At 34.6% G+C, this 144,179-nt stretch overlaps 4 protein-coding genes and 4 pseudogenes across 4 annotated transcripts; 3 read left to right on the top strand and 5 right to left on the bottom strand.

Annotated features, from left to right (window-relative positions):
• Positions 1 to 13,454: 13,454 nt before the first annotated feature.
• On the bottom strand, positions 13,455 to 15,125 carry LOC131939111 (26S proteasome regulatory subunit 6A-B). The gene has a single exon (XM_059297339.1). The coding sequence runs from the start codon at positions 15,100 to 15,102 to the stop codon at positions 13,816 to 13,818; it is 1,287 nt and encodes a 428-aa protein (XP_059153322.1). The 5' UTR covers positions 15,103 to 15,125; the 3' UTR covers positions 13,455 to 13,815.
• A 35,532-nt stretch (positions 15,126 to 50,657) lies between these two features.
• On the bottom strand, positions 50,658 to 66,700 carry LOC131939071 (26S proteasome non-ATPase regulatory subunit 13-like; annotated as a pseudogene).
• A 6,064-nt stretch (positions 66,701 to 72,764) lies between these two features.
• On the top strand, positions 72,765 to 73,386 carry LOC131939070 (ankyrin repeat domain-containing protein 17-like). The gene is made up of 2 exons (XM_059297308.1): positions 72,765 to 73,274; positions 73,372 to 73,386. Exons 1-2 carry the CDS (start codon positions 72,765 to 72,767, stop codon positions 73,384 to 73,386), a joined length of 525 nt encoding a protein of 174 aa, XP_059153291.1.
• A 5,444-nt stretch (positions 73,387 to 78,830) lies between these two features.
• Positions 78,831 to 87,119, bottom strand: LOC131939069 (ubiquitin carboxyl-terminal hydrolase 30-like). Its single transcript, XM_059297307.1, has 6 exons — positions 87,066 to 87,119; positions 83,444 to 83,569; positions 80,214 to 80,630; positions 79,707 to 79,885; positions 79,287 to 79,571; positions 78,831 to 78,930 (listed from the first exon to the last, which is right to left on the bottom strand). Exons 1-6 carry the CDS (start codon positions 87,117 to 87,119, stop codon positions 78,831 to 78,833), a joined length of 1,161 nt encoding a protein of 386 aa, XP_059153290.1.
• A 13,763-nt stretch (positions 87,120 to 100,882) lies between these two features.
• LOC131939067 (26S proteasome non-ATPase regulatory subunit 13-like) lies at positions 100,883 to 101,789 on the bottom strand (annotated as a pseudogene).
• Positions 101,790 to 106,333: 4,544 nt separating this feature from the next.
• On the top strand, positions 106,334 to 107,269 carry LOC131939114 (eukaryotic translation initiation factor 6-like). Its single transcript, XM_059297340.1, is given in 2 exon segments — positions 106,334 to 107,021; positions 107,024 to 107,269. Coding segments are annotated over 2 exon segments (738 nt in total). The 5' UTR covers positions 106,334 to 106,370; the 3' UTR covers positions 107,111 to 107,269.
• Positions 107,270 to 111,109: 3,840 nt separating this feature from the next.
• LOC131939120 (large ribosomal subunit protein uL1-like) lies at positions 111,110 to 111,684 on the top strand (annotated as a pseudogene).
• A 7,219-nt stretch (positions 111,685 to 118,903) lies between these two features.
• LOC131939112 (tRNA methyltransferase 10 homolog A-like) lies at positions 118,904 to 120,212 on the bottom strand (annotated as a pseudogene).
• Positions 120,213 to 144,179: the final 23,967 nt, after the last annotated feature.

Below are 144,179 nucleotides of genomic sequence, written 5' to 3'. Positions count from 1 at the left end.
ATTTTTTTTTTCTAAACAAACCACTTCTTCAAGCAAGGCATATGCTGGGTTTTCCTTTCTTTGCAGTTTTACATTTAGCTCGTTTATTTTCTCTGTGATATCCACTTTGAAGTTGAATATTTCAATTTGAGATAAACAAGTTAATAGGAAGTATATTGAAATAGGGAGTAGCTAAATAATCTAATAGCATAGCTAGTGCGCATTGCTTATGTTTATTATCATATCGTTCATTACCAAGTGTTGCAGAACAATATGTTTATGAGTTTTGAAAATAAAATAAAATAATTAGTAATATGTGTGCGGCTCGCGAGACGCAGGTTGCCGACCCCTGGGCTAGGCAGGATTGGTTTGGTTGTCTGTCAGTATGTCCGGTGTTTTTTAAATAGGATCACTTTAAATTCATTTCAGTTTGATGACTGTCTTCAAACTTCACTTGATGATTGCCTGTGTAATTTAATACAGTTAAAAAAAATACAATCAAATGTGTCGGCCCAAAAAAAAAAATATTTTCCACTAAAAAGTGCCCCCTCAAAAAGAAACTAAAAAAATTACATTTGACCTAAAAGAATAATTTATTTTAGTCGATAAATCAAGCAAGCAACAAGAGAACACTATTAAAATGACCTAATCGGCTGTCTTTGTTAAATTTATACCGCTTGGCCACTGTTTTTGTAATTAATTTAGTTACCTATTATTTTAAGACATATATAAGAACAAGGCAAAACTTTTTCTCGTATTAAAATATTATCTTGTTATTTTGACTATGTGCAACTATCGGCCGTTTTTATTATACAAAAATAAAATTCAATGATATCAAAATATATTGAAGTTATTTTTTAAGTTATTGCCCTTGAAAATGTTTTGGAATAAGCCGAATTTTGGAAACATTTGTTTTTATTACAATGTTATAATTACACAACTCTAGCCTAATTGCGTATCTACTTCATATATATTGGAATATTTTCACTGAATGCAACACTGTGTCAGATTTATCATGTTAGTAATCCACGTCATGTCAACTTTTATTTCGTAATTGAATGGAATTCTTACAAGTACCTGGCCAGAGGTGCGGAAAGCTTGCCATTTTCCTAACATAATCTATTTAAAAGTTGGTAATATATTGCATAAATAAAACTGCTTTTTTTAAACACACTCGTTTAACTCATGCATGTGTTTAATATATCTTACAATCGAAATGTCGATGCGCATCTTTAACGTGCCTTAAATGTGACTTAAATGCGTTTTACATTTGTCTTACATGTGTCTTACATGTGTCTTAATTGCTTTCAGTTTACAATGGGACTAGCATATATCTGATACAAAAGTTTTAAAAAGGCATTGTTAGTTTTATAAAGTATGTCTGTGTGAGGGCCATTATTGTATCCATCCATCATTCACCACTAATGTATCTATCACACATACACCCATCACCCCGCACCTACCACTCATGTATCTATCACCCACCCACCCATCACCCCGCACCTACCACTCATGTATCTATCACCCATCCACCCATCACCCCACACCTACCACTCATATACCATCTGATGTCAGCACAGTCCTGATGAGATTACACCAGGGTTCGGCAACCTTTTGAGACGGAAGAGCCAAAAGTTTCAATTTTCAAAATTTTCCAGTTTTTAAAGAGCCACTAACATTTTTATTTCAATATTTGTTATTTGATTAGGATTAGGTAAATAAGTATAATATTTGTATTTAAAATAAATATATATAAATAATATGTATTCATATAAAAACACAAATGTTTCGCACAAAACATGTTTAAATTATTTTTAGCCAGCTCTGTTAAGATAAACTTAGTTATCAAATAATATTAGGGGTCGGCGTGGTCGAGTCGGTAAAGCTCATAGTTGCTAAACCGAAAAGTCTTGAGTTCGAACCCTCGGGCAGATGAGGCTCGTTAGCTGGGGACAGCCACTCTTCTAGGAGAGACAACTCCAAAATTTAACAACTGCTGCCTTGTAGTTTGTTCTTGGTTGGACAAAGGCTATGGAAGCAAATACAAAAAGAAAAGCAGGCTGAAATCGGAGTCAATGGCCTCAATGGTGCATAACCAGTTGACACGTAACGCTTAATTGTGTTGGAGGCGTGGTCGAGTCGGCAAAAAGGTCATGGTTGATAAATTCGAACAAAGTCTCGAGTTCAAACCCACTGGCAGATAAATCTCGATCCCCTTCAACACTAATAATTAAGAACGAAGAAGAAGAAGAAGAAATAATATTACTACACAACTATTCCAATCCACTTTAGAAGCTCTTAATTTTTTTTTTTTTCTTTACGGACATCACCGGCTCAGGAGGTGTCTCCCATTAGCCAGGCAGCCCTCGACACGACAAACTCTGACTAACTGGCTTGGGTATCGGCTCGATTACCGTGTATTTGTCACTTCTGTCCTTCGGTTCTCACCAGGCTTATCTTCCACCCCACTGAACGCAGGGTAAACTTGTACCCCGCCGTCCTGTAGGCTACCCGGCTAAACAGTAGGAAGCTAATAACTAAAAAACTACGTCACTCAGCTCAACTTAATGATTACTGACAAATGTGAAAATGCATCCTCAATAAAATAACATTCTCCATTTAACGATATTGTAAAAAGTCGGCACTAGGGAAGTGGCAAGCATTGTACGGCTGGGGGGGGGGGGGGGGGGGGGGGGGGGCTGGGTTTGGTGCCCAAGCGGCTGTCAGCTGTCCGAATACTCTCTACTCCCACCTATTCTCATTGTTCGCTGATTAGTGTTTTTATTATGTTTAAACTTGTGTTTCTTTAGAGTATATAATTTGTCATGGGTTTGGAAAATAAAATAATTCAATAATTTTTAATATTTGTGCATGGCACTCGAGAGCCGCCACTTCACATCAAAAAAGCCGCATGCGGCTCGCGAGCAGAGTTTCTTCCAATTTTTACCGCCCCCCCCCCCCCCGAACGAAATAAAATTTATATAATTTATATAGAAAATATATACTTTTAACAGTGTCCGCCCCCTCCCCCCCCCCGAAGAAAGTTTACCGCCCCCCCCCCCCCCCGAAAATTTCAAGTGCCCCCCCCCCCCCCCCCCCCGGAGAAAAAAAGTCTGGAAGAAACACTGCTCGCGAGCCGCAGGTTGCCGACCCCTGCATTACATTGATGTAACATTATGAACGGACTTCTTATTTAATAAGAGACGTACATAATCTCCAGGTCTCTAGTTTTACTTGAAAATATTTTGTCGAGCGATTATAATCTGTATTATTGTGATGTGTAACAGCTTATTATGATAGTGATATGCTTTACAGGGTTGTTGCAGACTTTACATGGTAGTGGTAGGCTTTAAATTATAGTGGAATGTTGTATATGGGTAGTGGCAGGCTTTACATGATAGTGTCACACTTTACATGGTAGTGTCAGACTATATATGTTAGTGGCAGACTTTACATGGTAGTGTCACACTTTACATGGTAGTGGCACACTTTTCATGGTAGTGGCACACTTAGCATGGTAGTAGAACACCTAACCACAGCAACAGACCATCTCACATCCCTAATTCTAATGATGGCAATCTTGGATTTAAAAATGATGGTGATGGTTGGGATGGTGGTTATGACGACTAGGAGTATGATGATAATAAATGATGATGACACTAATGTGGTGAATCAGCTTTAACAAAGTCGAGTTTAGAGCGTCCACCTTCTCTATGCCTATACCTAACACAACAAATAGTTGAATCAGCTTTAACAATGTCCAGTTTAGATCGTCCACCTTCTCTATGTCTATACCTAACACACCAGATAGTTGAATCAGCTTTAACAATGTCGAGTTTAGATCGTCCACCTTCTCTATGCCTATACCTAACACACCAGATAGTTCACCCATGACACACAGCTCTTTGTTTGTTGACCAGTTTGAAAATGTCTTGAGACAATAGCTCACGTTTTCATTTACCAGAATAGAAAAGACTGAATATGTAACATTTATCTCCTTAGGAATATGTTTATAAGCAGCATAAACAGCCAATAATATGTACACTATTTTCAAAACAACTTTATTTCGATAATTGTAATTACTTAAAATTCCGAACCTTAAAAAAAGTAATACAATGAATGCTGCAAAATCTGTTATTGTTGTACCTTGAAATTGCTACATTTTTTTTAAATGTCTCTTATGCATGTACATTTTCATTTCGTTCCACTGTTATTATATTGTTTCTGCTTGACCAATGTGGAGTTATTGTCTGATAATTATAGCGTACACGTACGTATTATCGTTTTAAAAAAAAATGTCATGGAATAGTATCATCGGAACAACTTTAATTAAACCGGATTAAACGTTCGTCTTATTCATTCAAATGTCATGGCAACCATATTTTCAATAAAGTCCCTGATGCTTGCAAATATATTCCTTTACAAGTCATATTGACAGTCAGGATAGTGCCCAGCTCACAATAATTACATTGTTCTTACCTATGTCGGTATATAGAGATTGTTTTATATGTATAAAACATCAATAATCTTGAGCTGTAGATAAATAAAATTCGACAATACTGGAATTCAAAAATACTAAATGTTAAACGTAATGTAGTCTACTTTTTTTTATGCATGAGAAATGCATACAGAGCCATTATAGTTTCACTCTCCTAATTCATTCAAAACAAACACTTCAGGTTATTGAATTTTAACTTTTACAGTCTAGAGTTTAGATATTTGACGTTTGTTACTAAATATTTTGCGTCACACCTATTCTACATACTTTACTTGTTCTCGATTTATACTATATTATTGATTACACTCTTTCTTACTTTTTTCTTGTTCTCTTCTTTCTTAAAACTTTAAAACATTGTAAGCATACTTGATGTTTGCGTTGCAATTTTAAAAGTAAATACATAAAATAAAAATAAAAAGGACTGTGTTAGATTATAGGTTTATATGAGCAGGGTTTCAGGAAAGTCCATACACCCCCCCCCCCACCCCGAACACCACATAAAATAAACCATGCAGAGAACACCCACAACAATATCACGGAAAACTTCCTCAGGGGTCATCCATAAATGACGTCACGCTTTTTTATTAATTGTATCTCCTCTCCCCCTAGTCACACATCTTTACAAAAAGCCAGAACCCCCCCCCCTAAAATAACGTCACACATCAGCCTACAACCCCAACCCTTAACACTTATGTTGAATTTTCCTTAAAACAGCGATCTTTTTCCCATATCTTTTTTACAATTTATTAAAACATTTTTTTTAAACGCGAAATAACGGCTAAAATTGTTTGTTTTTTTTATACTGCAAATTGGTGACGTCACACTATCTGAAAACCCCCTCAGAGGCGTAGCGACCCTTCCCGGTGCCCGGGTACAAAGTCGTTTTACCAAAAAGTGTTTTGCGAAAAACTCCTTCTTAAGTGTTGCGGTGTTAAAGTTTTAAAAAAAAATAATAATAATAACGCTATTTAAACGTTAAACATATATTTTTCAGTTATACCATTACAAGTAATATTTCATTCTGTGTTGGTTAGAATTCTAATTCATTAAAGATACTGTCTGGAACAAAATGTGTTTTTTTTTTTAAACTTAAATACATATCTGCAAAAACCTTTGCAGTTTTTTTATGGGAAAATTACGCAAAGCAAATTACTAAACTGTCGGTTTTAGTAAATTTTAAAAATGTATAGTTAAAAAAAATAGTCATATAACAAATGTTCAGACACGTACGTAAAAATATTAGAAAAATAGTAGTTCCGCTAATATGCATTAAAAATCTCTCAGATTATAATATAAATAGCAGTGGTGTTATATAGTGTAAAATGAGACAATTTGTATCGTTTTCTAAATTGTCATGCATATTAATTTTTGCAACTTCAAAATCATCTAAAAATCAGCTACAATTTAAACGCCGTGATTACATAGTTGAACATCACTAAGTTGTTAATTATGTAAAATGTATGTCTATTAAACCATTTTTTTTTAAAATCACTTCCCGTTTTGTTTTATAGTTTTCTAAGGGCAATAACCTTTAAATAATTCTTTTAATTAAAATTAATTAAATAATTTACATAACTTATAGGCAAAAATAACCAGATTCGCTACTCTATTAAAAGATTATGCTTAGAACTGTAAATTTATAGCAATCGAGTGCAAATATTTAATGCAGCACTTCTAAATAAATATAACTATTCTCCGTGTTTTAAAACATGAAACATTAATAATATTTTATGTGTAATTTTACTTATTATAAATCGTTAATTATAACAAAGTTCTTTTGCTACGGTCGAAACGCTAATAATAATCATTAAAAAAGTTTAAAAAAACCCACGTTTTCTGATTGAACTAAAAAGTAGAAAATAAACGCTATACATCACAATAGTGCAAGCGATCACTCTACTATAAGCGATCAAAAACGTGGGGCGCCGAAGTAAAAGTTATATTACTATTGATTAGATAATACTATTGACTTTTATTAGGGAGCTTGTAGAGAGTCAACAGTATTAGAAACTGTAAGAAAATCACGGCGCCCCACATTTTTCATCGCTTATAGTAGAGTGATCGCTTGCACTATTGTGATGTATAGCGTTTATTTTCTACTTTTTAGTTCAATCAGAAAACGTGGGTTTTTTAAAACTTTTTTAATGATTATTATTTTCTACTTTTTAGTCTTTGTCTGTTTGTTTGCATTAAAAACTTGCTATCGATTTTATCTTTTCACTTTTTTGGGTAAACGAAGACAACTCGTAAAAAGACAACTCGTAAAAAGACAACTCGTAAAAAACACGTTGGGATAGCAATCGTGTGCCCAACCACTCGACCATATCGTCTCGCCCAAACTGGCCTACCTCCTGTAACTTTAAACTCGGTTCAAACTAAATTATCTGCCCATAAGCCTGTCGCGTCGTGGAATCGTTCGCTTCACTGCGCGCGAGCTACGCGTCGCTGGTTTTTTTCTAATGGCTCGCAGAGGAGAATTATATATATAGATTATATAGCGGTCTAAAATGCTCAATAACATGTTTCCATTGATCAATTTAGTAATAATAACAATTGAATATTCAATGGTCATCCAAAAGAAAGCTTCCCTGAAAATTTCAGCGCGCTAGCTAACTGGGAAGTGCCAGAAATTTCGATCGCAAGATTTGATTGGCAAGACAAACAAATAAACAAATAAACAGAGAAAGCAAGTTAAAGAAAACGTGGGAAAAATTATAATATTACTATTGTAAATCTGTATCAGTCCTCACAAGCCGATGATGAAAACTGTAATACTAAAGCGAACACACCACTGACGCTATAAATTACGTGTCTGAGGCGAAAAAAAAAATAAATAAAAAATTTATCTAAATGTAAATGATTTACTAAAAAAAAAAAAAAAAAAAAAAAAAAAACTGTTTCAGGACTGTATAGTGAAATAAAACAAAAACACGTGTGTATGTTTAATACATTCGATGATTACTTTTAATCTAACAGGCCAAAATGACAGAGACACATGAACACGATTTAAAAAGACGCAGCCAATGCGAACTAAAAGCCACCTCATTGCTCTTAACATTCCTGCACTATTGAGAGAACTGTGACAACAGATGGGGTTTGTCGTTAACAAACTCTCTAACGATCCACACATTTCACATGCCACTATTATTACTCTAGATACAAAGAGCTGGTCTAATGAATCTAAACTAGTATGACGTATTAACAGGACCAACATTTATTTCCCCAATGTTTGGAAATCAAGTTGACCATCTGGATAGTGCCAATGTCTGGAAATCAAGTTGACCATCTGGATAGTGCCAATGTCTGGAAATCAAGTTGACCATCTGGATAGTGGCAATGTTTGGAAATCAAGTTGACCATCTTGATAGTGCTAATGTTTGGAAATCAAGTTGACCATCTGGATAGTGACAATGTTTGGAAATCAAGTTGACCATTTGGATAGTGACAATGTCTGGAAATCAAGTTGACCATCTGGATAGTGCCAATGTTTGGAAATCAAGTTGACCATCTGGATTTGGTTGTGACAAGAACCCAATAAATAATGTCGTCAAATGAAACAAGTTTAAACTGCAGAAAAAAACACAACACTAATAGCGTCCTCTTCCAATTTTAGAATATGAAGAAATGAACAATTACATTCAAATTTGATTTAGAACTACATTCTATAGGTCTTCTTATCAAGACGTAGGCTACTCCCTGAAATGTATACATTTTTCTCCGTCGAACTAATATATTTACTTTAAAAAACAGTATTTTAAATTCAATAAACTGCAACTGATAGGCAAGTTAAGATCTGTATTAAATATTGATATTTAAAAAAAGTAAATATATAAACGGTACATCTAAACGGATTGACAATTTTAATTAAAAAAGTATTAAAGCATTTTGTTTAAATTTAACACTTCATACATTACATGATTTAGGTATCAGCTAAACAAGCATTATGTTAGTTCCCAAACTTTCTTTGGAGCCCCAACATGACTTAATAATTGACTGCCAACAAGCAGAGCAGATATATAATAAACAACAGATAGTTGTTTTTTTTCCAGTCAAACAAGAAAAACAGGAATACATGTAACATCGTTTTATTTATTTATCTTTTTTTTTTAATTTTACCAGATGATGAACTACCCGTACTCGACACATAACCTGTTGTCTACACTCGACACATAACCTGTTGTCTACACTCGGCACATAACATGTTGTCTACACTCGACACATAACCTGTTGTCTACACTCGACACATAACCTGTTGTCTACACTCGACACATAACATGTTGTCTACACTCGACACATACCCTGTTGTCTACACTCGACACATAACCTGTTGTCTACACTCGACACATAACCTGTTGTCTACACTCGACACATAACCTGTTGTCTACACTCGACACATAACCTGTTGTCTACACTCGACACATAACCTATTGTCTACACTCGACACATAACCTGTTGTCTACACTCAAAACATAACCTTTTGTCTACACTCACACATAACATGTTGTCTACATTTGGTTCTTTGATTCAGTTTCTTTTGGAGCAGCTTTTTTTACTTTCTCGTATATACGAAGTATAGAGAAAGTATTGTAATCGTGCAAAAAAAAAAAAAATAGAGAGATTTTTACAAATCTCGACGTTTTACACCTCACTGATACGGAAAAACATAATTTTACAATCTTGTCCGAATGTCTGTGTGTGTGTCTGTCCGTGTGTAAACACGATAACTTGAGTACCGTTACAGCTAGGTTCATGAAATTTCATATATAAGTATTTTATCAAAATCGTAGATCCGTATCAACTTTTGAGCGATTTCCAATAACCGGAAGTGGTACTTTTCCTACTTTGAATTTTTCAAAAGCATATAACTTGAGTACTATTTCAGATAGATAAAAGAAATTTCACATGTAAGTAAAAGATCTAATTCTCTACCTTCTTTAAAATTTTGAGTAATTTCCGTTGACCGGAAGTAATAATTTACGCTACTTCCGATTTCTCAAAAAACTAATCTAAATTTTAAAAGTACTAATAATATTGTGCACTATTATGCGCTTTTTTATTTGGTGTTCACTTGGTGTGCAATTAATTTGTCTGCGAGATTTCATTCTATTTTTAAAACTTTAAGTATTTAAAATGGATTAAAAATCATGTCTATAGCCCGAGTTCCCATACCCTGTTATTTTATATAAGAATATTCGAGAAAGTTTAGGGGAGATCGCTCCCGGTTTATTTTACCACAATCACAGATCTAGATATCTTATTAAACTATTAAATCTAGGTATCTTTAGACTCTATAATTTATCAATCTACTCCAGCCCATGACTAGATGTAGATCTATGTGATTTCGGATTACCAGTGGTTTGAATATTAGATTTGTAGATCTAGACGGCTAGGTTACCACCACAGCCATTGCCCGGCTAGCAATACTAATAATACTTTAATACATAGACTAATTCTATATAAGCATATCAACTAAACCTTGAAATTATTTATAATTCATGTGATGGTAACGGTTTAATCGAACAGGCGAAAATGAAAGAGACACATGAACACGATTTTACAATACGCAGCTGACGCTAACTAAAATCCACTTCTTTGCGCTTCATATACCTGTACTATTAGGAGAAAAGTGACAACAGATGGATAATGTGACTGAGAGAAAAGTGACAACAGATGGAGAATGTGATTAACAAACTCTCTAACGACCCAAAGCTTTCACGTGCCACTGTTGTTACTCGAGACTCAGCTAATCTGATGTATCTAAACTCGTATGATATTTTAGCAGGACCAACATTTATTTCCTCAATGTCTAGACATCAAGCTGACCATCTGAATGGTGCCAATGTCTGGAAATCAAGTTGACCATCTGGATAGTGCCAATGTTTGGAAATCAAGTTGACCATCTGGATAGTGCCAATGTGTAGACATCAAGTTGACCATCTTGATAGTGCTAATGTTTGGAAATCAAGTTGACCATCTGGATAGTGACAATGTTTGGAAATCAAGTTGACCATTTGGATAGTGACAATGTCTGGAAATCAAGTTGACCATCTGGATAGTGCCAATGTTTGGAAATCAAGTTGACCATCTGGATTTGGTTGTGACAAGAACCCAATAAATAATGTCGTCAAATGAAACAAGTTTAAACTGCAGAAAAAAACACAACACTAATAGCGTCCTCTTCCAATTTTAGAATATGAAGAAATGAACAATTACATTCAAATTTGATTTAGATCTACATTCTATAGGTCTTCTTATCAAGACGTAGGCTACTCCCTGAAATGTATACATTTTTCTCCGTCGAACTAATATATTTACTTTAAAAAACAGTATTTTAAATTCAATAAACTGCAACTGATAGGCAAGTTAAGATCTGTATTAAATATTGATATTTAAAAAAGTAAATATATAAACGGTACATCTAAACGGATTGACAATTTTAATTAAAAAAGTATTAAAGCATTTTGTTTAAATTTAACACTTCATACATTACATGATTTAGGTATCAGCTAAACAAGCATTATGTTAGTTCCCAAACTTTCTTTGGAGCCCCAACATGACTTAATAATTGACTGCCAACAAGCAGAGCAGATATATAATAAACAACAGATAGTTGTTTTTTTTCCAGTCAAACAAGAAAAACAGGAATACATGTAACATCGTTTTATTTATTTATCTTTTTTTTTTAATTTTACCAGATGATGAACTACCCGTACTCGACACATAACCTGTTGTCTACACTCGACACATAACCTGTTGTCTACACTCGGCACATAACATGTTGTCTACACTCGACACATAACCTGTTGTCTACACTCGACACATAACCTGTTGTCTACACTCAAAACATAACCTTTTGTCTACACTCACACATAACATGTTGTCTACATTTGGTTCTTTGATTCAGTTTCTTTTGGAGCAGCTTTTTTTACTTTCTCGTATATACGAAGTATAGAGAAAGTATTGTAATCGTGCAAAAAAAAAAATAGAGAGATTTTTACAAATCTCGACGTTTTACACCTCACTGATACGGAAAAACATAATTTTACAATCTTGTCCGAATGTCTGTGTGTGTGTCTGTCCGTGTGTAAACACGATAACTTGAGTACCGTTACAGCTAGGTTCATGAAATTTCATATATAAGTATTTTATCAAAATCGTAGATCCGTATCAACTTTTGAGCGATTTCCAATAACCGGAAGTGGTACTTTTCCTACTTTGAATTTTTCAAAAGCATATAACTTGAGTACTATTTCAGATAGATAAATGAAATTTCACATGTAAGTAAAAGATCTAATGTATTTAGAAAACGTAATGAAAGCAAACAAAACACATACATACAAAGAAAACATTTAATTAATCGGCACCAGTCAAAAACAGTTCCTTAAACATCTCAGCATCAATGAAATGTTGCTTTTTCTTTTTTTTTTGCAAGCATGTGAGATATTTTGAAAGAAGCAATAGTAGCATTTTTAGAATTTTCCACATGACTAGTGAAAACAGACTTGATTTTAGATTACACATTTTTTTCTTTCTTACTTCAGATTTAAGAGGATAATTCACATTAAAAAGGCCATAATTTGTCTAAAAGTGTCGTTCAACGTTATGTTTTTTTCGGCACTGCAATACTACTACCACACAACAAACAAACGCATTTATTTTTCAAATTAACGAAACAATATGATTCCTACCAGTCAGTGTTAAAACTATAAGCTTTTAGCCGGTTCAGTTTTTTTTTAAAAATAGAAAACTCCTAATTCGTGTGACGTCTGACGAACCTATCTCTTATCTAACTGTCGCGACCCGAACAGGGCAGCAATCACAATGACAACAACGCGGTTCCAGGCGGGGAATGCTTTTTGCACATCACTCCATGTAACTCCATGTAAACGCGGAAAACCAGAAGAGAGCCGATGAAAGCATAGGCAATCAGAGTTATGTGCCTTGTGATTTGGCGCCTTCGGCGTTTATCGGATCATTTCGTGGCGTTCGTTATATTCGTTCACTTCGGGTTTTCTGCGTGTACAAGGTGTGATGTGCAAATGGCACTAGCCGTTCCAGGCTAGCGTAAATAGTGCAGTCTGGCTCGCCGCTAGACAAGTTGGGACAAGTATCGAACATATTTAATGAATCTTGGCAGTAAAAAAAAAATCAAAACTGTAACAAATGAATCATATTTTAAAATGTTTATGAAAAAAAATTCTATCTCTGTCGAATAGTGAGAGGCGGGCACATGCGTGTTTGGTACCATGGAGTCAGTGTGGTCCAGGGTGAAAGACCAGAATAACACTTCTTTATAATTGTATGTGGTTTACCTTAACAGAATACGATAGGACCATATGTTAGCTGGTCCAAATAAATATTGCACAATTTCATGAGTGAGTTTTAGGTTATTTCAACCCTTGTCAGAAAATGTTATTGCTTGCAGTTATTGCGTACTTGGTTGGTTTATTATTCGCACAGAAACTGATTGCAATCATTACAGACTACATATTGATTCCTGGGTACCCGGGCAGTGCTAGGCTAGATTTAATATGTGAAATATTTTCTGCAAAAAATAGTTTTTTTTTTTTTTTTTTACCCCAGACACGTAATTTATAACGTCAGTTGTGTGTTCGCTTTAGTATTAGTTTTCATCATCGGCTTGTGAGAACTGATACAGATTTACAATAGTAATATTTCTTTCTTACTTATAGCCTGCTTTCATTCATTTAAGATGGTTTACTTATACATAGATCTAATACAAAACGTCTAAATATAAAGAAAAAAAATAAATTAAAAACCAACCTGAAACTGAAAATGCAAATGTGTAATTGATTGCTGATTCAAGGGATTTTTTTTCTCGGCGTGCGTGGTGGGCTGAGGGGACGGGGTGGGGGGGGGGGTGGAATTAGGGTTTTTAAGTAGAGCTGAAAAATAATTGGGATTACCGAGAATTAAAATTATACATTTTTTTTTTTTTTTTTTTTTTTTTTTTTTTTAAATCTTATTATTTATTGTTAACAGCAGAGTAAAAGTTCCATCTAGGATCACTCTTATTGAAACATACTAATTATACATTTGTTATGCTTGCTTTAGTGTTATAAAATTAGGGCAGTCAAATGCCAGGTTTTTTGTGTGTCCTTTCATATTTTGGTGTTGAAATAATTTAATCAAACATCATGACAGTCTCAGTCTAAATTAATGCATTTTAGTCAAACAGTAATATGCTTACGAGATGTTTTGCTGAACAAAATAACTACAATTTTTAAAATGCATATGATTACATCATAGACTGGTGTACAAAATGAACATAAATAACAAAATGTAATTTTTGTTTAAAAAATATAAAAAAAACAATACTAAGCATAATATTGAAGATTTGCTTTCTTCTTAGCCTGAACTTCAATTATAGCATCCATGTAATCTTCATGAGTAAGTTCAACTGCTTCTCTTCTCATGGCTATCATACCAGCTTCAACACAAACTGCTTTTAACTGAGCTCCATTGAAATCATCTGTACATCTGGCTAATTCTTCATAGTTAACGTCTTTATTCACATTCATTTTTCTGGAATGAATCTGTAAAATACGGGCTCTAGCTTCTTCATTTGGTTGGGGAAACTCAATTTTCCTGTCAAGACGACCAGATCTGAGAAGGGCAGGATCTAAAATATCCACTCTATTAGTAGCTGCAATAACCTTGATCATTGAGTTGGGCTGAAACCCATCCATTTGATTAAGAAGCTCTAACATAGTACGCTGAACTTCACGATCACCTGCTTTTTCACTGTCAAATCTCTTTGTGCCTATTGCATCAAGTTCATCAATAAAAATGATGGCTGGTTGTTTTTCTTTAGCTAAGGCAAAAGCATCCCTGACAAGCTTAGCACCATCCCCAATAAACATCTGTACCAGCTGTGGCCCTGCTAATTTCAAAAATGTTGACTTGGTCTGAGCAGCACAAGCTCGAGCTAAAAGGGTCTTTCCTGTCCCGGGTGCACCATATAAAAGTACACCTTTTGGAGGCTGAATACCAAGTGCCTCAAATCTTTCTTTATGTGTCATAGGCAAAACTACAGCTTCAATTAGCTCTTGAATTTGTTTATCAAGACCTCCAATGTCAGCATACTGTTCTGTTGGCCTCTCGTCCACTTCCATAGCTTTCACACGTGAATCATACTCAGCAGGTAGGGTTTCTAAAATGAGATAAGAGTCTTTGTTCACACCCACAAGATCACCTGGTTTGAGTTTTTCAGCATCTACTAGTCCTATTACTGGCAGGAAATATGTCTGTCGGGTTGATGTTTTAATAACAGCACACTTTCCTTTCCTCTGAGAATCAAGATCAATATTTGCTCCATCTTCTTCACCTTGATCTTGTGGATCTACATCTAATAACTCAATGACATTGGAAACTAAATATGGCAAAGTCTTGTTAACTTTAATTTTCTCTGTGTTTTCTTTAATTTTTTCTTTTTGTGCCTGCAGCTCATGTTGAATACGCATAATTTCTGATCTCATTATCTTTATCTCATTATCAAGTAAACGAGTTCTTCCAACTATTTCATCTGTTTGCATGCGAAGAACTTCTTCTCCAACTGATTCCTCGCCGTCATCCCAAATAGATTTATCCTCCAAAGAAGACATTATCAATCTTTTACAGACCTGTAGATCTAATTTAAGCAATTGAAAACGAAGAAGGATCCAACTAGCGATTATAAAACGTATGTTTCGGATTTTAAGGCAAAATATGTGCACGAAGGCTACTGTTTCAAAATATATAACTATAGACACTTATAATTTAAAAAAGAAAGTAGTTTGCGTTTGCTTAATAATATGACAATGTTTACAATACAAACATTTTTCTACATTTAATGCGTGTTGTTCCTATTACGTTAAACGTAGATTTTTTTCCATGAACTTGATATTGATAAATATGCACGTGTGTAATTGTTGTCTCCCTTGAATAGTTTAAATTCAAGCAAAGGCAACTGTTAAGCACGTTTAGTTTTGATTTAAAAATTGATATAAAAAAGTACATAACTACGACAATTCTATAATGACAATTTTAATTTAAAATTATGTAATCGTTTAGTTTTGTTTAAAAAAATGATTTTAAAAAGTACATAACAACGGCAATTCTAAAATGACAAGTTTAATTTAAAATTATTTAATCGTTTTTTTTTTTTTTTTTAAAACTTGATATAAAAAAGTACATATCTACGGCAGTTCTAAACTGAAAATTTTAATTTAAAATTATTTAATCGTTTAGTTTGGTTTTAAAAATTGATTTAAAAAAGTACATAACTACGGCAATTTTCAACTAATTGACAATTTTAATTTAAGCTTATTTAATCGTTTAGTTTTATTTTAAAAATTGATATAAAAAAGTACATATGTACGGCAATTTTAAACTGATTGACAATTTTAATTTAAAATTATTTAATCGTTTTGTTTAAATACAGCACTATATAGGCCTACACTGTAGGAATTACGTATCAGCTAAACAGGCATTAGGTTAGTTTCCCAACTTTCTTTGGGGCCCAAAAATGACTCAATAATTGACGGACTAAAATTGATCAGCTGACTGTGATTGTGAGGTATGTTTCACCAGATGATGAGCTACCTGTTACACGTTTTTTTTTTAAAATTCCTTAGACATGGGTAGCTACACGGGGGAATGTATGGCTGAGGTTGTGTACAACTACCTTTATAATGTGGAGAAAATATGTTTTAGTGAGTGTTGGATGATATTGCTGCATGTGCCACTATTCTCTACATGATGGCTAATGATTTTAATGCAATTCACTTTGTTAAATAATCTAAAAGTCCTACATTCAAAGAACGCATTTTGTCGATTAAAACAGCGAATTAACAAACAACTGTTGGTTCAAACTATTTTATTAAATATTTCGGTGTATCGGTTTCGTTCAGTAAAATAAATGAAAAAAACACAAGTTAATTATATGTTTGTATTTAGTTTTCGTTTGTTTGAAAATCAAAGTCTTGAAGTAAAGAAATTATTTCTTTTTTAATGTTTTTTTATGTACTTAACGTGTGGTTAATTGTCTACTTTCGATCAACTACAACATGTAAGAACAAACAAAACAATGTATATGACATTGTGTATTCCACAAATATTGCACTCAATATTTCACTAAACGTTAGAGCTATCTTTCATGTATCATAATTCAGAAAGTCAATATTTTTTTTTTAAAACAAATATCGTATCTATAGTTATAAATACAGATGGGAATACGGTGTATGTTTGGTTGTCTGTATGTCTGTCAGTGTGTCTGCTGTGGATTAAATAGCGTCACTCAGTTTAAATGTATTTCTATTTGATGAATGTCTTCAAACTTCACTCGTACTTGATCACTGACAGTATATCGTAATACAGTTGGAAAACAAAATGTCCGTCCAAAATAAATTATTTTAATCACACTAAAATCTGCGAACACAATTTTTTTTTACTATAAACATGAGATATCTTTTCATTACAATGGTGAACTTGTATCAGATTCTTATAGCACAAGGAGCATAGACATAAATAAATGACAAATTCAACTACTATCCAGCTTATCAAATGGGTGCGCGGACCTTTGACCACAGGTGCTTTGACCATAGGGGGTTTGACCATAGGGGGTTTGACCACAGCGGGCCTTTGACCATAGCGGTGCTTTGACCATAGGGGGTTTGATCATAGGGTGTTTGACCATAGGGGGTTTGACCACAGGTGTTTTCTCAGCAGAGGGTCTTTGATCACAAGCGCTGTTAACGGCTTTGAACATAGGTGTGATACAATTAACACGATTTTATACATGTTTCCTGAGAGTACGTATTCAAAAAGGCCAAGAACTATATTTTAGTCTCCACATAAAGGCTGGTGCTAGGCCTCATAAATTTAATTTAAAATAAAAAAGAAACACAAATAATGCAACATATAACAAGTTTCACAAATAAATAATGTAGTTGTACTTGAAAATACATAGCATATATAAAGGATAAAAAATTATACAAAACTTGCCAACAATATAGTCAAAGATGTAATACATAAAAGGGTTAACTAAATGACAGATGTGCTATATCACGCAAATATGGTAGTACATATGTTTGACCATGTCTGGACAGCACGTTGTACTTTTTCGTGCAGCATCTTGTATCGCTTCTCAGCTGGGTAGCTTGCCCCTGCGACACCTTGCAAGAAAGTTGTCTTTTGCCGTGTGCAGTCCATCTGTAAACCTTCAAGGAAACGCCACATTGTTGGGTGACTACATTGGAGGAGAGACTGAAGACTGTAATGCCATCCTTCACAAATGTTATTTGTTCGTGCTACACCATCGCCAATCGTGTGCATTTGATTCCAAGTTTCTTCGTACACCGCCAAAAGCGTGACCCGTCCTGGCGTACTCTGTGTAGCCAAAACTCGTGACCACGATACAACAAAGTTCTTTTCCCTTTTTTCGACCTGCTTTACTCTCCAAGATTCTCCATGGTTTTGACATAGAATAGTTTAGATGTCTTGTATTTATACATGATGATTTAACATATTATTACATCATGTCGAAATTTAAAATATAATTTAGCAACTTTTTAAATAATTCCTTACCATATATGGACAGCATTGGACAAACCACCAGAGATCAAAGACAATATGTGGACAAAACACCTATGATCAAAGCCGGACGCAGCGCTTGTGATCAAACACCCGTTGATAGGCCACCTGTGATCAAAGACCCTCTGCTGAGAAAACACCTGTGGTCAAACCCCCTATGGTCAAACACCCTATGATCAAACCCCCTATGATCAAAGCACCGCTATGGTCGAAGCCCCGCTGTGGTCAAACCCCCTATGGTCAAAGCCCCTATGGTCAAAGCTCCGCTGTGGTCAAACCCCCTATGGTCAAACCCCCTGTGGTCAAACCCCCTATGATCAAAGCACCTGTGGTCAAAGGTCCTAGGACCATAAAATGAATGATTGTGATAATTTGCTGGTAAAGAACTCGAAAGTGGTTAACATTGTTACAGGATGGTTAATGATTACCACATAGGAATCGGTGTATCGATGGAAAGTTATATTGATGAGAATGGTGTTAAAAAGACTCGTTAGCCCATGGACTTTATCAAAACTGGTAGTCTTCTACTGGAAGTTTATAAGCCGCTTATCATTAAATGCTGAATACTTCAACGTGCACCATGAGATAAGGAAAAACCTTTTTTGAATGTGTAGAGATAATGATACAAATGTAGTTGTACTAACATCTATATGTACTTTTGATAGAATACAAATTGGATAGGATTTTTTTTTTAAATAAAATAAATTATGGGATAACAGTAAAAGGGGTGAAGGTCAAATGAAAGTGTCAGGACTCCGGGTGGGGAGTGGAAAGGAAATTGCTCAAAGAGGGGGGGGGGGGTCAATGGGACAGTGAAGCGTTTTCTATGTAAGGAAACAAAATATGTTGACCAGTTTATATACTGGTCGCATTGAGTTTTCAAAAGGTTCCTGTGTGAAAGATGAGGGGTAAGAAGCAAGATTTAGAACTTTAAATAAGTAAATGGAGTGGGTGGTGGGGTCGTTGGAACAGTTAAAGGGGATGTGGGGCTATCATGTCTGAGGGTGAAGTGGACAGAGGGGGAGGTGGTAGATGTGTCTTAGGGGGCGTGAAGAGGGTGTCTGTGTTTAAGGCAAGCCAAGCGTCAAATTCTGTGCTGTGTGATCGCACATCACACTACTCCTGGGGTCGGCAACCTGCGGCTCGCGAGCCGCATGCGGCTCTTTTGATGTCAAGATGCGGCTCTCGAGTTATATTCGCAAATATTATAAAATTATATTATTTTATTTTCAAAACCCATAAAAACATTCTGCAACACTCGGTAATAAATATAAACAATAAACACACGCTATTCTTTTAGAACAATTAGTTACTCTCTATTTCAATGATTGTACTTACCATTAAAGTGTCCATCCCAAATTGAAAAGAAAATTAACGTCTTGGTGGATATCATTTGCTTGAAAAATAAACCGGGAGTGATCTCCCCTAAACTTTCTCGAATATTCTTATATAAAATAACAGGGGATGGGAACTCGGGCTATAGACATGATTTTTAATCCATTTTAAATACTTAAAGTTTTTAAAAATAGAATAAAATCTCGTAGACAAATTAATTGCACACCAAGTGAACGCGAAATAAAAAAGCGCATAATAGTGCGCAATATTATTATTACTTTTAAAATTTACATTAGTTTTTTGAGAAATCGGAAGTAGCGTAAAGTACTACTTCCAGTCAACGGAAATGACTCAAAATTTAATAGAAGGTAGAGAATTAGATCTTTTACTTACGTATGAAATTTCATTTATCTATCTGAAATAGTACTCAAGTTATAGGCTTTTGAAAAATTCAAAGTAGGAAAAGTACCACTTCCGGTTATCGGAAATTGCTCAAAAGTTGATACGGATCTACGATTTTGATTAAATACTTATATATGAAATTTCATCAACCTAGCTGTAACGGTACTCAAGTTATCGTGTTTACACACGGACACACACACACACACACACACACAGACACACAGACATACGGACAAGATTGCAAAATTATGTTTTTCCGTATCAGTGAGATGCAAAACGTCGAGATTTGCAAAAATCTCGATTTTTTTTTTCTGCACGATTACAAGACTTTCTCTATACTTCGTATATACGAGAAAGTAAAAAAATGGATTGTTTCGAAAAAAAATGCTTGATTTTGTTGAAGACAAGTAGATCGGTAAATTACTTCTTTTTGAAAAATCTGGAGAGAAAAAAGATCGTGATGTTAACATGAATCATCAGCATTACTATTAACAAAACGAAGGATGTTTTCGCTGAGAGTTTTGAGCCATTGAAAACAGATGGCTTTCATAGTAGATCCTCTCAACACAAAAACAAATGATATCATCATTAAGCCATTTGGAATTGTTGTTAGTTCACTTCAAATGCAATTGCTAGATTTGAAAACCAAATATTTGTGGAGTAGTAAATTCACAGAACTCAAGAGCAAGTTGCAGGAGTTGGAGGTTAAGAAAAGCATGCAAGTTACACTTCACAAGTACACGGCTCTAAAAGAAATGCCGCGAGTTGAGGCACTAATATTACCGCATGGAATAGTTATACAGAATGCTACCTAAAGGTGAAGAAGTTGACCTCTGGAGTGCTGACGATCTTTTGGTCAACATATTCGTGCTGACAAGAGTTCTCTTACATGAATACAATAAAAAGTTAAGTAAGAAGCCAACTAACACATGAAAATCTAAAGGCGTGCTTGAAACTGAAAACAAGTTATGAGCCAGAATTAAATAAACTTTCAAAATGCAGGCAAGGCCAATGCTCCCATTGATTTAACTAATGTAAATATTCAATGATTATAGTTTTATTATATGATTACTAATTTTATTATTTTAACAGAGGTAGCTAAAAAAACTATAATATGTTTTGTGCGAAACGTGTGTATTTTTTAATATGAATAAATATTATTTCATATTTGAAACAGGTTGCCGACCCCTGCACTACTCCCACAAAATGAAACTAAAAATTACATTTGAAGAAACGTATTCAGGAGTTTTTCGAACAGCAAGTTTGATCGTCAATTTCTGTAACTGAATTGATAGTCTTTGATATATGTATAATGCTTAGCCACTGTTTTTGTAATTAATTTAGTCATCCATTTTTTAAAGACACATATAGGAATAAAGCTAAATCTGCTTCCGTTTATCAATATAGTACCTTGGTAATTGATTGTATGAAACTATTGGCCTTTGTTATTATATAAAAAGAAAATTCAATGATATAAATTACTATGGAAGTTATATTTTCGGTTATCGCCCTTGAAATGTTTTTGAATAAGACAGTAGTATATTAAACCATTTATTCTAGCCTAATTGTAATTACTTAATATATGTTGGGATATTTTCAATGAATGTAACACTGTATGGTATTTATCACATTAGTTAGCCACGTCATTTCTACTGTTATTTCATAATTAAATTGAAATCCTACCAGTACTTAGCTAGACGCGTGGAAAGTTATAGCAGCTTGCCATTTTCCCAATAAAATATATTACAAAGTTGATAGTTATTGCATTAATACAACTGTTGTTTTTTTTTTAACACACACGTTTAAATCATACATGTGTTTAATAAATCTTACAATCATAATGTGGAAGCGCTTCTTTAACGTGCCTTAAATGTGTCTTAAACGTGTTTTACCTGTGTCTTGCGTGTGTCTTAATTGATTCAGTCGCCAGTGTTAGTTTTATCAAGTTTGTCTGTGTGAGGGCCATTGTTGTATTCATCCATCATTCACCACTCATGTATCTATCACCCATCCACCCATCACCCCGCGCCTACCACTCATGTATCTATCACCCATCCAACCATCACCCCACACCTACCACTCATGTATCTATCACCCATCCACCCATCCACCCATCACCCCGCACCTACCACTCATGTATCTATCACCCATCCACCCATCCACCCATCACCCCGCACCTACCACTCATGTATCTATCACCCACCCACCCATCACCCCACACCTACCACTCATGTATCTATCACCCATCCACCCATCACCCCACACCTACCACTCATATACCATCTGGTGTCAGCACAGTCCTGATGAGATTACACTGATGTTACATTATGAACGGAAATCTTGTTTAATAAGAGACGTACACAATCTCTAGGTCTCTAGTTTTACTTGCAAACATTCTACCATGACATGCGCACTAGCCAACACTTAGACCACCCAGGGTGTGAGCTGAGATACAAGAAACACATCTAACACTTAGACCACTCAGGGTGTGAGCTGAGATACAAGAAACACATCCAACACTTAGACCACTCAGGGTGTGAGCTGAGATACAAGAAACACATCCAACACTTAGACCACTCAGGGTGTGAGCTGAGATACAAGAAACACATCCAACACTTAGACCACTCAGGGTGTGAGCTGAGATACAAGAAACACATCCAACACTTAGACCACTCAGGGTGTGAGCTGAGATACAAGAAACATATCCAACACTTAGACCACTCAGGGTGTGAGCTGAGATACAAGAAACACATCCAACACTTAGACCACTCAGGGTGTGAGCTGAGATACAAGAAACACATCCAACACATAGACCACTCAGGGTGTGAGCTGAGATACAAGAAACACATCCAACACTTAGACCACTCAGGGTGTGAGCTGAGATACAAGAAACACATCCAACACTTAGACCACTCAGGGTGTGAGCTGAGATACAAGAAACACATCCAACACATAGACCACTCAGGGTGTGAGCTGAGATACAAGAAACACATCCAACACTTAGACCACTCAGGGTGTGAGCTGAGATACAAGAAACACATCCAACACTTAGACCACTCAGGGTGTGAGCTGAGATACAAGAAACACATCCAACACTTAGACCACTCAGGGTGTGAGCTGAGATACACGAAACACATCCAACACTTAGACCACTCAGGGCGTGAGCTGAGATACAAGAAACACATCCAACACTTAGACCACTCAGGGTGTGAGCTTAGATACAAGAAACACATCCAACACTTAGACCACTCAGGGATGTGAGCTGAGATACAAGAAACACATCCAACACTTAGACCAGGGATCGGCAACCTTTTGAGACAGAAGAGCCAAAAGTTACAACTTACAAAATTTCCAAGTTTTTAAAGAGCCGCCAATATTTTTATATTATTATTATTAATATCATGATCTTTAATTAGGATTCAGTATATTATATATATATATATATATATATATATATATATATATATATATATATATATATATATATATATATATATATATATATATATAGGCCTATATATATATATATATATATGTAACTAGGGGAAGTTACCAAGAGACATAACGTGTTACAGTCTGACGTCACAGTGCAGGTGTTGGCTGATGCCAAGGCGTAATATCTCGGGAAGCGATACGAAAGACGGTCTGTCAACTTTGATGTGACAGGATGCAGGTGGCTTATTAAAATCGGACTGTACGACAGAAGCGGCGTAATTAACAGTCTGATGTAACGATTAGAATCGATTACAATTACGATTATGATAGGACCGAATATGAGTACGATTATGAAGGGGATATAAGGAAGGCGACGGCTGAGCTCGAGGTCTCAGAAGGTCTCAGAAGGTCTCAGAAAGTCGGTCTCTCTCAGTCAGAAGGTCTGTCAGTCAGTCCGTCAGTCTCTCTCTCTCAGTCAGTCTGTGTGGCAGTATCAAGTTGGTTATATTGTGTTAAGAAGGACGTTAGACATGTGTATTCAGTTAGATGAAGCCTAGTGAGGACTGTTGGGGGTCCGTTGATTCAGACTATTATTGTGAAACATCTCTCTTGATTCAATATATTATTGTGAAACATTCTTTGATTCATGTAATAAAAGGATCAATAATGAACCTGCATCTTCGAGTATCTATGCTGTGGTCAATGTTGTGTGGAATGAGAGGTTAGACTCGGGAAGGTCACATTTGGCGTTGTCGGCAGGGTAGTCAGAGACTCGTTACATTTGGCGTTGTCGGCAGGATAGACTCGGGGACTCGTTACATATATATATATATATGTATATATATATATATATATATATATATATATATATATATATATATATATATATATATATATATATATATATATATATATATATGTATATATATATATGTAACGAGCGAACAGTTACCCTGCTCGCAACGCCAAATGTGACCTTCCCCGAGTCTATCCTGCCCGACAACGCCAATTGTAACGAGTTGAACCACTCATGCTACACAACATCGACTACAGTAGAAAGACTCGAAGATGCAGGTTCGCTATTGATCCTTTTATTACATGAATCAAGAAATGCTTCAATATAACACAATGAATCAACAGGAAGGTTTCACAATAATAGTCTGAATCAACTGACCCCTAACAGTCCTCACTAGGCTTCATATAACTGAATCCACATGTCTATTGTCCTTCTTAACACAATATAACCAACTTGATATGTCACACAGACTGACTGATCTAAAGCGAGCGATGAAGAGGGAAGAGAACGAGTTCTGCCGTCCCCTCCTATTTATGCCTTGTATCCGTACTCGTCTTCGTACTTGTATTCCTCCGTAATCGATACTTGTACTCGATGTCTCCGACCACTAGTTGCGCAGTTCTCACGTACAGTCCGTGAAATAACATCTGCATCCTATCAATCAAAGTTGACAGGCCGTCTGAATCCCCTTGTACCGTTTCCCAAAATAGCACGCGTTGGCTTTGAGATTGTTATCAGTCCGATCCAATAAGCCACCTGCTATGTTGCGTCAGACTGTAATACTGCGTCTCGGCTATTCGTTCGTTATCAGATTTGTAACTAGTAGCTAGGCCTACCCTAGTCACATCCACCCCTGCCTTTTTTTGTGTGTTTTCAACCACAAACAACGCCTGGCAGGTGCACTCCTCCAAAGGCAATCGCACAATCGTAAAAAAAAAAAAAAAATTGTTCCACTCACTGTCCACGACGTCCCATTCGTATACGATTGACTGTTATACCTATTTCACATATCAACTGTGTCTACATCATCTTCCTGAGACACAAAACAGTTCTAGAATTCACATCCACCCTTTTCGTTTGGTGCCTTCACCAGTTTACTTTTATAGCTTTTTGAACCGTCTGTTCTCATACCAGCGCGACCATGAAAGACTTGATGGTTGCTGACAAAAAATTTCGTCTTCCTTCTGTTCCTCAAACTTCTCCGCGGACCACTTATCTGATGGTCTACTGTCTCTCTGCTTCTGGAAGGAACGGGATCCTCTTTGTTGCCGTTATCCTCCACTTGTGTATCGCGGTTGTTCTGTTGATGGTGATATGGTTCCGGGATGGGTATGTGAATTTCCGTTATAGTTTCCGGTTCCCTAATTGTCTTGGATTTCCTTGTGTGTAACTGCTCTTCTTGCCTATTCCAATATTTCTTTAATTGAGCAATATTCGCCCACCGATCCGGTTTGGCGTGATCGATGGGTCTTATCTTAAAGGGGCCACCTGCTCCTTTAGGCATCTCCACGACTTGCCATATCTCCTGTCCCCAGAGGTCGTGGATCTTATTTCTGCCTAACGGGTGGCTACGCAGTAATACCCTGTCATTCAGTTTGAGTGGCGGGTCCTTTGTCTGTACCGGCGGTTCCCTTCGCCGTGCTTCATGTTCTAGTCTTTCCTGTACTACCCTGTACATTTCTCTAATTCTTCTCCTGTGTTCATTCACATATTCCAGTGCGGTGTATGAGCCAGTCATACTCTCCCTTTTTCCTAGGAACAAATCAAGAGGGAGTCGAGCCTCCCGTCCGAACAGCAACATGTATGGCGCAAAGCCGGTTGTGGCATGGGGTGTGCAGTTGTATAGATATACCAACTCTGGGAGAAAATCAGGCCAACGTTTTTTCTGTTCAGGTTCTAGCGTACGCAGCAAATCATGCATGCTGCGGTTGAACCGTTCACACTGTCCGTTTCCTTTCGGATTAAATGTGGTTGTTCTAGATTTGTTGATCCCGTAGTGGCTGCACAGTTGGTTAATTACTTCTGACTCGAAAGCCCTTCCTTGGTCAGAGTGTAATTGTCTTGGTATGCCATATTTGATGAACCAATGTTCTATTAAGACCTTTGCCACTGTTTTGGCAGTCTGATCTCGCGTGGGCACCGCCACCGTCCATTTGGTGAATACATCAGTCATTACCAACACATGTTCCGTCCCATCCGATGATTGCTCCAACGACGTAAAGTCCATAGCCACAATTTCTAGTGGTTTTGTCGCTAGTAGGTGTCCTGATGGCTGTCTCATTTTGACAACTAGCATTTTCGCATGCTGACACCTCACACAAGCCTCACAATGGCGTTTGACCTCCATTTCCATATTGGGCCAGTAACACCTCCGTCGTAATATTTTGTGCGTCCTGTCCTGACCCTGGTGTCCTGCCCTGTCATGTGCCAACCTTAGCACTTCTTCTCGTAACTGTCCAGGCACCACCACCTGGTGTATTGTCCCATCAATTTGGTCATGAATTCTCCGCATGAGAACACCATCCTCTATACTGAGACGGTCCCACTGACTCAGTATTTTCTTTGTTTCTCGACCAAATTGTTCTCTTTCCCTTCTTCCTGGGAATTTTTGTTCCTGGACGTATTTCAATAGCGGTTGTAAGCCACTATCCGTTCTCTGGGCATCTCTTATCTTTTGGTGATTAAGGCCGTTAAAATCACTAATGTCCATAAGTCCGGGCTCTGTGGATATGTGCTCCACCCCGGTCTGCCCGTTTTGCATCACTTGTACCCCATGAGGGATATCTGTTGACGCTCTGACCTCACATATTCCTGTCAGTGTTTCTTCCTCATCACCCGGTCTCTCGTAAGGATTCCTTGATAAGGCGTCCGCATTGCCATTGGACCGCCCCGGGCGATACTTTATCTCTAGGTCAAAGAGTGCCAATTCTGCTGCCCATCGCTGTTCGATGGATCCCAACTTTGCTGTCTTTAGGTGACTCAAGGGGTTATTGTCAGTGTATACCACACATTTAGCACCTAATAGATAGTCCCTGAATTTCTCAGTCACAGCCCATTTTAATGTCAAAAGTTCTAGTTTCATGGCGCTGTAATTTGTCATGTTCTTCTCTGATTCCTTCAGAGCTCGACTGGCATAAGCAATAACCCTGAAACCTTGCTTTTGTTGTTGTGATAGCACAGCTCCCAGACCTTTAGAGCTGGCGTCAATTTCTAGCCGAAATGGTTTGTCAAAGTCCGCGTATCCCAATATCGGCGCCTCTGTCAAAGCCTTTTTCAATAGCTTAAACGAGTTCAGGCATTCATCAGTCCATAATTCACCTATCAGTTGTGTTTTACCTTTCTTTTTCTCCTTACTGTGTTTCTTTGTCATTTTGTTTACCAAGTCATGCAATGGTGCGGCAATTTTTGCAAAACCAGGCACAAATTTTCTATAATAGGAGGCAAAACCCAAGAATGATCTGACCTCTACCGTAGTTGTTGGTTGTTTCCATTCTTTAACAGCTGCAATTTTATCTGGGTCAGTGGCGATGCCATCCGACGAAATCACGTAACCCAAAAAATGTACCGATTTCAAACCAAAGCAGCATTTGTCTGGGTTCAGCTTTACTCCTATCTCCCTAAGACGGAGAAACACTTGTTCTAATCTTTTTAGATGGTCCTCCCAAGTTTTTGAATAAACTAGTATATCATCCAAGTACACCAACATTATTTGAAATAGAAAGTCACTCATAGCACTCTGCATTACTCGCTGGAATGTAGCAGGTGCATTAGTTAGACCAAACGGCATACGGGTCCACTCGTACAGTCCCAGTGGAGAAATAAATGCAGTTTTATGTTGATCGTTGGGGTGCATGGCCACTTGGTGGTAGCCACTAGCCAAATCCAAGGTAGAAAAAAATCTTGCTCCCCCCAACGCATCAAGACACTCATCAATACGAGGCAAGGGGAATGCATCCCTTCTTGTGATATTGTTCAATTTCCGGTAATCACAACACAGTCTTATCTCCCCTGACTTCTTTTTTACCACTACTATCGGTGCCGCATACGGGCTCGTGCTGGTTGTAATAATTCCCTTTTTTAGTAGATCGTTCAGGTGTGCTTTCACCGCCGAGTAGTGACTCGGTGGTAATCTTCGATAAGGTTGCGCCACCGGCTTGTCTTGTAGTAAGGGTATCTGGTGTTTGATTACTTCCGTGTAACCCAAATCACCCTCGTACGAGGCAAATATATCCCTGTACTTATTCAACAATTCATTTAGTTTTGGGTCCTCAGTTTCCGGGAATGTATATGATCGGCCATCCTCTTTCTTCACCTCGGCCGTCACATTGACCGACCTAATTGTTACTTCATTACTGCTGGTATTGTTCAGTTCGATGCACTGTGCCGACCTTAGTACCTCGACGTTCTGTGGTACTCCTACCAGAGTATTAGGCGGTATAAAAATTTCCTCATCCAAACAATTGCCACTAATCCTTGAACTAGTCCATTTTCCGCTGATGTGTATGTCCGCAGTAACACGACGCCTGCCCTCAGTGCGGCGCCACATGGTTCTATCATCACATCACCATTCACGCTTCTATCACCAATTTGTAATGTGATTGCCTTGACCGTGTTTGCCGGGACTGATATCCTTCCTCTGGTCTTGGCAAACCTGGCCAACTTGGATCCCCGACCTGGTGTGGTCGATCCGACAATATTTGTAAGAAATTCTGGCAACTGGCCAAGAATATTCATGCCCAATAGGCAAGGTATATTTGACACATTTCTCTCTAGGTTGTGTTTCGTAACGAACACCCCAACCTGCTTCAACCTATGTCCTGCCACCACGACATCCGCCAGAAAATAACCACAGTATGGAATGGTTAGTCCATTAGCTGCCGTCAGGCGCATGCATGTGTCAGACCTCAACCTATGGTCTTTTCCTTTCATCCATTTGGTGTAAAAATTTTCCGTGATTGTCGTCACCTGGGAGCCTGTATCCACAATTGCCTTCACCGCGATGTCCCCAATCGTAATCACCATTTCGGGACAGACTCCCATCATTTTGCTTCTTGGGCCATACCCTCGCCCCTCTGTAGCCTGGCCCTGCCTTACAGAGGACGACCGTTTCCCTGGCAGTACCGTGCCATATGTCCGGGTTGTGAACAAGACAAACAAATTGGTCGACCGTCGGCCGTCCATTGGAGTGATGGCTTGGCAGGACGCGGCCGTCCAACCCGTCCCTGTTTTGTCCCGTTCTTTTCCTGATTCTCAGCTGTTGACCTGCTTTCTAACCTCTCCAAACGTTGGTCAACCTTATCTAGGTGGGCCAACAGTTGAGCCATCATGGTCTCCATCGTGTCGGCCCCTGTGGGTGGGGATTGTCTCTGTTCAGGCACAGAGACTTTGTCCACCGAACAGTTCGATTGGTCCTCATCCTCGGACCTGCGGATCGCTGAGTTCCTGACCTGAAGGAAGGTCAACTGCGGGTCTTTGTGGACCTCCTCTTTCAACTCTCTTCTTAGGATCGGGGTTGCCAGCCCCTCAATGAAATGGTCCCTCAGTAGGCGCACATCAATGTCAGGTGTTTTGACCTTTACCGAATCAAAGGCCCTGTTCATCCGGTGTGAGTACTCCATCACACTCTCCGCCAATCTCTGCCTTAAGCCTACGAACCCTGCCAGCAGTTGCGATCCCGACCGTCTCTCCCCAAAGGTCTCCATAATCAGATCCAGCACCTTATCTGGATCTGATTGGACGGTTTTATCGTGGCATTTGACCTCTGCCCTAACCGTCTCTCCTATACTGCCCATCAGCAGTCTTAATCTTTCCTCTGGTGACATGCCTCTCGAGGCCCAGGCCGCTTTGACCTCTTCACTGAACCTGTTGGTTAAAGTTGGATCCCCGTCCCCGTAAAATTTGTTAATGTGGGACTCTCTGGGTAGGACCACTATATGGGTCTGCTTCTCGTCCAGAGTAGACATTTTATCCCGTAAGTAAAACAAAAGAGTTCTTTCTTACCGTGTGTGTATGAAAAATTTTTCCTCGTTCCTCAATTTTCACAGTTCCTGAATGTCCGAAATCACACACACACAAAACACAGTTATGCACAAGGTTGACTATAGGTGCCTCAAACGGCAAGTCTAGTTGAATTCATCCTGTCCGACGACGCCAAATGTAACGAGCGAACAGTTACCCTGCTCGCAACGCCAAATGTGACCTTCCCCGAGTCTATCCTGCCCGACAACGCCAATTGTAACGAGTTGAACCACTCATGCTACACAACATCGACTACAGTAGAAAGACTCGAAGATGCAGGTTCGCTATTGATCCTTTTATTACATGAATCAAGAAATGCTTCAATATAACACAATGAATCAACAGGAAGGTTTCACAATAATAGTCTGAATCAACTGACCCCTAACAGTCCTCACTAGGCTTCATATAACTGAATCCACATGTCTATTGTCCTTCTTAACACAATATAACCAACTTGATATGTCACACAGACTGACTGATCTAAAGCGAGCGATGAAGAGGGAAGAGAACGAGTTCTGCCGTCCCCTCCTATTTATGCCTTGTATCCGTACTCGTCTTCGTACTTGTATTCCTCCGTAATCGATACTTGTACTCGATGTCTCCGACCACTAGTTGCGCAGTTCTCACGTACAGTCCGTGAAATAACATCTGCATCCTATCAATCAAAGTTGACAGGCCGTCTGAATCCCCTTGTACCGTTTCCCAAAATAGCACGCGTTGGCTTTGAGATTGTTATCAGTCCGATCCAATAAGCCACCTGCTATGTTGCGTCAGACTGTAATACTGCGTCTCGGCTATTCGTTCGTTATCAGATTTGTAACTAGTAGCTAGGCCTACCCTAGTCACATATATATATATATTTGTGCAAAAAAAATTAATTTCGCAAGGGCGGCGCCCCAGGGGGGGGGGGTAGAGGTGCGATTTTTCTCTATATACGGTAAAAAAAAATTGTATGCGTTTCGACACATTTTATCCGAGTGCCATGAAACTTTGGGGAGTAAATGAAAATACTCTGCGAAAAAAAAATTAAAATTTCTTATGGTCGCCGCCTGAGTTAGTGCATTTTTTTTGTCAATACACGTTTTGGCGCCCAGAGTTCCAGAGCGGCTATGTTAGTACTTGGCATCCGTTAATCGGGCGTTCTGCATTGCCAAGTCGTAAGGGGTACTACTATATTCAGCGGCAAAACTGCAACAGACGCAACCGCCGGCACCTCGTCCATTTTACGACCCGAAGAGCCCCGGGCTCACCTGCGAGCACTGTAGCGCCTACATTGGTTTTTTTTAAAGTCTGTACACTATAGACACGATGGGCAACAATACGTTAATTTTAAACAGCGCGATAGGTAATGGATACAATGGATTGCTATAGTCGCTCACTAAATTGAGTCACTGCAGGGTGCGATTTGGCGCACAGGGCTATCCCGTGAGCACTAAGCGCCTACCTTAGCTTTAAAGAGCACACTACAAAACGACATTCCGACATTCGATAATTAAACCGAGCTAGGGTCCGTACGCGGCGCCCCGGCGGTAGTGTTAACGGGTTCTCGAGAGCGCCACTTACCGTCGGTGAGTGATTAACGGTGATATTACGGTGAGTGATTAACTCAAGGCTTTCATACAGCACGCCATGGTGGTAGGCGCTAGTGTAGGAAACCAGTGCCCCGATAAATATGATCCAAACACAGGAATTGTTTACATTTAAATAACTCACGATTTATGAAACAATGAAGTAGTTCTACATTGAAATGTCGAGTAACTAAATGTTCTAATATAATAGCGAGTATTTAATGTTTATATTTATTATTATATCGTTCATTACTGAGTGTTGCAGACTAATACATTTATGAGTTTTAAAAATAAAATAAAATAATTATTTATGTTTGTGCATCGAGCTGAAGAGCCGCATCTTGACACCTAAAGAGCCGCATGCGGCTCGCGAGCCGCAGGTTGCCGACCCCTGTTCTATACTAATAATCTAAAAAAGCTTAAATAGAGGGCTGTAAGTTCAGGGGCAAATTTACATAAATTATGATTTAGTAAATGTATTCACGTTTTTTTGTTTTTTTTTTGTTACGTTGAATAAAATTTATAATTGATGTATATTAAAGAGTCAGTAGTTGATTAATGAGATATGATCGCTTGTCTTTAAAAAATGTACACATACAAGTCATTGTTTTCGTATATTATAACCTATTAAGTTTTATTATGTTCATTACTTTTCGTGCTTAATGATTTTAATACTTTATGAAATACAAAGTTATTTTTTTTATTTGTACACTGCACATTTTGTTTTCTAATTTGTAATTTTTAAATTTTTAAAAAATATATAGCTCTGTTTGTTTCATCGATTTATCTCCCTTGACATGGCATTAGCAATGTATATTTTAAGCTTTAAAAAAGAGACATTTGAAGATTGGAACACACTGTTTCACTCTCTGATTTGAAAGGTAAACCATGATGTGACTGAGTATTTATGACTGCCACAATTATTTTAGTAACAATTTATATCATGCACTACATACAATTTTACTTTGAACCCACTTACTAATTAGTTAACATCAGTCCCGCAAACGTTTCTATCATAGCCCTTACATGGTTTAAATATTGGGGTGTCGGCGCCCCACGTACATGTGTGGTTGAGCGCCCAAAGTTTTCTATCATAGGCCTAACAAGGTTTAAATATTGGGGTGTCGGCGCCCCAAGTACATGTGTGGTTGAGTGCCCAAAGGTTTTCTATCATAGCCCTAACATGGTTTAAATATTGGGGTGTCGGCGCCCAACGTACATGTGTGGTTGAGCTCCCAAAGTTTTCTATCATAGCCCTTACATGGTTTAAATATTTGGGTATCGGCGCCCCACGTACATGTGTGGTTGAGCGCCCAAAGTTTCCCAATGCCTGTCTTAGCACACGGGGTCCGCCTATTGGATGACCTGCACAGCGGGATCAGTCGCGATACAATAGGGTTCTCCTCCGGCGCCCCGGGCTCCCATATGAGCACTATGGCCCCTACATTCGTTTAAAAGGTGTGTTCTTCTTCAACATTGATGAGGGTAGTCAGAGTAAACTAAAGGTTTGTTTACTGCACGTTTTGGTGCGTCTCGGTGGTAGTGTGGACAAACTAGCGCTCCAGTAACTAATAATATCAAAGAAGTAAAGTACAGACACAATTAACTAAATGAGATCTAAAAAACAAGGTCACACGTTTAAAAATAAAAAATGTATTAAAAAATTGATGTCGACCTTTTCAAAAAGCTGCCTCAGTTTTTCTCATGTAGGACTTCTTCTTCTTAATTATTAGTGTTGAAGGGGATCGAGATTTATCTGCCAGTGGGTTTGAACTCGAGACTTTGTTCGAATTTATATACCATGAACTTTCTGCCGACTCGACCACGCCTCCAACACAATTTAGCGTTACGTGTCAACTGGTTATGCGCCATTGAGGCCATTGACTCCGATTTCAGCCTGCTTTTCTTTTTGGATTTGCTTCCATAGCCTTTGTCCAACCAAGAACGAACTACAAGGCAGCAGTTGTTTTAATTTTGGAGTTGTCTCTCCTAGAAGAGTGGCTGCCCGAGGGTTCGAACTCGATACTTTTCGGTTCAGCAACCATGAGCTTTACCGACTCGACCACGCCGAATGTTTGTGGCCATCTCAGGCGTTTTTAAAATGTAAGTATAATGTTTTTATTTTAAAAACTGTGGATATCGTTTGTTATTATTTTTAAAATATTATATGGAAAACGAAGTATAACGTAACAAGAGTGTTTTATTAAAAAAAAAAAATAACAACAACAAACGACGAGAGCATTCAGTTAAGCGAGCTACTTATTTGTTATTAAAACATTATTTGGTTACTGAATAATTAAAATGGTAAGCTACATCTAGAACGTCATACCATGCCAGTGGAGTTTACTTTAACGGAGGTTGGGGGAGGAGGGGGGGGTTATCGTCCTTAACAGCTACTTATAGTGTTTTAAAGAAATATTTTCAGTGGCAGCATTGGTAGTGTCGAATTCACAAATTATGAATAACTGAAAAGTAGAAAAAACAGCAACTAAATAGCGGCGTATGATATGCCGCGGGTCGGCTCGTTAACTATAATTCACAAAAATAACATCATTTTAAAAAAAAAAAGTTGAGTTTTTGATTTAATCAACCACTGTTTTAATGTCCGTATTCTTTACCTTGGTTATTTTTATTTTTTTTTCAAACTATAAAAAAGTAGCTTAAATCTCTAAGTATCTCTTAAAAACATGGACTTGTTAATGAAAAGACTAGCATATTTCCTAAATGAAAGAGAGAGCAATCAAAAAAAAAATGTCTAAGGACATAAGACGCTAACATGCCACCCCCCCCCACCCCCCACTCCGGCCGAACTTGATATAGAGAGCCTAGCTGAGTTTCCCCACATATGATATATGATATAGCAGCATACACAATGATGGACTTCAACTCTGGAAGGTATTGTCACCGACTGTATGGTGTCAATATATCAGGGCTGGTAGGATAGTTTTATATCAGGGCTGGTGGGATATGTTTATATGAGGGCAAGTAGGATAGTTTTATATCAGGGCAGGTAGGATAGTTTTATATCAGGGCTGGTAGGATAGTTTTATATCAGGGCAGGTAGGATAGTTTTATATCAGGGCTGGTAGGATAGTTTTATATCAGGGCTGGTAGGATAGTTTTATATCAGGGCTGGTAGGATAGTTTTATATCAGGGCTGGTAGGATATATCAGGGCTGGTAGGATAGTTTTATATCAGGGCCGGTAGGATAGTTTTATATCGGGGCTGGTAGGATAGTTTTATATCAGGGCTGGTAGGATAGTTTTATATCAGGGCTGGTAGGATAGTTTTATATCCGTGATGGTAGGATAGTTTTATATCAGGGCTGGTAGGATAGTTTTATATCAGGGCAGGTAGGATAGTTTTATATCATGGCTGGTAGGATAGTTTTATATCAGGGCTGGTAGAATAGTTTTATATCAGGGCTGGTAGGATAGTTTTATATCCGGGATGGTAGGATAGTTTTATATCAGGGCTGGTAGGATAGTTTTATATCCGGGATGGTAGGATAGTTTTATATCAGGGCTGGTAGGATAGTTTTATATCCGGGATGGTAGGATAGTTTTATAGCAGGGCTGGTAGGATAGTTTTATATCAGGGCTGGTAGGATAGTTTACTGAATACTCGCTCACAGCATCGATATGTTTATATCAGGGCTGGTAGGATAGTTTACTGAACATTCGCTCACAGCATCGATATTTATATCAGGGCTGGTAGGATAGTTTACTGAACATTCGCTCACAGCATCGATATTTATATCAGGGCTGGTAGGATAGTTTACTGAACATTCGCTCACAACGCCGATAGGTTTATATCAAATGTAAGCTAAAATCAACGACTTAATAAGTATAGGTCAGGGGTCGGCAACCTGCGGCTCGCGAGCCGCATGCGGCTCTTTTGGTGTCAAGATGCGGCTCTTCAGCTTAATGCACAGATATATTTTTTTTTTTAAATAATCACTATCTAGTTCGTGATAAGAAGAATTAAAACGTTTTCAGAAAAATACAAGGTAAGTATAAAAAAAAAAACTACGATTAATCTTTAAAAGTGTGAATATCGTGAAGCAGCATGCTTTTTTGAAAATTAAAAACGTATATGGTTATATACTTTAAAACAGTGATATGTGCGCTTACATGTTTCTGAGAGATGCAAAACATGACATATAATAAATGGCAGGACATTAAGATACGTTAGAAAACATTTGTTTTTTGGGATAAATTATTGACTGATACAAAATCATATCTAGTACTCTAGTACAGGGGTCGGCACCTGCGGCTCGCGAGCCGCATGCGGCTCTTTTGATATCAAGATGCGGCTCTCCAGCTCCTTGAACAAATACTAATAATCTCAATAAAAAAAATGAAATACAAAAAAAAATGTTAGTGGCTCTTTAAAACCAGGGAAATTTTGAGAATTGTAACTTTTTGCTCTTCCGTTTCAAAAGGTTGCCGACCCCTGCACTAGTAAAGCAAGCGTTTCACATAGACGTTGGCAGGATCGTGTAAAATACTGGAAGGTAAACCGTCTAGTAGAGGTTCATTTAGTAAATGTTGATGTTACATCTGTTACATCGTCACCATCAAGTCGGGCAGCTTGCTGATTTTTTTAAAAATTAAGTAAACATATAATTCTTTACAAAAACTATCTTATATTACATTGTTATCGGGTCTTGATCTACTTATATATTTATACTTTACTGTTGCTGAAATCTGAAGATCAGCCAGTCTACATCTATTATTAGCAAATAAAACATGTAACAGGTAGCCCATCATCTGGTGAAACAATTATCACAATCACAGTTAGCTGATCCATTTTAATCCGTTTAAACGGTTTTTTAATCACCCATGATTTATTCAAACTGTGTTTAAAATAGAATTTTAAAAAAAATGCAGTAACGTCTATTCCTAATTCACTTGTTTGGCTGGAAAGAAAATTATTTGCTGTTTGTTATTTATCTGCTCTGCTTGTTGGCAGTCTATTGTTGAGTTATTTTGGGGCTTGTTTTTGTTTTCAATATCACTGATTAATACAAATCTAAACTTGCATATCAGTTGCCATTTCCTTAACTTAAACTATACAAGGGAGACAACGTTAACGAACGTGCATAATAATCACCATCTAGTTCGTCATAAAAAAAATAATTAAAATGTTTGAGTAAAAATACAAGTTGAATATAAGAAACATACTTTTTAGCTTTAAAACCGTGAAACTCGTGAAGAAGCAAGTTTATTTAAAATTTTAAAAAGTATATAATTATATATTATTAAACAGTGATCTCTATGCATACAATTTTCTGTAAAATCCAAAACATGACATTTCACTGCAATGTTACATCCCCTCATTGTTAATAAACCGGTAGTGATCTCCCCTAAACTTTCTCGAATATTGTTATATAAAACAACAGGGGATGGTAACTGGGGCTATAGTTATGATTTTTAATCCATTTAAAATACTTAAACTTTTAAAAATAGAATAGAATCTCATAAAAAAAAAACATTGCGCACCAAGCAAACGCCGAATAAAAACGCGTATAATAGTGCGCAATATTATTAGTACTTTAAAAATTTACATTAGTTTTTTGAGAAATCGGAAGTAGCGTAAATTACTACTTCCAGTCAACGGAAATGACTCAAAATTTAACAGAAGGTAGAGAATTAGATCTTTTACTTACATGTGAAATTTCATTTATCTATCTGAAATAGTACTCAAGTTATAGGCTTTTGAAAAATTCAAAGTAGGAAAAGTACCACTTCCGGTTATCGGAAATCGCTCAAAGTTGATACGGATCTACGATTTTGATAAAATACTTATATATGAAATGTCATCAACCTAGCTGTAACGGTACTCAAGTTATCGTGTTTACACACGGACAGACACACACACAGACACACACACAGACATACGGACAAGATTGCAAAATTATGTTTTTCCGTATCAGTGAGGTGTAAAACGTCGAGATTTGTAAAAATCTCGATTTTTTTTTTGCACGATTACAATACTTTCTCTATACTACGTATATACGAGAAAGTAAAAAACACATTTTTTTCTGTTTGAGAGAAAATATTAACCGATACATAATCATATCTAGTTAAGCAAGGTTCTCACATAGACGTTGTCAGGATCGTGTGATATACTGGAAGGTAAACCGTCTAATAGAGGTTCATTTAGTAAATGTTGATGTTACATCTGTTACATCGTCACCATCAGGTCGGTCAACTTGCTGTTAATTTGTTTTGTATTAAATCAACATCTGATTGTGTCACAGATTATGTTACATCACATTAACATCTGGTCTTGACTTACATATCCAATTGTAATGTATATTGCTGAAATATGAAAAATAGTTAGCCATATCTATGTGTATACTATTTTGATAAAATTGTTTTAATTCTAAAATGTGTCTGCATAAACTTATATGTTAAAGTTAACAATACGATTATGTAATGTGTATAGTTTTAACTAGGTCTAGCCAATACAGCTATGCATATAATATTAATAGCGTAATAACATTCACAGATACTGTGAATATTTGACGTTTGTTGTATAACCAAATACTTTTCCACAACAACTTTGATTTAATTGTCTCTTAATTTACTTCTGACATGATCGTTGTTTCCTTTTTGAGTTCTGCAAAAAAAAAAAAATGTAGCAGCTTAACCTGAGCTAATTTTCTTCTCAATGAACTTGATCGAATTCCGTTTACGTTGTGTCGTAAGGCATGTGCCTGAATACGACAAAGTCCTTCTTTAGCGTTGTAGTGTGTGTTTCAAAGTAAAACAAACAAAAAATTAAAACTTTTAAAATTATACATATCACATACTGTCCACGGTACATCCTTGCATTTTGTGAACTGTGCACGCCCAGCACAGAATCAATGGGAGCTGTCGTTGTTCAACCTTTCCTTTATTTCTTACAGCATCAAACTGAACAGACTTTGGTTGAACTATTTTCTCACCGTACGGGGGACCAAAATCGATTTTGACATCTGGAATGTCTTCCTCATACATTTGGGTACGTCGAGTGCTGTTGCCCCACTGTATTTCGACGATTTGACCCATCGCTCCATTTACGAGTCCTTCTTCAATACAAACGTTATAACGCAGCATTACTCGAGCGCCGACAAATATTTCAACGTACTCCTGCAGGCCTCCAGTCTTGTCGGTATCTTTAGAAATCATGTCCTCAATTTTAGGGTCCTTAGTGTTTTTAGGAGCTTCAATGATTTCATCCTGTGCCTTAATTAACGAGCGAACTCTGCTTAATGTGACGTAAGCCTGTCCATCCGCAAAGAGCTTGCTTCCTAGGTTCACCTTCAAATCTTGAGCGACCGATACGCTTTAAACAGAGAAGGGGCGTAATTTGATTAAGCTTATTTAGGTCTCTATTTTGCTAGTTTTTATGATTGCATCTGAAATTGTTAGGCGAAAATAGCCTGCATGCCGAATTTCAGATCTCTAGAGCAATCAGAAGTGGGCTAATTTTCGTTGTCAATTTTAAGAACAAACAAATCCATAAACAAACGCGAAGCTGAGTTAAGAAAAACGTGGTAAAATAGAAGTGTTTCACACTCCGACCCATCATGAAGCTCGTGAGGTTTCTCATGAAGCTTGGTTATGAAAAAGTCACCATAGAGTTGAAAAATGGAACACAAGTTACAGGAATAGTTACATGTGTTGATGTGAACATGAATACACATTTAAAAGCAGTAAAGATTACTGTAAAATATAAGGAAACACAACAGTTGGATTTATTAAGTATTCGTGGTAACAACATACGTTATTATGTTCTGCCTGAAAGTTTGCCCCTTGACACTCTGCTTATTGATGATGCTCCACGTTCAAAAGCTCGTGGGAAGAGGGAGGGAGGAAAGCCTTGCACTAAGTGGTAGAGGTAGAGGTGGGCCTAGAGGACGAGGCAGGGGTGGGCAAAGAGGTGGAGGTGGTGGTGGAGGAGGAGTTGGGGGTGGCCGTGGTGGTAGGCCAAGAGGTGGCCTAGAGAACGAGGCAGGGGTGGGCCAAGAGGTGGAGGTGGTGGTGGAGGAGGAGTTGGGGGGTGGCCGTGGTGGTAGGCCAGGAGGTGGCCTAGAGGACGAGGCAGGGGTGGGCCAAGAGGTGGAGGTGGTGGTGGAGGAGGAGTTGGGGGGTGGCCGTGGTGTTAGGCAAAGAGGTGGAGGTGGTGGTGGAGGAGGAGTTGGGGGGGGGGGGGTGGCCATGGTGTTAGGCAAAGAGGTGGAAGGAGATAAAGCTGGATCATGTAGACCATGTGTTCTGGTGTTTATATGCACCAACTACATCACCCAGTTGATGTCAGGTGATCAAATATATCTACAATGGCAAACGTTACTGCTATGTCCAACAATACTTAAGATAGAGAAATCCTTACTTAATTTATAGTATGATACACATTTTCTCCTTTTAAAAATATCGAACCATTAACAGCGTTTAATTTGGTTATTTAAAAACACCTAATCAGTTAACTACAAAACCGTTGAAAGTAGTATGATCGTTAGTGTTGATGTGCGATAACTACAGTATATGACTATTAAAATAACATTCAACTGAAACCAAACGCTTTGTATTCTGTAAATCATTTTCAAAGAATGTAATAACGCTAGAGAAATGATACGTATTTTAAACATGCAGTAGTCCGCACAAGCGGATAATAAAAACCGTAATACCATTTGCTACTTAAAGTATAAGAGCATGGGACGGAGTTGTCGAGTGGTTGTTTCCATGGTTTCTAACACGTCAAATCTGAATAGTGCGTCCATCTAGTACCTGACTCAATGAGAGATAAAACATTGTCGACACGGTTGAGTGCACGCCACACAATACGTGTGGAACACCCACTACATAGTTATGGTAGGGTCACGGAGTTCTGATCATAGAAAAAAAAACCCGGATAAAGGTAGTGTGTTCAGATTTGTATAAACAACTACCTCAGCTCAGATGAAGCCAGTTGATCAAACATATCTACAATGGTCAACTTGACGGCCATGTTCTCCAGTTGAAATAATCCTAAGCCCTACTGTATGTTATACTACATCTTTCTCACTATCAGCTGGCAATAAACTAAATGTCTTATCAGAGAAGTGGAGACAGCAATCATTGGTAGCCGTCGTTGAGGGTAAAGATATGAACGTGAAAAATTCATGGACATAAAATATGAACACATGAATAAACAACCTGTCACAGTGATCATCCATCGCATTGTAATTTTAAAATAGTTGACACCCCGTGTTGTTTTCTTGTTTTATTCTATCTGCAACTTTGTATTTCAAAACACATTAATTGTGGGATATAACTACATGACATTAGCACACACATTAACACTTTTAGATTCAAACATTTAAATTGAAATATAATAGACACCCATTTGCGCAATGGCAGAAGAATAACACTATATTAAAACAAACAGACACCACACCACATTACGGAGGGACAGACTTAAACCAATTATACACAGACACGATAGTAATCTTTATAGCAAAAATAAGTTATAGATGAACATTCAAAGATAACAAATGACATTAGGCTGAAACAACATTTTTAAGAACGGCGCCATAGAATAAGTTTGGCCAGATAAAAGAAAACCGTTGCTATTAGTAACACTAAATGAATCTACATAGTGAACACATCATTTAGCACAGGGGTCTCCAAACTTTTCAATACGAGGGCCGCATTAACTATCGAATTTCAGTTCGGGGGCCAATTTCTTCCAGGCATGTCTTTGATTTTTCTGGGCAAAGTTCCACAACCATCAATAACAAACGATTTTTCCTTGGACGAAAAGATCTCCGCGAAGTCCTCTCATCCGGCCCGCGGGCCGTAGTTTGGAGACCCCTGGTTTAGCAAAATAGTAGTAGATAGATATGAGGTGACAAACCGACACTCATTAACCTAAGTGTCCCATTGTCTTTAAATATGATTAATGTAAAGATACTTTTTTAAAGTTCATATCAACATTCAATTTGTATTAACAAACACATGGATAGCTCACAGTTTCCAAGTCATTTGTTATATAAAAAGATTAAGCTTTTTGTTTTAATTCTAATGTTTTTAATTGTGTCGATTCTTAAAACCACACTTTATTGATGACCATGGACATTATTTTAAATTAGTAATTTCCCTTAGAACAGGGGTTCCCAACCCTGTGCCCGCGGGCACCATGACGCCCGCCGAACGATTCGTATGTGCCCGCCTCTCACTATTCGACAGAGACAGAATTTTTTTCATAAAAAATTATTGAAAGGTTGAAGGGGGGGGGGGTGCAAATCGAACGTTTGAGGGGGGGGTGCAAATCGAAAGTTTTGTCCCCGGGTGACGGGAAGGGTTGCTACGCCTCTGGAAGGAGTTTGTCGATATAAAATAGGTGGTGCCCGCCACCCTACCGATTTTTTAGAATGTGCTCTAGAGTAAAAAATGGTTGGGAACCCCTGCCTTAGAATAATTGAAATGATGAGTGACTGAAAGAATATATTTAAACAACTTTTATTACAACATGGTGTACGTGCTTACAGCTGTTGTTATAACCAAACGTGTCGTTGTTACATGAAACTATGTTAGCATCAACTACAACATTGTTAAATATTATTTCGGCTTTCATATAGGTGTATTTATGGGTATATGGGTATATTTCACTTCAGTATGTCAGAATATATTAGTCTTATAGCAACATTTAGGGTTGACTAATTATAGTAGTGGCCTAGATGTAGACTGACTATTCTTCAGATTTCAGCAACCATAAATTATGATTATACGGGTAGATCAGGATTTGATGAAAATACAATGTACGATACGTTTGAACAATTTCGAGTTATTATTTTATTAAAAACTAAACAGCAAGCTGGTCTATCTGATGTTGACGATGTAACAGATGTAACATCAACATTTACTAAATGAACCTCTACTAGACGGTTTACCTCCCAGTATATTACACGATCCTGACAACGTCTATGTTCGACCCTTGCCAAACATATGCTGGGCCAGTTAGAGACATGCGGAACATACCTAAGACATCATGGAGACCCACGCTAAATACATGCTAGATACATGTAGCAATAATACGTATCACTCTATTGTATACGTATTTAAGTACCGGCGTAATTAGAAATGGTTATTATAGTACACGATTTAATATTATAAAATTCATATAAAATCTTTTAGATAGTGATGTATTGTATCACATTGTATTGTATGACCATTTGTACATCTCAAATATGGTTACATTATATTATACGGCCATATAAATGTATCAAATATGGTTCCATTGTATCTAAACCAGGTGCCAACGTCAGAGGCGTAGCGACCGGTTCAGGTGCCCGGGGCGAACTATCAACTTTGCTTCCCCCATTTCTATAGTTATATATAATGCAGAGAACCTCTCCCACACAGTTGTATAGTTATTTATATTGGGAACAAATCGTCCTTTCCCCACCCAAATAGGAAATGTTGGAGGCGCTTTTTACCAGTCAGTGCCATTTAATGTTTTTTTTTTCTTTGTTGGTACCAATTGATGCTAAAAGCAGCTAAATAAACCCGTCATTTTTCTTAACTTCGACTCTATGTAATTATAACAATTCAAAATGGGCTTTTAAAAAAGGTCTACCCAGTACGTTTCGCCCTCACCACCCCTCCCCTTCCCCAAGAAAGTTTGGCGCCGCCGACGGCCGGCCCACACGAGCTTCCCTAGCTACGACTCTGACCAACGTGTACACCATTTGATGTAGCGAGATTAAAAAATGTTCTAATTGTAGTTCATTTTAAAATAGTATTAACTTTTTTAAATATGTATTTTATCAAATTATCATGTGCGTTTTATGAACATGTAAAATTATTATTACAAACTTACTACAACTTATTATTTCCCATTGATTTTATGTACAATGTGGAAGAAAGACAACCGAACTGTAATACACATTGGGAGTCTGTTCAAAACCCGCACGCTTTATTTAAACTACAAATTTCTAATTTTGATTTCAAAACTAGAAGCATTATGCGTTTTGTAATTCTGTAATTTCTGTTTATTCGTACAATATATTTTTAATAAAAATATAGAAAAAATTAATTTATAAACACTTTGAGATTAGTTTACAAATATTTTAAAGACAAGAGAACATTTCGATGGAAATACGTTATATCCCTGGTACTGATTTTCTCAATTATTTTGAGAAATGAGAATTTGATTGTGTGGTACACTCCGCTTTGCCCACGGTCGCCCAACTATGTAAAGTACGTTTACTTACACGTAGTAGCAGATGTCTCATTGGTAATGAGATTTTGAAGATCCCTTAGGAAACGGGAAAGAATAGGTTTTGTTTACGTTGGTTTTTTGTACTGTCAATCATGGATCATTTTCTACAATTTTTTTTTATAAATTAAGAATTTTTTTTTTCTTAATTACTGGCAAAATAATTAGTGAAATTAAATCTAATTAAAATGCCTTTGCCGTGAAATTAATTTTTTTTTTTAATAAAGTAACTTTTGAAAAAGAAAGTAGCCCCATGGTACCATGTTGAATTTCTTTTTATCATTTAATTCACATTTTTATAGAAGTAATTTTAGAAGTAATGTTTTTTTTTTTACGTTTTTCTGTGATTTTAAAGTAAAATATTATGCTAGTTAACCTTATAATAATAAACTTAAACCATTAAAAAAAAAACTCGACAACGCTCTTAACCCCAATTGGAAGAAACAAACAGGTAATTAAGTTTTAATGTGATGCTAAATATAAGTCACATTCCCACATTATAATGAGAGAAGTGTCAACACATGGAGGATTGTGTTCAACCAATGCTATATAGCGACCCATTGCTTTGTTGACAGGACAAATGATATCAGGACAAATGATCTCAGAAAAAATATCTTGAAAAAAAACATCGCATTAACAAATGATCTCAGGACAAATTTTCTCAGGACAAATGATCTCAGGACAAATTAGGTCAAGACAATTGATCTCAAGGACAAAAGATACCAGGACAATATATATTTGGACAAATAATACCATGGATAAATGATCTCATACAAAATATATCAGACACAATATCATTCAATAATCATATTCTAAGTCAATTTCAGAGAGCAGATATATATATATATGTTTTTTTCTAAATTAAGCTGGTCGATTTTGAACAATACACTGTCGGTTGCAAAATATTTTTAATTTAATTCAATATAATTTACCAATAACTTACCATTTATTGTTTAGAAAAAAAATATAAAATGAGAAAAAGAAATCGAAATATATATCCAGCTGTATTAATGCATATTTCAAACAAAAGTAAAAATAATAAAATAATATAATAAAAAAATGACTTTGTCTTTTAAAAAATAATTTTTGAACATAACAATTTAAAAAAAAATGCAAATGATATCAGAACATCATTAAAAATCTGCGTTTATTGTATAATTGTTTTTAAAAAAGGTGAAAAATTCACGTAAAGCAATGTTGTAGGGGTCGGCGTGGACGAGTCGGTAAAGCTCATGGTTGCTAAACCGAAAAGTCTCGAGTTCGAACCCTCGGGCAGATGAGGCTCGTTAGCTGGGGACAGCCACTCTTCTAGGAGAGACAACTCCAAAATTAAACATCTGCCGTGTACTTTGTTCTTGGTTGGACAAAGGCTATGGAAGCAAATCCAAAAAGAAAAGCAGGCTGAAATCGGAGTCAATGGCCTCAATGGCGCAAAACCAGTTGACACGTAACGCTTAATTGTGTTGGAGGCGTGGTCGAGTCGGCAAAAAAAGCTCATGGTTGATAAATTCGAACAGTCTCGAGTTCAAACCCACTGGCAGATAAATCTCGATCCCCTTCAACACTAATAATTAAGAACGAAGAAGAAGAATGTTGTTCCTATAACTGAGTAAATTAGAACTGTGTGGACTACTAAAACATACGGTAACAATGGGTGACACAACAATTAATCTCGGGAAAAAGGACCAACTATGTTAAATCGCTAATCAACCTCCGCACATTGTTAGTGTGTGTATTTTTAAAGTCATCAGCAAAAAAAAAACAACAAAGAGTTGACTGTCACACTTACCTTCTAGCAAATTGTCCCAGACATAATATATCAGTGACATATGATACTAGGACAAATGACCTCAAGACAAATGATCTCAGGCCAGATGATGTCACGGACAAAAGATACCAAACACAATATCTCACAGCAAGACATCTTATTGTTTAGGATGATTTTAGTGAAATAAAAAAAAAAGTATCATATGGGATTGTATGTGCTATTTTGTACACATATCAATTGTGAGATACTAAATTAATTAGGTAAATTAAATTTTAAAATAGCATTTTATATGAACTGAGTAAGAAATTGATAACTTGTATAAAAATATAAAAATGATGGTAACCGTAGTCAAATTATTGTTCAAAACACGAGACACAGCTTTCAAAAACGTGATTGTGTCTTCAATTTCGTAAAGTAAAAAGTATGTTTTTAGTGCATCATCAACCCACATGTAACGTTAACCTTTCTTTGCTGGCTGTTGTCTAGAGTAAATCTGACTTCTTTAAAGAGTAGACGCCATTTTGTGATGTAGCGAAAGATGTCATGGCTGGGTAATCACCAGTGATACTGCTTTGTTTACAAGCACACTATGATTAATTTTGCTCCACAGGGACTGTGATACTGCTTTGTTTACAAGCACTGACACAAATTTCAACAAAGAAGTGCCTTAAACATGTCTGCATCATACCACTGTCAGCAACAGACTCTCTAGCGACTCAAAACACTTACATGTAACCTCCGTAAACATGGACGCCAAATGGTGTGTGTTGTGGTACCATCCATATTCGTTTGCCTAAGGCCGACTAGCGTGCTTTATGTGTTATGTGTCGAGTGTAGACAACAGGTTATGTGTCGAGTGTAGACAACAGGTTATGTGTCGAGTGTAGACAACAGGTTATGTGTCGAGTGTAGACAACAGGTTATGTGTCGAGTGTAGACAACAGGTTATGTGTTGAGTGTAGACAACAGGTTAGGTGTTGAGTGTAGATAACAGTATATGTGCCTCGTTCTCGTTCAGCAGTATTGACTGTGTAATCTAAAGTGCTTTAAGCAGTTATATGGACCTTTTAATAAATTTGATTTATGAAAAAAAATAGGTATAATCTGGCCAAATTGAAAAGTAATAATCCTTTAACCGAAATGTTTGGATATATTATAGACGTGTAGGCCTACTGCTTTTGAAGTACTATTGTTTTTTTTTTGTTGTAATGCAGCATGTTAAAGGCTAAGTATAAAAAAGTTATTTCTACACCAATGAAGATGATTAATTGCCAGCAAAAATGCATCAAGTCTCTGCGAAAAACACTCTCCACAAAGTGACTAGTCTTCCCAGGCTTAATACATGATCAGCTGTATGGGTTTGAATAACTGTCCACAGAGCAAAGATTGCCAGAACAATTAAATGAAATGAACGACGATGCCAATCACAGATTTTTAAAATTAAATTACAAATAGTTTTTTTGCATGCTGTCATAACTTTACTTTCATGAATATGTGTATCCCCTTCTCTTGGAGTTGTTGCCACCTTTGTTTCTCTAACTTAAGTCAGGTACCCATTATATACGGGTGGACTCAAGAACATCATAAGCCACAATACCTAACCTAATATAAACAGACAGTGATATTTCAACGCCAATGGTAGACAAAGGTACAGAAAATAGTCAAAGTGAAGACTATGTGTATCAGATCTACGCAGCCTAAGAATCTAAGGGCCACTTGATAGTACTGAGCTTGGTTGCTCATTAGTTTATGAAAGTTGCTCGTAAGTTCATAGAAGCGTCCATGTACTGTGGTCACTCCATCTATATCATTTAAAATCTTATAGTTTGTACGAGTATGCATAAACATATAGCTCATACTGTAAATCTCTAACGTTTGAGGAATAACTAGAGATTTTACCACTATATTTTTGAATCATATTATTGTTCATATCATTGTTCAGTCTCGATTATATTTTGTAATTATTGATTTTTTTCCATCTTACGCAGGGCAAAAAAAAATTGCTTCTTTAGGTGGTCATCCATAAATGACTAACGATTTTTTTTTCCAATTTGACACAAGAAAGAAATGATAAGTACTAGTAGTTCATGAAACGGTATATATATATATATAATTAAAAGTTATTGATATATTCGAGAACACTATTTGCAAAGTATAAGACGCATCTCAATTGATTGTATTAAATTTATTAAGAGGTCATCCAACCAGTAATGGTGGTCTCAAACAATTTAAATGTTACCCCCCCCCCCCCCGCTCAGTCCTCACCCAGTCCACACGTGTCACGTGTCATCAACCAACACCACCCCGCACATATGATGCTAACGTCCACAATGAAAAAAACTAGTTTGACCACTTTAAAAATTACTTATGATTAACTAATTCGTAACAGACTGTATTTGGTGAATTATATTTGGTGTGAAACGTGTGTGATAGTTGAATATATGGCCATCGGAAGTGAATGTTATGTATAACTTTAAAATAATGTTATTTTTATTGTATTTTATTCCTGCAAACGGGGTTCGATCAAGTCCTTTGAGAAGAAAATTAGCTCAGGTTAAGAAGCAGCCTTTTTACAAGCTTTTATTTAACAAACAAAAAATAGAACGCTGTCCGACTTGGTGATGACGATCTAACAGATGTAACATCAACATTTACTAAATGAACCTCTACTGTACGGTTTACCTACCAGCATATCACACGATCCTCACAACGTCTATGTGAGACCCTTGCTTTACTAGATATGATTATGGATCGGTTAATATTTTCTCTCAAACAAAAAAAAAATGTTTCCAAAGTATGGGGGGATGTAATATCGTCAGGGAATGTCATGTTTTACATTTTACAAAAAATTGTATGCACAGAGATCACTGTTTTGTAAAATATAGTTATATATTTTTTAAAATTTCAAATAAGTTTGCTTCTTCACGATCTTCACGGTTTTAAATAGAAAAAGTAAGTTTCTTATATCTACCTCGTATTTTTCCTAAAACATTTTAATATTTTTTATAACTTACTAGATAGCGATTATTGTACACGTTCGTTAATGTTGTCTCCCTTGCATTGATTAAGCCAAACAAGAGAATCAGGAATAGACGTTACTGCATATTTTCCCACGTTTTCTTTAACTTGCTTTCGCCTCTGTTTGTTTGTTTGTTTTTCCAATCAAATCTTGCGATCGAAATTTCGGGCACTTTCCAGTTAGCTTGCGCGCTGAAATTTTCAGGGAAGCTTTGTTTTGGATGACAATAGAATATTCCACTGTTATTATTACTAAATTGATCAATGGAAACATTTTATTGATCACTTTATACCCCTATATAATTGTACAAAAAACGTGGGGAAAAAGGGACATAACCCAGTAACTGTAATTTGATGAAAACAAGGTTCGGTACTCTCCCTCTTTTTGCTTACTGAGTAGTTGTCACACGGTGTTTGTCTACAAACAACCAGAACGTAACAACTGGTGGCCAGTATGGGGGAGACGATATGGTCGATTGCTAACCCACTCGACACGGGTTCAAATCTATGTGTTCTAGTCAGTAACGTATTCACACAACGTGTTTTTTACGAGTTGTCTTTTTACGAGTTGTCTTCGTTTACCCAAAAAAAAAAGTGAAAAGATAAAATCGATAGCAAGATTTCAATGCAAACAGACAAAGACTAAAATGTAGAAAATAATAATCATTAAAAAAGTTTTTAAAAAACCACGTTTTCTGATTGAACTTAAAAAGTAGAAAATAGATGCTATACATCACCATAATGCAAGCGATCACTCTACTATAAGCGATGAAAAACTGATCTCTACATGATGGCTAATGATTTTAATAGAATTTATTTTGTTTTCAGAATCTGACAGTCATACACTCAAAGATCAAAACTTGTCGATTAAAAACGTGAATTAACTAACAACTGCGGTTTAAACGATATAATGACCTATTTTGATGCATCGATTCAGTTCAGTCAAATAAATGAAGAAACGCAACTTCATTATGTGTTTTCATTTACGTTTTATTTAATTGAAAGTCAAAGTTTGAAGTTAAAAAAATATTAAAGAATTGTTTTTAAATGTTTTTGTTTTCATGTGCGTGTGGTTAATTTTCTACTTTCGATAAATTACAAAATGTAAGAAAAAACAAAACAATATATATGCACAAATATTGCACTCAATATTTCACTAAACGTTGGAGCTATATTTCATTTAACATAATTCAGAAAGTCAATATTTGTTTAAACAAATATCATATCTATATATAACTAATAATGGAAATACGGAGTATGTTTGGTTGTCTGTTTGCCTGTGTCAGTGAGTCTGGTGTAGATTAAATAGTATCACTAAGGTTAAGTTTATTTCTATTTGATACGTGTCTTCAAACTTCACTGGTACTTGATAACTGACAGTGTCATTTAATACAGTTGAAAATATAACACAACTGCAGTGTATCCGTCCGAAAAAAATGTATTTCCCATCACACATAAATGTGCCCCCCCCCCCACCACGCAATGAAATAAATTACATTTGACAAAGTACACTGAAAATATCCCCTCACATCAACATGTTCCTTCTTGTGTCTAATGTAGACAACAAGTTATGTGTCGAGTGAAGACAACAGGTTATGTGTCGAGTGTAGGCAACATGTTATGTGTCGATTAAAGACAACATGTTATACATTTTAATCCTAATACGTCAAACTGGTCCAAATAATTGTTTTTACCATTACGACTGTCCCTTATGTTAATTGTCCTTGTTAAAATGAACTTTTTAAATAAAAATGATTTCAATTTTAATGTATTTCACGGGCATTTAAACAAATGATAAGTGACCAAATTATTGTATTTCCCTAACAAGGTATCTAAACTTAAAATCAAAACTGACTATTATTTCTTCTAAATATAATAAAGCAACCTAGCTTTATTTATACGTATATACATGCCGTTGTTTATGGTTAGTGAAAAAAATCGACTTAAAACAAATATAGTAAAAAAAAAGAAGAAAAACGACAATACTGCCTCAATAATTATTTGAGAATACCATAAGTAGTTGTTTGTACCAAGCGTTCCATTAAGCCAATATCTTTTCCAAACAACTCAGGGCGAGTCTGCATGCCGGAAATCTGTTTGCGATCCTTTAGACTGTACCCATGTCATGTGACATTTCTGCTCTATTTCATCAATAAATTTTCTCACTAACCCAAGCCTCACAGCTTTCATGACTAACAGCTCAACCAGTTTTGTGTTAATTTTGACAGTCTGGGCAATACTATCAAATGTCCGTTGTCTATCTGTTGCTGGCCTTTGGAATATCATCTCCATCAAACATAACAGATTGATCTAGTTTCCTAGTTACAAGTTCATTGACTTTCAGATCCGGCTGAGTAGACCATTTATCCTTCAGTCCTATGTATTTGTCAATATCTCCGCTGTTAAAGGCATACAGAAGATCAACCAGCCATTCTTTATATGTGCCCTTCAAGGATGCCAAGATATCATGGGCAAGGAGCTCACCAAAATTAGATACACCCTCGCCCATTACAGCTGCTAAAATAAACCAATATTAAAAGCCCTCTCTACCTGCTCGGTTTTTACATGTCTATCAGATCTGTGCAGCCTAAGAACCTAAGGACCACTTGATAGTACTGAGCATGGTTGCCCATTAGTTTATGAAAGTTGCTCGTTCGTTCATAAAAGCGTCCATGTACTGTGGTCACTCCATCTATATCATTGAAAATATTCTCTCATTATTCCGTTAGGGCCTTCACTGGAGGGAATTCTTTATTCCGGAGATAGATTTTACCCATTGTAGTCATACACAAAACATTTGACTTCTTCACTGGCTTTAACTTTCTCTTTCATTTTCTCAAGAAATTCTATGGCTTGTTTTGGATCTGGTATTTGCTGGACAAAATAAACACAAAGCTAAGCTAGAGAGAGAGAGGGTTGATTCTGTGCTCAGGAATTTATCATATAGCAGTAGTATTCCATCTCCTTTTCAAAAGATAGCGTTTCCTACAAATTACGGACGCCTTAGAATTGATCCCATATTTTTTGTTGTAAAACTCTAGAGTCCCCATTCAGGAGAAACATCACCCGTACTTTTCTTTGTTGTTCTGCTAGATAACCAGCTACATTAGGTATGATTGATAGGTTTCTAAAATCTGTTATTTCTATCGTCCACATATATTTCTTTCTTTCTGTGACAACATTTGACGTTAACATACATGGACATAAGTCTCATCGTCAATTGAACAGACCTAATCTGTTGTCTTTGATAAATGTATAACTCGTGGCCTCTGTTTTTGTGATTAATTTAGTCACCTCTTATTTTAAGACACATACAAGAATAAAGATAAACCTGTTGCCGCGTATCGAAATATTCTCTTGATAGTTTAATTTTAAAAAAAAATAATTTTTAAGTATTTAAAAATAAAAGTAAATGACATCAATTGCAGTTGAAGTCAAATTATAAGATATCACCCTTGATATGTTTTGGAATAAGACGGTAGTGTATTGGAAACATTCATTTTTATTGCAGTATTAAAATTTATTATTGAAAAACCGAGATGGCATAAAAAGACGTTATATTAATGTTCCATGTCAACTGCTTGAAATAACACTTTATTAGGTGACTTGACATATGCCAGATTATGCTGTCATAAGTTGACGTGAAATTGAATTATATATGTAAACCATATGTTTATTTATATTTATAAAGCTCGATATTAGTTAATCAATCAGTAATTAACACGCCTTTAATTAGACCAATCAGTAAAACAGAAACCTTGTCTCTATATATAATCACTGTTTCTGGCAATAATATAAAGCTTATTAACACGAAAAATATGATTGTATAGACAGCGGTAGCTTATCCAAACTGGTACACCTGGCTATAACAATTTGTTTGCAAAATAAAGAACAATCTAGAAGTCATTCGTGTATAATGTATTTAATTAAAGGACATACACGAGTCCACAGTCACATAATGTTTTTCTAGGCCGACCCATATAATTTATGGCGAAAATGTTTGTAATAGTTTTTCAATGTTACATGTTGAATAAAACATGTGATTATATTGTTTGGTTTGTTTCTATGTCGTGCGTTTTATTATTGTTATGAAGATATTGAGAGGGTTCCATGACAAATGATCTCAGGACAAATGATCTCAGACAAAATATCTCAAGACAAATGATCTCAAGGACAAATGATCTCACGGACAAAAGATACCAGGACAAAATATATCAGGACAAATGATATCATGGACAAATGATCTCAGACAAAATATCTCAGACAAAATATCTCACAGCGAAATTTTAAAAGTATGTACGATGATTTTAGTTGATTTGAACTTTTTTTTATTGAATGTCAATATAGTTTTGTTTAGTTTTTTACGCATAATAATTTTAAATATAATGAATTAGTCAAACTTAACAAACCATCAAAAGATTTATTAAAATTAATCTTTGTAATCTCATTTGATTTGAAAAAATAAAAATTAAATTAAAGTTACTCCCTTAGCCTAAAAGGTAAGATAAATGGTAATGTATAAAACAAAGTAACGGTAGCTATACAACATTAATGTTCAAAACACGCGAAATATCTTTCAAAAATGTGATTGGGTCTTCAGGTTGGTAACTTAAAATTCTTTTTATTGCATCATCAACACAAACATAACGTTTACGTTTCTTTGCTGACAGGTACATCGCTATGATCACACCTTTCCAATACTATGTGATCATGTATTGAGTATTATGCTCGATAATTTGTAATTTCACATTTCCAAATATATTTGCCTGCTGCTCCACTTCTTTTATAAACATAAATTCACCAGAAACCTTATGTCCGAAAACTTTTCTGCTAGGTAACTATTGAGGCCATAGCTGAGTAATCACCAATAATACTGCTTTGTTTGCCTGCACACTACGACAGCTCTGCGATGACCGCTGTTTGTGTAAATAAGCATTTGTCACCTGATCACTAAGGTGTGACCGACACATAGCTGTTGACTTAAGATGTTAGTTGAATTGCCCATGGAGGGAGGATGTCTTTCCCTTAAGGCATGTCTCTACCATCAAAGCGGACGGCCACCTTGATACGAAGGTGTGTCTTTATTGTTATTTCATCCTCTTTGATCTAGTTTCGTCCACCTGACATTGTAGGATTGTCTCATGTTTGACAAGCACACCTACACTGTCCATCGAAAAATTTCTTTAATCTTTGCATACTATATTAGTAATCCTAATTTTAAAATGTTTAGTGGAATATGACACATTTTTACGGCAAAAATTTCTTACAAACATCGTATAGGCATATAAACAATATTAATCATAGTAAACAAAACCATATGACAGTCAATACAAAAAATGTTCAGTAAACTAAAATCACCCAATACACTATTAAAATTTAGGTGTGAGATATTTTGTCTGAGATATTTTGTCTGAGATCAATTGTCCATGGTATCATTTGTCCTAATATATTTTGTCCTGGTATCTTTTGTCCGTGAGATCATTTGTCCTTGAGATCATTTGTCCTGAGATCATTTGTCCTGAGATCATTTGTCCGTGAGATATTTTGTCTGAGATCATTTGTCCTGAGATCATTTGTCCGTGAGATATTTTGTCTGAGATCATTTGTCCTGAGATCATTTGTCCGTTAGATATTTTGTCTGAGATCATTTGTCCTGAGATCATTTGTCCGTGAGATATTTTGTCTGAGATCATTTGTCCTGAGATCATTTGTCCGTGAGATATTTTGTCTGAGATCATTTGTCCGTGAGATATTTTGTCTGAGATCATTTGTCCTGAGATCATTTGTCCGTGAGATATTTTGTCTGAGATCATTTGTCCGTGAGATATTTTGTCTGAGATCATTTGTCCTGAGATCATTTGTCCGTGAGATATTTTGTCTGAGATCATTTGTCCGTGAGATATTTTGTCTGAGATCATTTGTCCTGAGATCATTTGTCCGTTAGATATTTTGTCTGAGATCATTTGTCCTGAGATCATTTGTCCGTGAGATATTTTGTCTGAGATCATTTGTCCTGAGATCATTTGTCCGTGAGATATTTTGTCTGAGATCATTTGTCCGTGAGATATTTTGTCTGAGATCATTTGTCCTGAGATCATTTGTCCGTGAGATATTTTGTCTGAGATCATTTGTCCGTGAGATATTTTGTCTGAGATCATTTGTCCTGAGATCATTTGTCCGTGAGATATTTTGTCTGAGATCATTTGTCCGTGAGATATTTTGTCTGAGATCATTTGTCCTGAGATCATTTGTCCGTGAGATATTTTGTCTGAGATCATTTGTCCGTGAGATATTTTGTCTGAGATCATTTGTCCGTGAGATATTTTGTCTGAGATCATTTGTCCTGAGATCATTTGTCTGAGATCATTTGTCCGTGAGATATTTTGTCTGAGATCATTTGTCCGTGAGATATTTTGTCTGAGATCATTTGTCCGTGAGATATTTTGTCTGAGATCATTTGTCCGTGAGATATTTTGTCTGAGATCATTTGTCCGTGAGATATTTTGTCTGAGATCATTTGTCCGTGAGATATTTTGTCTGAGATCATTTGTCCGTGAGATATTTTGTCTGAGATCATTTGTCCGTGAGATATTTTGTCTGAGATCATTTGTCCGTGAGATATTTTGTCTGAGATCATTTGTCCGTGAGATATTTTGTCTGAGATCATTTGTCCGTGAGATATTTTGTCTGAGATCATTTGTCCGTGAGATATTTTGTCTGAGATCATTTGTCCGTGAGATATTTTGTCTGAGATCATTTGTCCTGAGATCATTTGTCCGTGAGATATTTTGTCTGAGATCATTTGTCCGTGAGATATTTTGTCTGAGATCATTTGTCCGTGAGATATTTTGTCTGAGATCATTTGTCCGTGAGATATTTTGTCTGAGATCATTTGTCCGTGAGATATTTTGTCTGAGATCATTTGTCCGTGAGATATTTTGTCTGAGATCATTTGTCCGTGAGATATTTTGTCTGAGATCATTTGTCCGTGAGATATTTTGTCTGAGATCATTTGTCCGTGAGATATTTTGTCTGAGATCATTTGTCCGTGAGATATTTTGTCTGAGATCATTTGTCCGTGAGATATTTTGTCTGAGATCATTTGTCCTGAGATCATTTGTCCGTGAGATATTTTGTCTGAGATCATTTGTCCGTGAGATATTTTGTCTGAGATCATTTGTCCGTGAGATATTTTGTCTGAGATCATTTGTCCGTGAGATATTTTGTCTGAGATCATTTGTCCGTGAGATATTTTGTCTGAGATCATTTGTCCGTGAGATATTTTGTCTGAGATCATTTGTCCGTGAGATATTTTGTCTGAGATCATTTGTCCGTGAGATATTTTGTCTGAGATCATTTGTCCGTGAGATATTTTGTCTGAGATCATTTGTCCGTGAGATATTTTGTCTGAGATCATTTGTCCGTGAGATATTTTGTCTGAGATCATTTGTCCGTGAGATATTTTGTCTGAGATCATTTGTCCGTGAGATATTTTGTCTGAGATCATTTGTCCGTGAGATATTTTGTCTGAGATCATTTGTCCGTGAGATATTTTGTCTGAGATCATTTGTCCGTGAGATATTTTGTCTGAGATCATTTGTCCTGTCACCATTGAGAGATATGATATAATGCACACTATATTTTTTTTTGACACAACAGTTATAGTTTTTAAATTTCTCTTTTTACACATAAATACATGATAGATTTAGCAAAACGATTATGCTATGGTTACTTATAGTTTGTACGAGGCCTATACATTACGAGTATACATACATATATCTATGGTGTATTTACCTTTTAGTGATACTGTACCTCTCAAATGTTTGAGGAATAACTATAGATTTTACCACTACATTTTTGAATCATATCATTGTTCATATCATTGTCCGTTCTAAATTTGTTCTCAATCACATTTTGTAATTATTAATTTTTCCAAGGCAAAAGAAATTGCATCTTTAGGGGTCATCCATAAATGACCTAACGCTTTTTTTACGATTTTACCCCCACCTGCCACTCCCCTTAGTCAAACAGTCAAAAAAAAGCCAGATCCCCATAAAATAACGTCACACATCAGCCTTCAACCTCCCCCTCCCTTAATACTTCCGTTGTATGTTCCTTAAAAGAGTTATATTTTCCCATTTCTTGTCTGAACTCTGTCAACATAAATTGTTTTAATTAATTTTTATAACAATTTATTAAAACATTTTTTGACGAGAAAGAGCAGCTAAAATTCGTTTTCTAGCATTGCTTTCTACAATGCAAAACAACCCCCTCCCCCTCATCACACACCGTCGCAAAATTACGGACCCCCTCCCCTTTTTTTTTTCCTTCTAAGAGTATGACGTCATTTATGGACACCCCTAACCCGAGATAATTTTCTTCTCAATCGGCTTATGACAAATTCAGAAAAAAAAAACTTTAACGAATTTCAATTGCCCGAACGCCGTTTGCTGGAAGCCCGTTTTACCAAAACGTAATTGCGACAAACTCCTTCTTAAGTGTTGCGGAGTTTCACAGTTTAAAAAAAAAAAAGTTAATAACGCAATTTAAACTTTATACACATATTTTACAGTTATACCATTATAATTAATATTTCATACTGTATTGGTTAGAGTTCTAAATCAGTAAAGATTCTGTCTGGAACAAAATGTGTGTGTGTTTTTTTTTTAATTTAAATAAAGTTCTGTCAAAGATTTTGCCATTTTTATTTGGAAAAAAATTACAAGGGAGACAACGCAAAGCAAATTACTAGCCGGTCGGTTTTTGTAAATTTTAGAATGATATATTTAAAAAAAAAACGGTCACAGTATGAAGTATGTAACAGAGCTATTTAATGGTTTTAGAAAATATAAACAAAATTAGTAGTCACGGTACTGTGCATTAAAAATCTTTCACGCTATAAAAAGTTGAAAACAGTGACTATAATGTAGGCCTATACATTTTTTTAAAGACAAGCAATTTTATTCAGCTTAATCGATAATTGATAGTCCTGTTTTCTGGCCGGAAACAATTATTTTAACAGTAATACATTCATATTAGTAGTATAAGCCAGGGGTCGGCTACCTGTGTACTCGCGAGCCGTTTGCGGCTCTTTTGATGTCAAAATGTGCTCTCCAGCTGCTTTCACAAATACTAATAGTTATATTAATTTATTTTAATTTTTTTTTAGTTATTAGCTTCCTACGGTCGAGCTGGGTACTGGACGGTAGGGTACGAGTTTACCCTGGGCTCTGTGGGGTGGAAGATAAGCCTGGTGAGAACACAAGGATAGAAGTGACAAATACACGGTAATCAACCCAATACCCAAGCCAGTTAGTCTGAGTTTGTCGTGTCGATGGATGCCTGGCTAATGGGAGACACATCCAGAGCCGGTGATATCCGTAAAAAAAAATAAAAAAAATTAACATCTTCTAAAGTGGATTGGGAGAGTCCTTTAGTTACATTATTTGATTTCTAATTTTATTACGCTGGCAATTATTTGCAAATCTCTTCTTCTTCTTCGTTCTTAAAATTTTAGTGTTGGAATGTATCCCCCTCCATCACAACTAAGCACACGTGTCAACTGGTAATAGCCTTAGTCCAAACAAGAACAAACTACAAGGCAGCAGTTGTTTGATTTTGGAGTCGTTTCTCCTAGAAGAGTGACTGTCCCCAGACTCATCTGCCCTAGGGATCGAACTCGAGACATTTCGGTTTAGCAACCATGAGCTTTTACCGACTCGACCACGCCGACCCTATCAAAACAAGCATATCAACATCAACATGTTAACATAATTTCAATCATGTAATGGAACCGAAGTATTTTACAAATGTGCGTATTGAAAAAATAGGTATTCAAAATGGGTTTTCAAAATGTATAAAAAATATATAGAAATATCGTTTTAACCATATTTTACTAAATATTTTTACAATTGGTGTACAGGGAGGTAATAGATATAAGTATGTGCTAGTGAAAATGGGTTATGGGGGCAAACGCATTCAAATGGGGGTGGAGATATGTGAAGGTTCTGGTTCAATGATTTGAGTCTTAACAATGTTTATAGGTTGTGTGATTGCTGAGTATGGGGTAGGGGTGGGCAGGCGTGAAGCGTCAGTGGCGTAGCCAGGATCGTCTCAGGAGGGGGGGTCCAATGTTTACCCGGGGACAAACTTTCAATTTGCACCCCCCTCAAACTTTCGATTTGCACCCCCCCCTCATACTTGTTATATATATACCGAGGGGTCTATTGGGGGGGGTGTTATGACCTCCCTCTAACCCCCCTGCCTACGCCACTGTGAAGCGTGCGAAGTGCCTGTGGAGTACAACGTCCGGACGTCGTAAGTTCATCTCAAGTTTACAAAAGCCGTGTTGAGTTTGAGTAAACAATTTTAGATATCACATTTATAACAGAGAATAGATGGCAAAATTTGAGGGGAAAAATAATTTATCGCTAGATATTAATAAGCTTTATATTATTTCTAAAAACAGTCATTTTATTTAGTGCCCAACTTTCTGTTTTACTGATTGGTCAGATTAAAGGCATTTTAATTACTGATTGGTTAATTTATATAGCTTTATAATTAAAAACAACAGACTACGTTTACATATATAATTCATTTTTACGTTTTAGATAGATTGATTTAGATTAAGATGGTATATTGACACATTAATCTGGTTTATGTCAGGTCATCTGATAATTTGTGATCTCAAGAAACAGTTAATCTCTACTTCGTCTGCCACATCTCATGCAGGTTTGTTACTTCGAATGGAAGAAAAAATTATTTTCAATTTTTATTGTAAAAACATCACCAACTGGTAGATAGTGACTTTTAAAATAAGATTTCTTTCAAGTACTAAATTTTAAAACATATTAATAATGCTAATCATTTTAAATTATGAGTCAATTTTATATTTGTTATATCTTGCAAAAAATCAGTATTTGTTTTTTACAATACACTTTTTAAATATTTAATATTATGAAAGAATAACAAATGTTTTAATTAGCTTTCACTGTTGTACTGGTTTTTTTGTTTGTTTTTTTTTTTGACTAAAGGAATTCTTACAAATTATTTCACTTAACATATGTTTAAAGCAAAATGGGAAGTAATAAAAAAATCGTTTGTTTAAATACATGCACGTTTTTAATACATTATTAACACAATAAAATAAAAGAATTCAACAATGTAATCTCAGCATTTACATCGTAGCTGTGTTTTAGGTAAATTTGCAGCTACAAAATCTTAATTAGTTACTTATATTATTCTTTTTATTTTTATTTTCAAATGTATTTCAGTAATAGTTATTAGTCTACACCACTTAACCCAAATCAAAACAAAAAAGTTATTCGCCAGGTGTTAATTTTACATGCATTTATAAGCCAGGTTCGATTTGTACATACATATTGTATAAGCCAGGTTACATGTGTACATACACGTATAAGTCAGGTTCTATTTGTACAACTATATTAGCGTATACCCTGTCTCCACATAATAACCAATTATTAATTAATACATTATTTAAAATAATCGGGCTTAAAATGTTGTAATACGAGTTGTGTTTTATTATAATGTTTAAATAAACCATTGGCCAAATCAAATAATATTCTTTGAAACATACACCACACATGGTAAACACGTAATATTTAAAACACAAGTTATACATGACAAGACGTATGCATTTAAAACATAATATTGTTAAATTCGGGTACGCTAGATATAAGACGCTTCAAAATTAATTGTATTATATCGAATAAAAGGTTATCCAATCATGTATGGCGACCGAAAATATTTAAAAATATTACACCCCTCCTCCCACCCCCCTCAGTCCTCACCCAGTCCACACGTGTCACATGTCAACAACCAAATCAACCTCCCACCTCTGATGCTAACGTCCACAAAAACTTAATTGATCACTTAAACATTACACCTAAATAACTCGTTCAATAACATGTATTGTGTACTTTAAAGCACCATTGATTGATAATTTAATACAGTGACTAATTTTAGGCCATGTTTATTTTTAGCACTACAAACTTAAAGTAAAACATAGACTTGAAAAAAAAAACCAGAATGAATACACTATTTTAAACTTCAAAGTATAAATATAAAAACTCTTGATTTATTTATATTTTTTGTCTTCCTTTTAAAAGTATCATTCACTGTACTCGTTCGATGTGTTATTAACGATCATAACATTCAAAGGCCGTAAGCCCACATCGGGTTCATGGCCAATCATTTTGTTTAAAGTCTCACATACTTTAAAACTGGTCAAAATACAAAGAGCTGTGTGCCAAAGGTGAACGTGTTGGACGGTTAGATATGGTGGAACTGTCCCACATACACACGTATGTAAATTAACGGTGAATTTACTGGAGTGTTAGGTATAAACAAAGACAATGTAAACGATCTAAACTCGACATTGCAAAAGTAGATTCAACTATATGTTTTCATCATCATCCAAATTATTATAATCATCACCAACACAACCATTATTTTTATCATAAATAGGCTGCTGCTCCACTACTTTTTAAAGCCTGCCACTATCATAATAAGCCTTTATACAATACAACAATAAGGGTTAAACATTTTCGACAACATGAGTTATTTTATTCTTCTCTTTATTGAAAAAAAAATCGTATAGATTAACGCCAAAACTTCTGATGATCAAATTGTCCTACTACTGTCACTGTAAGTATTGGATGTGTTTCTTGTATCTCAGCTCACACCCTGAGTGGTCTAAGTGTTGGATGTGTTTCTTGTATCTCAGCTCACACCCTGAGTGATCTAAGTGTTGGATGTGTTTCTTGTATCTCAGCTCACACCCTGAGTGGTCTAAGTGTTGGATGTGTTTCTTGTATCTCAGCTCACACCCTGAGTGATCTAAGGGTTGGATGTGTTTCTTGTATCTCAGCTCACACCCTGAGTGGTCTAAGTGTTGGATGTGTTTCTTGTATCTCAGCTCACACCCTGAGTGGTCTAAGTGTTGGGTGTGTTTCTTGTATCTCAGCTCACACCCTGAGTGGTCTAAGTGTTGGATGTGTTTCTTGTATCTCAGCTCACACCCTGAGTGGTCTAAGTGTTGGATGTGTTTCTTGTATCTCAGCTCACACCCTGAGTGGTCTAAGTGTTGGCTAGTGCGCATGTCATGGTAGAATGTTTGCAAGTAAAACTAAAGACCTGGAGATTGTGTACGTCTCTTATTAAACAAGATTTCCGTTCATAATGTTACATCAGTGTAATCTCATCAGGACTGTGTTGACATCAGATGGTATATGAGTGGTAGATGCGGGGTGATGGGTGGATGGGTGATAGATACATGAGTGGTGAATGATGGATAGATAAAATAATGGCTCTCACACAGACAAACTGGATAAAACTAACACTGGCGACTTAAATCAATTAAGACACATGTAAAACACGTTTAAGACACATTTAAGTCACATTGAAGACGCACAGTCACATTTCGATTGTAAGATATATTAAACACATACATGATTTAAACGTGTGTTGTATTAATGCAATAACTATCAACTTGGTATGAGATTGTATCGGGAAAATGGCAAGATGCTATAACTTTCCACGCGTCTAGCTAAGTCCTGGTAGGATTTCAATTTAATTATGAAATAACAGTAGAAATGACGTGGCTTACTAATGTGATAAATATCATACAGTGTTACATTCATTGAAAATATCACATTATATATATTAAGTAATTACCCAATTAGGCTATAATAAATGGTTCTAATAATACTACCGTCTTATTCGAAAACATTTCAAGGGCGATAACCCTAAATATAACTTCAACATTACTTGATATCATTGAATTTTCTTTTTACATACTATAAAAGGCCAGAAGTTTCACACAATCAGTTATCAAGATATTTTTTGATGCAAGCAAACAGTTTTAGCTTTATTCTTCTATGTGTCTTTAAAAAATAGATGACTAAATTAATTACAAAAGCAGTGGCCAAGCATTATACATATATCGAAGACCATCGATTGGGTAACTTAAAATATAGTTCCGTGTTGCTTCGTAAGGATTTCCTATATACTTTCTTCTTAATGTCAAATTTAATTTTAGTCTTATTTAGTGGGCGTATATTTTAGTGCAGGGGTTGGCAATCTTTTGGTACCGAAGAGCCAAAAGTTATAAATTACCAATCATCCCAGTTTGTGAAGAGCCACTATTATTTTAGTTTCAAAATTATGATATTTGATTATATATAAATAAATAAATAAATAAATAAATAAATAAATAAATAAATATATATATATATATATATATATATATATATATATATATATATATATATATATATATATATATTGCTTTAAACATGAAAACATATTTATTCAAATAAATACGCGTTTCGCTGAAAAAGAAGTATTAAAATATTGCGTTTAACTCTGTTAGAGAAATAAAATCAGTAATCGAAGTATATAACTTTAATTATTAAATACTATTGACAACAGTTTCACCTTGCATGCCTTTTGCTAAAATACAAGGTTTTTTATAAATTATATTGTAAAAATAATTGTTATACATCGAAATAAAGGCATGCTTTGCTGTGAAATTTAGTTATTATTTAGAGTTTCTGAACGGTTCATACATTAGCCCTCATAGTCTGAATATAATCATACAATGAGAAACAACTTTTAGATAACACTAAATCAACAACTTCATTTGTCTGAAAAGCAACTTAATCTAATAGTGAAGGCATTTTTACATTTTATCACAACTCTTTGAAGCTCTGAGAAATCAGGCAATCGTAACTCAATATTTTATACGCTTGCTTAAAAGATCCCATGTAATTTTTTTTTCTAAATGGAAGAAACAATTAATTTAATTTAAAAAAAAAAAAAACAAAAAAAAAAAACAGAAGAAAAACAAACAAACAAGAGATTGATTGTTGCTTTAGTATATGAGGAGATTGCTCATACTCTGTTGCACTGCTATGTATGTATCAAGTAACGTGGGCTATGCAATGTATAGACATTATCTAATGTGTAAGGTGGTTCGACATTATGTTTTACTGTTATTTTCCTAAGTTTTAGAGTATAGTGCTAAGTACGCAGTACATGATTATTTTGATTTCATATAGTGCTGACAACACAATACATGCGACAACACAAGACATGTAGATTTCAAGAACATTCGAGATAACCTAGTAAATAAAAAAAAAAATAATAGTTATCTCTCGATCAGAGGACCGTCGATGCTGAACTGTGTCTAGTTTACGGTTGGTTGATTTTATTTATACGAATTATGAGATGGTAACAAAACAATAATTTTACACTCATTAATTATAAACAAAAGTCTAGAAATTATGTTCTTGTGTTGACTGCTATTAAAAACTGCTGTAGTTCATAACAACATTTTACACTTTATCATTAAGCCTTTCCCATTTAATAGTTCTTTAACTGTTTCATTAAATAGTCGTTAAAAAGAAAAGCATTACTATCGTATTTGATTGTAAATGATAATTGCTTCAGTTTGTATTTCTAAAATTTTAAAACATTATCTACACTTAACACTTTACCGAATGCGTTGATCAAACATATCTACAATGGTCAACTTGACGGCCATGTTCTCCAGTTATTAAATAATTCTAAGCCCTACTGTATGTCACACTAAAATCTCTCACTGTAAGCTGGCAATACACTAAATGTCTTATCAAAGAAGCGGAGACAGCAAACTTTGGTAGCCGTTGTTCAGGATAAATATATGAACGTGAAAAATTCAAGGATATAAAATATGAACACACGAATAAACAACCTGTAACAGTGATCATCCATCACATTGTAATTTTAAAATAGTTGACATCCCGTGTTGTTATCTTGTTTTATTCTATCTGTAACTTTGTATTTCAAGCTTAAGGAGTACTCAGTTTTATACGTTTCAGTTAGATAACAAAATATAGTGTTACCTTGTTTAAAAACTGTGATTTTGCTTTATACATATTTTAAAGACCAGCAAAATATTCGGGTAAACTATTACCATTATCGCTATCACATGCTGTCTTTTTTTTTCTTGCAATAAAAAAAAAAGGTTCAGCGAACTTAAAAAACAACGTATATTTAACGTAGTATCAGATGATGGTGTATGGGGAGTGTATCACATTAAAAAGATAGCCAAACGTCATTGCTTGTCAACATATGCACGAAGCTGAGCCAGAGATAGGCGGAGGGTTGATTCTTTGCTCAAATTCGGACATGGCATTTTCATAGAACCGTAGTATTCCATCTCCTTTTGAAAGGATAGAGTTTCTTACAAACTGCAGAAGCCTTAGCATTGATGCCATATTTTTGTTGTATAACTCTTGAGTCCCCATTCAGTGAAAACATCACCCGTACTTTTCTTTGTTGATTTGCTATAACAACATATTTGCCAAATCTATAAGTCACTCTGTTATAATGTATTTAATTAAAGGGCATGCACGAGTCTACAGTCACACTTTGTATTTCAAGTCCGACCCACATAATGTGCGTAAATATATGCAGTAGTGTCCCAATGTTAAATTGTATACTGCATTTGAATTTAATTTTAAATACGTTCACTAAAAAATATGATTACATTTTCAATTAAGCATAGTTCGGATTGTTACTATACAGTACGTTTTATTATTGTTAGGAAAATATTTAGATATATAAAGGAATGCACACTTTATACTTCTTTGATACAACAGTTTTAGTTCTTAAATTTGTCTTTTTACACCTAAACGTCGGATAGAGTTAGCAAAAATAATTATGTTATAGTTACTTGTAGTTTGAACTAGGCCAATACATCACGAGTATGCATAAATATATCTATGGTGTATTTACCTTTCAGTGATACTGTAAATCTCTAAAGTTTGAGGAATAACTATAGATTTTACCACTCATTTGTTTAATCATATCATTGTTCATATCATTGTTCAGTCTAAATTTTTCTCTCAATTACATTTTGTAATGATTGACTTTTCCATCTTAAGCAAGGTAAAAAAAAATTACTTCTTTAGGGGTCATCCATAAATGACCTAACGTTGTTTTTTTTACGATTTTTACCCCCCCCCCCACCCCTAGCTCCCCCTAATCAAACACTGTCACAAAATTACTGACCCCCCCCCCCCCACTTTCCTCCTAAGAGTGTGACGTCATTTATGGACAACCCTAACCTGAGACAATTTTCTTCTCAATCGACTTATGACAAATTATCAATAAAACATTAACGAATCTCATTTGGCCGAAAGATGTTTGCCTGATTGCCGTTTTGCCAAAACGTATTTGCGACAAACTCCTTTTATAGCGTTTAGGTGTTTCAAGGTTAAAAAAAAAATTAATAGCGCTATTTAAACGTTATACATATATTGTACAGTTATACCATGTCAATACATATTTCATACTATATTTGATAGAGTTCTGAATCAGTAAAGATTCTTTCTGAACCATTTTTTTTTTAATTTAAATTCATATCTGCCAAAGACCTTTTGCCATGTTTTATATGGAAAAAAAAATTACAAGGGAGACAACGCAAAGCAAACTACATAGCTGTCGGTTTTAGTAAATTTTAAAAATATATATTTTTAAAATAGTCGTTGTACATGCTATGAGACAAAGCTAAGTAAGTGTTTTAGAAAATAGTTAAAAATTATTAGCCACGCTAATTTTTTTTTTTTTTTAAATCTCTCAGGTTATAAAATTTAAAAACAGTGACTGTAATGTATACATTTTTCTAAGACAATCAATTTTTCAGCTTTATCATCCTGCAGTGCGTCTTTCCTGTTTGCCAAAACAAAAATATTTAAACTTAAATAAATTCATATAAGCTAGGGGTCGGAACCTGCGGCTCGCGAGCCGCATGCGGCTCTTTGGAGGTCAAGATTCGGCTCTCCAGTTCCATGCACTAATCCTTATAATCAAATTATCTTATTTTCAATACGCATTAAAATATAAAGAAACAAAACACGTCACAGAGAACAGTGAGAATAGGTGAGGTAGAAAGTATATGGACAGCTGGCAACCTCTTGGGAACTAGGTTCAGCCCCACACTTGTGCAGTTACTAGCCCCGTGGTAACAATTCATTGCTTGCCACTGCCCAAGTGCCGACTTTTTCGAATATGGTTAAATGGGGAATGTTATTTATAGGGAATTCATCTCCCTACCTGTCAGTATTCATTAATATGACGCAGGATTTTTTTTTTTTTTGGTTATGAACTTCTGACGGTTGAGAAGGGTACTGGACGGTGGGATACGACTTTACCCTGCGTTCAGTGGGGTGGAAGATAGGCCTGGTGAGAACCAAATGACAGAAGCAACCGATACTCGGTAATCGAGCCGATACCCAAGCCAGTTAGTCGGAGTTGGCCGTGTTGATGGCTACCTGGCTAGGAAGCCTGAGCTGGTAGTGTCCGTAAAGAAAAAAAAATATTGTCTTGTAAAGTGGATTGGGGTAATCCTATATTTAAAGCTATTTATTTCAAATCAAAAATCAAATGTATACATTTTATCCAAATTAAATGCCAAAATATTGAAACAAAATTGTTAGTGGCTCTTTAAAAACTGGGAACATTTGTAAAATGGCTCTTCCGGCTCAAAAGGCTGCCGACTCCCTGATATAAGCTATAATTATTATTCTCAGCCAATAACTCCCCCCCCCCCCCTCCAACCCAAGGCAGGGGTCGGCAACCCACTGCTCGCGTGTAGCATGCGGCTCTTTTGATGTCAAGATGCGGCTCTCCAGTTCGATGAGCTAATAATGATCAAACTATTTTATTTTTAAAAATAAATAAAGGGATGTAGGACGATATGTCTAAAATGTGTAAGTAAAGCTTGTGGTTGTTTGTTAAACCGAAAAGGCTCGAGTTCGAACCCCAAGACAGATGATGCTCGATTGCTATGGAAAGCAACTCTTCTAAGAGAGACAACTCCAAAATCGAGCAACTGCTGCCTTGTAGTTCTTGGATGGACAAAGGCTATGGAAGCAAATCCAAACAGAAAAGCAGGCTGAAATTGTAGTCAACGCCCTAACAAGTTGACACGTAATACTTAATTGTGTTGGAGATAATATCTTCCAACAATACAGTTAAGAACGAATGAGAAGAAGAAGGGCGACACGCAATTTACAACACACAGTTATACCATTACAATAAATATGCCATACTGTATCGGTTAGAGTTCTAATTCAGTAAAGATACTGTTTGGAACAAAAAATGGTTGTTTTATTTAAATTTAAATACATATGCCAAAGACCTTAGCCATTTTTTATATGGGAACAAATTACAAGGGAGACAACATAAACAAATTACTGAGCTGTTGGTTTTAGTAAATTTTAGAAAAACAATATTTTATTTTAAAAAAATGATTACAGTAAAAAATACAAAGCCAAAGCTATTCCTGGTTTTAGAAAATATTAAACTATTGTAGTCACGCTAAAATGCATTGAAAATCTCTCAGGTTATAAAATTTGAAAACAGTGACTTTAATGGTTACATATTTCTAAGACAAGCAATTTAACCATCTTAATAATTTACCTATATTGCCTATAATTCTAACGAGCCTATCTTACGCCGCTTTAGTTGTTTTATTTTCTACTTTTGAGTAATTCATAATTTGTGAATTCGACAGTACCAATGCTGCCACTAAAAATATTTGCTTTAAAACACTAACCCCCCCCTCCTTTCCCCCAACCCCTACCCTACAACCCCCCCCCCCCCCACCCGTGAAAGCAGCCTCCTCTTAGTTACCTCCTGTAAGTTTAAAATCGTTTCAAACTAAATTATCTGCCCCTAATAGCCGTCACTAAACCCGGCTCTACGATTTGTAAACATTTAGAGTGAACCACAGCTCACCAGATCATGTGGGGGTGGGGGTGGTAGTGATAGTGATAGAGAGGAAGAGAGGGGACTGCAAAGGCGCGCTTGCAGCTTGTTTTCTAACAGCTCCCAGAAGAGAATTATATATATAGATTCTCAGCCAGTAACCCCCCTAGGGCAGGGGTCGGCAACCTTTTGATACGCAAGAGCCAAAATTTACAATTTACAAACTTTCCCAGTTTTTAAAGTGTCCCAACATTTTTAGTTTAATATTCGGTATTTATCAGGATTAGGTAAATAAAGTTGATTTGTTATTTAAACTAATAGCTTTAAATATGAAATAATATTTATTCATATAAAAACATAGACATGTTTCGTCAGGATAGTAAAATTAGTAATCAAATAATATTATTATTCTAGGACTATCTCAATCCACTTTAGAAGCTGTTAATTTTTATTTGATTATTTCTTTACCGATATCAACGGCTCAGGAGGTGTCTTCCATTAGCCAGTCAGGCCTCAACACGGCAAACTCCGACTAACTGGCTTAAGTATTGGTTTGAGTACGGTGTATCGGTCGCTTCTGTCCTTCGGTTCTCACCGGGTTTATCATCCACCCCACTGAACGCAGGGTAAACTCGTACCCCACCGTCCTGTACCCGAATCAACAGTAGGAAGCTAATAACTAAAAAAACTACGTCAATCAGATCAAATTAATGATTACTGACAGATAGGGACAGATAGGGAAATGCATTCCAAATAAAATAACATACTCCATTTAACGATATTGGAAAAAGTCGGCACTTGGGAAGTGGCAAGCATTGCACGGCTGTGGGGCTGGGCTTGGTGCCCAAGCGGCTGTCAGCTGTCCGAATACTCTCTACTCCTACCTATTCTCATTCGCTGATTAGAGTTTTTATTATGTTTAAAGTTGTGTTTATTTACAGAACAACATTTGTTATTAGTTTTGAAAAAAAATAATTCAATAATTTATATTAAATGTGCATGTAACTCGAGAGCCGCCACTTGAAATCAAAAGAGCCGCAGGTTGCCGACCCCTGGCGTATATAAATGTGTTATTATAATTTTTTTTTTTTTCGTTAAACATATTTTCTAGTTACAGCGTAAGTGATAATGAACGTTGATAAATTTAAATAAATTGCTTGTCTTAAAAAAATGTATACATTATAGTAACTATTTTTTCAAATTTTATAACTTGAGAGATTTTTAATGCATATTAGCGGGACTACTAATTTTGTAATATTTTTTAATCTGTTTATGTACTTGTGATTGATAATTTGTTCTATGACTATTTTTTTTAAATATACATTTTTAAAATGTACTAAAACCAACAGCTTAGTAGTTTGCTTTGCGTTGCCTCCCTAGTAATTTTTCCCATATAAAAAAATGGCAAAGAATATAACTTTTAAATAGCGTTATTACTATATTTTTTTATTTTTATTTTTTAGCAACGCTAAAGAAGGAGTTTGTTGCAAAACACGTTGAGGTAAAACGACTTTGTACCCGGGCGCCGGGAAGGGTCGCTACGCCTCTGATGACGTCACAAAATTTGCATTATAAAAACCGAATTTTAGCCGTTATTTCGCGTTTAAAAAAAACTGTTTTAATAAATTGTAAAAAGATTTGGGAAAAAGATCGCTGTTTTAAGGTTGTAGGCTGATGTGTGATGTCATTTTAGGGGGCTTTTTGTAACCATGTGTGACCAAGGGGAGGGGGAGGTGAAAACTAAAATGGCTCTGCATGCATTTCTCATGCATCAAAACAATAAATGACTACATTACGTTAAACAAAAAACAAAACAAAAAAAAAAAAAAAAAAAAAAAAAATTAAAAACATAAAGAAAAGGTTAAATGTTAGGATTTATGTACGACTAAGTATAGAGCCAGACATAATTATCCTAACAAAACATTGACATGATTTCCTCCATTTATGTCGTGCGCAACTGCATTTTCTTTTTATCAACAACTCGACCATGGACAAAATAATTAAAATAACCTATAACTGTTTATTCGTTGAATTTAGCTAACGTCTGATATAAACATATCAACGTTCTGAGTGAATGTTCAGAAAACTACCCTACCAGCCCTGATATAAAACTATCCTACCAGCCCTGATATAAAACTATCCTACCTGCCCTGATATCAAGCTATCCTACCTGCCCTGATATCAAACTATCCTACCTGCCCTGATATCAAACTATCCTACCTGCCCTGATATAAACCTATCAATGTTCTGAGTGAATGTTCAGTAAACTATCCTACCTGCCCTGATATAAAACTATCCTACCAGCGCTGATATAAACCTATCCTACCTGCCCTGATATAAAACTATCCTACCAGCCCTGATATAAAACTATCCTACCTGCCCTGATATAAAACTACCCTACCAGCCCTGATATAAAACTATCCTACCTGCCCTGATATAAAACTATCCTACCTACCCTGATATAAAACTATCCTATCAGCCCTGATATAAAACTATCCTACCAGCCCAGCTATAAAACTATCCTACCAGCCCTGATATAAAACTTTCCTACCAGCCCTGATATAAAACTATCCTACCAGCCCTGATATATTGACACCATACAGTCGGTGACAATACCTTACAGAGATGAAGCCCATCAATGTTTATGCTGCTATATCATATATCATATGTGGGGAAACTCAGCTAGGTTCTCTATATCAAGTTTAGCGGTGGAGGGGGGGGGTGGTATTTTAGCGTGGTGTCTCGTCAGACATTTGGTTGATCATTTTTCATATGTTGCCCCTGCTCTCTCTTTCATTTAGGAAATATACTAGAATTTTCAGTTACAAGTCCGTGTGTTTTTAAGTGGTATGTAGATTTAAGCTACTTTTTTGTATACGGACAGTGTGCAGTGGTTGATTAAATGGAAACATTCAACTTTATTTATTAAAATAATATTTTTTAAAAATTATTAAATTATTAAATTGTAGTGAATTAAAGTAAACTATATGTAGGCCTATATGTCTTTTTATTTACTAAGATATTAAAATCAAGATGAATACTCTGTAGATTTTGAATTATTTTAATTTTAAATGAAAATGTGCCGAACACTTACCATTTCTTGTTCAGAAACAATAACAGGGAGATAACAAGTTGATTCGTATAACAAGCTGTATCAATGGATGTTTAAAACAATGTACATAATTACGCAATGTATTACATTTGTAATAAAAATATATTTTGCGTTTGATTTTTTTTATTTTAATATTTTAAACATAATATGGGTATTTATTAGAATTAATCAAATTAAAAACGCAAATGAAAACATTGAAATACATGTTTTAATTGTTAAAAAAAAAACAAAAACGAACATAAGCAATATTCCTAGGCATTTTAAGTTTGTTGAATTATATTTTGACTTCATGGTTAACAGCTATTTATTACATGAAACTTTATAGTATGCTGCTGTTATATATGTAGAAAAAAAAATGTTTTATTAGCACCAGCTGAAAGTTGTCTCCCATTTTGTAATTTTTATTAATTAAGGGATGTTACTTTCAGAGCCGTTCAGAAAACATAAACGATAACAACATTTCATAAACAAAAAATAGTCTCAATTTTTGTTTATTTATCATAATATTAAAGGTTACTTTAATGGGTTTGATATTGCACGCATTTACATTTGTAGGTTTTAAAATTATTAAACGAATGTAGATTGAAAATAAAAAACGATAACTGTCTTTAAAGCCATGTGTGTAAACTAGAGAACCCTTCTCTACAACTTTTATTCGAGATGTAGTTTGATTTCTGTTAAGAAGTATTTGGTCAAATATATGTATAAGACAGGGGTCGGCAACCTTTTTAAGCGGAAGAGCCAAAAGTTACAATTTTCAAAAATTCCCTGGTTTTAAAAAGCCACTAACATTTGTTTTATTTCAAAATTTTTATTTATTTATTAAGATTATTAGTGTTTGTTCAAGGAGCTGGAGAGCCGCATCTTGATATCGAAAGAGCCGCATGCGGCTCGCGAGCCGCAGGTTGCCGACCCCTGGTATAAGAGAGTTGCCAGGCAATTATGAAAACAAAATTTTGCTTTTCATTTTATTATTTTATTTAGTCCGATAGAATATGCTGCATTGAAAATAATTGATTACAGTCACATGTTCTTGATTTAAATTACCGAGGAGTGTCAGAGTAAAAATAATAAAGATCTAAGTAACAGCCGACATAGATCTAATATTATTAATATTATTATATTTCATTTGCATAAAATCAAAGAAATGGGAACTTTGACTGCTTCAAATTCAAATCATGTAAATTTATAATCAAATGTTCATTTTGAAAAGAGAATGGTTGCTGCTGCTGAGGCAGGGGATATCTCCACGTTAAGGAAACTAATAAGAAAGAAAATACCCATTTCTGTAACTGACGACTATGCTGGACACAGTGAGGTTGTGAAAATACTTCTTGATGCTGGTGTTGATATGGATCAGACAGTAGGTTCTAATGTATCATCTCTCCATTTGGCCGCTACAAATAACAGAACAAGCACAGTTAAATATCTAGTAGCTGAAGGCGCTCAACTCAAAACAAGAAACGACAACAGCCTTATTCCTAAAGACATGTGCATGTATAATTCAGAGACATGGAAAGTATTAAAAGCGGCTGAGAAAGGTGAAATGCCTGATCTTGTTGTTGAGTCTGATGTACCAGAAATTACAGACTTTTCAATTCCTAAAGTTGAGAAAACATCAGATTCAAAAACCAAAAAGAAAGGAAAAAAGGGAAAGTCTGGAAAGGGAAAAAAGAAAAAAAGGAGGAAAGAAAAAAAAGAAAGGGAAGAGAAAGAAGTGATGAGTGTAAGAAATGAATATTGTTTCTCATCCCTTAAAGTTAATACTTATCTATCCTGTTCTGAACATGAAGCAGAAATCAAAAACCAACTTATATTCTCAGTATCTTTTTGCTTAAAATTTTCTATAGGATTATGTTGTAGCTTTTGAAAATTGCACTTTTTATTTAAACAGCTTTGTAGTCATGCTATATTTAAAAGGTTTACCAAGACTCACAATTTTACTACTCATCTGTCACAGACTTTATATAGTTTTGTATTATGTACCTGTGTTGAATTAATGCTTCATCTTTACTCTGAATGAAAATTAATACTTTGTATAGGTCTAAAAAAATTAAATTGTATTTCAGCCTGTAAAAAAAAAAATAAAAAAAAAAAAAAAAAAAAAATTGGTCAAATATATGTTCATCGCTTCTCGGCCTTTTGACTGAGATCAAAGAGCTGTATCTGTTATGGATTTTTTATCAAAAAATGAAAAGAAAATCAATATTTTAAAAATATTTTACAAACAAAATTTAAAATTATATTCTTCTATGCTAAGAATTTCATGTTGTGATTATTGTGTGTGTACACTCAATTGATTCTGCTGTCTATGTAAATTATGTTTTTGTTTTCTCCCTTATAGCATTTTAAATAAATACATTAAACACATACTATAAATATTACTTAACATTACAAAAAAGAAAACAATTAAATATCTACATTGCATCAATCTAAATAAGACTTTCATTAAATAAAAAAAAAACTGTCGATGCAGTACTTTCCACAGTGTAAACTGGAGTAATATTACAGGCCTTGACAAAGCTAAGTGAAGAAGAAAGTCGATGACCTGACACATATATAATAAAACCTTAGACTTCTCCCACCACACTGTGGTTGTTGGGTATGTTTCAGCAAAAAGATAAGTTGTAACAAAACGGTTTTATGTTCCCACTGTTGGTGTATGGCTTGCAGGAAAATGATCCCATGTTGCTACAAGTTCGAGTAATCCAAGGAAATAGCCATTGAGAGTAGAACACACTGGTTCATTATCTGATCTGAAAGGTAAACTATGCTTTTAATTAGTTATCATGACTGAAACAACTCGTTCAAATACTTTATCCAGTATTGTTGAATTTTATTTATCTACAGCTAAAGCTTATTGAAGTTTTAGACATATAAAACAATCTCTATATACCGACATAGGTTGTATTTATAAGAACAATGTAATTATTGTGAGCTGGACACTATCCTGACTGTCAATATGACTTGTAAAGGAATATATTTGCAAGCATCAGTGACTTAATTGAAAATATGGTTGCCATGACATTTGAATGAATAAGACGAACGATCAATCCGGTTGAATTAAAGTTTTTCCGATGATACTATTCTATGACATTTTTTAAAACGATAATACGTAAATGTACGCTATAATGACCAGACAATAACCACACATTAGTCAAGCAGAAACAATATAATAACAATGGAACGAACTGACATGTCACGTGTGACGGTCAGCTGACCAAGCGTTAGGAGTTGGTCAGTCTAACGTGTAAGACATAGTCGCATATCAGAAAGTAGTTGGAGTACAGTTAGGAATAATCTCATATGTGCCTATATATGAATACACGGTAATATTATTTTGCTCTTGGAACTTTGGAGTCGAAGGAAAATACAACCAACAAATACCGGAGAGATTCAATATGATGGCGGATATCCAATTATTATTACGGGACGAGTAGGACAGGAAAACAGTGATTATTTTTTTTTTGTTAAGAGGGTCATAGGTATCGTTAATTAAACACGTTACAAAAAAATCTCATTCATGTCAATACATTCTTAAATGCAAAATTAGACACCGGATCAAAAAGAGCAAGTCACCTATAATGTCGAACAATCAGACTTGGATTGCATTTGTACTGAATGTATCCCATTAAAGTAAAATGTACATGCATAAGACACATTTTAAAAATTGTAGCAATTTCAATGTGCAAAACGAACAGATTTTACAGAATCGATTGTATTACTTTTTTAAGGTTCCAAATTTTAAGTAATTACAATTATCGAAATAAAGTTTTTTTGCAAATATTGTACATATTATTGGCTGTTTATGCTGCTTATAAGCATATTATTAAGGTGATGAAAGTTACATATTAAGTCTTTTCTATTCTGGTTAATGAAAACGTGAGCCAGTGTCTAAGACATTTTCAATCTGGTCAACATACAAAGAGCTGTGTGTCAAGGGTGAACTTTCTGGTGTGTTAGGTATAGCCATAGAGAAGGTGGGCAATCTAAACTCGACATTGTTAAAGCTGATTCAACTATCTGGTGTGTTAGGTATAGGCATAGAGAAGGTGGACGATCTAAACTCGACATTTTTAAAGCTGATTCAACTATCTGGTGTGTTAGGTATAGGCATAGAGAAGGTGGACGATCTAAACTCGACATTGTTAAAGCTGATTCACCAAACTGCTGTCATCATTATTCTCTTTGTCGTCATCACCACCATTAGAACGATTACCGTTATTTTACCACATATATTTTCATCATTATAGTTAGGGCTGTGAGATGGTCTGCTTCTGTGGTTCGGTATTCTACAAGCATGTTTAAGCCTGCAACTACCATGTAAAGCCTGCCACTACTATGTAAAACCTGCCATTACCATGCAAAGCCTTCAACTGTCATAAACAGCCAATACACATCACAATAATGCAGATTATAATCGCTCGACAAAATGGATGTGCAATAGATACATACGTTGTAGGTGCGGGGTGATTGGTAAATGTGCGATATATACATGAGTGGCCAATGCCGGCTGCATACAACACAGACACACTTTATAAAACTAACACTGCCTTTTGAACTCTTGTATCAGATATATGATAGTTCCGCTGTAGACTGAAAGCAATTAAGACACGTGGAAAACACATTTAAGAAACAACTAAGGCACGTTGGAAACGCATTTCAACATTTTGAGCATAAGATATATTAAACATATACATGATTTAAACGTTTGTTTAAAACACAATTGTATTAATGTAATATTTTATCAACTTTCTAAGAGATTATGTTAGGAAAATTGCAAGCTGCTACAACTTTCCACGGCTGTGGCCTGGTACTTGTAGGATTTTAATTCAATTATGAAATAACAGTAGAAATGACGTGGATTACTAACATGATAAATCTGATAGAGTGTTGTATTCAGTGAATATATATATATATATATATATATATATATATATATATATATATATATATATATATATATATATGTATATATATATATATATATATATATATGTATATATATATATATATATATATATATATATATATATATATATATATATATATATATATATATATATATATATATATATATATTAAGTAGATACCCAAATAGACTAGAGATTTGTAATTTTAAAATGGCAATAAAAATGAATGTTTCAAAAATACTACCGTCTTATGCCAAAAACATATAAAGGGCAATAACTTAAAAAACAACATTAACAAATATTTATATCATAACGTTTTCTTTTTAAATAAAAAAAGGGCTGATAGTTGCCCACAATTAAATTAACTAAATAACATATTGATACACATAAACAGATTTTTAAATTGTTCTTTTATGTGTCTTAAAAATAGGTAAATAAATTATTTACAAAACAGTGGCCATACGTTATACATTTATCAAAGACAACCGATTAGGTCGATTGAAAATCGCTTGATGGTTCTTTTCAAATGTTTATTGCCTTAAAGAATTATCTTCTTTATGTCAAACTAGCCATCGGTACCCATTTCACGTGAATTGTAGACCTATATATTTTAATTTTAAATTGTACGTGTTTGAGAAAATAATTTATGAAATAGTTATTGGTCAAAACGCAATGTGCGTTACTACACGCTGAACAATATTAGTGATAAAGCAAAGAAATAACTAATTAGCTAAATGTCCGACACATTTAACATAACACAGGCACACACTGATTAAGTGACTTAAATGATTCCGCTAAAAAATCTGGCAATTCAATGGTCATTATGTTGTTTTTAAGTAAATTGTATTAGTTTGACCGATAAAATTGTATATATTTCATAACAACTTGAATTCCATTTTCTTTTTGAAATGGGTTATATAAAATAAATATTAAAAGGTATTAACTTTTTTTAAAGAAGAAAAATGGCCCCTGAGTGTCTTGGGCCCCTATGCCTTGCTTACTCTAGCTTTACGGTAGCTACGCCACTGGGGTGTGTGTCTTGCCCTACGCCGAACCCTTTAGACTGACTCACAAAACCTATGGGGTACGATCGACCCTAGTTCAAGAACCACTGAGCTAGAATATCTGCTGTGGACATCTAATATTAAGCGGGTCATGATTTAATTGGTTGGTGTGAGATCTATATGGCTCACATAACAAAGGTAACTTGCTGCCTATTGTGTTATTTTGCTATCGGAAATGGTTCGAGGTGAGGATGATGTTGTAACTTACGAGGACTATAAAATTATATAATTGAAGTATTAATGTTACAATCAACTTAAAAAGAAAGGACAAATATTCCGCTACCAGCAATCAGTAGGTTGAGAACTAAGGGAAAGGACTCTGAGGTCTACACAAAGAGCTTCTTTTTTTTTTTTTTTTTTTTTTTTTTTTTTTTTTCAAAACTGAATAAAAAATTGTTATGCAAAAAGAAAATTGTAATTATTCAATTTGCTTAAAAGAATTGAAATATGTCTAACAACATAATCACAGCAATGGTTTCAAGATCAGCAATCAATGAAATATAAACAATATCAAAATAATACCAGTTCAATAAACATACTGTAAAAAGAAATTAATTGTTTTTTTTACAGAATTATCAAAACAAACTATTATTAATTTATGTGTAGGTCTTTTGATTATTTTCTCCTAAATGTATTTCAATAAAAATTATATAATACTAAATTCAAAGGTAATATATAAGGTATTAAACGAATCAAAGTAATCATTAAACTAAACTAAAACAAAATTACAAACTATTTAAGTGGATTTGATGCTACATGGATAGTGATGTTACTTAAAACTCCATGTCAAGTTTAAAATGTAAGTGAATACTTAATGAAATAAAGTAATTGATATGTAATGTTTAGTACCATAGAATTAAGCATTCATGGTTTATATTTAGTACACAATTATAAAGCATTTGGTTTACATTATGTTCAGCACTATAAAGCAAATGTACACTCTGTACGACATGTTAAAGCACTTATAATGTACACTATACAACATATAATCAAGGATTAATGATTCGATAACAGACAGCACACTGGGATTTTCATAGATGACAAGAAATGCATAAATAAAAAAAAAGCAAAGACTCTATTTATGGTATGTGTGATCCAATAATTACCACAACAAATAGACACAAGTTTTTATTGCAAACAAAAATAATATCTACTCAAACAGATCAGTATTTTATGCAGGGTAGGATTCATGTTGACGATATAGACAAAAAAGAACATATTATAACAAGCAATGTGCGGCATCCAGTGTTGATATAATACTCTATAAACATATGACTTAGAGTAGATATCTGGATTGACATAGATTCAAATGCGCGCGTAAAACAGCATGTAAGCCTCAGAAGATAGAACCTGTTGCTGGGACACCCTGGACAATTGCTGTCTGACGTGTACCACCACTTGGACCCTAGGTCACCCGCACCTTTCAGAGACTGACCACCACTGGACACTGTGCTGTCTGACGTGTACCACCACTTGGAGCCCAGGTCACCCGCACCTTTCAGAGACTGACCACCACTGGACACTGTGCTGTCTGACGTGTACCACCACTTGGAGCCTAGGTCACCCGCACCTTTCAGAGACTGACCACCACTGGACACTGTGCTGTCTGACGTGTACCACCACTTGGACCCTAGGTCACCCGCACCTTTCAGAGACTGACCACCACTGGACACTGTGCTGTCTGACGTGTACCACCACTTGGACCCTAGGTCACCCGCACCTTTCAGAGACTGACCACCACTGGACACTGTGCTGTCTGACGTGTACCACCACTTGGACCCTAGGTCACCCACACCTTTCAGAGACTGACCACCACTGGACACTGTGCTGTCTGACGTGTACCACCACTTGGACCCTAGGTCACCCGCACCTTTCAGAGACTGACCTCCACTGTGGATGCCGCGGCGGTAAGCCACAAAATGTCCGAGCTGGCTGTCCCCGATGTGGCAGACCACAGCGGTCAGCTTGTAGGAGAAGTCTGAGCTCCCGACTTTGTACAGCTCCGGGGGGGGGGGGGGGGCGTTGTGGTTGAGGTCACTGAACTCACTGGGGATCTCCGGGGAAGTTTGGGGGTCAACGAATAAACCTGTCCTGGTGAACTACTGGTCCAAGTTCAACGTTCTTAAAAGGTTGACCGGTGCAGATGTCGGTGTAGTCGCCGCTTTGGCTGATTGGCTTAACATTTGCATTGTGATATCCACACCACCAAGCAAACGGCTAGCGCTGTCACCTTGGTTACAATACAGATATGGATCCATGTGAAGTGTTTCAGGGAAATTCACATGGTCGAATCTCTTCACTGGAATCCCAGTATACAGCCACTGTGCGCGAGGCGGGTGTACACATAGAACTTGGGGAAGCTGTACATTAAAAGTGATAACACATGTTCATTACATCAACTTGAAGGCTATTTTTTTCTAGGAAGCCTACATATGTATTACACTTTAATAATTAAGTTTTGATGCCATTACTCAAATAAGAGCTTTAAGTAATATTAGCCTTCAACTAAATAAAATTAGAAAAGAAAAATAACTGTTATGGAACAGTAATACTATCAATGATTTCAATACTTGAAACATTATTTTTATTTTTTTACAATAGTCATTTCCTATTGCCTCCTTTAACAGAACAATCTAATACAGTGTTACCTCCCTTTAAACTGAGCAACATTCCAAAATAAGGACTTACTTTCAATATTGATATTCTCTTCTCAATATTGACAAACTGGTGCAGTAAACTGTCCAGACTCAAAGGTCCCCAGTAATTTCTTGGAAAAGACAGAGTCAAGCTGTCAAAGACATCATATTTGACAGGAGACCTGCCTCCACAGGACAAACACTGTAACTGACTGGCTAGTAAACCTCGGGTCGGCTGTTCCATCTGTTTATTAGGCAGCACATGTAAAACGCCTTGACTTCTAGTCCGTGCATGTTTATCAGATTGATAAGCATTCCGAGGATCCTGTAAATGAAAAATATCAAATAAGGATATAACGCTGGGATAACACGAAGCTTCTTCATCAAGTGTCTCTGTCAGTACATGAAACAAAATTACTCCCAACGATATGAATGGGTCGGGTCGGATTGTCGCTTTTGTTGAATTTTTCTAATTTAAAAAAAAAAAGTTGTAAAATAATCGAAATGTTTAAATAAGCGTTTTAAATAATGCCATTCTATCAAATACAAAAAAAAAATTGTAAATAAACATTTTAGAAAACATGTTGAAATTGCAATTCCTATTTTATCACAATTGTAAATCGTTGTTTACTTATTAATATTATTAAAAATATGTATTGATACAGCTGGTTATACAAATCTGTTAGTTATCTCCCTGCATATTTTTTTATAAGTAATGGTAAATATAAATGTTCGTTAAAAATTAAAATAATTCAGAATCGACTGCGTATTTATCTTGATTGAATATTTGTTTTAATAAAAATAAATACGCATATACTTCAGTATTATTGACTGAACTTGAACATGATTAAAAAAATGTTTACATAAGGGTTAAATTCTCCAAAATGGGAGCGGAATATTTAAGTTCAATGTAAAAGATATGTTTTTTACAAGAACTACTGTATATGACAACCTCCACGTCGGAAAACCTTCTGATTTGGGGTGGGGGGGGGGGGGGGTACCACAAATGACGTCACAATTTGTACCGACTTGCAAACAGCCAGACCCTAACCCCCCTCCCCCTCCCCCCCCCATGACGTTATTTATGTATATTAGGTTGGCGACCCTGCCCTAGGGGGGTTATTGGCTGAGCATTTGAATTATAGCTTATATGAATGTATTATTGTTAAAACTTTTTTTTTTCGGAATAACAGAGTCACACCAACTTTGCTTAAGCCGAATAAATTGCTTGTCTTAGAAAAATGTATACATTAAAGTCACTGTTTTTAAAATTTATAACCTGCGACTTTTTTAATACATATTAGAGTTACTACTAATCTTTTATGATTTTTCCCATATACAAAATGCCAAAGATCTCTGGCACATATGTATTTAAATTAAAAAAAAAAAAAACTACAAAAAACTCACATTGTGTTCCAGACAGTACCTTTACTGATTTAGAACTCTAACCAATACAGTATGAAATATTAATTGTAATGGTATAACTGTAAAATATGTGTATACAGTTAAAATTGCGTTATTATTTTTTTTTTTAATGTGAAACACCGCAACGTTTGTCGCAAAGACGTTTGGGTAAAACGGTCTTCAGACAAACGGGGTTCGGACAATAAAGATTCTTCAATGTTGTTTTGGGAATTTGCCGTAAGCCGATTGAGAAGAAATTTATCTCAGGTTAGGGGTGTCCATAAATGACGTCACAATCTCTGGAGGAAATGGGTGGGGGTCTGTAATTTTGTGACGGTGTTATGAGGGGGAGGGGTTGTTTTGCATTACAAAAAGCAATGCTAGAAAACGAATTGTAGCTATTATTTCGCGTTTAAAAATCTGTTTTAAATAAAGTGTAATAAAAATAATTAAAACACGCTTTGTTGACATAGTTCAGAAAAGAAATGGGAAATTATCACTGTTTTAAGAAACATTCAACGGCAATTTTGAGAGGGGGGGGGGGGGGGTTGTAGGCTGAGGTGTGACGTCATTTTATGAGCTTTTTGTGACTATGTGTGACAAAAGGGATTGGCGGGGGAGGGGGGGGGCAGGAAGGAGTTAATTGTAAAAAAAAGTTTTAGGTCATCTATGGATGACCCCCTAAAGAATCCATTTTTTTTTGTTGCCTTGCTTAAGATGGAAAAATTAATCATTACACATGTGATTGAGAGAAAATGTAGACTGAACAATGATATGAACAATGATATGATTAAAATATTTAGTGGTAAAATATATAGTTATTCCTCAAACGTTAGAAATTTACAGTATAACTGAAACGTAAATACGCCAAAGATATATTTATGTATACTCGTAATGTCTAGGCATCGTACAAACTATAAGTAACCATAACATAATCGTTTTGCTAACTCTATCATATATTTATGTGTAAAAAGAGAAATTTAAAATCTAAAACTGTTGTATTAAAAAAATTATAAAGTGTGCATGCTATAATATCTCTCATTGTCTTCCTAACAAGAATAAAACGCATTACATAGAAACAAACCAAACAATATAATCAAATTTTTTATTCAAATGCTACAACATTCTATGCACAATTAAAAATGCAATCTTATTATTTTTTTTTAATGAACATATTCAAAATTAAAATGAAAATCAGTATCAAATATAACATTGGGACACTACTACATACATTTTCGTAACACATTATGTGGGTCGGCATAGAAATACAATGCGTGACTGTAAACACGTGTATGTCCTTTAATTAAATACATTATACAACAAAGACTTCAAGAATGTTATTGATTTTGTAAATATGTCGGTATAGACAGGGATGTCAGTGGGAGTATGCTCCCACTGTCTATACAATCATATTTTTTCGTGTTATAAATATAAGCTTTATATTATTGCCAGAAACAGTGATTTTATTTAGAGACAATGTTTCTGTTTTACTGATTGGTCTAATTAAAGGCCATGCGTATTACTGATTGGTCTATTAACATCGAGCTTTGTAATTATAAATACAACAAATGGTTTACATATATTATTCAATTTAACGTTTTATATGACTTGTTTTTGTTTAAGGATGGCATGATGCAATCTTAATCTGGCATTTGTCAGGTTGTATTTGGTTGTACCATATTATTCTAGAGTTTTGTAATTATAATATTGCAATACAAATGAATGTTTCCAATACACTATATGATCGACCTAGCTCAGTACTATCAAGATGCCCTTATGTTCTCAGGCTGCACAGATCTTATAGACATGCCAAAAGCCGAGCAGGCAGAGAGAGCTTATAATAGACGAGGTTGTATACAATTTTGGTGAGTTCCTTGCCCATGATATCTTGGCATCCTTGAAGGCACATATAAAGAATGGCTGGTTGATCTTCTGTATGCCTTTAACAGCGGAGATATTGACAAATTCATAGGGCTGAAGGATAAATGGTCTACTCAGCCGGATCTGAAAGTCAATGAACTTGTAACTAGGAAACTAGATCAATCTGTTATGTTTGATATAGGCCAGCAACAGATACACAACGGACATACTCTAAATATTTTTACCATTTCTTGTTTAGAGAGAATGTAAGGGAGACAAAACTAAGTAAACAGAAAATCATCTACTTTAATACAAGTAAACGTTACACTATTACACAACTAATAGTTTATATGATTAAGAAAAATAAAAGTAAGTTTAGTGTAAAGGTATCCAATAGATACTAAAGTGACCCACGCTTTTCTTTATAGTCATTTAAATCGTTGTGTCTAATATTTAGGAAGAGACCCACGCTTTTCTTTATAGTTATTTAACTAGCTGTGTATAATTTATTTTTTTTTACTTTTTAGTGCATTATTACTTAAAAGCTTGTTATTAAAACGTTTTTATTATGAATTTAAAAAAAAAAAATCTTTTACAGCCACAAAATCACCTAAAACACAGCTACGATGTAAACATTGTTAAATCATTTAGTTGTTAATAAAGTAAAATTTATATGTATTTAAAAAAGTGGTTTTATCACTTCCATTATGTCATATTTACAAGGCTATGGGAAGTAGCTTAAATGGTATTCCCTTAGTCAAAACAAAATAGAAGACAACAATGATAGGCAAAAATTACTAAAATATCAACTGCTTCTACATAGGCTGTCATTGCAACAACAAGGTTTTAGAAAATCAAATCATGAATATGTTACAGGACATTCAAATAAATATAATGTTGTACCGTGTTATAAAATGTATAACAGTATTAACATTTTCGGGATAACAAATGTTAGATCTAGCATTTCTGTTGGTGGTGAAAGTGATATTTTATTAATGAAATATTGTTTGCTGTTTATCATCTAAGTTTCACTGAAATTACAAACTACAACAGAACATACAATTGCGCAGCTAGGCTAGCCAGAATATTAACTCATGAAAGCATAACGGTAAACAAAATTAAACATCTTGATGAGACACATTTACAGACCACAAAATATTTATTGATTACATAATAATCAACCCCACTTACAGAACAAAGAATACATATTGGAAATGTAACAACACACTTCCAGAAAATAGCGAATACATTGCATAAATTAGAAATCTTGCCTCAGAATGCTCACACAAATCATTAAACAAACATGCACTAGAGCACTGGGAAGATTTTAAATAAATGATACGGGAATATTATATCAACATAGCCAGGCAAATAAACATTGATATGACAATTATAGAAGAACTACTGGACAGACACCTATATAGGCCAACATTAATCAGACATAAATCATATCAGGACAACATTAAATAAGTGGAATCATAAGTAAACGAAATACAAACACATAGACACACAGGAGCGCTAATATGTAGTAGTAATATAAATATGATAGGTAACGAAGAGCCATCCAATTATAACAACATTAGGAAAAAAATACAATGCAACAGTAAACAGATATGTAGCATAACAGATGACAGCGGGACTATAACATAAGACTGGAAAGTATAAAACAGTTTTTTGTATACTATCAAAACCCCTTTAACACGGAAGATACAGACGTTGAAATACAAGAACATTATCTTAATTACATAACTAGGCTAGACAACGATGACTGTATCAAAATCAACGCGCCAATTACTAAAGAAGAAATATCCAAGACGATAGACGGACTAAAACTAAATAAAGCTCCAGGACCAGACGGACTAACCAGTGAATGTTGTACAACTTTCAAAAATAACTTAATACGCCTTTTACACACTACATTTCAAGACATACGTGAAAGAGAGGATTGTGCTACATATTTTAACAGGGCATATATAACACTTATTCCTAAACATGATACGGACACGACAAAAAAATGAATTACATACCTATTTATTAACTAAAGAGTGATTATAAAATACTGACAAAAACTTTAGTTAAGAAACTCGAACCTTTCATACCTCAAATAATGCACTTCAATAAAGGAGTACCACCTACATCTACAATACCTAACTCGTTTATTAAACTAACAAACAAGCACATTAGAGAATTCATGTTCAAAAACACATGCTTAGAAACATTAGCTACAAACCTTAATAAAAACACATGCAATGGATATATAGGGATACATGACAATCATACAAAAATAAACACCTCCCGATCAAAACAACAGGATAGAATAAGGATAGAACCACTTCATCATCCATTAGCACAATACTACATAGGTTTGAATGTCAAATGTGGTAGAAGATATAATTAATGTTAGAAAAGCAAAATGTTGACGAGTTGTAGAAAGTATGATTTTTACACATACCAGGATATAACCTTGGTAAGGTTACACCAAACTCTATTTAGTCTGTACTTTTTAGTGCAACATTTTTGTCATCTGTGATTGTCTGTGTGATTTCCAAATACAATAAAAGCGTATTCATAAGCACATATCTGACATGTTTTCTATGGTAGTTTTTTCGTGTGGTGCGTGTCTAATGTAGTGAGGTTGCATAGAAACCAAGGGGAGTTACCTAAATGTACTGTTGTGTTGTGTTTTTTATTGATTGTCTCCCCTTAAAAGTCTTGGTCACATCGTGCAACTCAAACGTCGTCATAAAGTTATTTTGTTGGCGCTTTTTTGACTGAGTTGTTTTGTCAGCGGTCGTTTTGACAGTACTCCCTGTATGTTTCACTTGAGTCGACAGCGCCCCTTTTTCTTCATCTTTGTGCTAATCCGCCAAATCCACACAATTCTGTACAGGCTGAAAAATCTCCCTTAAGCACACAAGGCTTGCAGATGAATAACACAGGGCATGGACATTGTGATGGGGGTGTATATATATATATATATATATATATATATATATATATATATATATATATATATATATATATATATATATATATATATATATATATAATCTTTATACGTTATGGTCTATGTATCTATATTCTGAATACTGCTATTAAAACTGCAACTATTATACTTGTGAAGGAGGACGGGAATCCTCTTATTTTCCGGAGACACTAATTAATTATATCAACAACTTCGTTTATGATATAACATTAACTTTATTATAACACAGGTGTAGATCTGTTACACAATATCAAAACACATCCGTCCTCTACAATCGCTAACCGCTAACTAACTTCACTGCTGCGTCTTACGTTATCGGTACATTGTCGCGTCATGCTCACGTCAGACTCACGCCACTATTTTTTTATTGAACACGCGCACAATACTCTCGCACCAAATCGTCTACCGTCAAGTTCGCACCGTCCTTAGTAACCTCTACTAGTCTACGCTATGACAGACATCGGCTTCGCTTGTCCAACCAAGTCTTTCTTTATGCCACTCATTTACTTTCCTCCATCAACAGTCAGGCTACTAAAGTTAGTCCAGTCCAAGTTATAATCAGCAAATGTTTTTTTTTAACCCATTGAATATACAATCTCCGATAACTGCGTCATACATACTATGTAGGGAAGCCAGCTCTTGTGTTACGCTCACCTCTAATGAACTAAGAAGTTGAAAGGTGGAACAGCTGTTCCGAGATTCATCCATTGCAATTGAAAAATGGCGAAACTTGCATTTTTTTGGCTAATTTGAATCACAATGGTTGTACCCATGTCTGCAACACGTCTTTGCACTCAAAGCTACATGTTCAATTTGTTTGTAAAATGTAGTCACCTCCAACAAACATTTCATTCGTAAGAAAAGCGGTCCCCACGGCCCAGATGAGAGGGCCTCGCAATCCGGCCCGCGGGTGTAGTCTGAATCAGACTGCCTAACACCGTTTTCGTTTTCACAGATGCGCTAACCTTGACCAATGGTCAGGCTAACCTTGACCAATGGTCAGCTGACCGTCACACGTGACGAGTCTGTTAGTCCCCATACTATAATACTGTATCTGCTTGTCCATTAGGGTTTATTGGCTGAGAAATATATCTATAGCTTAGAACAGGGGTGGGCAAAGTATCCAGTGGGCCACATGCGGCCCGCCACATAGATTTTTGTGGCCCGCCGCCCGCCAGACATTCAGAAAACCCCGCCTTCAACTAAGTTTGTACATGACCGCGACTGAAAGTTCGTCTTGATTTTTTGTTTCCATTAGGGCGGCTGCGCGCATGCGCGGGCAGTAAAAATACTCACTGTTATAGTTTGTCAGTGTGTCTATGCTACGGGAATTTTATCATTGATACTTATTTTCTTATGAAGTTATTGGCATCATCATAATCTGGAGTCGAATTCTTTCTTTTCACAATCAGACCTAATTAATGTATTAACCTTTGATAGTTCAATATCGTACAGTTTCTTGAAAGCCATCTTAATCATGGGCATGTTAGCACGCGTGGCGTCAAGCAATACAAGGGTATTGTTGACTTCAATTTTTTTCATGGCAGACTCAGTGGTCAGAGGGTACTTAATCAATACATTCTGATTAAATTTATTAATCTTGTTCACACTCAGTGGTCAGAGGGTACTTAATACATTCTGATCATGTTTATTACTTTTGTTCACACTCAGTGGTCAGAGGGTACTTAATCAATACATTCTGATCAAGTTTATTACTCTTGTTCACACTCAGTGGTCAGAGGGTACTTAATCAATACATTCTGATCAAGTTTATTACTCTTGTTCACACTCTTGCGTGGATATTTGGGAGCCCTGGGCAGCTTAAGGGTTTCTGGACGACGGAAATGTACAAATGTCCTTATTTTGTGGTTTCTTTTGTCATGTTTACCGCGAACAACTGTCTTCTTTGCTTTAAGCACTTTTTCTTTAGCTTTGACTACTCACGCATCAACTTTGGGAGGTGATGCAGTCTATTCTCCTCTTTTTTAACTTCCTTACCTTAGGTGCTGCAGCTGGTTATTTTGTCTTGCGTGCCATGTTGAAATTTAGAAAAAAATACATTGTAAATATATGCTTACACTTATGCATTTTTTTATTTTTTTTTTGTAGAACTAGTTTATTTATCATGTTTGCTGTAATACTTTTTTATGTAGAAAACACAATAACGTTATGGTACAAAGAAGGTAACGTAAAAAATCTGATTTAATTGCTTGTCTTAGAAAAATGTATGCATTCATGTCACTGTTTTCTAATTTTATAACGAGAGATAATTTTAATAAATAATAGCGTAACTAATACTTTTTTTCTTCCTAAAATTATTATGTAAATTTATTTTTAAATTCTACCAAGACATTTTTCTCAAAAAAGTATCTGTTTTTAAATGTATGAAAACTGATTGCTCTATAATTTTATTTGCGTTGTCTCCCTTTATTTTGTTTTTTAAATAAGATATGGCAAAATGTATTGGCAAATACGTATTTTAAATGTTTATAACTACCTATTTTGCAGATAGTATATTTACTGATTTAAAACTCTAACCAATTGAGTATGAAACATTTAATGTTATGGTAAAACTGTAAATGATATTTATAACTTTAAAATTGCTTAATTTATTTATTTTTTTAGTTCAGTTAATTAGAAACACCCAACGTTTAAGCGGGAGTTTGTCGGTCAAATGGAAAAACTGCCTTCAGGCAAAAGGCATTCGGGGAAATAAGGAATTTGTCTTAAGTCAATTGAGTAGAAAATTGGCTCAGGATAAGCAGCAACTTGTTTCCCTGCTTAAAATGGGAAACATTATTAAAGAACAAAATTGAGAGACAACTTAAACAGAACATTGGTATGATCCAAAGTTGTAGTTGTCAAATATATAGTTATTCATCACACTACACATATTTACAGTATCAGTTAATGGTATATTATTATATTTATAAAAAGCCGTATTGGCTAGACCACGGGTCAGCAACCCGCGGCTCGCAAGCCGCATGCGTCTCTTTTGATTTCAAGATGCGGCTCTTCAGCTCCATGCACACATATTAATAATTTTTTTTTTTTCGAAACTTAAAAATATAGTTGTGCAACAATCGTTGATGAATGATATAATAATAAATATAAACAATAATCACTCGCTATTCTATTAGAATATTTATTTACTCCCTATCTCCATGTACTTTCTATTGAATTGTCAACCCGAATAGAAACATTCAACTTCATGGTGGATATTACAAAGAAACTAAAAGAGCTAAATATAAAACTGCAAGGAAAGGAAAACACAGCCTATGCCTTGCTGGTAGTTGAGTCCAGTGTGTTAAAGTTACAATCAAATAGTTATCATATCTCGCTAACTTTTTTTTCAATAATTCAATCAACGTTTGAATTATTTGTTAGTTCTTCTTTTATAATAATGTCGATTACACACTTTTGCGCCCCCTATAAACATCGCCTTAGTCAAGGGCCTAGTTCGCCATAATGCTAACGACGGTCCTGTTGAAGCTGTATTTTATTTATCCCTTCATAGTTTTTATCAACTACACAACCATGGATACAATAATTTAAATTCAATATAATGTTTATTCTTTGAATTTCGCTAAAGGGTGGTATGAGCCTATGAATATTGTGGGCGAATACTCAGTCTACTATCCTACCAGCCCTGATACATTGACACCATCAAGTCGGTCACAATACCTTCCAGAGATTGATTCAATTAATTCTTATTATATGTTATATGTGGGGCAACTTAGCTGTCAGTATCAATTTTAGGGGAGGAGGGAGGGGGTTCATGTACATGTTTGCAAAACATTTTAATATTATAACTAGTTATTTTACAACTAAAACACGTGTTTAATACGCATTCAAAGTATAATCTAAACCTTGTTTAAGCTAAACCATTCATGTATACACGTCAGTTTTATTTTACGAACTAAACTGGGTTATATTTTTTATGTAAAATTAAACCAGTGAAGTTCTAGGTTGTATGTCATTCAATTTTATTGTACGAACTAAAAGGTAGTATCATATCTACTTAGACAGTATATATATATATATATATATATATATATATATATATATATATATATATATATATATATATATATATATATATATATATATATATATATATATATATATATATATATATATATATATATATATATGTTAAAATTTAAGCCTCTTATAAAATAACACATAAAGATATATTTGTTTTCTTTTTGCTAAAACATCTGAAATGGTACCAATTAACATTTGCTGTGTTCCAGAGGCGTAGCGAACGGGGGGGGGGGGGGGGGTGGGGGTGCGGGGGGACATACGTCCCCGGGCGCCGACCTTAGGTGGCGGGCGACAATGGGTTGGAAAAACAAATTGAAAGTTTGAGGGGGGGGGGGGTGCAAATCGAAAGTTTGAACGGGGGGAGGGGGGGTTGCAAATCAAAAGTTCGAGGGGGTGCAAATCGAAGTTTTTTCCCCGGGCGCCGGGAAGGGTCGCTACGCCTCTGCTGTGTTCATGTACATTTTTGTTAGGATAAATGGGGATAAAATCATTACTTGCTAGGTCCAGACGGAGGTTAGTCTATTTTATTATGTTTTTTTTTTCTATTTTCTTTGATTTAGAAGGCTACAAGTGTAGAACTAGGTAGAGTAAGACAAAGGTCAAAGGTTGTTGCCATAGTAGAGATGATAAAATCATTGTTTTGGTGTGACACATATGGTAGGAGTGTGCTGTCTTTAAATTAATGAATTAAACTTTAATAAAAAAAACTAAGCATTGACACACCATACATTATGTATGTAAGTATTACATTATAGTGCTAGAAGTATATAACTAAAAGAAAATGAGAGAACAAAACAATTCAAACCACACTTTTGTATATCTAAAACTAAATGGTGTAACAACTATTGAATAACACATTGAGGAAAAAAAAGATTAAGTAGGTGACATTCTTTTCAACAGAAAAAAAATGATGTGTGCAACTGCCTTTTCTTATTACCCACACAACCAAGACAAAGCAATTTAAATTACCAATACATGTTTAGTCGTTTATTTTAGCAAATGTCTGATAAAAACCTACCAACGTTGTGAGGGGGTTGGCATGTAACCGATGTATCTCGTTAGACATTTGTTTGATCATTTTCCATATGTTGCCCCTGCTCTCTCTTTCATTTAGGAAATATACTAGACTTTTCATTAACAAGTACGTGTGTTTTAAGTGTTATGTAGATTTAAGCTACTTTTTTTATTTATTTTTTATAAGGACTGTGTGCAGTGATAGATTAAATCGAAAAACTCAACTTTATTTTTATAATGATATTTTTTAAAAATTAAAAAATTAAAAAATTGTAGATCTAGTGAATTATATTAAAGTAGCTAATTCCATACATATATAAATCGATAGCATTATTTAGCGAATACGTGTTCTTTACAAGTATTACGTTCAGTTCTATACAGGAAAAAGTAAAACTTTTCCCTTTCAAACCTGACGGTCTATGGGGCAAGTGAAGTAGAGTTCACTTGTTTCTGTGACCTCGGCATATGAAGAGATAGTGTGGTCAGCACTATGCCCAGCCGCGTTTACTCTCCCTAACGTGAGTTAGGTACCCATCAGAGTTGGGTGGACTCTAATGACTTGAACACGGATTCGAACTCGAGACTTACGGGTTAGCAGTCCAGCTCTCTACCAATAGACCACTACGTCCCTCAAGTGTTAGAAGCAGTTGAATATCTTACAATGGAGAAACTGTCAGGCCTCACATAAGAAAGTAAACCACCATACACATATACAAACAGTATGTATAAACATTCTCGCACAACAACATATGGTAGACCTGTGGAATTTTAAGCTTGTACAGAATTGTTTGAATTTAGTGGATAAGCACAAAGTGGAAGAAAAAGTGGCGTTGTCGACTTAAGTGAACCATTACAAGGAGCATTGTCAAAACGACCGCTGATAAAAACAACGCAGTCAAAAAAGCGAAAACAAAAGAAATTATACTAGACGCGACAAAGACGTTTAAGGGGAGACAAACAATAAAATACACAACACCACAGTACATTTAGGTAACTTCCCCTGGTTCCTATGCAGCCACTCTACATCATTAGTCAACCCCCCCCCCCCCTAAATGTGTCACCAGGTGCGGTCCGCACCCACCCCCCCCCCCCCCCACTACGCCTTTGAATGAAACACACAATCAAGTATAAGGAAACATTTTATGTATACATAGAACAAATGCAAACAAATTAATAAAACATAACACGCAATTACTGATTGTAGTTGATTATATTGGTCATAATAAAGAGGTACAGCATTAGTTAAATTGAATATTTAGTAAAGTACCAGTTATGTTACTTATAAATGTAATACTTTCAACTAAGCACTGGTCTGCAACGACTTCTAACGCTTGTCTACAATTTGTTGATGTAATAGAATGAAAAAGAAACAATAGGATTGAGCAGCTGGTTTCAAATAGTTCCAAATTGTTATTGCCAGAAAGCATATGTTTTAACCAAAATTGATTATTATAAAATACTTAAGAAATAATAACAAAATGACTTCCGATTTTATTACGGCTAACAATATTCAATCAAATAAATGTTCAGTGTAACAATTTTTAGCCACTTCAAATCTAAACTTATTGATCGATTCAGGCGACAGATATTGAAAAAAAACGCACAGCAATTAATTTTTTTAGATCAACAAAATGACATCATTTTTAGTTTAGCTAGAACAAAAATTATCAACATTTTTGACGGTACCCAACCCCACCTATTTCATATGCGCATTCGCCGAACCCTTCTTAATAGTGATATCGCCTGCACTGAGAAAATCCGATTGTTAGTACAGCTTAAAAATCATAATTAGCAAATTTCAAATGGACCTAAGTATCGCTTAAGCTTAATTTTTAGCATAAATTTAAAAACAATTATAAAAACACCGACTATTTTTATCAGCGTTTTAAATACTGTCATTTTATCGAATACACACATTTAAAAAAAAATTAATTAATTAATACGCATTTCCTATTTTATCACAGTAATAATTATTCGATTACTTCCTACTATTGTTTAAAATATTTATTAATCCAGTTGGTTATACAAATATGTTGGTTATCTACCTGCAATTGTAGCTGAATAACAAACGGTAAGTGATTGGTAGATATTAATTTTCTTTAAAAATTAAAATAGTAAAAAAAATATAATTATCTCTCTTGATTGAATATTATATAACAATAATTTCACATGTAATTTACTAGTATTGAACACAGTGGCGTAGCGAGGTCGGGTGACACCCGGTGCGGCACTTAATGGTGTCACCTCCCAGAGGCGTAGCGACCCTCCCCAGGGAAAAACTTTCAAAATTTCGATTTCCACCCCCCCCTAAAACTTTTGATTTGCACCCCCCCCCCCCCCTCAAACTTTCGATGTGCACCCCCCCTCAAGTTTTTCTCTATATATGTTGCTATTTTTTGCCTTGGTGTCACCCCCCTAAATGGTGTCACCCGGTGCGGTCCGCACCCCCGCCCCCTCGCTACCCGTCTGATTGAACACGATTTTTTTAAAAAATACTCTTTTTTTTATAAAACGGGTTAAATTCGCCAAATTGGAGCGGACTAATTAAGAAATATGTAGAAATGGTTGCGTATAATGTGTTGTTTCTAGCTTTATATGACTGTCAAACTGACCTACGGCTTATTTAGAGATTATAGCTTTTTCACGATTTACTCTAGACAGTAAAAGTTGATAGACAATTGTCTAAGATTTTGGTTTGAATGAAGTAGGAGAATGTCACTATAATGGCTCTGTAAAACAAATGTCACCTTTTTACAAGCTTTTATTTAACTCACTTCCTCGTCATTCTGTCTGTCGTCAGTCGTCAGTCATTCGGAAACGCAGGAGTGAAAATTCGGACAGTTCTACTTGACCGACACGATTCACAGTTGGCACGTGGGTCAAGACATGAAGACAATGCAATCTGAAACTAAATTTGACTTAATTGGATGCCTAATTGATTTTTTATGAATTAATTAAAATTTGGACCGAATTAGTAGGCATGTCTAGCCAACCACACCACACGCGTCATCAATAGCTGCGCCATCACGACCACGTAATGGCTGCGTTCAAAAACAATTGCGCGCCTACTGAACGTGATATTCAGTAGGCGCGCAATGGTTTTTAGTCATGTAACTCTATTGTAGATAAAACATGTAAAGTACTGAAAAAAAAATTCATAAAAAACGTTTTAATAACAAGCTTTTATGTAATGATGCACTAAAAAGTAGAAAATAAATTATAGACTACTATTTAAATAACTATAAAGAAAAGCGTGGGTGTCTTCCTTAACATTAGTAAAGGTATCCAATAGATACTAAAGTGACCCACGCTTTTCTTTATAGTTATTTAAATAGTAGTCTATAATTTATTTTCTACTTTTTAGTGCATCATTACATAAAAGCTTGTTATTAAAACGTTTTTTATGATTTTTTTTTATTACAAGCTTTTATTTAACTCACTTCCTCGTCAGTCTGTCGTCAGTCTAGACGGAAACGCAGGAGTGAAAATTCGGACAGTTCTACTTGACCGATACGATTCACAGTTGGCACGTGGGTCAAGACATGAAGACAATGCAATCTGAAACTAAATTTGACTTAATTGGATGCCTAATTAATTTTTTATGAATTAATAAAAATTTGGACCGAATTAGTAGGCATGTCTAGCCAACCACACCACACGCGTCATCACCTTCAATAGCTGCGCCATCACGTAATGGCTGCGTTCAAAAACCATTGCGCGCCTACTGAACGTGATGTTCAGTAGGCGCGCAATGGTTTTCAGTCATGTAACTCTATTGTAAATAAAACATGTAAAGTACTGAAAAAAAATTCATAAAAAACGTTTTAATAACAAGCTTTTATGTAATGATGCACTAAAAAGTAGAAAATAAATTATAGACTACTATTTAAATAACTATAAAGAAAAGCGTGGGTCACTTTAGTATCTATTGGATACCTTTACTAATGTTAAGGAAGACACCCACGCTTTTCTTTATAGTTATTTAAATAGTAGTCTATAATTTATTTTCTACTTTTTAGTGCATCATTACATAAAAGCTTGTTATTAAAACGTTTTTTATGAATTTTTTTTTGAATTATATATTTAACCCAGGTTAAGAATCACTTCTCTCGTGTTGTACACAGCTCTCTAGAACATTTATAACAGGTTTTGTTCTACTTTCTCACGTCACACGTAATGGTATTTGTGTTGTTGTTTTTGTTATGGTTTTAATAAAGTAACTAAAAGACCCGGGAAGAGAACAACTAAATAAATAATATCACCCGAATTGCTAACCGAATTGCTAGGACCTTTGACCACAGGTGCTTTGACCATAGGGGGTTTGATCATAGGGGGTTTGACCATAGGGGGTTTGACCACAGGTGTTTTCTCAGCAGAGGGTCTTTGATCACAGGTGGTCTATCAACGGGTGTTTGATCACAAGCGCTGCGTCCGGCTTTGATCATAGGTGTTTTGTCCACATAGGGTCTTTGATCTCAGGTGGTTTGTCCAATGATGTCCATATATGGTAAGGATTTATTTTAAAAGTTGCTAAATTATATTTTAAATTTCGACTTGATGTAATAATATGTTAAATCATCATGTATAAATACAAGTAACCTAAACTACTCTATGTCAAAACCACGGAGAATCTTGGAGAGTATAGCCCAAAGCGTGATACGCAAGGTACACGAAGTTGGGCTGAAAGTGGAATATGAAACAAATAACGATATATGTATCGCTATTCGTTGTCTTGCCGCCCTTTCTCATGTACCAGTCCAAGATGTTACAAAAGCGTTCGAATTGTTAACAGACTCTATGCCAGCAGTGGACAACATCGACAAGGTGGTGACATACTTCGAACACACCTACACCCGAGGTCGTCGCATCCGTGGTCGTGGCGAAAAGTACAAGCTTGCTTTGTTTCCAGTTGAAACGTGGAATCAAATGCACACGAATGGCGATGGTATAGCACGAACAAATAACATTCGTGAAGGATGACATTACAGTCTTCAGTCTCTCCTCCAATGTAGTCACCCAACAATGTGGCGTTTTCTTGAAGGTCTACAGATGGACTGCACACGGCAAAAGACAACTTTCTTGCAAGGTGTCGCAGGGGCAAGCTACCCAGCTGAGAAGCGATACAAGATGCTGCACGAAAAAGTACAACGTGCTGCCCAGACAAATGGTCAAACAGATGTACTGACATATTTGCGTGATATAGCATATCTGTCATTTAGTTAACCATTTTATGTATTTCATCTTTGACTATATTGTTGGCAAGTTTTGTATCATTTTTTATCCTTTCTAAATGCTATGTATTTTCAAGTACATCTACATTATTTATTTGTGAAACTTGTTATATGTCGCATTATTTGTGTTTCATTTATATTTAAAATAAATTTATGAGGCCTAGTACCAGCCTTTATGTAGAGACTAAAATATAGTTCTTGGCTTTTTTTTTAATACATAATAATTTCTATTAACGTACTCTCAGGAACATATATAAAATCGTGTTAATTGTATCGCACCTATGATCAAAGCCGGACACAGCGCTTGTGATCAAACACCAGTTGATAAACCACCTTTGATCAAAAACCCTCTGCTGAGAAAACACATGTGGTCAAACCTCCTATGGTCAAACCCCCTATGATCAAACCCCCTATGGTCAAAGCACCGCTATGGTCAAAGCCCCGATGTGGTCAAACCCCCTATGGTCAAAGCCCCTATGGTCAAAGCTCCGCTGTGGTCAAAACCCCTATGGTCAAACCCTCTATGGTCGAAGCACCTGTGGTTAAAGGTCCGCGCACCGTTTATTTTGTTTTAATTGTAATGTTTTAAAGATACATAGTCAATTTTTTAATTGTTTTTGTATTATGCTCAAATGTTTAAAGATACATTTGGAAATGTAGGCCTACTGATACGTCTAAAGCTATTGAGACACACTATCAATGAGGCAGGCATGCTGGAAAGTGTCTAAGCTAACTCACTGAAAATTGCTGTAGAAATTAATATTTTTAAAAATTACTTTGTTTTGCTATTACAATAATTATTTACCAACACCCGCCATCTATTTTATATATCAAGCGAAGAGACTTCTAAATATTTACCATGCTTGAGAATATCTGCAAAAGATATATAATATATCTTATAATTACACTTTTTAATTAATTGATTATACTAGAAATAAAATAATAAAACATAACAATAGCAACAAATTAACTTTAATACTGAAATACAAACAATTTTTACTGTTAATAAAAAAAAAATAATTAAAAACAATGACTTAAAAGTAAATGTATTAGTTATAAATAAAAGTAATATTTTATTCACGGTCAAACTTATCCCCACAAGGCTACATATTTTTATAAATATTGATTTCGCTTATTTGTAATATGCGTTTCATTCTGATGCTTCTAAAAGCATTATTGAATCGGTGATGTTTCCCTTAGATTTTCGAAAAAAAAAATAGAAATTGTATGTGACAAATCACATATATGTAATCTGCTTTTGATACAACGTAGTGTATATGCTTACACTTATTGTTATAACAAAACTTGTCGATGTTACATGAAACGGGTGATTTTAGATACTGTCCGATAATAAAATATGTGTGTTGGGTTGTTAGTAGTATTATAATATCGACTAATTTTATGGTTAGAAATTAGGGTTAGGCGTATGGTAGGACCAGGGTTGGGGTTAAGGACAGGGTTAGCATTGACATTAAGCCATCAATGTGTGTATTTAGTTAACTACCAGTAACCTAACACGCCTTTTTTAAAGAAGATTCTATTATCGGACACTGGTATAAATATTCCCCCAGAAAACTATGTTCGCATCAACTACAACATATGTATTCGGCTTTCTATAACGCGGACGACACGCTATGTGTAGGCCTATATTTAACTTCAGTCTGTCAGAATATATTAGTCTTATAACAACATTTAGGATTTGCTAATAATAGATGTAGACTGGCTGATCTTCACATTTCAGCAAGAGTAACGTATAATTATATAAGTAGATATAATGTAATGTAAGATAATTTTGTATAGAATTGTATGTTTACTTAATTTTAAAAAAAAATAACAAAATAGCAAGCTGGCCGACTTGATGGTGACGATGTAACAGATGTAACATCAACATTGACTAAATGAATATGTACTGTACGGTTTGCCTACCAGTATATCACACGATCCTGACAACGTCTATGTGAGACCCTTGCTTTCCTAGTTATGATTATGACATAATCATATCGATACATTGTACAGGTTAATATTTTCTCTGAAAAAAAAATTGTTTCCCATGCAATGTAACAGGTTTAAACGTCGTTGAATGTCATGTTTTGCATTTTCCAGAAACATGTATGCGCAAAGATCACTGTTTTAAAATATAATATTATATACTTTTTAAATTTAAAATAAGCATGCTGCTTCATAATCTTCACAGTTTTAAAGAAATAAAGTAGATTACTAAAATTTATCCGTATTTTTTCATAAAGCGTTTTAATTCTTTATTATAACGAATTACATAGCGATTATTATGCACGTTCCCTAATGTTATCTCCCTTGTACAGTTTAAATTAAATAAATTGCAACTGATATGCAAGTTTAGTTTTGTATTAAAAAGTGATATTAAAAAAAAACAAGCCCCAATATGACTCAACAATAGACTGCCAACAAGCAGAGCAGATCAATAACAAACAGCAAATCATTTTCTTTCTAGCCAAACAAGAGAATCAGGAATAGACGTTACTGCATGTTATTATTTCTTTTTATTTGACTAATTAAGAATAAACCATGTGTGATTAAAGAACCGTAAAAACGGACGAAAATTGATTAGCTGACTGTGATTGTGAGGTATGTTTCACCAGATGATGAGCTACCCGTTACACGTTTTTTCTTAACTTCCCTAGACATGGGTAGCTACACGGGGGAATGTATGGCTAAGGTTGTGCAGAACTATCTTTAGAATGTGGAGAAATATGTTTTAATAAGTGTTGGATAATATTGCTGCCAGTGCCACTATTCTCTACATGATGGCTATTTTTTTTATACAATTTACTTTATTATCAGAATCTGACAGTCATAAACTCAAAGATCAAAACGTGTCGATTAAAAACGCGAATTAACTAACAACTGTGGTTTAAATTGTAAAATGAACCATTTCGGTGCACCGATTTACTTCAGTCAAATAAATGAAGAGACGCAACTTAATTATGTGTTTTCATTTACGTTTTATTTAATTGAAAGTCAAAGTTTGAAGTTAAAAAAAAATGAAAGAATGTTTTAAAAAAGTTTTTGTTTTCATGTACGTGTGGTTAATTTTCTACTCTCGATAAATTACAAAATGTTAGAAAAAAACATATATATATATATATATATATATATATATATATATATATATATATATATATATATATATATATATATATATATATATATATATATATATATGAAATTATGTACTCCACAAATATTGCACTCAATATTTCACTAAACGTTGGAGCTATCTTTCATGTATTATAATTCAGAAAGTCAATATTTTTTAACCAATGGCTTATATATAGATTTAAGTAAAGATGCAAATACGGAGCATGCTTGGTTGTCTGTTTGTCTGTCAGTGTGTCTGGTGTAGATTAAATCATGTCACTAAGTTTAAAATCATTTCAATTTAATGAATGTCTTCAAACTTCACTGGTACTAGATAACTGACAGTGTTATTTAATACAGTTGAAAATAAAACACAACTGCAATGAGTCCGTTCCAAAAAAAATGTATTTTCCATCACACTTCAATGTGTCACCCCCCCACACACACACATACACAATCAAATAAATTGCATTTGATAGACTGCACCAAAACCTATCCCCTCACACCAACATGTTACTCTATGTGTCTAATATAGACAACAGGTTATGTGTCGATTAAAGACAACATGTTATGTGTCGAGTGTAGATAACATATATGTCGATTGAAGACAACATGTTATGTGTCGATTAAAGACAACATGGTATGTGTCTAATGTAGACAACATATTATATGTAGATTGAAGACAACATGTTATGCATTTTAATCCCAACAAGTCACACTGGTGAACACAATTGTATTGACCATTACGACTGTCCCTTATGTTAATTGTTCTTTTGTTAAAATGAACTTTTTTTAAAAAATTAATTCAATTATAATGTATTGCAAGGGCATTTAAACAAATGATAAGTGACCAAATTATATATTTACCCAACATGGTATCTAAACTTAAAATCATGACTATTATTTCTTTACGTATAATAAAGCAGCCTAGCTTTATTTATACTTATATACTTGCAGTTGTTTATGGTTAATGGAAAAAAAAAATCGATCTAAAACAAAACAAAGAGTTAAAAAAAAAGAAGAAAAAATGCAATACTGCCTCAATAATTATTTGAGATTACCTTAAGTAGTTGTTTGTACCAGGCGTTCCATCAAGCCAATATCTTTTCCAAACAACTCAAGGCGAGTCTGCATGCCGGAAATCTGTTTGCGATCCTTTAGGCTGTACCCATGTGATGTGACATTTCTGTTCTATTTCATCAATAGATTCTCTCACTAACCCAAGCCTCGCAGCTTTCATGACTAACAGCTCAACCAGATTTGTGTTAATTTTGACAGTCTGGGCAATACTATCAAATGTCCGTTGTTAAAGGCATACAGAAAATCAATCAGCCATTCTTTATCTGTGCCCTTCAAGGATGCCAAGATATCATGGGCAAGGAGCTCACCAAAATTGGATACACCCTCGCCTATTACAGCTGCTCCTAAATAAAACAATATTAAAAGTCATCTTTTCCTGCTCAGCTTTTGGCATGTTTTTCAGATGTGTGTAGCCTAAGAATCTAAGGGCCACTTGATAGTACTGAGCATGGTTGCCCATTAGTTTATGATAGTTGCTCGTTAGTTCATAGAAGCGTCCATGTACTGTGGTCACTCCATCTATATCATTTAAAATCTTCTCTCACTCTTCCATTAGGGTCTTCAGTGGAGGAAATTATTTATTCCGGAGATAGATTTTACCCATTGTAGTCATATACAAAACATTTGACTTCTTCACTGGCTTTAACTTTCTCTTCCATTTTCTTAAGAAAGTATATGGCTTGTTTCGGATCTGGTAATTGTTGGACAACATAAACACATAGCTCAGCAAGAGAGAGGAGGTGGGGGGGTCGATTCTGTGCTCAAAGTCGGACAGGGCATTTTCATAGAGCCGTAGTATTCCATCTCCTTTTGAACATTGTGTCTTACAAACTACATAAGCCTTAGAATTGATGCCATATTTTTTGTTGTATAACTCCTGAGTCACCATTTAGTGGAAACATCTCCGTACTTTTCCTTTGTTGTTCTGCGTTAACAACATATTTGCCAAATCAATAACATCCTAGAAGTCTATAGAATGTAATGCATTTAATTAAAGGACATACACGAGTCTACAGTCACACAATGTATTTCAAGTCCGACCCACATAATGTGCGTACATGTATGCAGTAGTGCCCCAATGTTATATTGTATACTGCATTTGAATTTGATTTTAAATATGTTTACAAAAATATGATTACATTTTTTTTTAAATTAAGCATATAATGTTATATAGCACGCGTATAGAATATGTGATTATATTGTTTATAATTTGGTTTGTTACTATGCAGTGCGTTTTATTATTGTTAGGAATATATTTAGAGATATAAAGGAATGCACACTTTATACTTTTTTTGATAAAACACTTTTACTTTTAGACATTACGAGTATGCATAAATATATATATGGTGTATTTACCTTTCAGTGATACTGTAAATCTCTAAAGTTTGAGGAATAACTATATATTTACCACTAATTTTTTTCTGTCAATTACATTTTATAATGATTGATTTTTCCATCTTAAGCAAGGCAAAAAAAAATCACTTCTTTAGGGGTCATCCATAAATGACCTAACGTTATTTTTTAAAATTTTACCCCCCCCCCCCTCGCTCCCTTAGTCACACATCGTCAAAAAAATCCAGACCCCCCCCCCGCCCCTAAAATGGCGTCACACTCAGCCTACAACTCCATCCCCCTTCCTCAAGATTGCCGTTCTATGTTCCTTAAAACAGTGATGTTTTCCCATTTCTTGTGTGAGCTCTGTCAACATAAAGTGTTTAAATCAATGTTTTTTTTTATAATTTATTAAAACCGTTTTTAAACGCGAAATAACGGCTAAAATTCGTTTTCCAGCAACGCTTTTTATAATGCAAAATTATGACGTCACACCATCTGAACAAACCCCCTCCCCCTCATCAACCCGTCTAAAAATTACTGACCCCCCACTTTCCTCCTAAGAGTGTGACTTCATTTATGGACACCCCTAACCTGAGATAAATTTTTGTATCAATGTTGCGGTGTTTCACAGTTTAAAAAAAAATAATAATAACGCAATTTAAACCTTATACACATATTTTACAGTTATACCATTACAATTAAAATGTATACTGCATTGGTTAGAGTTCTAAATCAGTAAGGATACTGTCTGGAATACATTTTTTTTTTTAAATTTAAATGCATCTCTGCTAAAGACCTTTACTGTTTTTATATGGAAAAAATTACAAGGGAGACAACGCAAAGCAAATTACTGAGCTGTCGGTTTTAGTAAATTTTAGAAAGATATATTTAAAACAAAAATGGTAACAGTATGAATTATCAGACAAAACTATTTAAAGGTTTTAGAAAAAATTTAAAAAGTGTATTCAAGCTAATATACATCAAAAGTCTCTCAGGTTATACAATTTGAAAACAATGACTTTAATGGATACATTGTTCTAATACAAGCAATTTATTCAACTTGATCAACGATTGGCTGTTGTCTTTTATTCCGAATAAAAATATTTTAACAATAATACATTCATATTAGCTATAATTTTAATTCTCACCCAATAACCCCCCACCCCTAGGGCAGGGGTCTGCAACCTTTTGCGACGGAAGAGCCAAAAGCTACAATTTACGAAATTCCCTAATTTAAAAAAAAGTGATTTCAGCTAATACAAGGACGCTTTTTAAACTTAACATATTCAAATCTAAACTAAAACAACAATTATTGAAACATTTCTCATTCATCTATTATATTCTTATTTTATCTCATTTTATAGCATAACAATGTAATATTATTAATTTATTCCACATTTTTTTGTGCTAGGTTACTGCTATGTCGTTACTATGCAATCGCTTTGAATGCTGTTATTAAATTGTTGTTTTATTTGTTTATTGTAAAACGGCCAATGGGAAAAAAAGGCCTTCGTGACTACTATTGTTACCGTAATTGAATAAATTGAAATACATTGAAATTGAGATACACGCCTCGACCCCCACCTCCCCCCCCCCCCCCCCATCCCATCCGGACATGTGGATAGATCAAAGCCAGCGTTCGCACACGCCAGGGGCCAATTTTAGATCCGTTTTATTTTCTTATCATTTCATCAATTTTAAAAGCTTATTGGTATAGCTTTTTATTTTTATTTTGTTTTGCAAGCTTTTCTTTTAGTTTGCAACGTCTGTTTGTTTGCTGATTTGTTTCAAATATTTTACCTAAATTTAACCCACTTCTAATGCACAATTTCATTTAAACGTTCTAGATACGCTTCACTTCAATTACAATACAAGTTTATCTATTTTTAAATTTAATTAGATGTTTAATTTGTCTTTAAAATTAACTAAGCGTTTTCGAAACAAAATAAATCATTCGTTAGATTACTATTTTTAATAACAGAAAAGGAGACAATTAGCTAGATGCTATCACTCTAACAGTCTGATGAGCTGTGGTTCACGAAATGTTTACAATCATAGAGCTAGTAGATCTAGTTAAGGACATTAGGGGGAAGGGGAGACAAAACGTTTTAAACTATTTGAATTTAAGTGGAGGTAGTAGGATAAAGAACTATCATTCGTTTTCTCAGCATGGTTTTGTCTGTACATTGTGGTCCCTGACGTCTGCTTTCACAGGGCAGAAAATCGTCTTTCGGATATCGCGACCTACTTGTGGTATTTTAAAGCAAATATTTTTTGTCGTGTCTACTTCATAAATCAAGTAGAAAATAAAGAAGAAAATAAAACAAATAATAAAAAAAATAAAAATTTACAGCGACAAGCTATTTAAATGCTCTGAAAATTAGTTGGCTACATACATTTAATGGGCATTCTTTAGCAAAAGCTCCGTTCGCTCATAAGATCTTATACGTGTTTTATATTTATACATTTATTTATTTTAAATTTATGTTTATTGGTCGTGTATAATTTATCCGAAAAAAAAGAAAAAAATTACGGAAATAACAAACCAGGCTAGGTCAGAGACTTTAAATCCATCTCAGCGTCTGATTGGATAATTATGTCACGTGGTTCGCCCAATCTGTTAAAACGATCTCACGGTCAGGGTAAGCAAAGAAAGTGCTTATGTCGGTAAATGAAATAAAAGTGCATTCGCCGGTCAAAGTAAATCTTGTTTTGTTGCTATTTATTTGCATATTACTTTTGAGAAAAGCTGAAAGCTAACTTACTAATTGTAAATCTATATTATTTATCCTAGTTACATAGCACATACAAACTATACTAAAATCTATATATCTAAATATATACTCACATTAGTGCTTGTGATGTGTTACTAAAAATAGATCAAATAACTGCACTGGACCATAAGAATTAAAATACATGAGTAAAACAGGAAACACATAAGACAGAAACACATCTGGTACAAAACAAATCCAGCACGGGTCTAATCCCATACGTTTAAAGCGATTAAGGAAATTTCTTATCTTTTCACTTAAGTCGACAGCGCCACTTTTTCGTCCACTGTGTGCTAATCCGCTACATGCACACAATTCTGTAAAGGCTGAAAATTCTACAGCTCTACCATATGTTGTGGTGTGAGAATGTTTATACATTCTGTGTTTATAATGTATATGTGTATGGGGATTGACTTTCTTATGTGAGGCCTGAGAGTTTATTCATTGTAAAATATAGCACCACTGACAGTGTTCCAAGTTCCAAATACAATAACGTTTTTATTTCTACACAATTTCAAATACCAAAGTCTTAATTATATCGATATCTAGAATACTGAACTTCTCATTCAATAAAATATATTCCATATTTCTTGACAATATATTCACACTTCTATCAACTGAAACACCACAACTGTAACTTAACTGACTTATCTCTGCTCAACTGCTTCTAACACTCGACTGACTTTCTACACGCTTGACTGCCAACTGACGCTATCTCTGACCAACTGACCGTGACTGCTCACCTCTCTTTTGATTGGTCGGCTGTGTGATTGGTACTTACTCCTACCTACTGAGACTGCTTATAAAAGACAATATATTCTAAGTTATTCTACTTCACTTCTTTGTTTGAGATAATTATGTTAATATTGTCTCAGTTATATACATATGTCTAATATCGTATACATTATTACGTTGATATCAAATATTTCAATATATATCCTATTAATAATATTGTTTTAATCAGTTGAGATGTCCGAATAAAAATTATGTCGTTAAAATACATACTTACAGATTAATTTACATGTTGTGTTTAGAGACACTACAAGGGAGACAAAACAAGAAAACTCTCAAATATGTCTTCTTAAATGGATCTAACAATTAAAATATTACACAAATAGTAGTTGATACCTGTTAAATTAAAACAAAATTTTTGTAGGAAAAATTGAATATATTTAACAACAATAATATTTTATTAAAAACTTTATGTAGTTACATATTTAAAAACCTTTGTCTTTTTTGTATGCTCTTCTCTAAGACGCGTGAACATTTCCATTTAAACCACGTTCGGACTCTAATTCCTCTCGTAATGACTTTTCCAAAAGATCTACTCCCAAAATCGTCAAATATTTGTCTGTTACATAAAAATGGCAGTTCGCGCTCAATTTGAAGGAAATAATGAAGTTGGAGTTTTTGCCAAACTGACAAATAGTTATTGCTTAGTTGGGATTGGAGGTTCTGAAAATTTCTTCAGTGTTTTTGAAGGTGAAATAGGGGACACAATTCCTGTTGTCCATGCGAGCATTGCTGGTTGTCGTGTTATAGGCAGAATGTGTGTTGGAAATCGTCATGGTTTGCTGGTCCCAAACACAACTACAGACCAAGAGCTGCAGCACATAAGGAATGCCCTGCCAGACACCGTCAAGATGTACAGAGCTGAAGAGAAGTTGTCTGCCCTGGGGAATGTGATTGCCTGCAATGATTATGTGGCACTGGTACACCCAGATTTAGACAACGAAACAGAAGATTTACTGGTTGACAAACTCAATGTTGAAGTCTTTCGTCACACAGTCGCCAACAACGTCTTGGTTGGCAGTTACACAGTAGTTAGTAATCAAGGAGGCATGGTGCCCCCTAAAACATCAGTGGAGGATTTAGATGAGCTCTCGTCCCTGCTTCAAGTACCTCTTGTGGCAGGTACAGTAAACAGAGGCAGTGAGGTTCTGGCTGGGGGCCTTGTGGTCAATGACTGGATGGCCATCTGCGGCCATGACACCACCTCCACTGAAGTCTCTGTAATATAGAGAATGTCTTCAAGCTGAGTGATCATGAGCCGTCACAGATACAGACACAGATGAGAGATTCTTTAATTGACACGCTGTCATAAGGTTTACTATGAAAGGAAGCAAGATGTGAAAAACCTCCAGGGATTGTGAAAGAGGACTACATTTGTATACATAACCAGTGGCATTTTTTTTCTGTACAAAACATGTGTATCTTATCCTATATCTGGTTCATGTTATGTTGACTACCATTGATAATACTGCCAATAAATTAAGGTACATCATTCAAAGATTCATCATGCCATAAGAAAAAAAAAAAAAAAAAAAAAAAAAAAAAAAAAAAAAAAAAACCATTACAATATTCCATACAGATCTAGAATCTAGTTGTTCAGTATAAATATGACTAAATCGTCAATGAATAATTGAGTCTATCACATTAAATTGCTATCTCATAAATATTGCCTCAACTGAAATCAACAATGTAGCAACGCGAATCGACATCCGTACATTTTTACTTTCTCGTATACAAAATAAAGAGAAAGTATTTTAATCGTGCAAAAAAATAAACCGGTAGTGATCTCCCCTAAACTTTCTCGAATATTTTTATATAAAATAACAGGGGATGGGAACTCGGGCTATAGACATGATTTTTAATCCATTTTAAATACTTAAAGTTTTAAAAATAGAATAAAATCTCGTAGACAAATTAATTGCACACCAAGTGAACGCGAAATAAAAAAGCGCATAATAGTGCGCAATATTATTAGTACTTTTAAAATTTACATTAGTTTTTTGAGAAATCGGAAGTATCGTAAATTACTACTTCCTGTCAACGGAAATTACTCAAAATTTAACAGAAGGTAGAGAATTAGATCTTTTACTTACATGTGAAATTTCATTTATCTATCTGAAATAGTACTCAAGTTATAGGCTTTTAAAAAATTCAAAGTAGGAAAAGTACCACTTCCGGTTATCGGAAATCGCTCAAAAGTTGATACGGATCTACGATTTTGATAAAATACTTACATATGAAATTTCATCAACCTAGCTGTAACGGTACTTAAGTTATCGTGTTTACACACGGACAGACACACACACAGACACACACACACACACACAGACATACGGACAAGATTGCAAAATTATGTTTTTCCGTATCAGTGAGGTGTAAAACGTCGAGATTTGTAAAAATCTCGATTTTTTTTTTTTGCACGATTACAATACTTTCTCTATACTACGTATATACGAGAAAGTAAAAATCTAGAATTTTGCAAATCTCGACGTTTTACACCTCCCTAAGTCCGAAAAACAGTTTTACAATCTTGTCCGTATGTCTGTGTGTGTGTGTGTGTGTATGTGTGTGTGTGTGTGCGTGTGTGAGAGAGAGTCTGTGTGTCTGAGTGTTTGTCTGTAAACAAGCTAACTTGAGTATCGTTACAGCTTGGTTAATGAAATTTCATATGTAATTATTAAATCAAATTTGTAGATCTGTCAACTTTTCAGCGATTTCCGAAACCGGAAGTGAAACTTTTATACTTTCAATTGTTCAAAAAGCCTTTAACTTGAGTACTATTTCAGATAGATAAATGAAAATTCGCATGTAAGTAAAATATCTAATTTTTCTGCCTTCTGACAAATTTTAAGTACTTTTATTGCAAAAATAAAGTAAGTCGATTTCAGCACTATAACTTAGTTGAGTATCTTAGTGAATACTTATTAAAGTTTTGATAAGTATTATTAGTACGTTTTTTGTTGACTCCATATGATCAGGCTATACTGATTTGGGTTTGGTTGAGAATAATGTTGTATTTGATGAGCTTGATATTTCAACTTTGGCCAGATACATTTTCTGTTGCTTCACAGTGTAGTAACATACTCTACCATTAGGCCGTCCCATTATCTAGCAGTTAATTGCACTATCTCTCACACGTAAAATGTGAATAATGAATCCAACCACATATGAATACAATGGTCACACGTAAAATGTGAATAATGAATCCAACCACATATGAATGCAATGGTCACACGTAAAATGTGAATAATGAATCCAACCACATATGAATGCAATGGTCACACGTAAAATGTGAATAATGAATCCAACCACATATGAATGCAATGGTCACACGTAAAATGTGAATAATGAATCCAACCACATATGAATGCAATGGTCACACGTAAAATGGGAATAATGAATCCAACCACATATGAATGCAATGGTCACACGTAAAATGGGAATAATGAATCCAACCACATATGAATGCAATGGTCACACGTAAAATGGGAATAATGAATCCAACCAAATATGAATGCAATGGTCACACGTAAAATGTGAATAATGAATCCAACCACATATGAAGGCAATGGTCACACGTAAAATGTGAATAATGAATCCAACCACATATGAAGGCAATGGTCACACGTAAAATGTGAATAATGAATCCAACCACATATGAATGCAATGGTCACACGTAAAATGTGAATAATGAATCTAACCACAAATGAATACAATGGTCACACGTAAAATGTGAATAATATATCCAACCACATATGAATACAATGGCCACACGTAAAATGTGAATAATGAATCCAACCACATATGAATGTAATGGTCACACGTAAAATGTGAATAATGAATCCAACCACATATGAATGCAATGTTCACACGTAAAATGTGAATAAATCCAACCACATATGAATGCAATGGTTACTCGTAAAATGTGAATAATGAATACAACCACATATGAATGCAATGGTCACACGTAAAATGTGAATAATGAATCCAACCACATATCAATGCAATGGTTAGTGTGTCTAGTGTTGACATACACAAATTACTTATTTAGTTCACAGAAAGAAAAGTCTGAAGTACTGTATATTATAAAAGCTCCTAAAATAAAGTAACATTTAATAGAACTAAAAAAAACGTAACTGAAACGACTTAAGCTATTGAGGCATACACTATTAATGGGCGGTTAATTTATACCATTTCGTCATGACAGGTATTTTTTGTCTAACCCGACTCAGTGAAAATTGCTTGAAAAAAAATATTTAATTACCTTAAAAAAGTTAATAAACATTTACCAAAAAGTCCGTGCTTTTCGTTCATCTTTCAAGGGAAACAACTTCTTTAATAATAACAATATCTTATAACAAACGCAATCAAATTAATAAAATCAAATCAAATTACTGGTTATGGTTAAGAATATCAGTTATAATAAATATCTAAAACGTATGCTAAATTGTATTTATAGATGTGTGCCATTTTCGTTAAAATTTGAAATGTAAATCTATATATATCTATATATATATAATTCTCTTCTTCGAGCCGTTAGAAAACAAGCTGCAAACGCTCTCCTTACCTCCCCACCCCTACATGGTTTTAGTGAGCTATGTTCACTCTAAATGTTTACAAGCAGAGCCAACGATTTTAAACGTAGGGGGGGGGGAGGAGGGGGGGGAGGGAAGTAAGGGGGGGGGGGGGGTTATGGTCCTTAACGAGCTACTTATAGTGTTTTAAAGAAATATTTTCAGTGTCAGCGTTGGTACTGTCGAATTCACAAATTATGAATTATTGAAAATTAGAAACAACTAAATAGCGGCGTATGTTATGCCGCGGGCCGGCTCGTATATATATAATTATCTTCTTGGAGACGCTAGAAAACAAGCTGTAAACGCGATCCCTACCATCCCCACCCCTACATGGTCTTAGTGAGCTGTGGTTTACGCTATGTTTACCTTCGTGGAGTCGGGTTTAGTGACGGCTATTAGGGGCAGATAATTTAGTTTGAAACGATTTTAAACGTTGGGGGGGGGGGGGAGGAAGGGGGGCGGGGGTTATGGTCCTTAACGAGCTACTTATAGTGTTTTAAAGAAATATTTTCATTGTCAGCGTTGGTAATGTCGAATTCACAAATTATGAATTACTGAAAAGTAGAAAAAACAACAACTAAATAGCGGCGTATGTTATACCGCGGGCCGGCTCGTATAAAAATAAACCTTTGAGACAAAGAACATTATCTTTGAATAATAACAATAATGTCACGTTGAACAACGGTATGAAGATATTTTCAATATACATTTACTTATTGCATTGAAATGAAAAATAAAATGGAACAATCAAATTGCGTAATATCCCCAAGCCCAAGATGAAGGTCTGTGTTCTTGGTGATCAAGTCCATTGTGATCTGGCTAAGGCAAACGACTTGCCCCATATGGATATTGAAGCTCTAAAGAAACTCAACAAAGACAAAAAACTTGTGAAAAAATTAGCCAAGAAGTATGACGCCTTCCTTGCTTCTGAGTCTCTGATCCGTCAAATTTACAGAGTTCTAGGGCCGGGTTTGAACAAGGCTGGCAAGTTCCCCGCACCAATTACCCACAATGGCAGTCTTGATGCAAGAGTGAGGAGACCAAAGCCACCATCAAATTTCAGATGAAAAAGGTACTTTGTTTGGCTGTTTGCATTGGATATGTCAATATGAATTCAGACTAGCTGTACCAAAATGTTTGCATTGGACATGTCAATATGAATACAGAGGATCTGTACCAAAATGTTACTTTGGCTATCAACTTCCTGGTGTCCCTCTTGAAGAAAAAATTGGCAGAATGTGAGAGCATTGTATATCAAGAGCACTATGGGTCCAGCTGAAAATATATACTAATTCTGAGAGCACGATTGTGCAATAAAAACATATAAATAAAAAAAAATGATACATATTATATATTTGCTCTATGTAATCATGACTAAATGGTCAAAGAATACTTGAATCTAGCACATTAATACATTGCTAACTCATAAAGATTGCTTCAACTGAAAACAACAATGTAACAATGCGAATCGACCTCCGCACAATTTTAATTTGTAGATTTTTAAAGTCATCAACAAAGTAAAATAGTTGATTGTCACACTTACCCATTCTCAACTTGACTTCTGCCTCTATAAATAAACGTAAAAAAAAATCATAAAAAACGTTTTAATAACAAGCTTTTGTGTAATAGTACACTAAAAAGTAGAAAATAAATTATAGACTACTATTTAAATAACTAGAAAGAAAAGCGTGGGTCACTTTAGTATCTATTGGATACCTACACTAATGTTTAGGAAGACACCCACGCTTTTCTTTCTAGTTATTTAAATAGTAGTCTATAATTTATTTTCTACTTTTTAGTGCATTATTACATAAAAGCTTGTTATTAAAACGTTTTTTATGAATTTTTTGTCAGTACTAATCATGTTTTATTTACAACTAGCCGTCCCGGCCAGGCCCTGCTCTGGCTTCTTTGAAAAACCTTTCTGTTAAAGACCATTACCTGTGTGTTTAGTAATCATCATAAACCCGGCATTGCCCACCCAAACCACAACCAACCAAAACAACAAAACGCAAACATAACGCTAACACAATTACAAATACAAACGAAAACAAAAACCTAACAACAAACCCAACCACAACCACAAAAACCAATACAAACACTTAGAAAAAACAAACAAAAAAGCAAACGAAAACAAAAACCTAACAACAAACCCAACCACAAACACCAATACCAACAAAAAAAAAAAAAAAAAAAACAACGAAAAAGCAAACGAAAACTAACCAAATCCAAACGCAAAACCAACCAAAAACACAAATACAAACCCTAACAAAAAAACACAAACAAAAACGAAAAAAGAAAGAACAAAAACGAACCAAATCAATTACTTTTTACACCTTTTCGTTGTTTCCATTGCAACCAGTGATGCTATTGACGGCTATATATTATTTTTTGTCTATAGGTTAACAACTATTAACATACTAGGCATGCTGCCCAGCTTCGCTTAGGCTTTCAAAAACATTGAGAATTTGAATGCTTAATTAATTCGCCCGAGGGTCGGTCTACGACCTCAGGAGTTATGAAGAGGTTCCTACGTGGACACATTTTTTTTCGATTTATAGTTCATATAAGGCGCCGATCAGTCGAGGTCTGTTTTGACCCCCTCAACGTAGACCCTTAGGCCAACCGGCACCGGTCCCCGTGTTCTGTCGCCCCAAGGCAAGATCCTGCCAAATTTGAAGCGCCTGCGGCGCCGGGAAGTGCCCGATGTCGGGCACCCGACAACTTTGCTTCATATATTATAGAGATTAGCAAATTGCATAGATAAACAAAGATTTCCAAAGTACTTCCTTTCTTTATAGTCTAAAATAGGAAGATTCACATATAAAAAAAAAGGTGAGACTTGGTGTGTCTCGATCCGGCACCACCTGTGTGGTATCAAATACACTATCATCTCAGCTAATTAGGTACCTTTAAGATATGGAGAATAAAAGAAGTGTTTAAAAAAAAAATAACTTACGCGAATATGCCTATTTTTTCAAACGAGCCGGCCCGCGGCATAACATACGCCGCTATTTAGTTGTTTCTAAATTTCAATAATTCATAATTTGTGAATTCGACAGTACCAACGCTGACACTGAAAATATTTCTTTCAAACACTATAAGTAGCTCGTTAAGGACCATAACCCCCCCCCCCCTTCCTCCCCCCCCCCCCCCCCCCTACGTTTAAAATCGTTGGCTCTGCTTGTAAACATTTAGAGTGAACACAGCTCACTAAAACCATGTAGGGGTGGGGAGGTAGGAAGAGCGTTTGCAGCTTGTTTTCTAACGGCTCGAAGAGGAGAATTATATATATAGATTAATTTTTTTACCCAAAATTAGCCAGTTTCATTGCTAAACAAACAACGATTTCTATAAAATATTTAAATCTACAGTAGATAGAGTCTAAATCTAGATCTAGAATAGATCTTAGCGACGTAGCGTAGATTTAGATCTAGTCTAGATCTAAAATCTCTAGATCTAGAATCCAAATAGATAAAATATTTTTTTTAAGTTTAGGCCGAGAAAATCGTATTGTATAGTTTACATTTTATAGCGTACATAGCTCTAAATCATATTTGAATGAAATAATTCATTTCTTTTTATTCTAAACTCGGAAGATGACGTCATCAGTTTCGTGCTCTTTTTTAGTGTAAACAATAAACGTCGTCATTGTTAAATGCGTTCTTGTCCCAAGTTTAAACACTTTTCCGGTTGCATAAATACAATTGTTTTTCTACATTCGAACACGCCTTTATTTTTTATTTTTCTTCTTTAAATTAAATTGTGGTTATACATTTAAAACATCTAACATATTATTTTCAACAAAATAAAGTTCTTCATATATCGCTGCAGTGTCTGACGTGATGTCCGCGAAAATATTGTGTGGACAGACAGACAGAGAGAGAGAGAGAGAGAGAGAGAGAGAGAGGTAGAGAGAGAGAGAGAGAGAGAGAAGTGCGCACGGGGGGGGGGTTATATATTAGGATGAATTTATTAAACACCCAGAATTGTATTAAAAAAAAGTTCTTTCCGTGGTGTCTATCCTTAAAAGAATGATGGATAATTATGGGTTTTGTTGACTTTCTTGTCAATGCTTACATAATACAACATTCTTTATATTCTATATATATATATATACATATATATATATATATATATATATATATATATATATATATATATATATATATATATATATATATATATATATATATATATATATATACATAAACATATATATATATATTTATTTATTTATTTATTTATAATATACTTAATATATATAGCATATAATTATATAGCATACTTAATTCATGACGTTTTTTTAGTTGGCCTGAACAATAAATCAAGTTAGAAATAAAAACTAAGTAGTGTATTATCTGCTAATCATACACATATACATATTTTTAAAGCTGAATTATCTAGAACGCTACTATATTTGTCACAGTTCTTTTGGTTTTGGGCTAATTAAAACATAGAATTAAATTAATTGATCAATTCTTCTCCATTTTTTAAAATTGAAATTGATCGGTTAAGATCTCCAATTTTAAAATTTTACATTTTATTAAAGGGGAATAACTTACGTACGAATAGCTAAAATAATCAAACAGAAGTAAAAGATGCATACATAAAAAAAATAATACAAACGCTGTACACGGTTTTAGATTACAACAATAACGTTACATTTATACTGTATTTGTGATATGTCAAAATAATAAATTTAATATATTAATATTCAAAAGCCATTGTAGTTTGAAAGTATAAACACATTAGCTTTAATAGAATATGTTTCTTAACAATTAAGTTTACTTATAATTGACTTTCGACAAAATGTAACGTAAGAGTTATTTCTGGATCCCTGGTATTTAAGGGACACATTAAAAAATGAAATATTAATTAAAGGATAATTTAAGCAGCAATTCAGTTCTTTAAATTTTTAATCAAACCGTGTAGAGAAAATGCGATAGTAGGAGAACACTATAACTGATTAAATTAATGATAAAAACGTTCTCTCGTCAATACAGAAAAAATACAACACTTTTTTAAAAGTAATTAAGATACCATTGTTTAAAGCGTATTTTGTGTCTAATTTCTTCAATAACAGAATGTCAGTGCCATCAATAACACAGGGCTCCCAACACTTAGCGAGCAACACCATTATAAACAAATCATTATCAAGTCCTTCATTCCCTTAAAATATGGCTAAGCCCAAATCTGGTTCCCTTATGTTACCACTCAACACAAATGAAAACACTTTGGGCTATCCTCCACCACACACACACACACACACACACACACACTCTCCACAATTTACAATGTCACGCTCATACGTCACTTATATCATAAGGGACAAAAAAAGATCCAATAATACATGATCACCCTCTTAAAAGAACTGATGGGTCATCCCAGGGGTTCCAACTTCCTTGGTGCATTCATTGTTTCCAAGGGTAAAATGTAGCCATATATATGAAACCATGTATTTTTTCAACCAAATTTTAAAATAACTAAAATGTTGTTAATGCTATACCATGGCTGATTTTAAGCATTTATACTTTAACATAATTTCGATTTAAAATAAAAACAGTTCACTGTTTTGTTGGTTTATTCCAATTGGAATATATTTGATTTGCGCTGGCCGCCAGGAGACAAAAACAAAAAAAAAAAAAATATATAACCGGTTGATGGTGTATTAATATATATATATTTTTTTTTGTTTTAAGCTCACGCCTGATTGTCAATGGCTATAGAGACAAGGGTCACTTTAAAAACTACATGATACAATATTACGAGTTTAATGTTCAATTTTACACAAGGCCTTATAAAAATTACAATTAAGCTGGACCAAATGACATGACTTCGTTCTGAATGTATCTTAAGGTTAAAATGTTCTAAAATGTTCTAACCGCCTGAACCCCTTGCTTGAGTGCTTTTTTATAATTTTTAAACAAAAACAATCCATCTGAAAAAGTGACATTTAATTATATCACTAAACCATATGTCGTGTTTATAATTGTAAAGCTCTATTGTAATTTACCAATCAGTAATTAAAATCCCTTTAATTCAAGCCCGAAATTAGTTTGGACATATTTTTGTCTGGTTCGTTGTCTCAGCATGGTAATACATCGCAATGATTTAGTTTAAATGACTTAATTAGGAAATTGTTTAAATAAAAATTTCGTGAAGCCGGCTACACATTTACATTTTAATTTGTAACATTATTAATGTGTTGATACTTCTCTCACCCTAGAGTTGATTGAACACTTTCCGCAATATGTTGATGCTTCTCTCATTCTAGAGTTCGTTGAATAATTTCCCCAATGTGTCGATACTTCTCTCATTTTTATGTTGGATTATGAGTTACATCATGGTGACTTTTATTTAGCATCACATTAAAATGTACTTACCTGTTTCTATTTTTATGGGGTATGAACGTTGCCGAGTAAAGACGACAAGGCAGGGGTCGGCAACCTTTTGAGACGTAGGAACCAAAAGTAATAATTAACACAATTTCCCAGTTTTAAAGAGCCGCTAACTATTCTTTTTCAATATTATGGTATTTGAGTAGGATTAGGTAAATAGATTTAAACTAAATATATTTGAGTATGAAATAATATGTATTCATACAAAAAAACTTTCACATGTTTTGCACATAATAAAATAAAGTATTTTAGCTAGCTTCGCTATGATAATAAAATCAAATTATATAACTTTAGCACTACCCCTACCCAATTTAGAAACTAATATCTAAACAAATATGTCACTCAAGTCAAGTTAATGCACACTGACGCAAAACCAAAACGTCTTCTGAATAAAATAACAATTATTATTGAAAATATTCGAAAAAAAATGTGCACGGAGTTCGCCACATCACAGTTGTAGGGCTGTGCCCAAGTAGCTGTCTGTATACGCTCTACTCCACCAGTCCTTAGTGAGAGCCCAAGTAGCTGTCTGTATACGCTCTACTCCACCAGTCCTTAGTGAGAGCCCAAGTAGCTGTCTGTATACGCTCTACTCCACCAGTCCTTAGTGAGAACCCAAGCAGCTGTCTGTATATGCTCTACTCCACCAGTTCTTAGTGAGAGCCCAAGTAGATGTCTGTATACGCTCTACTCCACCAGTCCTTAGTGAGAGCCCAAGTAGATGTCTGTATACGCTCTACTCGACCAGTTCTTAGTGAGAGCCCAAGTAGCTATCTGTATATGCTCTACTCCACTAGTCCTTAGTGAGAGCCCAAGTAGATATCTGTATATGCTCTACTCCACCAGTTCTTAGTGATTTCATATTGGTTCAAGTTGTTTTTTACAGTATACTTTTTTTATGAGTGTACTGATTTTAGAACGTCTAATACGTGATACTTTGACTTTAGAACGTCTAATAGAAACATGTGTGATATTTTGACTTTAGATCATCTAATATAACAATGTGTGCTATTTTTACAAGCTTTTATTTAACTCACTTCCTCTGTCTGTCGTAAGTCTGTCTTGACGGAAACGCAGGAGTGAAAATTCGGACAGTTCTACTTGACCGACACGATTCACAGTTGGCACGTGGGTCAAGACATGAAGACAATGCAATCTGAAACTAAATTTGACTTAATTGGATGCCTAATTGATTTTTTATGAATTAATTAAAATTTGGACCGAATTAGTAGGCATGTCTAGCCAACCACACCACACGCGTCATCAATAGCTGCGCCATCACGACCACGTAATGGCTGCGTTCAAAAACCATTGCGCGTCTACTGAACGTGATATTCAGAAGGCGCGCAATGGTTTTTAGTCATGTAACTCTATTGTAGATAAAACATGTAAAGTACTGAAAAAAAAATTCATAAAAAACGTTTTAATAACAAGCTTTTATGTAATGATGCACTAAAAAGTAGAAAATAAATTATAGACTACTATTTAAATAACTATAAAGAAAAGCGTGGGTGTCTTCCTTAACATTAGTAAAGGTATCCAATAGATACTAAAGTGACCCACGCTTTTCTTTATAGTTATTTAAATAGTAGTCTATAATTTATTTTCTACTTTTTAGTGCATCATTACATAAAAGCTTGTTATTAAAACGTTTTTTATGAATTTTTTTTTACTGTGAGTGGGGTTGATTAGTAGTTAAGCAATAATTATTTTGTGGTCTGTAAATGTGTCTGTGTAAGATGTTTTACTTTGATTACCGTTATACTTTCACGAGTGAATATTCTGTCTAGCCTTTCTGAGCTATCGTAAGTTCTGCTGTAGTGTGGTGTTTAAGTGAAACAACATTTAGTTAATTTTTTTTTTTTAACTGTCTCAAAAATGTATTTATTTCAAATAAAAAAATAATATACATGTGTTTTTTTTTTTAATTAAAGAGTTACCAGTATCTGTGATATCCTTCTGTGTTAAAAAATGTATATCAACTAAGTTTATCAACAAATGCCAGTATTAAAACTTGATATTTATATATGTTTTTCTTTGCTTTATCATCAATTTTATTAAAACAGTGAATAAAAATAAAAACTCTGTATCAAGCTTGTTGTTTGTTATTTAAAAACAAAAGTTTGGATAACATATTTCAAGTGTTTGTGTTTTGATTCATAGCTAATTAGATTCAAGTTAAAAAATGAATATTGATAGTTTAAAATTACTTCATAGATAAAAATGAACAAATGAAACACATTATTTAAAAATACTAACATCTATTGCCATTACTCAGATCATCTAGTTGTATTCTCTCCCATTTCAAGCACTTCTCTTTTAGAGTTAATATCAATACTATTGTCTTTTAAACATTCACAAGAATCCACCTCCTTTTTTTCAATGTCTGTTACATCCCTTGAATGACCAGATATTTCTTCATTCCCTTTATTTTCAATTCGGTCTTCTTGTATTATGTCGGCAGGTTTCTCTTCAGTAGATGAAGATGCATGGCATTCCTGCTCTGGTGAACTTCCGTCCTTTAGATACGCTTGTTTTCTTTGAGGCATTTCAGCAAGAAAAGCTTCCTTCCAGTCATTACTCTCTGTGTACCGCAATAAGATAGAAAAAACATGGTTTATAGCAAGAACCTTGCGGGTCTTCATATTAAGATAGTCAGAAATAGGAAGCTGTGCATGTGCTATGCCTTTCTCTTCAGCAATCTTAAGACATAAACCCTTGAGCTTGTTGTGATCTACCAAGCCACCAATGATGTAGACTTTGTCATCGGATAGTGATGTCAAAACATTAGGTGACTCACTTGACAAGTAAACCAGACTAGATTTGGGAAAAACTTCTTCATAATGCTGGATTTCTTTGTGGACATCCCATCCTTTATAGTCTCCTATGCTGTCCATGCGTTCTTTAGTTTTTCCACTTAATCCACACAAATATAACTGCAATGGATTTTGAGCTCTTCGATTGGCAGAATAACTGTGTTGTAGTTGACACGTCAAGGAATTCACATCCTTTTCTGTCATATGATCATCAAAAGAAAGGTCAATCACAACCCGAATTTTACATGATGAATTTTTCATTGTATTTGACTTCAATCTTTTTCTATTTCGTCCTATGTCTTCTCCCTTTTCTCTCAACTCTGCTAGACGACGTTTTCTTTTCTGCTTTGCCTCATGTCTTTTTTCTTTTTTAATTGCAAGCCACTTTTCTCGTTTTCGTTGTTTTTTTCAGCTGGTTTTTACTTGGTTTTATGATCGTATCATTACTACCATCGTTTAGGTCTATTGGATTAGTGATAGGCGACTGTGGTGTCACATCTTCATGTTCCATTTTAAACTGTTTATAAAGTAAATGCTGTAATCTTTATCAATGATTATCCAAAACCAATTGTTAACTTGTATTTTAAAACCGCCTGTAAGCAATGCCTTTTTAGGTACAGATAGAGACATTTAGTTAATTTTTTTTTTTTTTTTTTTTTTTTTTTTTTTTTTTTTTTTTTTTTTTTTTAACCTTTAAATCAGTAATAATAATTTATTTGATAGATTTTACACAGCATCAAAGACATGAACATCAATTGCATATATAATAATCAAATGGAGAAAATAAAATGGCATAAGAACTAGACTAAAATAAGGTGTGCAAACTAGGTTTCTCTTGACTGCTTAGTATACTGTGCTCTGTCCTTAGCTGAGGAGTCAAAAGTTCACATTGTAGACAGAAATAGAAACCACCGTGGGAGAAGTGTCTCTGTAATACACATTACTGATCTATCATTCCAAAACTTTCCATGACATAAAATTGACCCTTGGCAAAGAGGGCACGCTACATTTAGTTAATAAAATATCACTTAATACGCAAAAGAATTTGATAAAGTAGCCCTGCGTCTCCCTAAGAATTACGCTAAATACAAAATGTATGTAAATGAATAATACCGCTACGAATTGTATAATACGGAGCAATATTATATTTATTTTAAAGTCAAGCAAAAATACATACGATTTGTTTTCTAAAGACGCAGTTTTTCAAACATATGACATCTAGATACTGTAGCGTATTTAGTTATTTTTGCCTATCAGTGTTGTATTTTTGTTTTGTTTTGACTAAGGGAATTCCTTGCCAGTTACTTCCCTTAATATAGTGCGTATAACAATATGGGAAGTGATAACAACACTTGCTTTAATTGATATACATTTTACATTATTAACAACTAAATGATTCAGCGATGAAACAACGGCGTTTACATCCTGTGTTTTATGTGATTTTACAGCTGCAAAAGATTGAAATGATTCACACTATAGACGACGATTTAAGGCGTATCATTTTACTCTGCCCATGTTACTTTTTAAACATCCTGTTAAAATTGTTAAAAAGTATTTTCTTTAAAAATGTGTAACATTTTATAAACGTTTACATTTTTGAGATGTATAGATAAAACGTGCTGACCACACACTACATAGTTATGTTAGGGTCACGGAGTTCTGATCATACAAAACAAACCCAGGTAAAATTAATGTGTTCAAATGTTCATATACTACAACCTCAGCTCAGATGATGCTAGTGTTGATAAAGGATAACTGCTATAATACTTTTGACGACACTATTCAATAGTTATTTAAAAAAAAATACTAATAAACTAAAGGTTTTGTCAAGGTAGTTGGGACAGCAATCTATGGTCGACTTTGTTCAGGCTAAAAATAAAAAAAAATAGAAATCATAAGTTCACGAAGAAACGGTAACAGTGATCGGACGTTAAATTGTAATTTTAGAATAGCTGACACACTTGGGTTGTCATCTGGTTTTGTTATATATGTAGCTTTTTATTTCAAGCTGAAAATTACTATGTGCGTTGTATACGATGTACATATAGAAGTAGATCACACATTGTTTCCCATTTTTTAAATATAAGGAATAAAAGAGAGGCAATCGAACATTGACACCCATAGAGAACTTTTTAGCGCAATTTCCATTCTGGAGAATTGCGTTTATTAACCCGTCATTTCTGGATGGATGAATGGATGGATGGATGTATGAATGTATGAATGTGTGTCCGCAGCTTTAAGTCGTATCTCCTCCTCAACGAAGCAATATCGAGGACTAGTTCCAAAGCAAATATGTTAAGCAAGTTACGAGGATGAACATAGGCCATAAGAATTCCGGGTTTCTTTCATGCATTTCCCGGAAAAGCCAAAAAACCTCAAAAAAAATGCAGTTTTTGGCCCATATCTCGGCAACCAGACAACTTAGCGACTTGAAACATGTACCAATCGATTCCTGCCATAATTTAGAACAATATTGCCGAAGAAAGTTTTAAAAAATATCCTTTCGTTCGGTCACAAAATTTTTTTGTATTAATTAAAATTTGGACCGAATTAGTAGGCATTTTTTTCCAACCACACCACACGCGTCATCACGTTCAATGGCTGCGACATCACGTTCGGTAGCTAGGCGCGCAAAGGTTTTTAGTAATGTACTCTATTGTAAATAAAACATGTATTTTAACCAATGGTTTTACTAACCCTGCTCTTGATTTACGCTACGACAGAGCTATTTTTAGATAACAAGGAAATTGCGCTAAAATTGTCACTAGACTTTTTAATTACCTTGGTTTTTTTTTAAATGATCGCACTTTATTTACTAACAAAATACAGACTATCGAGAAAAACAATCTTGCTGATTATTTTGTTTAAACCTACATTCTATTTTAGTTGTATACGTTTCAATTAGAAAAAAAATTGTTAAATTGTTAAAAACGGTGATGTTGCTTTATATATTTTAAAGTCCAGCAATACATTCGGTTAAATGTACTGCCGTTCCCGTTATCAAATGATGTCATTATGTTTCCTTGCAACAAAACTTAAACGTACTTTAAAAGCAGAACTTATATTTGACGTAGTATCCGTTGATGGTGTATGTGGAATTTTTACATTTAAATGATAGCCAAACATCATGTGGAATCATCACATTAGTTACATCATCACCATCAGGTCTGTCAACTTGCTGATAATTTGTTTTGTGTTAATTCAACATCTGATTGTGTCACAGATAATGTTACATCACATTATCATCTGCTCTTGACCTACTTATCCAATTATAAAGTCTATTGCTGAAATACGAAACATAGTTAGCCTATAATTATTCTTTTATTATTTTGATAAAAAGTGTTTTAATATTTAAATGTGTCTGTATAAACTTATAATGTTAAAGTTAACAATACGATTATGTTATGGTTATTTATAGTTTGAGAGAGTTCTAGCCAATACGGCTATGTATAAATATATCACTGGCGTTATAACAATCACGTATACTGTAAATATGTGACGTTTGATGTATAACTATAGACTTTACCACAACAACTTTGGTTTAATTGTCTCTTAATTTACTTCTGTCGTGATCATTGTTCCCTTTTTCAGTTCAGCAACAAAACAAAAAGTTTGCAGCATAACCTGAGCTAATTTTCTTCTCAATGTACTTGATCGAATCCCGTTTTTGTTGTGTCGTAAGACATGTGCCCGAATACGACCAACTCCTTGTTCAGCGTTGCAGTGTGTTTCACAGTAAAACAAAAACAAACAAAAAATTAACACTTTTAACGTTATACATTTCACATACTGTTTTATCTGGAAATTAAAAGTTTTATTCTGTATTGATTAAAGTTTCAAACAGTTTAGATAGTGTCTAGAACTAAATGTCTTTTTTTAAAACTTAAAATGCATATTACTATTGCCATTTCTTATTACATTGAAAAGGTAAATGGAGACCAATCAATCAAACTAACAGAGCTATATATTATAAAAACTCTAAAAACATATGCTTAAGAAATAGGCAAATTGCTCATAAAATACATATGTAAAATTAACACGTTTTAGACAATATTTAAAAAATTAAGCAAGAATGCTAAATTTTAAATTTTATATATAAACGCATTAGATTTTACAATTAAAAACCGTGACTTGAATGTATATCGTTTTTAAAGAATTAAGATCCAACCAGTTCAATTAATGTTATGGAATTTATGTCATCCAATTGTTACTAATGTTTAACTTTCATACAATAAAATGTATTAAACTCTCATTGTTCAGACAGAAACAATATAATAACAGTACAACGAACTGACCTGTCACGTGGGATGGTAAGCTGACCCAGAGTTTGTCAGTCTGATCTGAAAGGTAAACGATGATTTTACTTACAAAATAAAACAGTCATATATTAAATATGTACATGTCCATATAAGACAATATTTGATACATTTAAATGGTCATTCAATACGATGTAACCACATTTGCAAAATATAAAAAGGATAAATAATAAAATATAGCACTATATATGATATGTTATACGGCCTATACAGTATAACCATACCTAATTACGCCAGGTGTATACATTGGAGTGCTACAAATTATTGCAACATGTGTCCAGTAGGTATTTCTCGAATGTCTCTAACATATGTGTGGCAAGGGTCTTCTTCTTCTTCTTCTTCGTTTTAGTGTTGAAGGGGATCGATATGTATCTGCCAGTGTGTTTAAACTCGAGACTTTGTTCGCATTCATCAACCATGAGCTTTTTGCCGACTCGACCACGCCTCCAACACAATTAAGCGTTACGTGTCAACTGGTTATGCGCAATTGAGGCCATTGACTCCGATTTCAGCCTGCTTTTTTTTGGATTTGCTTCCATAGCCTTTGTCCAACCAAGAACAGACTACAAGGCAGCAGTTGTTTAATTTTGGAGTTGTCTCTCCTAGAAGAGTGGCTGTCCCCAGCTAAGGAGCCTCATCTGCCCGAGGGTTCGAACTCGAGACTTTTCGGTTTAGCAACCATGAGCTTTACCGACTCGACCACGCCGACCCCAGATGACCACTGAAGCGTGTGGTACTGTTAGCAGTTGGAGATCGATGGCGTAGTGGTCAGTTGTAGAGTTGGTCAGTAGAGGGTGTAGCGGGCAGTTGTAGAATTGATCAGTTGAGGGTGTAGCGAGCATACGTTTTAGTTCAGTCACAGTTTGTCAGTAGAGCGTGTAGGACTGTTGAAATGTGGGTAATGTTAGAGTAGGTCAGTAGAGTATGTAGGACAGTTGAAATGTAGGTAGTGTTAGACCATGCAGGTTTGTTACTTTGAATGGAGTAATTAGGTCATTTGATTTCTTTTAGTTATAAAACTATCACTTTATCTACATGATCAAGACATTTAAGAGTCGGTTATTTATTCGAAGATTTATCGTCATTACAAATTTAGTATAAAATATTACTTTTGTAAAAATACGAAGAAACATTATATTTATTTAAAAGTACTTCGACGTGTTTTTTTTTACGTTTTATTGTTTTTAAACATACTTTGTATAAATAAAAAACTGTAGCGATTTTTTTATATTTTAGCCTATTTTTTATTGCCAAATGTTATTAAGTAAGAATTATTTGTCCATATCACTCAACCCAAATCCAGCCACATCAAAGTCTAGAAAAACTGGAAACTTTACTACGGATGATTATTGTAAAGGTCATGATTTAGAAATAAGACAAAGTGATGCTGAGGATGAACAAAAAGAATCCTCTCACACTAATACAAAAATGTTGTAGATCTGTCAGGCTGCGACAAATAGTGAGGGAGATTTGTTCAGGAAAATGGGAAAGTTGCATTGATCTCACAACTAAGGTACCATACTTAAGTAAGGACATAACGGTCACTGGGAAAAACATTTGCGAGAAAAAAAAAAACTAATAGAGGATTTTTCAGAGTCGTAAAAATTTAGAACAGTTCTTAATTCTTAAAAACACGTATTCAAAAAAGTAAACGATTCCTTATATATTTAATTGTATTACAGTTTTAATAAAATATTGACTTTACTATGCAATTTATACAATTATTCATACATTAAACTTACTTTTATTGTTATTAATCATTGACAAAGAATGGGTTTGTCTGATCTGAAAGGTAAACGATGCTTTTAATTATAAAATATAACAGTGAGATATCAAAAATTTAAATGCCCATATAAGGCAATGTAACTATATTTGATACATTTAAATGGTTATATAATCCGATGTAATCATATTTGCAATATTGGAAAGGAAACATAATAAAATATAGCACTATATCTGCTATGTTATACGGCCTATATACAGTATAACTATACCTAATTACGCCGGGACTTTAAAATGTATACGTAGGAGTGCCACGCATTATTGCAACATGTGTCCAGTAGGTATGTTCCGCATATCTCTAACGGGCCCAGCATATGTCTGGCAAGGGTCTAACATAGACGTAGTCAGGATTGTGTGATATACTGGAAGGTAAACCGTCTAGTAGAGGTTCATTTAGTATATGTTGATGTTACATATGTTACATCGTCACCATCAGGTCGGACAACTTGCTCTGTAATTGATTTAAAAAAAAAAGTAATTCACTAATAATGCCAAATGCTATTTTACACTGTATTTTCATCAAATCCTGAGCTACCTGCATAATCATAGTTTATGGCTGCTGAAATCTGAAGAAAAGCCAATCTACATCTATTTACCAGTTTTTAAAGAGCCACATTTTTGTTTCAATATTTGGTATTTGATTAGGATTAGATACATAAATTAGATTTGTTATTTAAAAAAAAATAGCTTTAACTGTGAGATATTATTTATTCATACAAAAACATACACATGTTTTGCCAGCGTAATAACATTAGAAATCAAATAGTATAACTATAGGACTCTTCCATCCACTTTAGAAGCTGTTAACTTTTTTTTTTCTTTACGGATATAACCGGCTCTGGATGTGTCTCCCATTAGCCAGGCATCCATCGACACGACAAACTCAGACTAAATGGCTTGGGTATCGGCTCGATTACCGTGTATCGGTCACTTCTGTACTTTGGTTCTCATCATGCTTATCTTCCACCCTACGGAGCCCAGTGTAAACTCGTACCCTACCGTCCAGTACCCAGCTCGACCGTAGGAAGCTAATAACTAAAACAAATTAAATGAATTAATTAAATTATTAGTATTTGTGAAAGCAGCTGGAGTGCACATTTTGACATCAAAAGAGCCGCATACGGCTCGCGAGTACGTAGATTGCCGATCTCTGGCTTATACTACTGATATGAATGTATTATTGTTAAAATAATTGTCTCCGGACAGTCGTAAGAACAGAGCAATTGATAAAGCTGAATAAATTGCTAGTCTTAGAAAAACGTATACATTAAAGTCACTGTTTTCATATTTAAAGCATGAAATATTTTTAATGCATATTAGCGTGACTACTAATTTTGTTTTATATTGTCTAAAACCTTTAAATAGGTTTGTCAGATAATTCATACTGTGACGGTTTTTTGTTTTTAAATATATCTTTATAAAATGTACAAAAACCAACCGGCTAGTAATTTGCTTTGCGTTGTCTCCCTTGTATTTTTTTTTACATATAACAATGGCGAAGGTCTCTGGCAGATAGGTATTTAAATTAAAAAAAAAAAAAAAAAAAAAAAAAAAAAAAACTCACATTTTGTTCCAGAAAGAATCTTTACTGATTTAGAGCTCTAACCAATACAGTATGAAATGTTAAATGTTATGGTATAACTGTAAAATGTGTGTATATCGTTTAAATTGCATTAATAATTATTTGTATTTTTTTTTTAAACTGTAAAACACCGCAACACTTAAGAAGGAGTTTGGTAAAACGGCCTTCCAGCAAACGGCGTTCGGGCAATCGAAATTCGTTGACGTTTTTTTTTTCTTCTGAATTTGTCATAAGCCGATTGAGAAGAAAATTATCTCAGGTTAGGGGTGTCCATAAATACTCTTAGGAGGAAAAGGGGGGAGAGTGGGGTCCGTAATTTTGCGACGGTGTTTGATGAGGGGGAGTGGGTTGTTTTGCATTGTAGAAAGCAATGCTAGAAAACTAATTTTAGCTGTTATTTCTCGTCAAAAAATGTTTTAATAAATTGTAATAAAAATTAATTAAAACACTTTATGTTGACAGAGTTCAGACAAGACATTGGAAAATATAACTGTTTTAAGGAACATACAACGGAAGTTTTGAGGGGGGGGGGGGGGGGGTTGTTAGTTGATGTGTGACATCATTTTATGGGGATCTGTCTTTTTGTGACTATGTGTGACTAAGAGGAGTGGCAGGGGGGAGAGGTAAAAATCGTAAAAAAACGTTAGGTCATTTATGGATGACCCCTACAGAAGAACTATTTTTCTTTTGCCTTGTAAACATTAATAATTAAATATGTGGTTGAGAGAAAATTTAGAACGGACAATGATATGAACAATGATAGGATTCAAAAATGTAGTGGTAAAATCTATAGTTATTCCTCAAACATTAGAGATTTACAGTATCACTAAAAGGTAAATACACCATACATAAATTTATGTATACTCGTAATATCTAGGCCTCGTACGAACTATAAGTAACTATACCATAATCGTTTTGCTAACTCTATCATGTATGTATGTGTAAAAATAGAAATTTAAAAACTATAACTGTTGTGTCAAAAAAAATATAGTGTTCATTATATCATATTTCTAAATATCTTCATAACAATAATAAAACGCACGACATAAAAACAAACCAAACAATATAATCACATGTTCTATTCAACATGTAACATTGGAAAACTATTACAAACATTTTCGCCACAAATTATATGGGTCGGCCTAGAAAAACATTATGTGACTGTGGACTCGTGTATGTCCTTTAATTGAATACATTATACACGAATAACTTCTAGATTGTTCTTTATTTTGCAAACATGTTGTTATAGCCAGGGGTACCAGTTTGGATAAGCTACCGCTGTCTATATAATCATATTTTTCGTGTTAATAAGCTTTATATTATTGCTAGAAACAGTGATTGTATATACAGACAATGTTTCAGTTTTTACTTATTGGTCTAATTAAAGGCGTATTAATTACTGATTGCTTAATTAATATCGAGCTTTATAATTATAAATAAAACATATGGTTTACATATATAATTCAATTTCACGTCAACGTATGATAGCATAATCTGGCATATGTCATGTCACCTAATAATGTGTTATTTCAAACAGTTGACATGGAAGATTAATATAACGTCTTTTTATGCCAACTCGGTTTTTCAATATTAAATTTTAATATTGCAATAAAATGAATGTTTCCAATACACTACTGTCTTATTCCAAAACATATCAAGGGAGATATCTTATAATTTGACTTCAACTGCAATTGATGTCATTTACTTTTATTTTTAAATACTAAAAAAGGCCGATATTTCCATACAATTAAACTATCAAGAGAATATTTCGATATACGGCAAAAGGTTTGTCTGTATTCTTATATGTGTCTTTAAATAAGTGGTGACTAAATTAATCACAAAAACAGAGGCCAAGATTTATATTTATAAAAGACAACAGATTAGGTCTGTTCAATTGACGATGAGAATTGGGTCCTAGTATGTTAACGTCAAATATTGTTACAGAAAGGAAAAAATATCTGTAGATGATAGAAATAATAGATTTTAGAAACATATCAATCATACCTAACGTAGCTGGTTATCTAGCAGAACAACAAAGAAAAGTACGGGTGATGTTTCTACTGAATGGGGACTCAAGAGTTATACAACAAAAAATATGGCATCAATTCTAAGGCTACTGTAGTTTGTAAGAAACTCTATCTTTTGAAAAGGAGATGGAATACTACGGCTGTATGAGAATTCCCTGTCCGATTGTGAGCACAAAATCACCCAGAGTTTCTTCCAGGCATCTCTTCGGGGGGGCGAAGCCCCCCCGAAAAATTTTTACCGCCCCCCCGAACGAAATGAAATTTATATAATTTATATAGAAAATATATATTTTTAACAGTGTCCGCCCCCCCGAAGAAAGTTTACCGCCCCCCCGAAAATTTCAAGTGCCCCCCCGGAGAAAAAAGTCTGGAAGAAACACTGAAATCACCCCCCCCCCTCTCTGGCTGACCTTTGTGTTTATGTTGTCCAGCAATACCCAGATCCGAAACAAGCCATATAATTTCTTGAGAAAATGAAAGAGAAAGTTAAAGCCAGTGAAGAAGTCAAATGTTTTGTGTATGACTACAATCCGTAAAATCTATCTCCGGAATAAAGAATTCCATCTAGTGAACGCCCTAATGGAAGAGTGAGAGAAGATTTTAAATGATATAGATGGAGTGACCACAGTACATGGACGCTCTATGAACTAACGAGCAACTTTAAAAAACTAATGGGCAAACATGCTCAGTACTATCAAGTGGCCCTTAGCTTCTTAGGCTGCATACATCTGAAAGACATGCCAAAAGCTGAACAGGCAGATAGGGCTTTTAATATTGTTTTAATTAGCAGCTGTAATAGGCGAGGGTGTATGCAATTCTGGTGAGCTCCTTGTCCATGATATCTTTGCATCCTTGAAGGGCAAAGATAAAGAATGGCTGGTTGATCTTCTGTATGCCTTTAACAGCGGAGATATTAACAACTTCATAGGACTGAAGGTAAAATGGTCTTCTCAGCCGGATCTGAAAGTCAATGAACTTGTAACTAGGAAACAAGATCAATCTTTTCTGTTTGATGGAGTTGATATTCCAAAGGCCAGCAACAGATACACAACGGACATTTGATAGTATTGCCCCGACTGTCAAAATTAACACACATCTGGTTGAGCTGTTAGTCATGAAAGGAATGCCTGTCATTAACAACCGCTAATGATATTCTCAACATATTTTAAAACATTTTTTGCATTTTATCTCCTTTATTTTACTCTGTGGTTTATATTGCTTTTTTTTCATTAACCTTAATAATCGCAATTATACAAGGATAAATAAAGGTAATTTGCTATATCATATGCAAAGAAACAAAAGTCACTTATGATTGTCAGTTTAGATATTTTAAAAAGAGAAATAATTTAATTTAGTCACTTATCATTTGTTTAAATGCCCTTAAAATAAATTATAATTGAAATGCCTTTTTTTTCATTTTGACAAAAAAAAAACAATTATTATAAGGGACAGGTGTAATTGTCGATACAATTATTTTGACCAGTATGACTTGTTGGGATTAAAATGCATACCATGTCGTCTACACTCGACACATAACCTGTTGTCTACACCAGTGGCGTAGCCAGGATCGTCTCAAGGGATGGGGGGGGGGTTCCAATTTTTACCCGGGGACAAAGTTTCGATTTGCAACCCCCCCCCTCAAACTTTCGATTTGCACCGCCCGCCCCCCCCCCCCCCCTCAAACTTTCGATTTGCACCCCCCCTCAAACTTTCGATTTGCACACCCCCCTCATTCTTTTTCTATAAACCGAGGGGTCTATGGGAAGGGGGGGGGGGGGGGGTTATGACCCCCCTAACCCCCCTGCCTACGCCACTGGTCTACACTCGACACATAACCTGTTGTCTACACTCGACACATAACCTGTTGTCTACACTCGACACATAACCTGTTGTCTAAACTCGACACATAACCTGTTGTCTACACTCGACACATAACCTGTTGTCTAAACTCGACACATAACCTGTTGTCTACACTCGACACATAACCTGTTGTCTAAACTCGACACATAACCTGTTGTCTAAACTAGACACATAACCTGTTGTCTACATTAGACACATAACATGTTGTCTACACTCGACACATAACCTGTTGTCTACACTCGACACATAACCTGTTGTCTAAACTCGACACATAACCTGTTGTCTACATTAGACACATAACATGTTGTCTACACTCGACACATAACCAGTTGTCTACACTCGACACATAACCTGGTGTCTAAACTCGACACATAACCTGTTGTCTACATTAGACACATAACATGTTGTCTACACTCGACACATAACCTGTTGTCTACATGAGACACAAGGAGAAACATGTTGATGTGAGGGGATATGTTTTACTGTACTTTGTCAAATGTAATTTATTTTATAGCGTGTGTGTGGGGGGGGGGGGGCGCATTTAAGTGTGATGGAAAATACATTTTTTCGGACGGATACATTGCAGTTGTGTTTTATTTTCAACTATATTAAATGATACTGTCAGTTATCAAGTACCAGGGAAGTTTGAAGACATCCCTCAAATTGAAATGAATTTAAAGTGACATTATTTAATCTACACCAGACATACTGATAGACAAACAGACAACCAAACATGCACCGTATTCGCAACTTTACTTAAATCTAAAGATAAGCCATTGGTTTAAAAAAAATGAATTTCTGAATTTTGATAAATTAAAGATAGCTCCGACTTCATTTATTTGACTGAACTGAATCGATGCACCGAAATAGTTCATTATATAGTTTAAACCACAGTTGTCAGTTCGCGTTTTTAATCGACAAGTTTTGATCTTTAAGTTTATGAAAGTCAGATTCTTAAAACAAAGTAAATTGTATTAAAATCATTAGCCATCATGTAGAGCAGGGGTCTCCAAACTTTTCAGTCCGAGGGCCGCATTGACTATCAAATTTCAGTTCGGGGGCCAGTTTCTTCCAGGCATGTCTTTGATTTTTCTGGGCAAAGTTCCTCAGCTATCACCAACAAATGATTTTTCCTTGGACAAAAAGATCTCCGCGGGCCGTATCAGATGACTTCGCGGGCCGCATCCGGCCCGCGGGCCGTAGTTCGGAGACCCCAGATGTAGAGAATAGTGACACTGTCAGCAATATTATCCATCACTCATTAATAAAACATTTGCTACACATTATGGAAGTAGTTGTGCACAAACTTAGCAATACATTCCCCCGTGTAGCTACCCATGTCTAGGGAAGTTAAAAAAAAAAAAAACCAACGTGTAACAGGTAGCTTATCATCTGGTGAAACATACCTCACAATCACAGTCAGCTAATCAATTTTAGTCCGTTTTTACGGTTCCTTAATCACCATGTTTTATTCTTAATTAGTCAAACTATGTATAAAAAAATATTTTAAAAATTTAAAAATAAAATAAAACTTACAGTAACGTCTATTCCTGATTCTCTTGTTTGGCTGGAAATAAAATTATTTGCTATGCTTGTTGGCAGTCTATTGTTGAGTTTCAATATCACTTTTTAATACAAATCTAAACTTGCATATCAAATGCAATTTCTTTAACTTTAACTATACAAGGGAGATAATATTAAGGAACGTGCATAATAATCGCTTTCTAATTCGTCATAAAAAATTAAAACGTTTTAGGAAAAATACGAAGTAGTTATAAGAGACCTACGTCTTTTCTTCAAAACTGTGAAGATCGTGAAGTAACATACTTTTTTGAAATTTAAAAAGTACATAATTATATATTCTACAACATTGATTTGTGTGCATACATGTTTCTTTGAAATGCAAAAGATGAAATTTATTGAATCCTGTTTGATTTTTAGTGGTTGGGAAACATTTTTTTTTGGGGAGAAAATATTAACTGATACATAATTTTATCTAGATCTAGCAAAGCAAGGGTCTAACATAGACGTTGACAGGATCGTGTGATATGCCGTACAGTACATGTTCATTTAGTAAATGTTGATGTTACATCTGTTACATCGTCACCACCAGGTAGACCAGCTTTCTATTTTTTTTTAATTAAGTAAACATATAATTCTATACCAGAAATTATCTTACGTTACATTGCTATCGGGTCTTGATCTACTTATATAATTATACGTTACTGTTGTTGAAATGTGAAGATCAGCCAGTCTACATCTATTTTTAGCAAATCCTAAATATTGTTATAAGACTAATATATTCTGACAGACTGAAGTTAAAATTGGCCTACACAAAGCGTGTCGTCCGAACTATAGAAGGCCGAAGAAATATGTTGTAGTTGATGCTGCCATAGTTTCATGGGCGAATATTTATACCAGTGTCTGATAATAGAATCTTCTTTAAAAAAAGGTGTGTTAGGTTACTGGTATTCGAGCCTTTGTCGCATTCGGGCAAGTGTCCATTCGGGCATGTCACCATTCGGGAAATCGGCCTTCGGGTTAATGGCATTCGGGCAAGTGTCTTTCGGCAAAACGTCCGGCTCCTGATCCAAAATGTCACTAAGAAAACGACACCAGTCATAATTTTGTGAGAAATTTGAAGCTGTACAATGTGGTGAATACAAGTTAACTTAGGTAAACAATAACATTTGTAATATTTTTTTTTTACTTAAAACAAAATGTCAAAGAAAATGCATATAAACAATTTATTTACAAGTTGGTTATTAATTAATAGAAACAAACTGCATTTTCAATGTCAACAGTTAATAATACCAGAGTCCGATAATATAATCTTCTTTAAAAAAGGGGTGTTAGGTTACTGGTATTCGGGCATTTGTCGCATTCGGGCAAGTGTCCATGCGGGCATATGTCGCATTCGGGCATGTGTCCATTCGGGCATTTGTCGCATTCGGGCATGTGTCCATTCGGGCATTTGTCGCATTCGGGCAAGTGTCCATGCGGGCATATGTCGCATTCGGGCATGTGTCCATGCGGGCATATGTCGCATTCGGGCATGTGTCCATTTAGTTAACTAAACACCCACAGTGCTGGTTAATGTCAAAGCTAACCCTGTCCCTAACCCCAACCCTAGTCCATAAGCATAACCCTAATTTCTAACCATAAAATTAGTCGAGATATATATATATATATATATATATATATTGGTCTACTATTTTGATAAAAGTGTTGTGTTATAGACTTAAATATATGTTAGAGTAAACAATCCGATTATGTTATTGTTACTTAAAGTTTGAACGAGGTCTATTGTATTGATTAGAGTTATCTTACTGTTTAGTTACTGTCTAGAGTTAAATCTATTTTCTTTAAAGCTTAAAACACATGTTACTATTGACACTTCTTAATACAAAGAAATAGTTAAGGGAGATAAAAAAACAAAAAAAAAAAACAAACAGAGATATTTATTTTATTAAATTTAAAAATCACAAAATGAAAAAAAATGGGAGAAGTATATATAAAAACAAAAAAACAACTTTTTTATTCTAGAAAATATTATACTATTAAGCACGAATGATAATTAAAATTATGAAAAGTATTAGTTTATAAAATACGAAAACAGTGTCTGGAATGTATACATGTTTTAAAGACAAGCGATCATTTCTTATTTATTAATGTTTCGTCAATGAAGGTAATCGATTGAGATTTTTTTTTCAACGTTAATACATTTAGTAGAGAACACGAGGAAGTCCACAAGTAGATTCATGTGAATCTATAGTAGTTCTAGAACAGGCCTAATAGATTCATATTTATTCTCTAGATTCTAGAATTTAAAAAAAAATGTGTTTGTTACTGATGTTCTACGTGAATGACGCAGGAGTTTATACTTTAAAAAAAAAACAGATCCAGAAGGGAAGCCAAGTTAATCAGCACATCCAGCAAGGTTCTCCCCTGAGGATAAATAGTCGAGTCAGGCATCATTTCGGGGGGTTGGGGGTGGGGACCTCTGCCCAAAAAACAAAATGGAATTTATATAGAAAACATACTTTTATCAGTGTCCACCCTCCCCCGGAAATTCAAGCCCCCACCTTATTGAAAATTTCAAGTACACCCCCCAAAAAAATCAATTACTTATATTAAATTATATTACATTTTCGATGAATAATAACAATAATTGTGATCATGTGTGTATATTTAGATGTACCAGTCACAGCTTTACTTATTTCCAAGTGTTATTCATTTGATGGATGCTAGATGGAAAGAAAATTAGACATTTGAAAATAATTTCTGCATTTTTGACCATGGTATGGCTAACCCAATTGAACATTATCAGTATTTTAGCTGTCCTAAACAATGAAATCATTGGCCTAACAATACAAAATCAGTATACAGTTTAATTGTCGCGAGATTAGCCATATTTCGTGATACGTTTTTAAAAAAAAAATCGATATTTCAAAAAGTATTGATTTTAAAATAAAATCTATAGCCATTCCTTCATTCAGTGCCCAAAAGCTAAACCATATCAAATAATTATAAAAATTTGAGACCTTGGGATAATATGGGTTAAGGAAATGGCAACTGATACGCAAGTTTAGTTTTGTATTAAAACGTGATATTAAAAAAAAAAAAAAAACAAGCCCCAAAATGACTCAACAATAGACTGCCAACAAGCAGAGCAGATAAATAACAAACAGCAAATAATTTTCTTTCTAGCCAAACAAGAGAATGAGGAATAGACGTTACTGCATATTCTTTTTTTTTTTAAATTCTATTTTAAACACAGTTTGAATAAATCATGGGTGATTAAAGAACCGTCTAAACGGATTAAAATTGATCAGCTGACTGTGATTGTGAGGTATGTTTTTAACTTCCCTAGACATGGGTAGCTACACAGGGGAATGGATGGCTCTACAACTACCTTTATAATGTGGAGAAAATATGTTTTAGTGCGTGTTGGATGATATTGCTGTCAGTGCCACACTTCTCTACATGATGGCTAATGAGTTTAATACAATTTACTTTATTATCAGAATCTGACAGTCATAAATTCAAAGATCAAAACGTGTCGATTAAAACATGAATTAACTAACAACTGTGGTTTAAACTATACCGCTATATAGCGATCAGTTGTAGAGTTGGTCAGTAGAGGGTGTAGCGGTCAGTTGTAGAGTTGGTCAGTAGAGGGTGTAGTGGTCAGTTGTAGAGTTGGTCAGTAGAGGGTGTAGCGGTTAGTTGTAGAGTTGGCCAGTAGAGGGTGTAGCGGTCAGTTGTAGAGTTGGTCAGTAGAGGGTGTAGCGGTCAGTTGTAGAGTTGGTCAGTAGAGGGTGTAGCGGTTAGTTGTAGAGTTGGTCAGTAGAGGGTGTAGAGGTCAGTTGTAGAGTTGGTCAGTAGTGGGTGTAGCGGTTAGTTGTATAGTTAGTCAGTAGAGGGTGTAGCGGTCAGTTGTAGAGTTGGTCAGTAGAGGATGTAGCAGTCAGATGTTTTAGTTTAGTCACAGTTGACCAGTAGAGCATGTACGACAGTTGAAATGTGGGTAGTGTTAGACAATGCAGGTTTGTTACTTTGAATGGAGTAATTAGGTCCTTTAATTTTATTTTAGTTATAAAACTTTCACTTAACCATATGATCGAGACATTGCAGGGTCGGTTATTTATTCGAGGATTTATCGCCACTACACATTTATTATAAAATATTACTTTTGTTAAAATACGGAGAAACATTATATTTATTTAAAAGTACTTCGACTTTTTTTTACGTTTGTTTTTAAACATACTTTGCATAAATAAAATAAAAATGTAGCGATTTTTTAAATATTTTAGCCTATTTTTTATTGCCAAATTTTATTAAGTAAGGATTATTTGTCCATATCACTCAACCCAAATCCAGCCACATCAAAGTCTAGAAAAACTGGAAACTTTACTAGGGATGATTATTGGAAAGGTCATGATTTAGAAATAACACAAAGTGATGCTGAGGATGAACAAAAAGAATCCTCTCACACTAATACAAAAATGTTGTAGATCTGTCAGACTGCGACAAATAGTGAGGGAGATTTGTTCAGGAAAATGGGGAAGTTGCATTGATCTCACAACTAAGGTACAATACTTAAGTAAGGACATAGCGGTCACTGGGAAAATCATTTGCGAGAAAAATAAAGGCATTAACTGATGTGATGATTCTGAACTACCAAAGATAAAACTGAACAGTTCTTAATTTTTTTAAAACACATATACAAATAAACCGGGAGTGATCTCCCCTAAACTTTCTCGAATATTCTTATATAACTTGGAATAAATATATGATTTTTAATTACTTAAACTTTTAACAATAGAATAGAATCTCATAGAAAAAAAAAATTCCCACCAAGCGAACGCCAAAACAAAATGTGCATAATAGAGCGCAATATTATCAGTACTTTTTAAAATTGACATGCGTTTTTTGAGAAATCGGAAATAGCGTAAATTAGTACTTCCGGTCAACGGAAATTACTCAAAATTTGATAGATGGTAGAGAATTATTTATATATCTGAAATAGAACTCAATTTATAGGCTTTTGAAAAAGTAGAAAAAGTACCACTTACGGTTATCGGAAATCTCTCAAAAGTTGATACGTATCTACGATTTTGATAAAATACATATATTTGAAATGTCATCAATCTAGCTGTAACGGTTCTCAAGTTATCGTGTTTACACACAGACAGACAGACACACACACACACACAGACATGCGGACAAGATTGCAAAATTATGTTTTTCCGTATCAGTGAGGATTTTTTTTTTGCACGATTACAAGTTTCTCTATACTTCGTATACACGAGAAAGTAAAAAACAAAAACAACAATCCTGTAGAGGATACTCTCCAACGAAATACAAAACTGATCAGTTCTTAATTTTTAAAGACACGTATTCAAATAAACCGGGAGTGATCTCCCCTAAACTTTCTCGAATATTCTTATATAACATAACAGGGGATGGGAACTCGTGCTATAGACATGATTTTTAATCCATTTTAAATACTTAAAGTTTTAAAAATAGAATAAAATCTCGTAGACAAATTAATTGCACACCAAGTGAACGCCAAATAAAAAAGCGCATAATGGTGCGCAATATTATTATTACTTTTAAAATTTACATTACTTTTTGAGAAATCGGAAGTAGCGTAAAGTACTACTTCCAGTCAACGGAAATTACTCAAAATTTAATAGAAGGTAGAGAATTAGATCTTTTACTTACATATGAAATTTCATTTATCTATCTGAAATAGTACTCAAGTTATAGGCTTTTGAAAAATGCAAAGTAGGAAAAGTACCACTTCCGGTTATCGGAAATCGCTCAAAAGTTGATACGGATCTACGATTTTGATTAAATACTTATATATGAAATTTCATCAACCTAGCTCTAACGGTACTCAAGTTATCGTGTTTATACACGGACAGACAGACACACAGACACACAGACAGACACACAGACATACGAACAAGATTGCAAAATTATGTTTTTCCGTATCAGTGAGGTGTGAAACGTCGAGATTTGTAAAATTCTCGATTTTTTTTTTTGCACGATTACAAGACTTTCTCTATACTTCGTATATACGAGAAAGTAAAAAGTAAACGTTTTCATTTATATTTAATCGCATTCAAGTTTTAACTAAATATTAATTTTACTATTCAATTTATGCAATTTTTCATACTATAAAATTACTTTTATTTTTATTAATCATATAAACTATTAGTTTTGCTATATTGTAATGTTTACTAGTATTAAAGTTGAAAAAGAGCTGTTTGCTTAGTTTTGTCTCCCTTATATTCTCTCTCAAAAAGAAATGGTAAATTAATCTGTAAGTATTTTATTTTAATAACATAATATTTATTTCAACATCTAAACTGATTGAAACATTTAATAAAAAAGATACGAATTGAATTATTTGATATGAACGTAATAATGTAGGCTATATGATGAAGTAAATTTAGACATTTAGACACAATTAAGTAAAACACAGGAGAGGGGTAAAATAGTTTAGAATATTATCTAATTTAAGCAGTCTCGGTAGGTAGGAGTAAGTACCAATTACATAGCCGACCAATCAAAAGAGAGATGAGCAGTCACGGTCAGTTGGTCAGAGATAGCGTCAGTTGGCAGTCAAGCGTGTAGAAAGTCAGTCGAGTGTTGGAAGCAGTTGAGCAGAGATAAGTCAGTTAAGTTACAGTTGTGGTGTTTCAGTTGATAGAAGTGTGAATATATTGTCAATAAATAATGGAATATGTTTTATTGAATGAGAAGTGTAGTATACTAGATATCGATATAATTAAGACTTTGGTATTTGAAATTGTGTAAAAATAAAAACGTTATTTTATTGAACTTGGAACAGTGTAAGTGTTGCTATATTTCACAATGAAGAAACTCTCAGGCCTCACATAAGAAAGTCAATCCCCATACACATATACAAACAGTATGTATAAACATTCTCGCACCACAACATATGGTAGAGCTGTGGAATGTTCAGCCAGTACAGAAGTGTGTGAATTTAGCGGATTAGCACAAAGTGGAGAAAAAAATGGCGCTGTCGACTTAATGTGATAAGATAAGCACCTTATTTAATCGCTTTAAACGTATTTAGACCTGTGCTGGATTTGTTTTGTACCAGATGTGTTTCTGTCTTCTGTGTTTCCTGTGTTACTCCTGTCTGTTTATTTTTATAGTCCAGTGCAGTTATTTGATCTATTTTTAGCATTGGCTTAACCAGGAATTGATCATGGAAGGGGTTCAAATAACTGCTCCATATGTATAAAATCATATATATATATATATATATATATATATATATATATATATATATATATATATATATATATCGTCCCCCTAGTATTATCTTGTTCTAATGTTCAGGATCGTGTGATATACTGGAAGGTAAACCGTACAGTAGATGTTCATTTAGTAAACATTGATGTTACATCTGTTACATTGTCACCACAAAGTCGGAGGGCTTTCTACTTTTTTTTATTATTTTTTAAAAATTAAGTAAACATATAATTCTATACAAAAAGTATCTTACATTACATTGCTATCGGGTCTTGATCTACTTATATAATTATACTTTACTGTTGCTGAAATCTGAAGATCAGCCAGACTACATCTATTATTAGCAAATCCTTAATGTTGTTATAAGACTAATATATTCTGACAGACTGAAGTTAAATAAAAGCCTACACATAGCGTGTCGTCCGAGTTATAGAAAGCCGAATACATATGTTGTAGTTGATGCGAACATAGTTTCATGGGGGAATATTTATACCAGTGTCTAATAATAGAATCTTCTTTAAAAAGGGGTGTTAGGTTACTGATACTTAACTAAATACACACATTGCTGGCTAATGTTAATGCTAACCCTGTCCCTAACCCTAACACCAACCCTAGTCCTACCATATGCCTAACCCTAATTTCAAACCATACAATTAGTCGAGGTTATAATGCTACTAAAAACCCAACACACCTATTTTATTATCGGTCATCAGTTTCTAAAATCATCCGTTGCGTGTAACAACGAAAAGTTTTGTTATAACAACAGCTGTAAGCATATAAACTACATTGTATCAAATGCTGATTAAATATATTTGATCAGTTACTTACAATTTCGATGTTTTCCGAAAATCTAAGGGAAACAACACAGATTAAATAACGTTTATGTCCATCAATGTAGTGTGGTTTTTAGAACCATCATAATGAAACACATATTACAAATAAACGAAAGAACAATTTTATTTTGTTATATAAGAATTGTCTTGGTTATTTTTATCTACCTATGTGCTTTTTTTGTTTTTTTTTAAATTAAAGTTAAATGTTGATGTGATCACAAAACATTAGCTCTAATATCACATTTTAAAAACGTAAATTTATGTTGATCGGTTTTGAAATTGTATTTTAATTTTGAAGGTATTCAAAGTTGCAATATAAAAGTACTTAGAGGGTCTATTGTATGTGAAGATTTTATAAAAGCCGAACACATTCGCTTTATTTAACGAATGCGTGTTGTACACAATTATTTCGCACGTTTCTATATATTACGAGTTAGAAGTAATGTATTGTGTGGAATTGGGTTGAGTGATATGGACTGATAACTCTTACTGAAATAAATTTGAAAACAAAAATGAGACACCTTAAATCGTCGTCTGTAGTGTGAATCAAATAAATGTTTTGCAGCTACAAAATCACATAAAACACAGCTACGATGTAAAGGCCGTGATTACATCGTTGAATCATTAAATTGTTAATAAGGTAAAATCTATATCTATTAAAACAAGTGGTTTTATCACTTCCCATTTTGTTGTACGCACTAGGTTAAGGGAAGTAACTGACAAGTAATTCCCTTAGTCAAAACAAAAATAAAGTACACCACTGATAGGCAAAAATAAATAAATACACTACTGTTTCTATATAGCATGTGTTTGAAACACTGGGTTTATATAAAATACATCGTTTGTGTTTTGACAGGACTTTTAATTCAATATAATGTTGCTCTGTATTATACAGTTTATAGCATTATTAATATGTTAAATTAATTGTGCATTTAATGTAATTCTTCGCATTAATCATATCTTCTCTCGTTGGATACTTTTGCGGATAAAATGATATTTTATTAACAAAATGTTGTTTCATTAAAACAACACACTACAAAAGAACATACAATTGCGCAGCTAGACTAAACAGAATATTCACTCATGAAAGTATAACGGTAATCAAAGTACAACATCTTACACAGACACATTTACAGACCACAAAATAATTATTGCTTAACTACTAATCATCCCCCACTCACAGTAAAAATATCACACATTGTTATATGTTCTAAAGTCAAAATATCACACTTCTTTCTAGTAGACGTTCTAAAGTCAAAGTATCACGTATTAGATGTTCTAAAATCAATACATCACACTCACGTTTCCACGAGAGCAATGGTTCTTAACCTGGGTTAGATATCTAATTCATGAAAATGGTGACATTTGTTTTACAGTGCCATTATCGTGGCACTCTCCAACTTCATTTAAACCAATACCTTAGAGTATTGTCTATCAATGTTTACAGTCTAGAGTTTATATCTTTGACGTTTGTAACTAAGTCTCTCGCCTCCCCATACTTTGTCATCCATTTTACAATACATAACTGAGCCGAAATCATATCATCTTTATATAAGATATATATCAGTTTTACAATCAGATAGAAGTAGAAACAACACAATACATAACATAACTAGTTTAACTAAGAACGTGTTGTCTACACTTGACATATATCTAGGTGTGATTAAGTCGTCATTCGCAGATTGAATGCAGGGGATTGTTAACTACTGGCATTGAGTATGATGTTTCTTACTATCGTTTATTCTTTTAGTCCAGTGCAGTCATTTGATCTATTTTTTGTATCACTTCAGCAGCATTAGAGCGAATATCTATGTTGAATATTAGTTATATATATATATATATATATATATATATATATATATATATATATATATATATATATATATATATATATATAATTAAATTGAAATCCTACCAGTACTTAGCTAGACGCGTGGAAAGTTATAGCAGCTTGCGATTTTCTCTATACAATCTCTTATGAAGTTGATAGTTATTTCATTAATACAAACGTTTTTTCCCACGTTTTCTTTAACTTGCTTTCTCTGTGTCTTTCTGTGTTTGTCTTTCCAATCAAATCTTGCGATCGAAATTTCTGGCACTTCCCAGTTAGCTAGCGCGCTGAAATTTTCAGGGAAGCTTTCTTTTGGATGACCATAGAATATGCAATTGTTATTATTACTAAATTGATCAATGGAAACATTTTATTGAGCATTTTAGACCGCTATATAATCTATATATATAATTCTCTTCTGCGAGCCATTAGAAAAAAAACCAGCGACGCGTACCTCGCGCGCAGTGAAGCGAACGATCCCACGTTGCCACGGGCTTAGGGGCAAATAATTTACTTTGAACCGAGTTTAAACTTACAGGATGTAGGCCAGTTTGGGGGAGACGATATGGTCGAGTGGTTGGGCACACGATTGCTATCCCACTCGACACGGGTTCAAATCTATGTGTTCTAGTCAGTAACGTATTCACACAACGATTTTTTTTCGAGTTGTCTTTTTACGAGTTGTCTTTTTACGAGTTGTCTTCGTTTACCCCAAAAAAAGTGAAAAGATAAAATCGATAGCAAGATTTTAATGCAAACAGACAAAGACTAAAAAGTAGAAAATAATAATCATTAAAAAAGTTTTAAAAAACCCACGTTTTCTGATTGAACTAAAAAGTAGAAAATAAATACTGTACATCACAATAATGCAAGCGATCACTCTACTATAAGCGATCAAAAACGTGGGGCGCCGTGATTTTCTTACAGTTTCTAATACTGTTGACTCTCTACAAGCTCCCTAATAAAAGTCAATAGTATTATCTAATCAATAGTAATATAACTTTTACTTCGGCGCCCCACGTTTTTGATCGCTTATAGTAGAGTGATCGCTTGCATTATTGTGATGTACAGTATTTATTTTCTACTTTTTAGTTCAATCAGAAAACGTGGGTTTTTTAAAACTTTTTTAATGATTATTATTAGTATATAAAAATAAAATTCAATGATACAAATTACTATGGAAGTTATATTTTCGGTTATCACCCTTCGAATTAGACAGTAGTATACTAGAACCATTCATTCTAGCCTAATTGCGTAATTAATTAATATATATTGGGGTATTTTCAATGAATGTAACACTGTATGGTATTTATCTCATTAGTAAAGCCACGTCATTTCTACTGTTATTTCATAATTAAATTGAAATCCTACCAGTACTTAGCTAGACGCGTGGAAAGTTATAGCAGCTTGCCATTTTCCCGATACAATCTCTTACGAAGTTGATAGTTATTGCATTAATACACCTGTTTTTTTTAACACACACGTTTAAATCATGTATGTGTTTAATATATCTTATAATCGATATGTTAAAGCGCGTCTTCAATGTGCCTTAAATGTGTC

The sequence above is a fragment of the Physella acuta genome, unplaced genomic scaffold (genome assembly GCF_028476545.2).
Source record: "Physella acuta isolate Inbredline_101_S28 unplaced genomic scaffold, ASM2847654v3 ptg000264l, whole genome shotgun sequence".
In the NCBI taxonomy this organism is placed as follows: domain Eukaryota; kingdom Metazoa; phylum Mollusca; class Gastropoda; family Physidae; genus Physella; species Physella acuta.
The sequence above is the reverse complement of the archived record's forward strand: the minus strand, read 5'-3'. Positions and strand labels throughout refer to the sequence as shown.

Excerpts from the sequence above, each read along its gene's own strand:
- LOC131939111 (XM_059297339.1), bottom strand. The coding sequence starts at position 15,102 with ATGTCTTCTTTGGAGGATAAATCTATTTGGGATGACGGCGAGGAATCA.
- LOC131939070 (XM_059297308.1), top strand. The coding sequence starts at position 72,765 with ATGGTTGCTGCTGCTGAGGCAGGGGATATCTCCACGTTAAGGAAACTA.
- LOC131939069 (XM_059297307.1), bottom strand. The coding sequence starts at position 87,119 with ATGGATGAATCTCGGAACAGCTGTTCCACCTTTCAACTTCTTAGTTCA. Across the intron at positions 83,570-87,065 it reads AACTTCTTAGTTCATTAGAG|ATCCGGCTGAGTAGACCATT; the intron begins GTGAGCGTAACA and ends ATTGACTTTCAG. Across the intron at positions 80,631-83,443 it reads AGGATGCCAAGATATCATGG|AAAAATTCAACAAAAGCGAC; the intron begins GCAAGGAACTCA and ends TTTTTAAATTAG.